The sequence below is a fragment of the Bos mutus genome, chromosome 16, assembly GCF_027580195.1.
Source record: "Bos mutus isolate GX-2022 chromosome 16, NWIPB_WYAK_1.1, whole genome shotgun sequence".
NCBI classification, from domain to species: domain Eukaryota; kingdom Metazoa; phylum Chordata; class Mammalia; order Artiodactyla; family Bovidae; genus Bos; species Bos mutus.
Genome location: NC_091632.1, coordinates 4898308 through 5042486, shown reverse-complemented (window position 1 = coordinate 5042486; position 144179 = coordinate 4898308). Strand labels below are relative to the sequence as shown.

The 144179-nt window shown below is 37.9% G+C and overlaps 1 protein-coding gene and 1 pseudogene across 1 annotated transcript; one reads left to right on the top strand and one right to left on the bottom strand.

The window, feature by feature from the left end:
- The first annotated feature begins 55760 nt into the window (after positions 1-55760).
- On the top strand, positions 55761-64526 carry LOC102281913 (chromobox protein homolog 1 pseudogene; annotated as a pseudogene).
- An 8499-nt stretch (positions 64527-73025) lies between these two features.
- CR1L (complement C3b/C4b receptor 1 like) lies at positions 73026-140350 on the bottom strand. Its single transcript, XM_070384790.1, is given in 14 exon segments — positions 73026-73182; positions 73184-73292; positions 74730-74815; positions 76298-76408; positions 76487-76568; positions 76571-76654; positions 81187-81320; positions 81438-81574; positions 81576-81721; positions 110836-110908; positions 128235-128266; positions 128702-128760; positions 128762-128871; positions 140051-140350. Coding segments are annotated over 14 exon segments (1620 nt in total).
- Positions 140351-144179: the final 3829 nt, after the last annotated feature.

The following is a 144179-nucleotide window of genomic DNA, read 5'->3' as shown; positions in this document are numbered from 1 at the left end:
TTGGGAAATGGAAACAAAAGTAAATTGCAAGCATATAAGTGAGTTTCAGGCAATGTTGAATGTCCTTCACAAGTTTTTAGGCCAAAGTACAACATGGCACCAATATAGATGCACAATCTTCTGCACAATCACGTGCTCTTCTGAAGTAAGAATAAGGTCTTGGAGTACGTAAGTCCCAGACTTACAAAAAGAAATAAAGCTATTATTTTCCCAGGCTCTTGGCCATCACAATGTCTTACAGTTAAAAGCCACCAAAAACTATTTTTAAAACACCTTGGAATAAGTGAGAAGAAATGGCACACCCATCACAAAACATACATAGTTTAAAAGTTGCATTTTTTTCTCAGTGGGTATCAGTTGTAAATAAAAATGAACTAGGGGTCAAAATATAAAACCAAAAATGAAGCAGCTATGTGTAGTTATTAATTTCTAGTTTGAACTGTAACTGAATACTGTGGCTTCGTATGTATTATTTTATACTGTACTTTTCCCATTATTGATGATTCAGACTTTAATAAGAAATTCCATAGTTTTTAATATCACAAATGAGAATATTTGAACAATGTATTCTAGAAAACAATATATTAACTAAAGTGAATGCTTGTACATAATAAAATAGCATTAATCCTTTTTCTCTAATGCCTTAACTGTCAAATAATTAAAACTTTTAAAAAGCCTAAGGTTATAGTCAGCATGCTAGACTGAGAGGTAAACACTGATGTGATGAGAACAGGTACTGATGCTGTCAGTGTTTAGCACTATGTGTTTAGCTGTGTTTATGCTCCAGAAATGCAATATTAGACACTAGCTAGATAGTACTGCTGCCTCGTTTAACTCCAAAGAGAAAAACAGAATTTGATTAACCGAGTGCACATGTTCCTTTAAGTTACTCTTAATGTCCTTAGCTTGAATGCAATGCCATACAGATTTATGTGGCTGCTATTTTTATTTACTTTGCATTATTTTGATTAATATCTTAAATGGAAAGCCAAACATTCCCTCTTCACTGACCAGTAATGGCCCTTTAACTGCAGTAGGAAAAAAAAAAAAAATGTTGTGTGAAAATTGGTGATAACTGGCACTTAAGATCATAAAAATAGTTCTTTATACTTGGCTGCCTTAAGATGCTGTTTGCCCAGAGCTCTGAAAGACTTTAAGATAGGCAGTAATACTACAATACTACTGAATTTTTGTAGAATTGTTACATTTGATAGTAAAACTTGCCTGTTTAATCTCAAAAAAAAATGGCTATGGCTATGTCACATGTCTGCAATGGTATCTTATTTTTAAAAAAGGCATGGTATCAATTTCACTATCATTATTCGGAATTCTTTATCAGGTAGATTCCCTATCTCTTTCTCTTTTGTTTGGTTTGGTGGGCATTTATCCTGTTATACAGAGTGAAGTAAGCCAGAAAGAAAAACACCAATACAGTATACTAACGCATATATATGAAATTTAGAAAGATGGTAACAATAACCCTGTGTACAAGACAGCAAAAGAGACACTGATGTATAGATCAGTCTTATGGACTCTGTGGGAGAGGGAGAGGGTGGGGAGATTTGGGAGAATGGCATTGAAACATGTATAATGTCATGTATCAAACGAGTCACCAGTCCAGGTTCAATGCACGATACTGGATGCTTGGGGCTGGTGCACTGGGATGACCCAGAGGGAGGGTATGGGGAGGGAGGACAGAGGAGGGTTCAGGATGGGGAACACAGGTATACCTGTGGCGGATTCATTTCGATATTTGGCAAAACTAATACAATATTGTAAAGTTTAAAAATAAAATAAAATTTTTAAAAAAATAAAAAAGGCATGGTATCTTATTTTAAAAATAATGCAAATTGTTCCTTGTTGCAATATAACAAGGTTCATGTAAATAACTGATTAAAGCTTAAATCAGAAAAGGCTAGGTCCAGGGGTAGCACACTATACCCCCAGGTAAAGTCCAGCCCTGTGCCTTTTTTTATAAACAAAGATTTATTACACATTTTGGAAATGAATCACTGTGGATTATTTTACTGTGTGCATATTCTATGAAACATCATGAGGTGGAAAAACATACTAGTTCTGGAATTAGAAGAACAGGACTCAATTTCTTCTCTATATCTTAATGGTAAAGTTAACTGAGTTCATTAAGACTTGGTTCTTGCAGATACAAAGACTCAAGCTTGCCCAACATAGAATTATTGCTAAATACACATATCTTGACATACATGATAAAATTTGCAAAATCCAAGGATGAAGAGAAAATATCCTAAATCTCCAAAATTAATTAAAACAAAAATAAAAACAAAAACATGCTAGACTGTTACTTTAAAAGGAATGAGACTAAATAAGCATTTCAAACTTAAAAATGTGGAGAAGCTTCAAAAAAGTTTAGAGACTCTATCAGTGATGAAAGAAATAAGAGTATAGGACCAGAGAAGGTATCATTGACCTTTGTTAAAGGTCCCGGTCTTTGTTAAAGAAAGGGATTAAGATATGCAAAAATTCAAAGTTTATAATTCACATAGCAAGCATACATTTGAAAATTACTCAGTAAAAATAACAGTAAAATGTAATTATACTACATCTCATTTTAAATATTAATAAGAAATAGTGAAAAATGCATCATTCTCCAATTAAAGTTAGATATAAACATTCAAATGGTTCCCCTGACCTCAATCATTTGGATATTAAGAATTATTCATTGTTTGTTTCTCTGGTTGGGTAAGAAGGTAAAATATATCCTAATGTCTAGTTTGAGGGATAAACAAGGATGTTATTTTTCTGTGTGATGTGATCAATGGAAAATTGTGCTTCTCTGTATTTATCATAAATTTCTAGTTAATAGAATGATATTATTCAAAAAACAAAAACCTGTTTTCTTCTGACAATTGACTTGATCTGAAAATAGACATCAGGATTCTGGTTTCTGAGGAGAATGGGAAAGAAAGAAAAAGAAAGCAGATGAGTTGTAGGATAAATCTGTACTTTCATCTGTTAGGATATTAATTTAGTCAACCAAGGCTAGGACCATGGAGAATTCATTCAATACGTCTGTATAGTTTTCTTTCAAGAGAGCCCACATACAAAATTACATAATTTTACATAATACAACCCACAAGACATAATTTAATTTTCATTAATAAGTACCTCCAATTCAGGTACTTGTTTAAAAAAATCAGATAACTGAAAAAATTCAGTCATCTGAATTTTCTATAACTTTTCTTTACCTAGAAATCCTAATGCAATGAGTAATTAAGTTAATAAGAGAATATATTAATAGACGAAAAAATTTCTAATTTGATTGCTTAGTAAGGTAAACCATTATTCATACTTTAATTTTTATTCCACATGAAATCCTGTGATTTTCCAGTAATAAAACATGGAAGACTATATTATGTATATAGAGGATACTTTCCAGCTCGTGTAGGTAAACAGTTTTCTTATCGCTGTGATCAATATTTTGTGACTTCTTCACAAATTTCCTGTGATTTCATGATTTGCATAGCATAAGGTTGGTTTACATAAGTACCATGCCTCAACAAGTAAATCATTTTAATTTTCTATGTATAAATCTTTCAAACAGAGAGACACAACAGTACATGTGGGTTTATACTATTGTCAAAAGAAAAATAAGGCCAAGGGATAAGTTCTATGAGCAAAAACCCTCAAGTAGTTCTTCCTTTCATAAGGAGCTCTTCATGGAAATCACATGACAATTATATCTGCATCATTTATACATATTTTAATCATAAAAACTGAAGATAAATAACATGAAATGTTGATGTTTAATTTTTAACAAGCATGTGGTAATAGTTTTCATTTCTATTAAGTTACATGTTATATTTGAATACTAATACATTCTTGTGTAAGTACTATAAAGTTAATTTTAGATGTGTTATTTTACCAAATTCATGTTAATTTTTCTTTCATATTATTTTTATGATCCTTAGGAAAAATGTACTTTCAATTCTTTGGAAAATGAATATAACCCAAGTCGTAAAGAAAATTATTTATAGGGTAAAACTGTAAGGGTTTTCTGCTATGATGGCTACAGACTTCAAAATAATTAGAACACAATAAGCTGAACAGAGAAAGGCTGGTCTCCTCCTCCCAGATTAATTACTAGTAGGTTAAAATATCATCACACCCTTCAGTTCAAGGCTTTTTCACTTTAAAACATCCTGTGATTAAAAACTAATTTAGCTAGGAGTCTTACCAGTTTTCTGATATAAACTCATTTATTTCTAGCTGAGACCTTTATGCTAATTGTATCTACTTCTATCTTAGGAGAGTTTTATGTCAGAGTCTTTTCTCCTAAGCCTAAAAGTTATGTTCTTAAGCAAAGGCATGAGTCCATAGTGCATAATCTTCAAATAATATGATGTATGATTTATATGTTAGAAACTCTAGGATAGATGAACTTGTGAAAAATTCTCTTATGAAGTCCTCATAAACCTCTAGTTAATGGAGATAAACACTTCTAGAGTGGGACAAATTCGGCTGCGCTGAAAGTTTTCCTGTACCACCACACAGATGTTTATGAAGATTTTCTATGAACAACTTGCTGAGTTTATCTTATTCATCGCAAAGTCACACAGTGGTATTTTTGAAGTTGGGGTACTTTGACCCCATATCAAACTCATTTTATACTAATTTGTGATCAATTCACTCTAACCCTCTTTTATAGAAGAGAGGAGGTGTCTATTATTATTTTTTAACTAGTATAGTTTTGCTTTAATTTCTTAAAGTTTTAAGCTAGCTGGCTATGTGATACATTATGAAATTTGAAATAAATTACTTAAATCTTTGTTACTATCACTCTATTGCAGTATTAGTGAAAATTAAGACCATTCTTTAACATTTTACTTTCTTGTAACTAGTTATAAACAATAGAACTATCTCTGCATTTGATCTTGATAAGAATAAAAGAATATACAACCATTAGAAATATATTTGGGAAAGCAAACTCAGCATATGAACTTTAAAAATTAGTGTGTTTTACAGTAGAATTTTATTTAATCTTTAAAAATTGACTTGCCTTGTTGAAAATTATTATTTTTCCCAATTAAGTTTTCTTTGGAGTATATGTCACAGCTTCTAAGTTTTGCATATTAATTCAGAAAATACTGCTATAAAACAATATAACACATCTGTAGTGGCTTATTTTATTACTAGCATGGGAAAATGCATAAGTATAATTAAATTAAGAAAAATAGTCAAAAAATAAATATTTCAGAGACATTAAGTGTTGAGAAAATGTTTTTTTATTTTGTATAATTAATTCAGAACAGTAATCTATAACTGGTATTCTTGGATTTTTTCAATCCTTTGTGCATACTAATTGGAAAGTCCCTTTCCCCTTGAGGTGGGACTCAGTCAGACTGCCAACTAATTAATATTAGAAATGAATTTTTGATCCCATTATCCCTTAGAGTCCAGTGACAGGCCAGTATTTGAGAATTCTGGAGCCAAGAAAAGTGGTGTTGGAGAAGACCCTTGAGAGTTCCTTGGACTGCAAGATCAAACTAGTCAATCCTAAAGGAAATCAGTACTGAATATTCATTGGAAGGACTGATGCTGAAGCTGAAACTCCAATACTTTGGCCACCTGATGTGAAGAACTGACTCATTTGAAAAGACCCTGATGCTGAGAAAGATTGAGGGCAGGAGGAGAAGGGGACAACAGAGGATGAGATGGTTGGATGGCATCACCAATTCAATGGACATGAGTTTGAGTAAGCTCTGGGAGTTGGTGATAGACAGGGAAGTCTGGCATGCTGTAGTCCATGGGGCCACAAAGAGTTGGACAAGAATGAGTGACTGAACTGAACTGAGTCAAGAGTGATGGCATGTGGTTCAGGCTGAATTACTAATACCTGGATGAGTATGAGAACTGAGATGGAGGCACCACAGTCTCCATAGTGTGTGGTGAGGACAGCTGGCCTGATAAACATACATCTTATGCTAAGTGCTCTTTTTCAGATGTTCTTTTCTTCAAGATGAACAGGATTAACATTAATTGTCAGAAATATTTTATTTTTTTAATAAATTTGACTGGTCTAAAGTCATTTTTAAGGAATGATTATTAAAATTAAGGTTTTTCCTTCTAATTTGATGTAAACTGGAAGGAGGGGATGTTTTGAAGTCCAAAACTCACTCATTACAAGAATGATAGTGTCTTACAACCTTTTGAATTATTTTGATCCTGAGTTTCTGTTTATGCCTCCTACTTTGAATGTTAATTTCTGCAGGCCCTGAGAGTAACTCTTCATTTTCCATCTTGGACAAAAATTGAGGACAATGATATGGATCTCTTTTATGTTTGCCAATCAGCTAGAAACAGAGGTTCAGCCTCTGGGAAGCTGAGTCGATGATGAGCATCCCAAGGCAAGGGGAGAGTTTTGTGCAGAGCTTTGGCAACAAACCAATATTTGGAAAATGTCAAGGTGAATGGATTCTACTCAAGATGTGGGAGAATTTTATGAGCTGAGGCTGATAGGAAGCAAAGGAAAGATTATCTGGGTTATTTCAAGGCATATTAACATTTGGATTGATTTTATGATTGATGAAAAGCCATAAGGAATTTTAAGGAAAGGAGTGATATAATTTTATTTGGGTTTTTCAACGTTTTTCTGTATGATATACTTATGATGGACAAGAGAAGACTCATACAGGGTGAGAAAGAGTGGGGACTAGATAGGGTCATGACTGAAGAGATGCAGAGAGGGGATTTGGTATATATTTCCCTGGTAGAAAGCATAGATAATGCCACTAAACACTGAGTGTCAGAGAGACTAAAAGGTGAAGGAATTTACATACTTGTTTACCATTTATAAATAAGCAAGAAAGTAAATGGAAATAACTTTGTAGGTGGGCAGGACAGAGAAGACTTTGGGAAAAGCATCACAACTTTGACTTGAACATCTTGTGGTTGGGCTGCCCATGGACCATAAACACTGGATATGCCAACTACAGTATTAATACATGAATCTACTCAGGAGATATGCATGGGAGATTATCACTCTGTAAAAGGTGACATTGAGTTGGAAAAGAACGTGGAATGAAACTAGAAAAGAGCTCAAGACTGAGCCCTGAAGCATTCTGAAACTGAGGTGTCCAACAGAAGAGGAATAGATGGCAAAGTAGACAGAAAAATGGAGGACCCAGAGAATTTAAGGTAGACATGTCAGAGTGAATGTTTCATAAATGTGGAGAGAAGAAAATGATTTAAGAAAGACAAAATACAGTAGATTGATTAACATTGGTTCTTGAGGAATCAGGCTGAAATGACTCTTGCTGTCTAAGGGTAACAACCAAGCTTATTTTAAGCTTTTTCATTCTTCCTAATCTGTAAAATGATTTTATATTTACAAATGCTCTAATATTTCAAAGGATTTTTAGTTAATAAATTATTCATGTAAAATTATTTTGGCAATGCCTGTCATACAACTAGGATTCCCAGGTGGTGCTACTGGCAAAGGACCCATCTGCCAAGGCAAGAGACATAAAGAGATCAGTGTTCCAACCCTGGAAGATCCCCTGGATGAGGGCATGGCAACCCACTACGGTATTTTTGGCTGGAGAATCCCATGGATAGAAGAGCCTGGTGGGCTACTGTTCATGGAGTTGCAAAGGGTGGGACATGAGTGAAGCAACTTAGCACACATGCTCATGTCATACAATCAATCTAAGGAAATTGTAACATAATTACGTCATTAGAAAAGTGAACAGTGGTAAATAGTTCTAATTCAGTTGATATGTCCAGTTAGAAGACTACAAAAATGTGATGAATTTGGCTATATAGAGGCCAACAATAAATGTAATAGAGACTGTTTTGGATGGAGTAAATACAGCAAAACCTGCATAGAACCTGCTGAGAAAATGATTTAGAAACTTACAGCAAAAGAGACACTGATGTATAGAACAGTCTTATGGACTCTGTGGGAGAGGGAGAGGGTGGGAAGATTTGGGAGAATGGCATTGAAACATGTAAAATATCATGTATGAAACGAGTTGCCAGTCCAGGTTCGATGCACGATACTGGATGCTTGGGGCTGGTGCACTGGGACGACCCAGAGGGATGGTATGGGGAGGGAGGAGGGAGGAGGATTCAGGATGGGGAACACATGTATACCTGTGGCAGATTCATTTTGATATTTGGCAAAACTAATACAATTATGTAAAGTTTAAAAATAAAATTTAAAAAAATAAAAATAAAACTGTAGCTTTTCACTGTAATAAACCATAACTGTAAGTAATAAAAAAAAAAAAAAGAAAATATAGCATGCAGGCATAACTATTTCAAAGGTTTGGTTGTGGCAGAGAACAGGAGGTTCAGGAGATATTGCTTGGAGAATTATGCACTGAATGAAGTATCGTTTTAATGGGAAAGATGCGAGTGTGAAGCGGGTGAGCTAGAAAGGGAAGTGGGCAGAGACAGAACACAGGTGGGAGAGGAACCAGTGGGGCTGAGAAAGTTCTGGGCTTTGGTGACAACTGCTCTACTTTCCACTTTCTGTGAGGTGAAGAAAGGAAAATGGGTATGTAAATCTAATGCTGATAAGAAACAGGTGCTGATGGTTCCTGTTTTCCTTTGAGGAAGGAAACAAACTCACATGAGACTGAGTGGTGCACAGGCGAAGAAGGAGAAGGAACTCTGGGTAGAGAAGAAAAGCCTGAAAATAGAGATTTCAGACAAACACACAGGGTGAGTTTATTATAGAAATGAGATAGGCTTATTCAACAATGTTAGAGCCCAGGTAAATTTCACTTTTCAGGCTGTCAGCAAACACCTCGTATGTGAAAAAGGTCAGCTTTCTTTCCAATCCCAAAGAAAGTCATTGCCAAAGAATGCTCAAACTACTGCACAATTGCACTCATCTCACATACTAGCAAAGTAATGTTCAAAATTCTCCAAGCCAGGCTTCAACAGTACATGAACCATGAACTTTCAGATGTTCAAGCTGGATTTAGAAAAGGCAGAGGAACCAGAGATCAAATTGCCAACATCTGTTGGATCATGGAAAAAAGGAGAGAGTTTCAGAAAAACATCTACTTCTGCTGTAGACTATGTGAAAGCCTTTGATTGTGTGGATCACAGCAAACTGGAAAAATGGGAATACCAGACCACCTGACCTGTCTCCTGAGAAGTCTGTATGCAGGTCAAGAAGCAACAGTTAGAACTGGACATGAAACAACAGACTGGTTCCAAATAGGGAAAGCAGTACGTCAAGGCTGAATATTGTCACCCTGTTTATTTAACTTATATGCAGAGTACATCATGAGAAACGGTGGGTTGGATGAAACACAAGCTGGAATCAAGATTGCTGGGATAAATAATAATAACCTTAGATATGCAGATGACACCACACTTATAGCAGAAAGCAAAGAACTAAAGAGCCTCTTGATGAAAGTGAAAGAGGAGAGTGAAAAAGTTGGCTTAAAGCTCAACATTCAGAAAACTTTGATCATGGCATCTGGTCCCATCACTTCATGGGAAATAGATGGGGAAACAGTGGAAACAGTGACAGACTTTATTTTGAGGGGCTCCAAAATCACTTCAGATGGTGACTGCAGCCTTGAAATTAAAAGATGCTTCCTTCTTGAAAGAAAAGTTATGACCAACCTAGACAGCATATTAAAAAGCAGAGACATTACTTTGCCAACAAAGGTTCATCTAGTCAAAGCTATGATTTTTCTAGTAGACGTGTGGATGTGAGAGTTGGACTATAAAGAAAGCTGAGCACTGAAGAATTGATGCTTTTGAACTGTGGTGTTGGAGAAGACTCTTGAGAGTCCCTTGGGCTGCAAGGAGATCCAATCAGTCAATCCTAAAGGAAATCATTCCTGAATATTCATTGGAAGGACTGATGCTGAAGCTGAAACTCCAATACTTTGGCCACCTGATGAGAAGAGTTGACTCATTTGAAAAGGCCCTGATGCTGCAAAAGTTGGAATGCAGGAGGAGAAGGGGATGACATAGGATAAAATGGTTGGCTGATATCACTGACTCAATGGACTCGAGTTTGAGTAAGCTCTGGCAGTTGATGACGAACAGGGAAGACTGGCATACTTCAGTCCATAGGGTTGCAGTTAGACACGACTGATCGACTGAACTAACTAACTAACTAGACCAAGAGAAAATGGTGAAAGACACAAGCCAGGAATCTGCCTTTCAAGAAGTATCAGTCTAGTATGAAAAACAAAACAATGAATTAAGGTAAATAATGAATTGAAAGGTAACAATACTTCCATATTTTTTCAAACAAGTGTATTTGAAGAACAAAAATATCCAAGCACTTCAAAGTAGGAGGGGCTGAGGCTCTAGTTCATGTAGGAAGATATCTATTAAAGAAAGGGTGAAAACCGTTCATCAGCATAAAGACAGGAGTCTGTGCAGCAGTTAAGGCACCAAAGAAATTGACCTTTTTCAAAAATTATGAATGGATTCCAGGAGGAGATGGATGACATTGGACATGTAGGCAAGAAATTGATATTATAAAATTTGAAATTTATTCTAAGGGGAAGCTTTTCAGATCATAATGGCTTTCTTACAGGCACTCTCTTTATGTGAATACAACAGTTGGAAAATCCCCTATAGCCAAGATCTATTCTTGTTTTTGTTAGAATTGCAATAAATAAGAATAAATACAATACATTACAATAAAATAAGAATTTTATATAAGATAAGCACAAAAGACTTACCTGGAGGACCAGTGAATAAGAGTCCTCCTGCCACTGCAGGAAACCTGGGTTGGGTCCCTGGTCCTGGAAGATTCCACATGCTGTGAGGCAATTAATCCCATGTGCCACAACTACTGAGCCAAATGTTGCAGCTACTAAAGCCTGCATGCCACGAGTCCATGCTACTCAACAAAAGAAGCACTTCAATCAGAAGCCTGAGCATCACAACTAGCCCCACTTGCCACAACCAGAGAAAGTCTGTGCACAGCAACGAAGACCTAGCACAGCCAAAAATAAATAAATGAATTTTTTTTCTAAAGATAAGCACAAAATATATAAAGGAAAACACATACCAATAGAAGTATTGCTATGTGGAACTTTGGAATAACATTTTAGGAAAGGAATCCCAAAGGTTCTCATCAAGAGTGATCTTTTCAACTAAGTTACAAAACTCAGCCTTAAAACAAAAATGTGTATACCTGTATGGGATTCATGCTGATGTATGGCAAAACCAATACAATATTGTAAAGTAATTAAACTCCAATTAAAATAAATAAATTTATATTTTAAAAATTAAAAAAAAAAATTTATTGAGTTATTTTTTGTGGCATTACTTTAAAAAGTCTTTAACTTACATCTAGCTTTGTGATTGGGCTTCCCTGGTGGCTCTATAGTAAAGAATCCATCTGCCAATGCAAGAGACTCAGGTTTGATCCCTGGGTCAGGAGAATCCCCTGGAGAAAGAAATGGCAACCCACTCCAGTATTCTTGCCTGGGAAATTGCATGGACAGAGGAGCCTGGCAGACTACAGTCCATGGAGTCACAAAGAGTTGGACACAACTTAGAGACTAAACAACAGCAGCTTTATGATTAGGTAATCAGTTCAGTTCAGTAGCTTAATCGTGTCCAACTCTTTGTGACCTCATGAACCACAGCACATCAGGCCTCCCTATCCATCACCAACTGCCAGAGTCTACCCAAACCCATGATTAGATAATAATCATTGACTTTTAGATAGCGTGAATGTTCTATTTTGGAAAGAATCTAATTTTTAAATGATTTTATAAATTACTTAACAAAATAGGAAGATTCTAAATAAGAATAATGCAATTGTTGATAATATGTAACAATGTCATGAATTTCATAAATTTTAAAAAATTTCAGGGACAAAGATGCTTGGGGCTGGTGCACTGGGACAACCCAGAGGGATGGTATGGGGAGGGAGGAGGGAGGAGGGTTCAGGATGGGGAACACGTGTATACCTGTGGCAGATTCATGTTGATATATGGCAAAACCAATACAATACTGTAAAGTTAAAAATAAAATAAAAATAATATAATAATAAATTGAATCAGAATAAATAAAATATATTAATAGTTAAAGTACATCAAGAGAAGATGCTTAAAGGTACTGCTGCTGCTGCTAAGTCGCTTCAGTCATGTCCGACTCTGTGCGACCCCATAGGCAGCAGCCCACCAGGTTCCCCCGTCCCTGGGATTCTCCATGCAAGAACACTGGAGTGGGTTGCCATTTCCTTCTCCAATACTTACAGGTACAGCAAGAAGATATTTATATCTCATATATCTTTAAATGTAAAGATATTTATATATCATATACATAATAAAGACACTTAGAATTTGCCTATGTGGCCTTGAATGTGTTTACTCATTTTGTTTCATATTTATTTTTTTTTTTTTCCATTTGAATCTTATATATTTTATTTACAGCATTTCAAAACAGAATTCTGAGAAGTGGGCCAGGGCTTTCACCAGACATCAAAAGGTCCATGGCACAGAAAAGGTGAAGAGGGTCTGGGCAGGCAAAGCCAGAGCATCTCCTACCAGAGCATTCACATCTTCTGTTTTGTGGATGAGCATGCGTATCTCCTCTGGATCACCGCTGAAGATTGCTTGGACCAGTGGTGGCTGGTCGGTGAGTTTGAGCACTGCCATTCTTCCGCTCCTTCAGCACACACACATACAGGTCCCGGTCCGCAGATGTCACTCCAGGAGCCGGGAAAATGGAAGGGATTGCCAAGGGAAGGGAAAAAATCTGGCTCCCGAATTTGACAGCCCTCCCCTGCTCCTCCTCCTCCTCCGCCTTCTCCTCCTCCTCCCGAGAGGCTGACACTGGCTAGTCTGTTTCATATTTAAATTTGACATTTAGTATTTGCAGCCATAATGTTGAAATTTAGAGTTACCCTTGAAAATGTAAGATCTTAAATTATAATCATTGTAAGCATGTTGCTTATAGTTTAATATGTGTCTAAAGAGGAAAAAGATAAACTAGTAATAGAATTTTATGAATCTTTCTGTCTTGATATTAACATCATTTATCTTGACAAGTGTGAAGCTATATCTTACTGATTGATAAATACTCATGTGATCAAACTGTGAGTACTAGTTACCAGGAAAATATAACTAGCATTGCAGAATTGCCATTTTTGTTTTTATATGATACTCTTTCTTTTAGGACCTTTGAAACCAGGAATTATAGTTGAGAAAATATCCATTTGATACATTCCTGTAGGAGTTTTACGTCTCTCAAACCTTCTGATAACTATAATTTCTGAGTCTGTTTCAAATTCAGCAAAGAGAATTTACTATGCTGGGGGAGGATGGGTTCAAGCCCTCCCTGTCAGTAGGTAACTCTGTCATTGGAGGCACTTGGGGTGGGGCCAGGAATCTGCCCTGACTGACACATTTCCCTGTAAGTGACTTGTCCTGACCTTTGAGTGACCATCTTGATGACTGACCAGAAGAATCTTAGTTACCTTCTTTCACGTTTCTCTTAGAATAAATTCTTTCCTGTGGTTTTCCACATTCATGGTTTTCTGCATTCAAAGAGAGCCCTGGCTGTCCAGACTTATTTACTCATCAGATTTCTAGTCTCTGTGAGAGTAAGGACTCACAGCTGTTTTGTTCCATGACATACTGTCTATACCCCAAAACAGGCTGACAGATGGGAGATATTCAATAGGGGTTTATTGAGTTAGTCAATAAATTTCAGTGCTTGTTTATCTTTGCTTTTCCTAAACACATTCTTGTCAATGATATTTCCAGTTTTTCAAAATCAAACCTCATTTTCCCCCTCTTCTCTCTTTGCAAATGAGCTCACCTCATTTCCTGTCAGAAAAACCCAGGGTAACATTAGGCAAGAAAATTCTCAGCTGTTCTTTCTGCCTTCCACTGCAACTTCTGCTTCAATCATTACTCTCAGAATTTTCAGATCTCAGAGTTTTTCTTCTTAAGATTAATCCTATAACTGTATTCAGTGTAAAACAATCTCTTTCAGCTATAACAGGCCTTATTATCCTCTCTATTTTTATTTTGTACCTCCCTCTGGTCTAGCTTTTCACTCTTCTCATATGTTTATTTTCTCTGAAGAAGCAAATTGGTTTTTCCTTCCAGAAACAACTCTATCTGCTTTCAGTTACCACTTCTTGAAGATTGCTACCTTGTTTTGTTTCCCTCAGTACTCTGGACCACTCCTAAAAGCAGGGTAAATTCTCAAGCCTCTAGTGTGTTTTGAATTCATCTCCTTATTTTATTTTTCCAGGGTTGCATTTTGAAATCATTACTTTCTTTGGCCAGTCACCTGACTTTTTCTTTATGCTGTTCATCCTCCCTTGACTCTGATCATTAACAGTTTAATGCAGGAACACTACCAAAGACCTACACTGATATTTTGTCAAATTCTAAAAGAACTCCAAGATGTATTGAATATTTGAAATATATAGCTATATAAAATGCTTTCATAGACCATACTGAACTCCTGCAAAGGCCAGCAAAAATTTCTTGTTAGTTAGTGTTAGCTGCTCAGTCGTGTCTTGACTCATTGCGACCCTATGGACTATAGCCTACCAGGCTTATCTGCCCATGGGATTCCCCAGGCAAGAATACTGGAGTGGGTTGCCATTCACTTTTCCAGAGGATCTTCCTGAGCCAGGGATCAAACCTGGGTATCCTGCATTGCAGGCAGATTCTTTAACGTCTAAACCACCTGGGAAACCCAAGTTATATGATAACCTGGAGTGAAAAACAGTTTCTAACAGTCTCAGAGTATATACTGGAAAAAAGGTGGCAACTTTAAGCCCTAGTTTCTTATTTCAGGTCTTTCTTGTTTTTTGGGGAATCATGCAAGAGATCTGCTTAAATATATTCAATATAATATAGGTATTTTTCTTATTAAATTACATCATCTTTCATGAAAAATACATTTAAATAAGAAACTATATATTTTATTTCTATAATCATTTTTAATGTTTTAAGATTGTGAATTAAAAATAATGCAGAACTGCCTGAGATCAAAAAACAAATGAATGTGAACATTTGCACAGAATCAAGTATAGGACTAAATTTGGTCAGATGAGGACTATTTACTGTGTAGATCATCCCAAAAGTGAATCTCTGATGCTTTTCCAGCCCCACAGTGCACAATATCTTTATAATGGGTACTTTCTCTGAAACTTCACAGACTGAATGCAGTACTTATGTGCACACTTAATATCCCATTTCATGCATTATGATCAAGAAAAAACTTGGTTGGTGGACTTTATAGACAAACATTCTAATTTAATCATACTCTTTACCCCATAGTTACTTTTTGTAGCAATAGATGCTTTGGTTAGTCCTTTCAAGGGATATTTTCCTTTTATAGCAACAGATGAACTTCAGAAGTGTAAACCATTAAGATTAAGTGTACATGAGGCACGCCAGTCAAATGAGATGAATTTGATCATAATACCAAAATAAGGTACAGATGTCGAGGAAAACATAAACATTCAATCTGTATAAATGGTGGGACCCTGAGGTAACCTGTAGAGGTAAGCTCTTGCATATAATATCTACAAAAATTCATTCTATTTCTTTCTAACTTTTACAAGTAGTGTCTTTGTGTCTTTTAAAGACATCTAGTTATTTATCAAGCTGGAAGATAATTTAGAAACTCCAAAACACTGTCTCTAAATATTAACTGCATCATGTGCACTAGTCAATTAATTATGTACTGAACCATGCAGAAATTTGGTGGCTTTAAATTAACATCTGGGCAGTAAGTGTGCTCATTACTATAGGAAAATCAATGTTTCTTATTTGACATATTACACACAATTGTGCCTATGCCTGAAACTATTATATATTTATCTATGCATCTATCTTCCTATGCATCTATCTATCTAGACATCTATTTATTTATAGTTGTCTAAAAAATTCTGAGTTGCACTGACACGACCAATTCCAACTGAATAGCACAGGGTTCATTCCAGTGTTTCGCTTTTCACACACGTGTTTCTCTTCTGCAACTGCAGGATACCTTGACTCACTATCTTCAATACTTTTATCAATCTCTACAAACCTAAGAAATACAGAAAGTAGCTTCATTTCAATACAAAAAGAAATCTACTGTGTACCATTCAACATGTTTACAGTTCTTTTTAAAAGGAAGCAAGTCACATTTATATGTAGTAAAATGCATGTGTACTACATTTTCTTCTGGAAGCTTTATAGTTTTAGAATATCTATTTATGTATTCCATCTACCTTATATTAATTTTTGAGTAAGTGGGATTTAGTGTCATTTTTAAAATTATGAGTAGTCAGTTCTAACAACATGAATGGAATAGACTTTGAAATGAAAATCAACTCACTATGGAAATACTGATTTATTTCTGGTTCTCTATTTAGTCCATTTGTCCATCTCTTCTTACTCTAACCACTTTGCCTTGATAACTACAGTTTTATAGTAAGTCTTGGAGTATGTTGCACATTTTCAATTGTGTTCTTATTCAAGATTGTTTTAGTTATTCAGGTCTTTTCAGTAACATAGAAATGTTAAGGAAAGCTTATTAATTTCTATAAAATATCCATTTATATAATTAAAGGGACGGTATTGTATAAGGAAAGACAAGTTAGGGAGAATTGATATGTTAACCATATGGAGTGTTCAATCCATAAACATGATATATCTCTTCAATCATTTGTTTCTACTCCTGTTTTCCTAGAAATGTCTTAAATATAGAAAATTACACTTCTAAAAATTATTCATATTTTATTTATAACATTACAAATATGGTTCTTCAATGTTACATTTTCTATCTGATTTGTTGCAAATATGAATTAATGCACTTGATTTTTGTATATAGATTTTATACTGTGTACTATATTGCCTTATTCATCTTAGGAATCGTTTTGTGGATCTGTTAACAGTATTTCTCCTGGCAATTATATCATTGTAAATACAAGATTTTTATTCTGCCAATTCATTTTTACTTTGATTTCTTAAACTTTCTTATTATATGGGTCAAGACTTTAAACTGTTGAAGAACATAGTGACTATAACCATATTTGTCCTATTCCTTACACTGGTAGATGGTATACAACATTTTATATTCTGTGGACTTATTATTTCCTTCTTTAAAATTACTTGCTTTTTTTAAAATATTACTTTCTCATATCTTAAGATAGAAAATTAACACATGCATTTAAATAATTCTTTTAAAAATATAACCTGTAAATTATACTTTTAAGTACTCTTTAGCTGTATCTCAAAAAACTTTACATCCATTTTTTCTCTTTAAATCTATGTAAAATCATTTGCTCTCTTTTAAAGAGCTTTTTTGCAGTATGATCATTATATAAATTACTACACATATTTCTTGTTTCCAATTTAATGAGTATAGTAGATGTTCACAGAAATAATTTATTCTTAATCATTTCTAATCTAATTCTGTTGTCACAGAACACACTGTAAAATTTCAATATTTTGCCTTTTTTCATGTTTTGTTATTGCACAGCATACTTTCTATCTTCGTGAAAGTTCCATTTTTAGATAAAAGCATATATATACTCCAAATGCTGGATCAGGTTAAAAAGATTCATATGTTCTTCAAATTCATCTATGTCTTTAAATATTTTTCTAATTGTTCTATCAATCAAAGTAAGAAGGCTCTCAGTATGATTAACCAGGATTGTGAATTTGTCTATTTCTTCCTTTAGTTCTATCCATCTTTCCTTCATTTATTTTTGGATACATATACTTCTATGAATGCTCATCCTTGTGAATTAATCTTTTTATAAGTATAAACTATTTCTTTAAAATTTTTAATATTCCTTGTATTGAAGTCTACATTGTCTTATAATAATACAGTTAATTTAAAAGAGTGGATTTCTTTTATGTAATAAATTCTCCTGATATTTGAAGTAGTTAATCTTCTAAAATCATTCTTTCTAAATTAGAGGCAAAAATAAAATAATAAAAGCAGACTAGCTACAGGCTTATTCCCTCATCTCGCAAATCTGGGGAAACCAAATTTATTTACTAACAGAAAAAGAAAATGGCAATAATAGCACTACACATTGAAATCAATGGCATACAGAAAAGAGCAATGATGTTTATAGCTTTAAACCATGCTATAAAGAAATAGCAAACTAAAATAAATAGGCATTACAGTCTAGAATCTAGAAAAGAATATAACCCAAAGAACATGTAAGAAAAAATAACTAAAGAACCAATTATTATTTTTAAAAACATAAGAACATAAACAACTTGTCTGCATAATGACAGCTTTTAAGGAAATTTAGTAGATAGTTCAGCTTCTGGAAAGATGTAAAAGAAAGTACAAATTAAGATTATTTAGACAAAAATAGCTAGACATAGAAGAAAATAAATCCTTGAGAATACACTGAAAAAATATGGCAAGATATCTAAAAGATAAATAAGAAAAGTATTTTTTAATTTTATTTTATTTTTAAACTTTACAATATTGTATTGGTTTTGCCATATATCAACATGAATCCGCCACGGGTATACACGTGTTCCCCATCCTGAACCCTCCTCCCTCCTCTCTCCCTGTACCATCCACCTGGGTCGTCCCAGTGCACCAGCCCCAAGCATCCAGTATCGTGCATCAAACCTGGACTGGAGACTCGTTTCATATATGATATTATACATGTTTCAATGCCATTCTCCCAAATCATCCCACCCTCTCCCTCTCCCACAGAGTCCAAAAGACTGTTCTATACATCAGTGTCTCTTTTGCTGTCTCTTATACAGGGTTATTGTTACCATCTTTCTAAATTCCATGTACATGCTTTAGTATACTGTATTGGTGTTTTTTTTTTTTTTTTTCTGGCTTACTTCACTCTATATAATAGGCTCCAGTTTCATCCACCTCATTAGAACTGATTCAAATGTATTGGATAAGAAAGCTGTGGTACATATACACAATGGAGTAAGAAAAATATTTTTTATAAAATGAAAAACACTGATCTATGTGTATGTGTTCAGTTCCTCAGTTTTGTCTGACTCTTTGCCACCCGATTAACTGTACAGCCCACCATGCTTCTCTGTCCATGGAATTTTCCAGAAAATAATACAGGAGTGGGTTCCCATTCTCCTCTTCATGGGATCTTCCCTACCCATGGATTGAACCTGCAGCTCTTGTGTCTCCTGCATTAGCAGGAGGGTTCGTTACCACTAGTGCCGCCTGTGAACCCCACAGTTCACTGAAGGATCATTTATACCCTGCTGGTCACGCAACTAAAGCCAGGATCTCTAACCTGTTAAAGCAGGTGCGTTCAGCAATGTGTATATCCCTTAACAGTGTAGGCGAGTTAGTAAACTGTACCTCCATGATAGTTCTAAACTGTAAACAGTACACTCTGTGAACAGTACCAGTGAACAAATCCAGGTCTTACCTTCTTCAAGAATCTGTTTTAAATTAATTGATTATAAACTAAGTGTAATTTCTCCTTTAGATAATCAGCTCCCACTGACAGAAAATCTTGTGAGAGTTTTAATCCAATACCAATATATCTGATCATAGATACCTGTTTCGTTTTTTCTTTAAGGACCCTGATATCAGATTTCATTTAGTGCCTGTAATTGAGTGAGAAGTTCACTCAGAACATCCTAATGATTAGAAATAATTAAAATCAGTTTTACACATATGACACAAAATGGACCAAAGGAAGAACATACAAGGAAGACCATGACACTATAAACCAAATATGATATACTAGGGTGCTAAATAAGCTTAAGAATATGATATATATAAGCATTATTGTTCTATCATTTATGTTATATTATTAGTGCCTTTTTATTGAAAATTATTCCTTTACTATTTTAACAGGATTTTTAATCAATAAGTCAGATTTTAATACTTTTAGAAGCACAAATACAACAACGCTCACCTCCATCTCAGATCCCCAATACTCAAGATATGACAACTAAAATGAAATATCAGGATGGAGAAAAAATATCTATTCTCTGTGAAGAAAATTACCAATTCAAGATGCAGAAGAAATTGTGTGCAAGGATGGCAGATGGCAGTAAATCTTACATTGTGTTGGTCAACAGTACATAACTTGCTTTATAACATTCTTTTAAATAAGATATATATTCCTCTATGCTTTGTACAAGCCGGAATCAAGATTGCCAGGAGAAATATCAATAACCTCAGATATGCAGATGACACCACCCTTATGGGAGAAGTGAAGAAGAACTAAGCCTCTTGATAAAAGTGAAAAAGGAGAGAGAAAAAATTGGCTTAAAGATCAACATTCAGAAAACTAAGATGATGGCATCCAGTCCCATCACTTCATGGCAAATAGATGGTGAAACGTTGGAAACAGTGTGGGACTTTATGTTTTGGGGGCTCCAAAATCACTGCAGATGGTGATGGCAGCCATGAAATTAAAAGATGCTCATTCCTTGGAAAGAGGGTTTTGACCAACCTAGACAGCATATTAAAAAGCAGGGACATTACTTTGCCAACAAAGGTCCATCTAGTCAAGGTTATGGTTTTTCCAGTAGTCGTATATGGATGTGAGAGTTGGACTATAAATAAAGCTGAGTGCCAAATAATTGATGCTTTTGAACTAAGATGTTGGAGAAGACTCTTGAGAGTCCCTTGGACTGCAAGGAGATCCAACCAGTCCATCCTAAAGATCAGTCCTGGGTTTCATTGGAAGGACTGATGTTTAAGCTGAAACTCCAATACTTTGGCCACCTGATGCAAAGAACTGACTCATTGGAAAAGACCCTGATGCTGGGAAAGACTGTGGGCAGGAGCAGAGGGGACGACAGAGGATGAGATGGTTGGATGGCATCACCAACTCAATGGACATGAGTTTGGGTAGACTCCAGGAATTGATGGACAGGGAGGCCTGGCATGCTGCAGTCCATGGGGTTGCAGAGTCTGACATGACTGAACGACTGAACTGAACTGAAACTTTGTCTGGATCAAAGATGAAGGTCTCTTTACCTTGAAACAATAAATTACAGTTTAAATATATATACTAATGAACATTCTTTTACTTCTGCTGCTGCTGCTGCTAAGTTGCTTCAGTCATGTCCGACTCTGTGCAACCCCATAGATGGCAGCCCACCAGGCTCCCCCATCCCTGGGATTCTCCAGGCAAGAACACTGGAGTGGGTTGCCATTTCCTTCTCCAATGCATGAAAGTGAAAAGTGAAAGTGAATTCGCTCAGTCGTGTCTGACTCCATGGACTGCAGCCTACTAGGCTCCTCTGCCCATGGGATTTTCCAGGCAAGAGTACTGGAGTGGGGTGCCATCGCCTTCTCCATCTTTTACTTCTAGTATGAAGTAAATAGGGGAAAAATTTAGGGGTTACTATGTAAATACCAGGTAAAATTTACACTTATGCATATTTTTTTTTTCTTAATGATCAAAAAGACAATAATAAAGGACCAATTTGTCTCCTTAGTATGGGAGTTGTTGACCTGGAAGATGAGTCCCCAGAATATCTGACATAAAAGTACAGTGTAGGGTTATAGGAAACAGAGATTCTGTTCTTAATAGTAAATAGGGGAAACATTTAGGGGCTACTATGTAAATACCAGGTAAAATTTACACTTCTGCATATTTTTTTTCCTAATGATCAAAAGGACAATAATAAAGGACCAATTTGTCTCCTTAGTATGGGAGTTGTTGACCTGGAAGATGAGTCCCCAGAATATCTGACATAAAAGTACAGTGTAGGGTTATAGGAAACAGAAATTTTGTTCTTAATAGGCACACAAAAATCTCACATGCTTCATGTCCCAAGGCAGAGGCAGTAATTGGAAAGAAGCCTGGATTAGACTGACTTGCTGGTCTTTGTGAACCTCTCAGAAAGTTGGGGGGGGGTGGCAATTTTGGGGACATAGATGCTGGCATGAGCCATTATGAAAGCTCATTTTACTATGAAAACACCACTGCCAAGTGCCACATCGGAGTTCTCCTTGTAGATTACTAGCACCAGAGGCTTACCAATCCATGAGTATGACAGCACCAACTCCAGGCCCCACTGGGCCCCAGCTGCTACACCTGGATCTCATCCTGCTCCTGCATATGATAGCACCAGCCCAGGTACCTTTGGGCCCTGCAGCCGGCTTTCCCAGGACTTCATCTTGCCAAATAGTAGGCTGCAGCCACTGCATAATGCACTGACAGCTGACCAGGTTGGGGTGCTAGCCCTGCTTACCAGTGTCCCCACAGTAGTTGGGCTTGCTACAACAGAAGGACATTCCTATAGCATGTATATCTGATGTACAGATCATACAGAGGGGAGCATGCTTCAGGGCCCCAAAGACTTTTCCTACATAAGACTACCTCTCCAAGCTCAGGAATATACCTAATCTTAGGAAAAAAGCACAGAGAATTAGGTAAAATGAGGAGACAAAGAAATACATTTCAAAAGAAGGAACAAGATGAAATCTCAGAAAATAACACTAAACAAAATGGAGGTATGCAATCTACCCAGTAAAGCATTCAAGGTAATGACCATAAAGATGCTCAATAAACTCTGGAGAAGAATGGATGAAAAAAGTGAGAGTTTTAAGAAAAAGGTAGAACATTTAAAGAAGAACTAAATAGAGCTAAAGAATGTAATAGCTGAAATGAAAAATACACTAGATGAAATCAACAGCAGATTAGAGGATTCAAAAGAATAGATCAGTGATCTGAAGACAGGGTAGTGGAAACTACCCAAATAGCACAGGAAAAAGAAAAAATGAATTTTTAAAAATGAGTATATTAAGGGATATCTGGGCAACAGCAAATGCAGCAAAATTCTCATTATAGGAATCCCAAATGGAGAGAGACAGAGTCTTATTTGAAGAAATAATAGCTGAAACTTTCTAACCTAGAGAACAAAACAGACTTCCAGGCCTGGAAATCAGATTACCAAATAAGATGAACCAAAAGAGATCTAACCAAAGCACATTGTAATTTAAATAGGAAAAAAAATAAAATAAAGAATCTTAAAAGCATCATGAGAAAAGCCACTAGTTACATACAATGGGACTCATAAGACCATCAGCAGTTTCTGCAGAAAGTTTGCAGGCCACAAGGGAGTGACACAACATACACAAAGTGATGAAAGGGAAAAAAAAAAATTACAACCAAAACTACCATATCCAGCAAGACTATCATAGGATAGATCAACAGTTTTCGAGATCTCCAAATAATGTGTTCAGCAGCATTAAACTCACTTTACAAGAGACATGAAAGGGACTTTCTAAGATGAAAAGAAAAGACTGCAACTAGACATAAGAAAATTACAGAAGAAAGTTTACTGGTAAAAGCAAACTTACAGTGAAGGTAGTAGGTGCTAGTGGGAAGATTAAAAAATAAAAACAGTAACGTTATCTGTATCAGCAATAAGTAGTTAATAGAAACACAAAACAAAAGGATATAAAATATGAGGTGGAGAACAAAAATGCAGAGTTATTAGAACATTGAAATCATAACAAGAGTCTTTTGTTGTACAAATGTACAAGACTAAAAATCAACTATCAGAAGAAAAAAAAAAAGAAACTGCCAGAAGTACAAACAGCTAGAGGTTAAACAATATGTTACAAAACAATGAAGGGGTCTCTGAAGAAATCAAAGACAATATAAAAAATACCTGCAAACAAATGAAAATGGAAATAAAATGACCCAATATGTATGAGACTCAACAAAAGCAATTCTAAGAGAGAAATTTATAGTGATACAGGCCTACCTCAGAAAAAAAGAAAAATCTCAAATAAGCAATCTAATATAAATCTAAAGAAACTAGAATGATAAATATAAACACAACCCAAAATTTGTAGAAGGAAAGAAACAATAAAGATCAGAAGAGAAATGAATGAAATAGATACTAAACAAAATAGAAAATATCAATGAAACCAAGAGCTAATCATTTGAAAAGATAAACACAGTTCCTAAACCTTTAGAAAGATTCATCAAGAAAAAAAGGAGGGTTTGAATCAATAAAATCAGAAACAAATGAGGAAAGGCCATAGAAATATAGAGAATTAAAAGAGATTACTGTGGATATTACACACAAATAAAATGGACAATCAAGAAGAAACTGATAAATTCCTTGAAATATGCAATTTCTCAAAACTAAATCAGGAAAAAAATAAAAAATACAAACAGACTGATTATTGATATTAAAACTGAATCAGTATCTTGAAAACCCAAGAAACAAAAATCCATAGCCAGATTCACAGGTGAATTCTGCCATTTACAAAAGAGTTAACGCTTATTCTTCTCAAAATAGTCCCAAAAGAAATTGAAGAGGAAGGACACTTCTGAACTTATTCTGCAAGGTCATTATCATCCTGATGCCAAAATCAAAGATATTACATAAAAAGAAAATTACAGTCCATATCATTTATGAACCTAGGTATAAAAATTCTCAATCAAACCAAATTCAACAATACATTGAGAGCATTACATACCATGAGCAACTGTGACTTTTTTCAGGGATTCCAGTATGTTTCAATATCAGTGAATCAATGTTATACATACCAACAAATTGAGAAATAAAAATAATATTATTATCTCAATAGATGCAAGCAAAACTTTTGATAAAATTCAATATCTGTTTATGTTAAAGCTCTCCATGTAGTGGGTAGTGGGGAAACATACCTAAACATAATAAAGGCCACATGAGAAACATCCAGCCAACATCGCATTCAACAGTGAAAAGCTGAGGGGCATTTCCTAAAAACCAGGGAAAAGATGAGGATGCCCAATCTCTCCACTTTTATTCAACATGGTATTCTGCTAAGACGGTGGAGGAATAGGATGGGGAGAACACTTTCTCCCCCACAAATTCATCAAAAGAACATTTAAACGCCAAGTAAATTCCACAAAACAACTTCTGAATGCTGGCAGGGGACATCAGGCACACAGAAAAGCAACCCATTGTCTTCGAAAGGAGGTAGGAAAAAATATAAAAGACAAAAAAAGAGACAAAAGAGGGAGGGACAGAGCTCCGTCCCAGGAAGGCAATCTTAAAAAGAGAGAAGTTTCCGAACACCAGGAAACATTCTCACTGCCGAGTCTGTGCCGAGCCTTGGAAGCACAGAGGGCAACATAACAGGGAGGAAAAATAAATAAACAATTAAAACCCACAGATAACGAGCCCTACGGTAACTACCCCAGCAGAGAAGAAGCACAGACGCCTGCATCCGCCATTAGCAAGCGGGGGCTGGACAGGGAGGCACTGTGTGGGCTACATCGCTTAGAGTAAGGATCTGGCCTGAATACCCGGAGCGCTACCTGAGCGAAATAATTTGGGCTAGCAAAGCAGACTGTGGGTTATCTACCAGGCAAAAAGCCAGCCCTAACCTAAGACACCACCAGGCCTGCGCACAGAACAAAGGACTGTACAGAGATAGCTGGCTGCAGACCGTCTCCCTCCAGTGACAGGCAGCCAGAGCCGGAACGGGGCAATCGCAGTCCCAGAGAGACATTATCTACAAAACTGTAAGCAGGCTTCTTTGCTAACTAAGACTTCTTGGGGTTCTGGACAGTCAACATCTGCCTGAGAAGGTGCACCAGTTGTACACCCAGATAACCGAGCAGCGGGGAGGCAATAAGTCGCAGCAATCGTGCTCGCCAAACACCTCATCACCTGAGCTGCTCCGACCTGGGAAGGGCACAAAACGCAGGCCCAACCGAGTCTGTGCCTCTGAGGACTAACCGAGTGCCTGAACCTGAGCAGTTTAGACCTGGGAGGTGCAAGCAGCCCAGGGCCAGCCACGGATGGTTCCCAGCGGAGCAACCTAGAGCCTGAGCAATGTGGGAATGGACGCTACATGCACCGTGAGCGGGGCAGGCCCAGTGTGGCTGAGGCACTGCGAACACACGCCAGTGTTATTTATTTGCAGCGTCCCTCCCTCTCCACAGCATGATTGAACAAGTGAGCCTTAAAAAAAAAAAAAAAAGTGTCCACCACCACCCCCTTTGTATCAGGGCGGAAATCAAACACTGAAGAGACCAGCAAACAGAAGAAGCTATAACAGAGGGAACCGCCTTGGAAGCAACAGGCAATAGATTAAAACCCCGTGGTTAGTACTAACTACATAGGAAGGGGCCTATAGATCTTGAGAAATATAAGCCAGAACAAGGAACTAGCAGAAAATGAACTGACCCCACAATACCCACAACAACATCAGAGAAAGTCCTATATATACTTTTACTAGTTTTACAATCATTCATTTTTTTCTATTTTTTTTTAAATTTTTAAGTCCTCTATTATTCCTTTAATTTTCACTTTTATAACCTACTATTACTTTGCAAAAAAAAAGAGACCTTTTTTTTTAAAAAAAGCAAACTTCATATATATATATTTTATAACTTTTGTGACCTTGTTTTTTTTTTTTTTCTTCTTCTTCTTTTCTTTAACATTGTATTTTTAAATTCCAAACTCTGCTCTAGATTTTTAATTTTAGCTTTTTGGTATTTGTTATCAATTTTGTATCCATATTTTTTTATAACTTTTGTGACTTTTTTTTTCTCTTTCTTTCTCTTCATCTTTTCTTTAACATTGTATTCCTGAAATTCCAAACTCTACTCTAAATTTTTAATTTATGCTTTTTGGTATTTGTTATCAATTTTTTACCTATATCTTCTTTATAATTTTTGTGACTTTGTTTTTGTTTTTATTTTTTCTCTTTCTTTTTCTTCTTCTTTCCTTTAACATTGTATTTTTGAAATTCCAAACTCTACTCTAGATTTTTAATTTTTGCTTTTTGATATTTGTTATCAATTTTGTACCTATATTTTCTTTATAATTTTTGTGACTTTGTTTTTTTTTTTTCTTTTTCTCTCTTTCTTTCCCTTCTTCTTTTCTTTAACATTGTATTTTTGAAATTCAAAACTCTACTCTAGATTTTTAATTTCTGCTTTTAGGTATTTGTTACCAATTTTGTACCTTTAAGAACCCAATCTTCATTACCCATTTTTTACTAGGGAGCAAGATTACTGGCTTGACTGCTCTCTCCCACTTCGGACTCTCCTTTTTCTCCACCAGGTCGCCTGTGTCTCCTCCCTAACCCTTCTCTACTCTACCCAACTCTGTGAATTTCTGTGTGTTCCAGATGGTGGAGAACACTTAGGGAACTGATTACTGGCTGGGCCTGTCTCTCCCCTTTTCATTCCACCCTTTTATCCTCCTGGCCACCTCTGTCTCCTTCCTCCCTCTTCTCTGTATAACTCCATGAACATCTCTGAGTGGTCCAGTTGTGGAGTGCACATAAGGAAGTGATTACTGGTTAGCCTGTTCTCTCCTCTATTGATCCACCTCATCTGATTCAGGTCACCTCTAACTCCCTCCTCCCTCTTCTCTTCTCCATGTAATGCTGTAAACCTCTCTGGGTGACCCTAACAGTGGAGAAACTTTTCATCTTTAACCTAGATGTTTTATCAGTGGTGCTGTATAGAAGAAGTTTTGAGACTACTGTAAAAATAAGACCGATAACTGGAAGCAGGAGGCTTAAGTCCAAACCCTGACTCCAGGGAATATTAACTGACAGGAGCTCATCAAATGCCTCCATACCTACACTGAAACCAAGCACCACACAAGGGCCAACAAGTTCCAGGGCAAGACATACCAAGCAAATTCTCCAGCAACACAGGAACACAGCCCTGAGCTCCAATATACAGGCTGCCCAAAGTCATCCCAAAACCATAGACATATCAAAACTCATTATTGGACACTTCATTGCACTCCAGAGAAAAGAAATCCAGCACCACCCACCAGAACACCGACACAAGCTTCCCTAACCAAGAAACTTTGACAAGCCACCTGTACAAACCCACACACAGTGAGGAAACGCCACAATAAAGAGAACTCCACAAACTGCCAGAATACAGCAAGGACACCCCAAACTCAGCAATTTAAACAAGATGAAGAGACAGAGGAATACCCAGCAGATAAAGGAACAGGATAAATGCCCACCAAACCAAACAAAAGAGGAAGAGAGAGGGAATCTACCTGATAAAGAATTTTGAATAATTATAGTGAAATTGATCCAAAATCTTGAAATCACAGATAAATAGCCTGGAAACAAGGATTGAGAAGATGCAAGAAAGGTTTAACAAGGACCTAGAAGAAATAAAAAAGAGTCAATATATAATGAATAATGCAGTAAATGAGATAAAAAACACTCTGGAGGCAACAAATAGTAGAATAACAGAGGCAGAAGATAGGATTAGTGAATTAGAATATAGAATGGTAGAAATAAATGAATCAGAGAGGAAAAAAGAAAAACGAATTAAAAGAAATGAAGACAATCTCAGAGACCTCCAGGACAATATTAAATACTACAACATTCGAATCATAGGGGTCCCAGAAGAAGAAGACAAAAAGAAAGACCATGAGAAAATACTTGAGGAGATAATAGTTGAACACGTCCCTAAAATGGGGAAGGAAATAATAAATCAAGTCCAAAAAACCCAGAGAATCCCAAACAAGATAAACCCAAGGCGAAACACCCCAAGACACATATTAATCAAATTAACAAAGATCAAACACAAAGAACAAATATTAAAAGCAGCAAGGGAAAAACAACAAATAACACACAAGGGAATTCCCATAAGGATAACAGCTGATCTTTCAATAGAAACTCTTCAAGCCAAGAGGGAATGGCAAGACATACTTAAAGTGATGGAAGAAAATAACCTACAGCCCAGATTACTGTACCCAGCAAGGATCTCATTCAAATATGAAGGAGAAATCAAAAGCTTTACAGACAAGCAAAAGCTAAGAGAATTCAGCACCACCAAACCAGCTCTCCAACAAATACTAAATATTCTCTAGATATTTAGTCTCCAACAAATACTAGATATTCTCTAGACAGGAAACACAAAAAGGGTGTATAAATTCAAACCCAAAACGATAAAGGAAATGGCAATGGGAACATACTTATCAATAATTACCTTAAATGCAAATGGGTTGAATGCCCCAACCAAAAGACAAAGACTGGCTGAATGGATACAAAAACAAGACCCCTACATATGTTGTCTACAAGAGACCCACCTCAAAACAGGGGACACATACAGACTGAAAGTGAAGGGCTGGAAAAAGATTTTCCATGCAAATAGGGACCAAAAGAAAGCAGGAGTAGCAATACTCATATCAGATAAAATAGACTTTAAAACAAAGGCTGTGAAAAGAGACAAAGAAGGTCACTACATAATGATCAAAGGATCAATCCAAGAAGAAGACATAACAATTATAAATATATATGCACCCCACAATATGTAAGACAAATACTAACAAGTATGAAAGGAGAAATTAACAATAACACAATAATAGTGGGAGACTTTAATACCCCACTCACACCTACGGATAGATCAACTAAACAGAAAATTAACAAGGAAACACAAACTTTAAACGACACAATAGACCAGTTAGACCTAATTGATATCATCAATTTGGGACATTTCATCCCAAAACAATGAATTTCACCTTTTTCTCAAGCGCACACGGAATCTTCTCCAGGATAGATCACATCCTGGGCCATAAAGCTAGCCTTGGTAAATTCAAAATAATTGAAATCATTCCAAGCATCTTTTCTGACCACAATGCAGAAAGATTAGATCTCAATTACAGGAGAAAAACTATTTAAAATTCCAACATATGGAGGCTGAACAACACGCTGCTGAAAAACCAACAAATCACAGAAGAAATCAAAAAAGAAATCAAAATTTGCATAGAAACGAATGAAAACTAAAACACAACAACCCAAAACCTGTGGGACACTGTCAAAGCAGTCCTAAGGGGAAAGTTCATAGCAATACAGGCATACCTCGAGAAACAAGAAAAAAGTCAAATAAATAATCTAACTCTACACCTAAAGCAACTAGAAAAGAAAGAAATGAAGAACCCCAGGGTTAGTAGAAGGAAAGAAATCTTAAAAATTAGGGCAGAAATAAATGCAAAAGAAACAAAAGAGACCATAGCAAAAATCAACAAAGCCAAAAGCTGGTTCTTTGAAAGGATAAATAAAATTGACAAACCATTAGCCAGACTCATCAAGGAACAAAGGGAGAAAAATCAAATCAACAAAATTAGAAATGAAAATGGAGAGATCACAAGAGACAAAACACAAATACAAAGGATCATAAGAGACTACTATCAGCAATTATATGCCAATAAAATGGACAACGTGGAAGAAATGGACAAATTCTTAGAAAAGTACAACTTTCCAAAACTCGACCAGAGAAATAGAAAATCTTAACAGACCCATCACAAGCACGGAAATTGAAACTGTAATCAGAAATCTTCCAGCAAACAAAAGCCCAGGTCCAGACGGCTTCACAGCTGAATTCTACCAAAAATTTAGAGAAGAGCTAACACCTATCCTACACAAACTCTTCCAGAAAATTGCAGAGGAAGGCAAACTTCCAAACTCATTCTATGAGGCCACCGTCACCCTAATACCAAAACCTGACAAAGATGCCACAAAAAAAGAAAACTACAGGCCAATATCACTGATGAACATAGATGCAAAAATCCTTAACAAAATTCTAGCAAGCAGAATCCAACAACACATTAAAAAGATCATACACCATGACCAAGTGGGCTTTATCCCAGGGATGCAAGAATTCTTCAATATCCGCAAATCAATCAATGTAATACACCACATTAACAAATTGAAAAATAAAAACCATATGATTATCTCAATAGATGCAGAGAAAGCCTTTGACAAAATTCAACATCCATTTATGATAAAAACTCTCCAGAAAGCAGGAATAGAAGTAATATACCTCAACATAATAAAAGCTATATATGACAAACCCACAGCAAACATTATCCTCAATGGTGAAAAATTGAAAGCATTTCCTCTAAAGTCAGGAACAAGACAAGGGTGCCCACTTTCACCATTACTATTCAACATAGTTTTGGAAGTTTTGGTCACAGCAATCAGAGCAGAAAAAGAAATAAAAGGAATCCAAATTGGAAAAGAAGAAGTAAAACTCTCACTGTTTGTAGATGACATGATCCGCTACATAGAAAACCCTAAAGACTCCACCAGAAAATTACTAGAACTAATAAATGAATATAGTAAAGTTACAGGATATAAAATCAACACACAGAAATCCCTTGCATTCCTATACACTAATAATGAGAAAATAGAAAGAGAAATTAAGGAAACAATTCCATTCACCATTGGAACAAAAAGAATAAAATACTTAAGAATATATCTACCTAAAGAAACTAAAGATCTATATATAGAAAACTATAAAACACTGGTGAAAGAAATCAAAGAGGACACTAATAGATGGAGAAATATACCATGTTCATGGATCAGAAGAATCAATATAGTGAAAATGAGTATACTACCCAAAGCAATTTATAGATTCAATGCAATCCCTATCAAGCTACCAAGGTTATTCTTCACAGAGCTAGAACAAATAATTTCACAATTTGTATGGAAATACAAAAAACCTCGAATAGCCAAAGCAATCTTGAGGAAGAAGAATGGAACTGGAGGAATCAACCTGCCTGACTTCAGGCTCTACTACAAAGCCACAGTCATCGAGAGAGTATGGTACTGGCACAAAGACAGAAATATAGATCAATGGAACAAAACAGAAAGCCCAGAGATAAATCCATGCACATATGGACACCTTATCTTTGACAAAGGAGGCAAGAATATATAATGGAGAAAAGACAATCTCTTTAACAAGTGGTGCTGGGAAAACTGGTCAACCAGTTGTAAAAGAATGAAACTAGAGCACTTTCTAACACCATACACAAAAATAAACTCAAAATGGATTAAAGATACAAATGTAAGGCCAGAAACTATACAACTCCTAGAGGAGACCATAGGCAAAACACTCTCTGACATACATCACAGCAGGATCCTCTATGACCCACCTCCCAGAATACTGGAAATAAAAGTAAAAATAAACAATTGGGACCTAATTAAACTTAAAAGCTTCTGCACAACAAAGGAAACTCTAAGCAAGGTGAAAAGACAGCCTTCAGAATGGGAGAAAATAATAGTAAATGAAGCAACAGACAAACAACTAATCTCAAAAATATACAAGCAACTCCTACGGCTCAATTCCAGAAAAATAAATGACCCAATCAAAAAATGTGCCAAAGCACTAAATAGACAATTCTCCAAAGAAGACATACAGATGGCTAACAAACACATGAAAAGATGCTCAACATCACTCATTATTAGAGAAATGCAAATCAAAACCACAATGAGGTATCATTTCACGCCAGTCAGAATGGCTGTGATCCTAAAGTCTACAAGCAATAAATGCTGGAGAGGGTGTGGAGAAAAGGGAACGCTCTTACGCTGTTGGTAGGAATGCAAACTAGTACAGCCACTATGGAGAACAGTGTGGAGATTCCTTAAAACACTGGAAATAGAACTGCCTTATGATCCAGCAATCCCACTGCTGGGCATACACACTGAGGAACCCAGAAGGGAAAGAGACACGTGTACTCCAATGTTCATAGCAGCACTGTTTATAATAGCCAGGACATGGAAGCAACCTAGATGTCCATCAGCAAATGAATGAATAAGAAAGCTGTGGTACATATACACAATGGAGTATTACTCAACCATTAAAAGAATACATTTGAATCAGTTCTAATGAGGTGGATGAAACTGGAGCCTATTATACAGAGTGAAGTAAGCCAGAAAGAAAAACACCAATACAGTACACTAACACATATATATGGAATTTAGAAAGATGGTAACAATAACCCTGTATACGAGACAGCAAAAGAGACACTGATATATAAAACAGTCTTTTTTTTCTCTGTGGAAGAGGGAGAGGGTGGGATGATTTGGGAGAATGGCATTGAAATATGTATAATATCATATATGAAACGAGTCGCCAGTCCAGGTTCGATGCACGTTACTGGATGCTTGGGGCTGGTGCACTGGGACGACCCAGGGGGATGGTATGGGGAGGGAGGAGGGAGGAGGGTTCAGGATGGGGAACACATGTATACCTGTGGCAGATTCATTTTGATATATGGCAAAACCAATACAGTATTGTAAAGTTAAATAAAATAAAATTTTTTTAAAAACCCATGGTATTCTAAGTCCTAGACACAGCAATCACAAAAGAAAATAAATTAAAGGAATTCAAATTGCAAAAAAAAAAAAAAGTAAAACTGTCACTATTTATAGATAACATAAAATTGTACATAGAAAAACATCATCAAAAGCTATTAGAACTAATAAATGAATTCATTAAATTTGAAGGATAAAAATTAATATACAGAAATATGTCACATTTCTGTGCTTGAACATCAAATTTTTAGAAAAGAAAATCAAGAAAATAACCCCACTTACAACTGCATCAAAAGAATAAAATAGCTAGTAACAAATCTAACCAAGGAGGTAAAAGACTTGTACTCTGAAAACTATAAGATATTGATGAAAAAAACTGAAGATGACAAAACAAATGGAAAGATATCATGTTCATGAATTTGAAGAATTTGTATAGTTAAAATAACCTTGCTACCCAAGGCAATCGACAGACAATGCAATCCCTCTTAAATTACTAATGGCATTTTTCACAGAATTAGAAGAAAAAAAAGTTTGCAATTTGTACAGAAGCACACAAGAACCAGAATAGCCAGAGCAATCTTGAAAAAGAAAAATGGAATTGGAGGAATCAGACTCCTTGATTTCAAACTCCATTACAAAGTTGTGATAACTAAAATAGTATAACACTGGCACAAAAACAGACACATATATCTATGGAACAGAATAGAGAGCCCAGAAATATACTCACAATTATATGGCCAATTAATCTATGACAAAGGAGGCAAGAATATAATGGGAAAATTATTGCCTCTTTAATAACTGGTGTTGGGAAAACTGGAGAGTTACATTCAAAAGAATCCATCTTGGCTAACTTTCTCACACAATATACAAAAATAAACTAAAAATGAGTTAAAGACTTAATTGTAACTCTTGAATCCATAAAACTCCCACAAGAAATCATAGGCAATATGCTCTTTGACATCAGTTTTAAAGCAAAGAAGAACTAAAGGGCCTCTTGATGAAAGTGAAAGAGGAGAGTGAAAAGGTTGGTTTAACTCAACATTCATAAAACTAAGATCACAGCATCCAGTCCCATCACTTCATGGGAAATAGATGGGGAAACAATGCAAACAGTGAGAGATTTTATTGGGGGGGCTCTGAAATCACTGCAGATGGTGACTGCAACCATGAAATTAAAAGACGCTTGCTCCTTGAAAGAAAAGCTATGACCAAGCTAGACAGCATATTAAAAAGCAGAGACATTACTTTGCCAACAAAGGTCCATCTAGTTAAGGCTATGGTTTTTCCACTAGTCATGTATGGATGTGAGAGTTGGACTATCAGAAAGCTGAGCACTGAAGAATTGATGCTTTTGAAGTGTAGTGTTGGAGAAGACTCTTGAGAGTACCTTGGACTGCCAGGAGATCCAACCACTAAATCCTAAAGGAAATCTGTCCTGATTATTCATTTGAAGGATTGATGCTGAACCTGAAACGTCAATACTTTGGCAACCTGATGTGAAGAACTGATTCATTTGAAAAGACCCTGATGCTGGGAAATATTGAAGGAGGGAGGAGAAGGGGTCAACAGACGATGAGATAGTTGGATGGCATCACTGATTTGGTGGACATGAGTTTGAGCATGCTCCAGGAGTTGGTGATGGGCAGGGAAGCCTGGCATGCTGCAGTCCATGGGGTTGCAAAGAGTTGGACATGACTGAGCAACTGAATTGAATTGAACTGGAGGGGATATGTCTCCTCAGATAATGGAAGCAAAAGTAAAAGTTAGAAAATGAGAGTACATCAAACTAAAAATCTTTCCCATAGCACAGAAAACTATCAATAAAATGAAAAAAGGCAGCCTACTGAATGGGAGAAGATATTTTGCAAAGGATATATCCAATTAATATTCAAACTACACAAAGAATTCATGCAATTCAACATTAGGAAAAAAAGAAAAGAAATCCAACTCAACTAAAAAAAAAAAAAAAAAAGCCAGAAGACCTAAGTAGATTATATTTCCAAGAAGACATAGAGATGGCCAAAAGACCCATAAAAAGATGCTCAACATCATTAATCTTCAGGCCAAGTTCCAAGTTTAGTTGCTCAGTCGTGTCCGACTCATTGTGACCCCATGAATTGCAGCACACCAGGCCTCCCTGTCCATCACCAACTCCCAGAGTTCACTCAAACTCACGTCCATCGAGTTGGTGATGCCATCCAGCCATCTCATCCTCTGTCGTCCCCTTCTCCTCCTGCCCCCAATCCCTCCCAGCATCAGAGTCTTTTCCAATGAGTCAACTCTTTGCACAAGGTGGCCAAAGTACTGGAGTTTCAGCTTTAGCATCATTCCTTCCAAAGAAATCCCAGGGCTGATCTCCTTTAGAATGGACTGGTTGGATCTCCTTGCAGTCCAAGGGACTCTCAAGAGTCTCTCCAACACCACAGTTCAAAAGCATCAATTCTTCGATGCTCAGCTTTTTTCACAGTCCAACTCTCACATCCATACTTGACTACTGGAAAAACCATAGCCTTAACTAGATGGACCTTTGTTGGCAAAGTAACATCTCTGCTTTGGAATATGCTATCCTGGAATGTGAAGTCAAGTGGGACTTAGAAAGCATAACTATGAACAAAGCTAGTGGAGGTGATGGAATTCCAGTTGAGGTATTTCAAATCCTGAAAGATGATACTGTGAAAGTGCTGCACTCAATATGCCAGTGAATTTGAAAAACTCACAGTGGCCACAGGACTGGAAAAGGTCAGTTTTCATTCCAATCACAAAGAAAGACAATGCCAAAGAATGTTCAAACTACCACACAATTGCACTCATTTCACACACTAGTAAAGTAATGCTCAAAGTTCTCCGAGACAGGCTTCAACAATACGTGAACCGTGAACTCCCAGATGTTCAAACTGGTTTTACAAAAGGCAGAGGAACCAGAGATCAAATTGCCAACATCCACTGTATCATGGAAAAAGGAAGAGAGTTTCAGAAAAACATTTACTTCTGCTTTATTGACTATACCAAAGCCTTTGACTGTGTGGATCACAATAAACTGTGGAAATTTCTGAAAGAGATGGGATTAAAAGACCACCTGATCTGCCTGTTGAGAAATCTGTATGCAGGTCAGGAAGCAACAGTTACAACTGGACATGAAACAACAGACTGGTTCCAAATAGGAAAAGGAGTCTGTCAAGGCTGTATATTGTCACACTGCTTATTTAACTTATATGCAGAGTACCTCATGAGAAACACTGGGCTGGAAGAAGCACAAGCTGGAATCAAGATTGCCGGGAGAAATACCAATAACCTCAGATATGCAGATGACACCACCCTAACGGCAGAAAGTGAAGAAGAACTAAAGAGCCTCTTGATGAAAGTGAAAGAGGAAAGTGAAAATGTTGGCTTAAAGCTCAACATTCAGAAAACAAATATCATGGCATCTGGTCCCATCACTTCACAGGAAATAGATGGGGAAATAGAGGAAACAGTGAGATACTTTATTTTGGGGGGCTCCAAAGTCACTGCAGATGGTGACTGCAGCCACGAAAGTAAAAGACACTTACTCCTTGGAAGGAAAGTTATGACCAACCTAGATAGCATATTCAAAAGCAGAGACATTACTTTGCCAACAAAGGTCCATCTAATCTTCAGGCCAATGTATATTAAAACCATAGTGAGATGTCCCTTCACACTTGTCACAATGGCTACTATAAAAACGACAATAACAAGTATTGGCTAAATGTGGCCAAAAGGGTGTCTTGGTGCACTGTTGGTGGAATTATAAATTGATAGAGCCACTGTGGAAAAGAGTATGGAGTTTACTTAAAATGTTAAAAGTAGAACTCCCATATGATTTATCTATTCCACTTCTGGGCATTTGTTCAAAGGAATCAAAAACACTAATCCAAAAAGATATAAGCACTAGTGTTCATTGCAGCATTACATGCAGTAGGCAAGGATAGGAAGCAAGCCAACAGTCCATTGGTAGATGAGTGGATAAACACACACACAAAATGAACTATTACTGAGCCATAGTATAGGATATATTTCCATTTGGAACAACATGAATGGGTCTAGTGTGTATTATGCTAAGTGGAGTAAGTCAGATAGAAAAAGACAGATACCACATGTTCTCACTTATATGTGAAATATAAATATAAAGCAAACAAAATTAAAAGAACACAGGCTCACACAGGTGCAGAACTAATGGGTTGTTGCAAGAAGGGAGGTGAGGGTTGGCAAAATAGATGCAGGGGATTTAGAGGTACAAACTCCAGTTATGCATTAAAGAAGCCATGGGGATATAATATACAGCATACAGAATATGGTCAATAATATTGTAATAACTTTGTATAGGGACAGATTTTTACTAGATCCTGGTAGTCATTTTATAATGTATGCAAAAGCCAAATGATTTTGTAGCACACCTGAGGTTAACATACTGTTATACATCCAACATTTCAATAAAAATTCATTAAAAAAAAAAGAATGCAGGGGCATACTGAACAAGTGGATAGTACAAGAGTATTTATGGAGACAGTTGGATTGCAAGTTTCAATTATTTGTCAGTCTTAAAACTCTTTAACTTGTTCAACTTATTCTATTTTAATTTAAACATTATATTTATACTTCACCTTTTGATCTCTGTTCTTCATATAGAAAAAAAGTCCATGTTTTCAACCACCTCAAATAGACCATTGAATCATCTAGCTCTGCAGAAGAAAGGAGAGAAACACATGACATGGACCAAGGCTGTATGCACATGGCACCAAGTTAAGTTATATTTGTGAAGAAGGCTTCAGGATATTTGGAGAAGATGGAATATCATGCTATATAGGAAAGTGGATCTCTTCCCCTCAGTGTATAGGTGAGGACAGTATGCAAACCAAATTTCTATATTAAGTATCATTCATTGAAACTGATCAATTGCAATCAAAGTCATGAGACAGGTTCCTTTAGATTTCTCAATATATCAAATCATTTATTTATTTATAAGTTATTTAGGAATTAATGTACCAGGGTAGCTCAAACAGTAAAGAATATGCCTGCAATGTGGGAGACCCAGGTTCAATTCCTGGGTCGAGAAATCCCCTGGAGGAGGGCATGGCAACCCACTCAAGTATTCTTGCCTGGCAAATTCCATGGACAGAGGAGCCTGGTGGGCTACAGTCTATGGAGTCGCAAAGAGTTGAAAATGACTGAGTGACTAACACTTTTAGGTTTTAATATGTAATTTCTATATTTATACACTTAATTGATTTTTACATATTCCAATTAATCATTTGTGTTAATTTAATTGGTTCCATATAGAATCAGTTTTCAATCTGGCAAATTTTTTTTGTAGTATTAGCAACTGCATGTGTAATAAAATTAAACCTAACTATTCATATAGGTAAACATATTCATAGTCCTACCTATTCATAGAATTTGCAGCATTTGCATTACCACCAAGTTCTTTTCTGAAAAATTTCTTATGTTCTTCCTACATTGTCCCTTTTAATTTTTTACAATGTATAGTACTTTTCCTAAGGTGATGAAGTCCTAACGTGTTTATTTTTATTACTCATGATTGATTAGAGAAGCACTGATAGTCTCTTTTATATATCAGTGTTGTTAGTTTCAAGTTTGTGCTCAAGGGGATAGTTGGACAAATACCAGAATGGTAATTTTAGGACATATTCTTGTACTTCTCTCTGATTTTCTAGAAGTTATAGTATAATCATTCATTATGTTCAAATAAAACTACCAAATATGATGAGCAGTTCATCAAAGTAAGTTTCAGAGTTAGTGAAACATGAAATCGTTCTTTCATGTATTCCCAGGACTCACTTGTGGACTTCCACCTTATGTATAGAATGGTGCTATATCTCATTAGAGAGACAGTTACCAATATAGAGAAGTTACTTAACAACAGCGATGAGGGGTTTAGGATAGAGGGACTCGCATGTATCTATAGGACATTTAGCAGGGAAATGCTCCCATTCACCAGAATGCATAAGTATAGTGTTTTCATTCTATTCTAAAGCTGACAAATATCTTTAATTCAGAGCATAAATGGTATAAATATGAAATTAACCAGTAATTCTAGAATCTAACAAGGTATCTATGGAAAGTTCTGAACTGAATTAATAACTCTAGTAATTGTAAAAGTTTGTTTGTCTCAAATTGTCTCATCTTAAGAAGCTAAATAGTAAAAGTTTGGTAACACGAGCTAAATTATCTCCCTTTCACATCATCTTGGATGTAGTTTGGACATCCTCTAATATACATTCTCAGATTTCTTGTCTCTGTTCCTTTATCATGGCTGACCTCTGCTCATCAGTCTTATCACTACTCCATTTGCTATCATTTTATCAATCATTTCTTTATAACATGCAGTTTTCTAAGATATTTAACAGAGTTCAAGGTAACAGATTTTGAAAGAAGCAAGAAATAGAAACACATTCATAATGTAGGTGACTTGAAATTGGGAAAAATAATTTAAATGTGAGAAGTATGCATTCCTCTCTCTTAGAACATCACCATTCCCATATCATAATTTTGATGAATATAGAGACAGTCAATGTGACTGACTCAAGACTTATGACATTTAAGTTATAAGAAAAATGTTATACAATATTTATTGGTTTGATATGTACCTATTTTTTTGGAATGTAATTATTGGGTGGTATGTATTTTTAAAAATGTATTAAACAAATACATTCTTTTTCTTTCAGACACAGATTGTGTTAACTTGATCAGCTTTGAATATGCAGTCCTCATAGGCTGAGAGAAAAAATTATGTAGGTCAGGAGAACAAGTGGTTTTTAAATGTTGACCATATTATCAGTTGGATGGATCCAATATTATACAGTGTATTAAGAGAAAATGGACAGGAAGGCCAGCATGCAGAGGTACTTAGGTAAAATTTTTAAATTTATGTATTAAAATATATTAAGAAACACAGTGAGGAAAATTGCCTCCACCATGATTAGAAAGACATAGATTATTCTTAAGCCAGGTCAAAGAAGGTTTATGCCTGAGCATAAAAAGGGATGGGAGTTTCCCAGGTGGCACTAGTGGTAAAGAATACACCTGACAGTGAATGAGACATGGTTTTGATCCCTGGGTTGGGAAGATCCCCTGGAGGAGGAAACGACAACCCACTCCAGTATTATTGCCTGGAGAATTCCATGAATAGAGAAGCCTGGTGGGCTAGAGTTCGTGAGGTCGCAAAGAGTCAGACACCACTGAGCATCTGAGCATGCTCACACACATAAAAAAGGATGGAATTGTGTACTCAGTGGTCAGTCTATAGCCAAATAATTCTGTAGCCCAGTACGTGGTCCATGCACAGCAATCTCAGCATATTCTGTAAACTGTTAGATACGCAAGCAGATTCACAGGTTCACTGAGATCTGATGAATCAAAACCACTGGGACTGCAGTTCTGGCACTATTTTAATGATTCTCAAGGGATTCTGTGCACATTTCAGTCTAGAAGCCATGGCAACAGCCTCTTGTACCTTACATGCTCTGAATCTCACTGAGGAGTTACACATCACTCACTAGGGTGTCCTTAAGCATTTGTCATTAAGTTCATTAATATAATTAAAGAGTAGTTTTATAAATTTACACTTATTTTTCTATATCTTATGTTTGGAACTTTTAATTAATCATCTTCTTCCTTAAAATATGGTATTATTCAGTGTGTTAATTCTTAAGTCTCTAAAGAAGTACTTACTGTGTTTATTTTTCTAAGGGCCTAAAGTTACAGCTCTTTTTTTAATTTTAATTAATTAATTTATTTTAATTGGAGGCTAACTACTTTACAATATTGTGGTGGTTTTTGCCATACATTGACATAAATCAGCCATGGGTATACATGCGTTCCCTATCCTGAACCCCCCTCCCACCTCCCTCCCCATCCCATCCCTCAGGGTCATCCCAGTGCACCAGCCCTGAGCACCCTGTCTCATGCATTGAACCTGAACTGGCGATCTGTTTCACATATGATAATATACATGTTTCAGTGCTATTCTCTCAAATCACACCACCCTCGACTTCTCCCACAGAGTCCAAAAGACTGTTCTTTACATCTGTGTCTCTTTTGCTGTCTCGCATATAGGAGGAAAGAATATTTCTAAATTCCATATATATGCATTAGTATTGCCAGGAGAAATATCAATAACCTCAGATATGCAGATAACACCACTCTTAAGGCAAAAAGTGAAGAAGAATTAAAGAGCCTCTTGATGAAAGTGAAAGAGGAGAGTGAAAAAGTTGGCTTAAAGCTCAACATTCAGAAAACTAAGATCATGGCATCCGCTCCCATCACTTCATGGGAAATAGATTGGGAAACAGTGGAAACAGTGACTGACTTTATTTTTCTGGGCTCCAAAATCACTGCAGATGGTGATTGCAGCCATGAAAGTAAAGATGCTTACTCCTTGGAAGGAAAGTTTTAACCAACCTAGACAGAATATTAAAAAGCAGAGATATTACTTTGCCAACAAAGGTCCATCTAGTCAAGGCTATGATTTTTCCAGTGGTCATGTATGGATGTGAGAGTTGGACTATAAAGAAAGCTGAGCACCGAAGAATTGATGCTTTTGAACTGTGGTGTTGGAGAAGACTCTTGAGAGTCCCTTGGACTGCAAGGAGATCCAACCAGTCCATCCTAAAGGAGATCAGTCCTGGGTGTTCATAGGAAGGACTGATGAAGTTGAAACTCCAATACTTTGGCCACGTGATGCAAAGAGCTGACTCACTCGAAAAGACGCTGATCCTGGGGAAGATTGAAGGCAGGAGGAGAAGGGGATGACAGAGGATGAGATGATTGGATGGCATCACCGATGCCATCAATGGACGTGGGTTTGGGTGGACTTTGGGAGTTGGTGATGGACAGGGAAGCCAGGCATGCTGCGGCTCATGGGGTTGCAAAGAGTCAGACACGACTGAGTGACTGAACTGAACTGATACTGTTTTGGTGTTTTTCTTTTTTATTATTATTTTATTATATTTTACAATATTGTATTGGTTTTGCCATACATCAACATGCATCCACCATGGGTGTACACGTGTTCCCCATCCTGAACCTCCCTCCCACCTCCCTCCCCATACCATCCCTCTGGGTCATCCCAGTGTACCAGCCCCAAGCTTCCTGTATCCTGCATGTTTTAATGCCATTCTCCCAAATCATCCCCCCTCTCCCTCTCCCACAGAGTCCAAAACACTATTCTATACTTCTGTGTCTCTTTCGCTGTCTCACATACAGGGTTGTCATTACCATCTTTCTAAATTCAATATATATACATTAGTATACTGTATTGGTGTTTTTCTTTTTGGCTTACTTCACTCTGTATAATAGGCTCCAGTTTCATCCACCTCATTAGAACTGATTCAAAAGCATTCTTTTTAATTGCTGAGTAATATACTATTGTTGTATATGCACCACAGCTTTCTTATCCATTCGTCTGCCGATGGACATCCAGGTTGCTTCCATGTCCTGGCTATTGTAAACAGCGCTGCAATGAACTTTGTGGTACACGTGTCTCTTTCAATTCTGGTTTCCTCGGTGTGTATGCCCAGCAGTAGGATTGCTGGGTCATATGGCAGTTCTATTTCCAGTTTTTTAAGAAATCTTCAAACTGTTCTCCATAGTGACTGTACTAAGTTACAGCTCTTAAACAGGATGAATGTAAACCAAACCCTAATGTCAAATGACATTTTCATTATGTTTTTCTTATGGCTTATAAATTCATATTGAATTTATATACTTTATAATTATTATGTTACTATCCTTAAGAAAGAGATGTCTAGAAAAGCTCTTATTTTTGCTGGCCTAGAAAATGTGCATCACATTTCTAGTGAAGGATAAGGGAGAGATTTAAGGTACAGAAACTTAATTCATACTGAAAAACATTGTTTTATTTCCTTTCCCTTAATCTTACATGTAAACTGATTAAAACTAGCAGTCTTTCATAACAGATTAACTATTGAATCTAAACGACCATGGAATATATTTGACATCCCATTTCCTCCTTGCTGTTCATGATGATCATTATATTAGAGATACTTTTCTTTCCTTTCTATTCAGATGCTTCCTGTGTGAATCCACCTCAAGTGGAAAAATATATTATACAAAATCAGGAGTCTAGATATCAGAGTGGTGAGAGAGTATATTATGAATACATTGGGAATTATGACATTTTGGGGGAAATAGATGTGATATGTTTAAATGGAACTTGGGTAAAACCACCTCAGTGCAAAGGCAGAGTATCTTATCCATCCCAATAATCAATTTAGAATACATATTAGGGACAAAAATCTGTTATTATAAATATATGATGAAGTAGCTTTTCTGTAATAATTTTATTTTTTAAATTTATTTATTTAAAGATGGTGCTTATTTTTTTATTTTTTCCTTTTTTAAATTTAAATTTATTTATTTTAATTGGAGGCTAATTACTTTACAATATTGTATTGGTTTTGCCATACATCAACATGAATCCCCCACGGGTGTACACGTGTTCCCCATCCTGAACCCAAATCTAGTTCTATTATGAACTGAATAAGTATTTGACATTTATTTTATGAAAGAGTTGGACTTCCCTGATAGCTCAGTTGGTAAAGAATCAGCCTGCAATGCAGAAGATTCCGGTTCCATTCCTGAGTTGGGAAGATCTGCTAAAGAAGGGATAGGCTACCCAGTCCAGTATTCTGTAGCTTCCTCTGTGGCTCAGCTGATATAGAATCTGCCTGCAATGCGAGAAACCTGGGTTTGATTCCTGGGTTGGAAAGATCCCCTGGAGAAGACAAAGGCTACCCACTCCAGTATTCTGGCCTGACGAATTCCATGAAATATGTATAGTCCGTATGGTTACAAAGAGTCAGACATGGCTGAGAAACTTTCACTTCACTTCACTTCCCTTCACTTCACCTGAAAGAGTTAGCAAGATTTGAACAGTTGGCATCGTGGAACATTTCCTATCATAAATATTAAGACAGTTACTTCTTGAAGAATAAAAGTGTTAAAGATACATTTGACTTGTATAAGTACATTTGACTTTTGATAGATATTATGCCATACTTTTTTTGGAAAAAGTGCTCAAATATCAGGATCAATAGAGTTTTCATCCATGACCATAGAGCCAGGAAGAAGTGACAACAGTTTTCCAGTGCTGGAAATTGGAGCCCATCCATTTTAAATATAGCCCAACAAAGCCAATACAATATTGTAAAGTACAATAATAATAATAATTTTTAAAAGAAAATATATATATATAGCCCAAGAAGTTCTGCTTTGAGACATGGAATAGGCAGCCAGGACCTTGTCACAGAATGTGACATAAATTGGGGCTCTTCACATATGGGTGATATTTAAAAGTATTTAACTAGCTGAACTCATTCAGAGAATTAGTGTACACATAAACATAAAGAGTCTGAATCTTGGTCCTGGAACACTTCAGTGTTTAGAGTTCAGGAAGGGAGGGAATCCAACCAATAAATACATTACCCACTTATAGTTTTTCAAGTTAACTTTTGCCTGGTGTATATTTTTTGCAGTCTTCCACTTGACATGTTTTCATGTTTGAAGTGACTTTCTTGTCCACAGCATACAGCCAAGATTTGTTTATGTGTTCACCTTGCAATTTTCAGTCTTTTATTTGATCTATTTAGACCATTTACATTTAAAGTAACTATAAACTATTTTAGGGATAATGTCTGCCATTTTACTGTTGCTTTATATGTTTTCTCTGTTTCTCAATCCCACTTTGTTTTCTTGTCCTCCCTGTGAATTTTTGAATATTATAAAATAATTTAACTGTGATACATCTGCATTGCTTTGCATGGTTTTGTTAGTAGTTGCATTAGTTATTAAGATACACAAAGGTAGCTTATCACTCCCTACTGTTGCTGACATTTTACCACCTCGGGTGGCTTACTTCCATTTGTATTTATTTATTCTCCCCAAGTTTTTAACATAAATGTCTGTAGTACTCTCTCTATATCCATAGAGCACCATATCAAATGATAATTTTGCACAATCATAATTAATAAAATCAGTAGGGAAATTATAGTCTTATTATATTTGCCCATATTTAAAAGAAATCAATTCCATTGTTTTTTCCTTCCTAAAGTCTCAATCCTTTTTCTGTTTGCTATTTGAAGAATTCTCCAAGTACAGATCTGCTGGAGGAAGATTCTCTCAGTTTTCTTTTGCCCAAGAATGACTTTATTTCTCCTTTTATTCCTAAAGGATATTTCATTCATTATAGAATTTGGAGTTTCCAGTTCTTTTCATTCAGCATTGGAAAACTGTTGTCACTTCTTCCTGGCTCTATGGTCATGGATGAAAACTCTACTGATGCTGATGTTTGAACACTTTTCCCAAAAACGTATGGCATAATATCCATCAAAAGTTACTGAGATTTTCCCCTTAAATTTCTGGCAATTTGATTATGATGTACCTTTGTTAACTTTTTATTTTGTATTAGTGTATAGCCAATTAACAATGTCGTGCTAGCTTCAGGTGAACAGCAAAGGGGCTCTATATGCATCCATTCTCCTTCAAACTCCCCTCCCACCCAGGTTGTCACATTACATTGAGCAGAGTTCCCTGGCTATACAGTAGGTGCTTACTGGTCATTCATTTCAAATATAGCAGTGTGTGCATGTCCGTCCCAAACTCCCTAACTATTCCTTCCCCCATCATTTATCCCAGCAACCGTAAGTTCCTTCTCTAAGCCTATGAATCTGTTTCTGTTCTGTAAATAAGTTCATTTGTATAATTTCTTTTAAGATTCCACTTATAAGAGATATCATATGATTTTTCTCTTTCTCTGTCTGACTTAACTTCACTTAGTATAATACTCTCTAGGTCCATCCATATTGTTGAAAATGACATTATTTCATTTCTTTCAATGGTTGACTAATATTCCATTATATATATATATATTAGTTATTAAGATACACATTTTTAGTTATTAAGATACACATTTCTCAGGATGTATTCTGCATAGAAATTAAATAAGCAGGGTGACAATATGACCCCATGAACTATACAGTCCATGGAGTTCTCTAGGCCACAACACTGGAGTGGGTAGTTTTTTCCTTCTCCAGCAGATCTTTCCAACCCAGGAATTGAACTGGGGTCTCCTGCGTTGCAGGCAGATTCTTTACCAACTGAGCTATCAGGGAATCCCCATATACATATATACATATACGTATACATCTCACATCCTCTTGATCCATTTCTCTGCTGACGGGCATTTTCATTGATTCCATGTTTCATGTCTTGGCTATTGTAAACAACGCTGCAATGAGCACTGGGGAACATATGACATTTGGGGCCATGTTTTTCTCCAGATAAATGCCCAGGTGTGGGATTGCAGGGTCACATAGTACTTCTATTTTTAGTTGTTTAAGGAACCTACATACTGTTCTCCATAGTGGCTGTACCAATTTATATTCCCACCAACAGTGTAGGAGGGTTGCCTTCTCTCCACACCCTCTCCAGCATATTGTTGGTGGCTTTTTTATGATAATCATTCTGACTGATGTTAGGTGATATTGTATTGTAGTTTCTATTAGAATTTTTCTACCAATTAGTGATATTGAATATCTTCATGTACCTCTTGGCCATCTATATGTCTTCTTTGGAGAAGAATAAAATATCTACTAATAAACCCACCTAAGGAGACAAATGACCTGTAATCTGAAAACTACAAGACACTGATGAAATCATTAAAGAAGACAAAGATGGAAAGATATACTATGTTCTTCAATTGGAAGAATCAATATTGTCAAAATGACTATACTACCCAAGGCAACCTATGTAGATTTAATGCAATGCCTATCAAATTATCAATGGCATTTTTCACAGAACTAAAACAAACAAACAAACAAACAAAAAGCTTAAAATTTGTATGGAGACACAAAAGACCCCAAAGAGCCAAAACAATCTTCAGAAACAAAAATGGAGTTGGAGGAATGACACGTCCTGACTTGAGACTATACTACAAAGCTCTAATCATCAAAAGAGTTTGGTGCTAATTATGATGTATCTTGACATTAATTTTTAGGATTTATCCTGTTTGGAATTCACTCAGCAGTTTTAATATATAGATTTGTACCTTATGCCCTATTTGAGAAATTTCAGCCATTACTTATTTTTAATAATTTAAAAAGTATTTGTTTTACAATGTTGTGTTTGTTTCTACTGTACATTATAGTGAATCAGCTATAAATATACATATATCCGCTCTTTTCTTTGCCATTTAGATCATCACAGGTACAGGGGACTCGGCCATTATTCTTTTATCTCATTTTCTTTACATTTGCTTTCAGAATCGTATTTCTCATGGGTCCTTGAAGCTCTGTACATTTTCCTTTCAGACTATTTTCAAAGTTAGCTTATATTCAAATTTATTTATCCTTCTGCCATTTGCAATATATTATTGAGCCATCCCGTATGGTCTTTTAGTAAATTAATCTATTTTCCAGGTCTATCAATTGAATTAGATTTTTAAAAATCATTATCCAATAATTTCAGTCTATGTCATCTCAGTGTTGTCTTCTGTTGATTGTTTTCTTTCTGTTGGGGCTTTCATGGCTTTTGGTATGATGAGTGATTTTCACCTGTATTCTGGACATTTGAGGTATTATATCTGGAGACTAAGGACCTTATTGGAATCCTTTAGTTGGTCTCTTATTTTCACTGTTGGCTATCCAGTATAGAATTATCAGTATTAATATTAGTACTTAGAAAGCATCACTACAAACAAAGCTAGTGGAGGTGATGGAATTCCAGTTGAACTATTCCAAATCCTGAAAGATGATGCTGTGAAAGTGCTGCACTCAATAGGCCAGCAAATTTGGAAACTCAGCAGTGGCCACGGGACTGGAAAAGGTCAGTTTTCACTCCAATCCCAAAGAAAGGCAATGCCAAAGAATGCTCAAACTACCGCACAATTGCACTCATCTCACACACTAGTAAAGTAACGCTCAAAATTCTCCGAGACAGGCTTCAGCAATATGTGAACCGTGAACTTCCTGATGTTCAAGCTGGTTTTTGAAAAGGCAGAGGAACCAGAGATCAAATTGCCAACATCCGCTGGATCATAGAAAAATCAAGAGAGTTCCAGAAAAACATCTATTTCGGCTTTATTGACCATGCCAAAGCCTTTGACTGTGTGGATCACAATAAACTGTGGAAAATTCTGAAAGAGATGGGAATACCAGACCACCTGATCTGCCTCTTGAGAAATTTGTATGCAGGTCAGGAAGCAACAGTTAGAACGGGACATGGAACAACAGACTGGTTCCAAATAGGAAAAGGAGTTCATCAAGGCTGTATATTGTCACCCTGTTTGTTTAACTTATATGCAGAGTACATCATGAGAAACGCTGGACTGGAAGAAACACAAACTGGAATCAAGATTGCTGGGAGAAATATCAGTCACCTCAGATATGCAGATGACACCACCCCTATGGCAGAAAGTGAAGAGGAACTAAAGAGCCTCTTGATGAAAGTGAAAGTGGAGAGTGAAAAAGTTGGCTTAAAGCTCAACATTCAGAAAACAAAGATCATGGCATCCGGTCCCACCACTTCATGGGAAATAGATGGGGAAACAGTGGAAACAGTATCAGACTTTATTTTTCTGGGTTCCAAAATCACTACAGATGGTGACTGCAGCCATGAAATTAAAAGACGCTTACTCCTTGGAAGGAAAGTTATGACCAACCTAGATAGCATATTCAAAACAGAGACATTACTTGCCAACAAAGGTCCGTCTAGTCAAGGCTATGATTTTTTCTGTGGTCATGTATGGATGTGAGAGTTGGACTGTGAAGAAGGCTGAGCGCCAAAGAATTGATGCTTTTGAACTGTGGTGTTGGAGAAGTCTCTTGAGAGTCCCTTGGACTGCAAGGAGATCCAACCAGTCCATTCTGAAGGAGACCAGGCAAAACTAATACAATATTGTAAAGTTTAAAAATAAAATAAAATTAAAAAAAAAAAGAATGGGATTTCTTTGGAAGGAATGATGCTAAAGCTGAAACTCCAGTACTTTGGCCACCTCATGCCAAGAGTTGACTCATTGGAAAAGACTCTGATGCTGGGAGGGATTGGGGGCAGGAGGAGAGGGGGACGACAGAGGATGAGATGGCTGGATGGCATCGCTGACTCGATGGACGTGAGTCTCAGTGAACTCCGGGAGCTGGTGATGGACAAGGAGGCCTGGCGTGCTGTGATTCATGGGGTCGCAGAGAGTTGGACACGACTGGGTGGCTTATCTGATCTGATCCGATCTGAACACATTCACATATTTGCTAGAAAGTCACCCCAATTTATACCTTCTTCATACAAATAGGGAAGATTTCCTGAGCCTCAGTCTATTGATAGATTTCCCCTAACACTTTCTTTTTTTTGCACTTCTATGACAAAACTGTAGTAATAATGTATATTATATCTAGATTTTTGTTCTCAGTGCCCTCTCATTTGCTGTGCAAGGCTAATATGGGTTGGTGGAAAAACTGTATGATCGCTCTCTGCCCTTGTATCAACCACAACATTTACCAATCCATTTCTACAAGTTTTCCTTATGCCAGCTATTGTGGCATATAAAGATAAAACCAGGCATGAAGAACAAAAGCCCCTAATTAAGCCAGTCATTATAATGAGAGGACAAATTTCTTAGAGACCAGTCAGGTCAAAATGTAGCAGTCTCCATTCACAGACTTTTCAATGTGTTTTCAGGGCATTAGAACATATTTGAATTTCATTTAACCTGTATCTCATTAAAGATGAATGGAAAAATCTGTTTATCTTTGAGGAAGTTACTTGCACTTTCTATTTCAGACTCCTAATGATATAATGTAGGAAATAGACCAAAACAGAGAATTTCTAAATCCTTGTCACTCTTCTGAGCATATGATATCTTTTTTCATAAGCCAGTTTCTTTCTGTGACAGATTCCAATAAAAACATTTCCAAAACAAGAGGATTCAACTTCCAGGGGCTAACACACTGAATTCTATTCCTGGGTATGCCCCTTCAGATCAGATCAGATCAGATCAGTCGATCAGTCATGTCCGACTCTTTGCAAGCCCATGAATCGCAGCACGCCAGGCCTCCCTGTCCATCACCAACTCCTGGAGTTCACTGAGACTCAAGTCCATCGAGTCAGTGATGCCATCCAGCCATCTCATCCTCTGTCATCCCCTTCTCCTCCTGCCCCCAATCCCTCCCAGCATCAGAGTCTTTTCCAATGAGTCAGCTCTTCACATGAGGTGGCCAAAGTACTGGAGTTTCGGCTTTAGCATCATTCCTTCCAAAGAAATCCCAGGGCTGATCTCCTTTAGAATGGACTGGTTGGATCTCCTTGCAATCCAAGGGCATATAATTGAGATAATTTATTTAATCTCTGAATGTTGAAGTTAATTTTGCTGTGTGGATAAAAGAATAGCACTATTTCATCAAAGCTAATGGAGGTGATGGAGAAGGCAATGGCACCCCACTCCAGTAATCTTGCTTGGAAAATCTCATGGATGGAGGAGCCTGGTGGGCTGCAGTCCATGGGATTGCAAAGAGTCGGACACGACTGAGCGACTTCACTTTCACTTTTCACTCTCATCCTTGGAGAAGGAAATGGCAACCCACTCCAGTGTTCTTGCCTGGAGAATCCCAGGGATTTCAGAGTCTGGTGGGCTGCCATCTATGGGGTCGCACAGAGTCAGACACGACTGAAGCGACTTAGCAGCAGCAGCAGCATCAGTGGAGGTAATGGAATTCCGATGAGCTATTTCAAATCTTGAAAGATGATGCTGTGAAACTGCTGCCCTCAATATGCCAGTGAATTTGGAAAACAGCAGTGGCCACAGGACTGGAAAAGGTCAGTTTTCATTCCAATCCCAAAGAAAGGTAATGCCAAAAAATGCTCCAACTATGGCACAATTGCATTCATCTCACATGCTAGTAAAGTAATGCTCAAAATTCTCCAAGCCAGGCTTCAACAGCACGTGAATTGTGAACTTCCAGATGTTTAAGCTGGATTTAGAAAAGGCAGAGGAACCAGAGATCAAATTGCCAACATCTGCTGGATCATCAAAAAAGCAAGAGAGTTCCAGAAAAAAATCTACTTCTGCTTTATTGACTACACCAAAGCCTTTGACCATGTGGACCACAACAAACTGTGAAAAACTCTTAAAGAGATGGGATTAAAAGACCACTTGATCTGCCTGTTGAGAAATCTGTATGCAGGTCAGGAAGCAACAGTTAGAACTGGACATGGAACAACAGACTGGTTCTAAATAGGAAAAGGAGTATGTCAGGGCTGTATATTGTCACCCTGCTTATTTAAATTATAGTCAGAGTACATCACGAGAAATGCTGGGCTGGAGGAAGCACAAGCTGGAATCAAGATTGCCAAGAGAAATATCAATAACTTCAGATATGCAGATGACACCATCCTTATGGCAGACAGTGAAGAAGAACCAAAGAACTTCTTGTTGAAAGTGAAAGAGGAGAGTGAAAAAGTTGGCTTTAAGCTCAACATTCAGAAAACGAAGATCATGGCATCTGGTCCCATCATTTCATGGCAAATAGGGAATCAGTATAAACACTGACAGACTTTTTTGGGTGGGCTCCAAAATCACGGCAGATGGTGATTGCAGCCATGAGATTAAAGACCTTACTCCTTGAAAGAAAAGTTATCACCAACGTAGACAGAATATTAAAAAACAGAGACATTACTTTGTCAACAAAGGTCTATCTAGTCAAAGCTATAGTTTTTCCAGTAATCATGTATGGATGTGAGAGTTGGACTATAAAGAAAGCTAAGTGCTGAAGAATTGATGCTTTTGAACTGTGGTGTTGGAGAAGACTCTTGAGAGTCCTTTGGACTGCAAGGAGATGCAACCAGTGCATCTTAATGGAAATCAGTCCTGAGAATTCATTAGAAGGACTGATGCTGAAGCTGAAATCCCAATACTTTGGCCACCTGATGTGAGGAACTGGCTCATTTGAAAAGATCATGATGCTGAAAAAGACTGAAGGTGGGAGGAGAAGGGGGCAACAGAGGATGAGAGGGTTGGATGACATCACCGACTCAATGGACATGAGTTTGAATAAACTCTGGGAGTTGGTGATGGATGGGGAGGCCTGGAGTGTTGCAGTCCATGGGGTCACAAAGTGTTGGACTCGACTGAGTGACTGAACTGAACTGAACTGATTTCAAAGAGGTGTTGTAAAGAGTTGCTTTTGTTGTTTAGTCGTTAAGTTGGTTCAACTCTCCTGTGAACCTATGGACCATAACTGGCTGGGCTATTCTGCCCATTGGATTTCCGAGGCAAGATTATTGGGGTGGATTGCCATTTCCTCCTTTTAGAGATCCTCCCAACCCAGGGATTGAACCTGAGTCTCCTGCATTGTCAGGGGGATTCTTTACCATGGACCCGCCAGGGAATCCCTGTAAAGAGTAGACAAGATTATTTGTTACGAGGCTGACCAGAATGTCCACATCGTTCTTCAACACAACTGAGAGATATTTGCGTTGATACTTTGCCTTGAGAATTCCCCAATATGATACTCCCCAAATAAACCCCTCTTTGATTAATTGAGCTTTTGCTTCAAAAAATGAAAGCATTTACACATAAGTGCACTAGTTTTCTTAATTTCATTCTTCTTCTCCCCACACTTATTCTCACTGCTTACCATATATCTGTACCCCAGAGCAAACAAGAATCTCCCAATGCTCCTACAACTTATTACATTCCTAGGCCCTTAGCAGCTTCAGTCAGACTCACCTCTGGAGCAACTGGGCAACTCTAGCTCCCTTGGAGGGTCCTTTCATGGTAAAGCCAGTTCAATTCAGTTCAGTCCCTCAGTCGTGTCCAGCTCTTTGTGACCCCATGAATCGCAGCACGCCAGGCCTCCCTGTCCATCACCAATTCCTGGAGTTCACTCAAACTCACATCCATCGAGTTGGTGATACCATCCAGCCATCTCATCCTCTGTTGTCCCCTACTCCTCCTGCCCACAATCCCTCCCAGCATCAGAGTCTTTTCCAATGAGTCAACACTTCGCATGAGGTGGCCAAAGTACTGGAGTTTCAGCTTTAGCATCATTCCTTCCAAAGATCACCCAGGACGGATCTGTTTTAGAATGGACTGGTTGGATCTCTTTGCAGTCCAAGGGACTCTCATGAGTCTTCTCCAACACCACAGTTCAGAAATATCAATTCTTCAGCACTCAGCTTTCTTCACAGTCCAACTCTCACATCCATACATGACTACTAGAAAAACCATAGCCTTGACTAGATGGAACTTTGTTGGCAAAGTAATGTCTGTGCTTTTGAATATGCTATCAAAGTTGGTCATAACTTTCCTTCCAAGGAGTAAGCATCTTTTAATTTCAAGGCTGCCATCACCATCTGCAGTGATTTTGGAGCCCCTCAAAATAAAGTCTGAAGCTGTTTCCACTGTTTCCCCATCTATTTCCCATGAAGTGTTGGAACAAGATGCCATGATCTTCGTTTTCTGAAAGTTGAGCTTTAAGCCAACTTTTTCACTCTCCTCTTTCACTTTCATCAAGAGGCTCTTTAGTTCTTCACTTTCTGCCATAAGGGTGGTGTCATCTGCATATCTGAGGTTATTGATATTTCTCTTGGCAATCTTGATTTAAGCTTGCACTTCCTTCAGCCCAGCATTTCTCATGATGTACTCTGCATATAAGTTAAATAAGCAGGGTGACAATATACAGCCTTGACGTACTCCTTTTCCTATTTGGAACCAGTCTGTTGTTCCATGTCCAGTTATAAGTGTTGCTTCCAGACCTGCATGTAAGTTTCCCAAGAGGCAGGTCAGGTGGTCTGGTATTCCCTTCTCTTTAAGAATTTTCCACAGTTTGTTGTGATCCACACAGCTTCCCTTGTGGCTCAGACGGTAAAGCATCTGCTTACAATGAGGGAGACCTGGGTTCAATCCCTGGATCAGGAAGTTCCCCTGGAGAAAGAAATGGAAACCCACTCCAGTATTCTTGCCTGGAAAATCCCATGGACGGAGGAGTCTGTTAGGCTACAGTCCATGTGGTCGCAAAGAGTCGGACATGACTGAGTGACTTCACTTCACTACACTTCACAGTCAAAGGCTTTGGCATAGTATATAAAGCAGAAATAGATGGTTTTCTGGAACTCCCTTGCTTTTTCCATGAGCCAGTGGATGTTGGCAATTTGATCTCTGGTTCCTCTGCCTTTTCTAAAACCGCTTGAAAATCTGGAAGCTCACGGTTCACATTTTGCTGACGCCTAGCTTGGAGAATTTTGAGCGTTACTTTACTAGCGTGTAAGATGAGTGCCATTGTGTGGTAGTTTGAGCATTCTTTGGCATTGCCTTTCTTTGGGATTGGAATGAAAACTGACCTTTTCCAGTTCTGTGGCCACTGCTGAGTTTTCCAAATTGGCTGGCATATTGAGTGCAGCACTTTGACAGCATCAATTTTCAGGATTTGAAATAGTTCAACTGGAATTCCATCACCTTCACTAGCTTTGTTCGTAGTGATGCTTTCCAAGGCCCACTTGACTTCACATTCCAGGATGTCTTGCTCTAGGTCAGTGATCACACAATCGCGGTTATCTTGGTTGTGAAGATCTTTTTTGTACAGTTCTTCTGTGTATTCTTACCATCTCTTCTTAATATCTTCTGCTTCTGTTAGGTCCATACCTTTTCTGTCCTATCTTTGAATGAAATGTTCCCTTGGTATCTCTAATTTTCTTAAAGAGATCTATAGTCTTTCCCATTCTGTTGCTTTCCTCTATTTCTTTGCATTGATCACTGAGGAAGGCTTTCTTATCTCTTCTTGCTATTCTTTGGAACTCTGCATTCAGATGCTTATATCTTTCCTTTTCTCCTTTGCTTTTCACTTCTCTTCTTTTCATAGCTATTTTTAAGGCCTCCCCAGACAGCCATTTTGCTTTTTTGCATTTCTTTTCCATGGGGATGGTCTTGATCCCTGTCTCCTGTACAATGTCATGAACCTCCATCCATAGTTCATCAGGCACTCTATCTATCAGATCTAGTCACTTAAATCTATTTCTCACTTCCACTGTATAATCATAAGGGATTTGATTTAGGTCCTTTTCCAGTGGTCACGGTTCCATTTGGAATTTCCTTCACTATCAACCATTGGTGTTGGAGAAGACTCTTGAGAGTCCCTTAGACTGCAAGGAGATCCAACCAGTCCATTCTGAAGGAGATCATCCCTGGGATTTCTTTGGAGGGAATGATGCTAAAGCTGAAACTCCAGTACTTTGGCCACCTCATGCGAAGAGTTGACTCATTGGAAAAGACTCTGATGCTGGGAGGAATTGGGGGCAAGAGGAGAAGGGGATGACAGAAGATGAGATGGCTGGATGGCATCACTGACTCGATGGACTTGAGTCTCAGTGAACTCCAGGAGTTGGTGATGGACAGGGAGGCCTGGCGTGCTGCGATTCATGGGCTTGCAAAGAGTTGGACACGACTGAGCGACTGATCTGATCTGATCTGATTAACCATTAGGAGGTTTTTAGGGTCCTTATTTTCTCCTTACCTACTGTTTGGTAGATATATTTGTATCCCTGTTTAATCAAAGAAATAATGCAATTCTTCTATACCTCAGTTCACTGTCAGTTAAAAACACCTTTTTTTTAAGGTTACTCCCACCTTTCAGCCCACTCACTTAGAGCCGAAGGCTCTCTACTTCCTACTGCAGGAGGAGCTGGTGAATTTCTCTGGGGAAATAGGCTAGATGTTTGATGTTTCCCTGAGAGAAGCAATCCCACGTCCAAGGAGCGGTGGCTGCATGGGTGGAGGAGGACTGAGAGGAGCTACTCCACGTTCAAGGTCAGGAGGGGCGGCAGTGAGGAGATACCCCTCGTCCAAGGTAAGGAGCAGTGGCTGCGCTTTGCTGGAGCAGCTGTGAAGAGATACCCCACGGTCAAGGTAAGAGAAATCCAAGTAAGATGGTATGTGTTGCCAGAGGGCATCAGAGGGCAAACACACTGAAACCATAATCACAGAAAACTAGTCAATCTAATCACACGGACCACAGCCATGTCTAACTCAATGAATCTAAGCCATGCCGTGTGGGGCCACCCAAGATGGCAGGTCATGGTGGAAAGATCTGACAGAATGTGACCCACTGGACAAGGGAATGGCAAACCACTTCAGTATTCTTGCCTTGAGAACCCCATGAACAGTATGAAAAGGCAAAATGATATGATACTGAAAGAGGAAGTCCCTAGGTCAGTAGGTGCCCAATATGCTACTGAAGATCAGTGGAGAAATAACTCCAGAAAGAATGAAGGGATAGAGCCAAAGCAAAAACAATACCTAGTTGTGGATGTGACTGGTGATAGAAGCAAGGTCTGATGTTGTAAATAGCAATATTGCATAGGAACCTGGAATATCAGGTCCATGAATCAAGGCAAATTGGAAGTGGTCAAACAGGAGATGGCAAGAATGAACATCGGCATTTTAAAAACCAGCAAACTAAAATGGACTGGAATGGGTGAATTTAGCTCAGATGACCGTTATATCTACTACTGCAGGCAGGAATCCCTCAGAAGAAATGGAGTAGCCATCATGGTCAACAAAAGAGTCCGAAATACAGTACTTGGATGCAATCTCAAAAATGACAGAATGATCTCTGTTCATTTCCAAGGCAAACCATTCAATATCACAGTAATCCAAGACTATGCCCCAACCAGTAATACTGAAGAAGCTGAAGTGGAATGGTTCTATGAAGACCTACAAGACCTTTTAGAACTAACACCCAAAAAAGATATCCTTTTCATTATAGGGGACTGGAATGCAAAAGTAGGAAGTCAAGAAACACCTGGGGTAACAGGCAAATTTGGCCTTGGTATATGGAATGAAGCAGGGCAAAGGCTAACAGTTTTGCCAAGAGAATGCACTGGTCATAGCAAACACCCTCTTCCAACAATACAAGAGAAGATTCTACACATGGCCATCACCAGATGGTCAACACCGAAATCAGACTGATTATATTCTTTGCAGCCAAAGATGGAGAAGCTCTATACAGTCAGCAAAAACAAGACCAGGAGCTTACTGTGGCTCAGACCATGAACTCCTTATTGCCAAATTCAGACTGAAATTGAAGAAAATAGGGAAAACCACTAGACCATTCAAGTAAAGCCAGACTGACACCTAAAACTCACAGTTTCATGTAAGGAAAATAAGGTTTTGTTCTCAGACATCTTTATTCCATTTTTAATGAGTAGTTCAGTTCAGTCGCTCATTCGTGTCTAACTCTCTGTGACCCCGTTGACTGCAGCATACCAGGCTTCTTCCTGGTCCACCACCAACTCCTGAAGGTTGCTCAAACTCATGTCCATGTCCAGACTCAATGACTGGATGTATGCATTTATTAGGTATAATGCACTGAGTGGAAGGTCCACTCCAGATGTCCACTTGATTGTCTTCGCTGGTGTAATACATTGATGTCTTATCCACCAGGTCAGACCGTCTTTTCCTTCTCTCTCCAAGATTGCAGTGGTAGGTTACCACTGTTCTATATTGAAAATATTCTCTCTTGGGGCTAATGAAATCTCCATTGGTGATGGCTGGGGGTGGCCCTCAAGGAATGCCTAGGAAATGGAGAGGCAAGTTAAAACTTCATGGGTTTTTTTTGTTGTTGTTGTTGTTGCTATATTTAATTACAAATTTGGGTAACTAGTTTTAAAAATGATCAAATGTCAATATTGACAACCTTTCTGCACTTGTATAATATTTGCTAATGTATAGACATGTTTTTACAAGATTGCAGATTCAGTTCAGTTCAGTCGCTCAGTCGTGTCTGACTCTTTGCAACCCCATGAATCACAGCACGCCAGGCCTCCCTGTCCATCACCAACTCCCAGAGTTCACTCAGACTCACATCCATTGAGTCAGTGATGACATCCAGCCACCTCATCCTCTGTCGTCCCCTTCTCCTCCTGCCCCCAATCCCTCCCAGCATCAGAGTCTTTTCCAATGAGTCAACTCTTCGCATGAGGTGGCCAAAGTACTGGAGTTTCAGCTTTAGCATCATTCCCTCCAAAGAAATCCCAGGGATGATCTCCTTCAGAATGGACTGGTTGGATCTCCTTGCAGTCTAAGGGACTCTCAAGAGTCTTCTCCAACACCACAGTTCAAAAGCATCAATTCTTTGGCGCTCAGCTTTCTTCACAGTCCAACTCTCACATCCATACGTGACCACTGGAAAAACCATAGCCTTGACTAGATGGACCTTTGTTGGCAAAGTAATGTCTCTGCTTTTGAATATGCTATCAAAGTTGGTCATAACTTTCCTTCCAAGGAGTAAGTGTCTTTTAATTTCATGGCTGCAGTCATAGGTAACCTCAATATTGTGATCTTTGATCCTCTCAAGTATTGCTGTTTCAATAAATGGGTCCACATATTATTATAGTCCATATACTTCTTATTTTAAGTGAGAATTTATATGTTAACTTTTTAAAATTCAATTATTTCTCTTTAGAGAGCATTTGGATTTATTCTATTGGTTTTTAATATGTATAACATACAGGATAGATTATCAAATAAATAAAAATCAAAAGTTCTAGCACAACTAATAAAAATAGATAAAGCACAAATACACAACATTATACAGGACAAACACAACAATCATAGATTCAGAATTATAAAACTGATTGAATGTTTCTACTCTGCTTAATTTTCAAAATAAGAATGTTAGAAATAAAAATATATTTTGCCAGTATTGATTCAAGATAAGGTAGCATATAAAAAGACAGAAAAAATTACATCAAAAACTACTGCTGAAAAGATATGAAACACAGATATGACTATGAACAGGTTTCACATAATATTTAAGTAAGAGGCAATTCTTAGTTAATTTAAATTATTCAAGAGCATATAAAATATTTCTATCACATTTGGTATGAATATCTTAAAGTAGACGTTTATTTTTGGTTAAGAAAATATTTTATACTGTGAAAAAATTTCATAATTACTGTTGAATTCTTTTTAATTTAAATAAAAATCAATGTTAAGTCCATTGTCTAGACAGAACCATTGCTAACTATTATATCATATTACATAATGTGCAGTCTTATTTATATATCATGTATATATAAATGTGTAATCTTAAACAGACAAACATATACAGATAACATATTTTTTAAAATGTATTTTTCACCTAAGAACTATTAAAAAGCAAAGACATTACTTTGCCAACAAAAGTTTGTCTAGTCAAAGCTATGGTTTTTCCAGTAGTCATGTATGGATGTGAGAATTGGACTAGAAAGAAAGCTGAGCACCAAAGAATTGATGCTTTTCAACTGTGCTGTTGGAGAAGACTCTTGAGGGTTCTGTGGACAGCAAGGAGATCCAACCAGTGAATCCTAAAGGAAATCAGTCCTGAATATTCATTGGAAGAACTGATACTGAAGCTGAAACTCCAATACTTTGGCCACCTTTTTCGAAGAACTGACTCCTTGGAAAGGACCATGATGCTGGGAAATATTGAAGGCAAAAGGATAAAGGGACGACAGAGATGGTTGGATGGCATCAGCAATTTAATGGACATGAGTTTGAGTAAGCTCCAGGAGTTGGTGATGGAAAGGGAAACTTGGCAGTGCTGGAGTCCATGGGGTCGCAAAGAGTTGGACATGACTGAGCAACTGAACTGAACTGGTGTACTATTTAAGAGTACAGTCATACTGTCTGATTACATTTGGAATAGTTCTCTCTATCATCTAGCGAATTTTCTCATTTTTTTAAGGACTGCTTCTAAAGTCTCATTTTTATTTATTTATTTTTCTCTCCAAACTTTAGACTTTTTATTTTATATTGGGGTATAGCCAATTAACCATGTTGTGGTAGTTTCAGGTGAACAGTGAAGGGACACAGACATACATATATATTTTAATTTTTATTAGAACATGTGCATTGTTTCTTCTAGCAGATCATTTCCAGACATTGTTTGGAATGTGCACAATATTTCAATTCTGTTTATTTTTCATTATCATAAAATAATAATGAAGGTAAAATTTGTACATTAGTCCTTGTAAAAACTCATAGCGATTTCTTAAAGTTATAGATTGTAGAATTTCTGGATTAACAGCAGGCATACAGTTAAGGTTTTTGATATATACTGTGTCCTGGTCTGTTAGAAAATTCATCACCAATCATTCTACTGCCAGATGAGTTAGATAATGTTGATTTCTTTACATTATCACCAAGCCCAGGCTTATATCCTCTTTATACCCTTTGTAAATTTGCTAAGTACTTCTTCCTTTGTATGTCTTAAAGTGTAAAGAGTTCATACTTCAAACAGCTCATAGGAGAGATATCATGTCACTGTTTAGACAAAGAATAAGAGAGCAGGGAGAGCCCAGGGCTTGAACAGATGACTTGGGGTTAAGAGTTGACAGAGAGGAGGCAAGACAGTTTCACTAATCTTGGATTCATTTCCTTCACTAGAGAGAATAAGTTTCAAACTGGAAGGTGTTAAACCAACAAAACAGGAATTTGGGGACTGTTCTAAATAAGTTCAAGACTTTGTTTAAAATAAATGATACCGCAAAATGTAGGAAAAAAAAAAAAAAACAGGAGGAACTAGATGCTAGGGACATTGTGAGCACCTTTAAGAATGTGAGTGTTTTCTTCAAATATCAGAAAGATACTATTACCAAAAGGAATGAAATTTATTTTTTGTAATCCAAGAGGGAAACTCTAGAATAGAGCATGGAATAAAAGGGGCTAGGGGTTTCAACTCATGTTCACAATTGGTGTCTCCGAATCCCAAAAGACAGTATTGCCTGAGAGAATACATTCAGCAGCTGATGGGCCAATGAGTTGTTTGCTAGAGGCAAAGATAAAAAATAACTATGTTGTACACATTCCATTAACTTCCTCAGCATGCATACCTCCATGACAAATGTGAAAGGCTACAGTTTGAAAGAAGTTCAAGGATGAGACTGAACTCCATGTATTTTATCTGGCTTTTCTTATTTCTCTTTTTCTATTCTCTCATTACTGAAAGAAATATTTCATCTTTAATTTCTTATGGCTCACTCTGTTTCTTAATTTCTTGGTTTCATTTGAATTGTACCCAGTTCCAAAATAAAACAATCCTTTTGTAGATAGACCTCTCTGATAATTTTCTCCTTAAAATCTATTTTTTCTTACAGTAGAATTGCCACTATTTTTTTTTTCTTTTTGGCATGTTCTGGATATGTTGTATATTAACACTGCTATATCATTTGATTTTAGGCAAGTTTCTTGTAAATGCAACAAGATTTGTGATGCTTTTCTGATCCTATTTGAAAATTTTGTTTTTCAAAAATGATTTTAAACCATACATATATACTGAACTAAATATGTTTTACCTTGATTTTGTCATCACTTCATTATGCTCCTGAATAACAGTCAATGGTAAGCTTGTAGCAATGAAAAGCAGATTTGTCCCCAAATAATAAAGGGGCTTATTTCTGGCAAAAGTGACAGATACTATCCATGCTATTTTCTTTTCTTTCTTCTTATTTCCTACCTGAAGCAAATAGGTGAACCTCTTTTAGTTGCTCTAATAATTTGAAAGATAAATAACCAATTTTTTATTCCATTAGGAATTTATTTCATGTATGTTATATACACAAATGACACAGGTATTGACGTATTTTCTCCATTTTGGTGTCCAAATATTTATTTTCTATTCATGTCTGGAATGATAGGCCCATGAATCAAGGCAAATTGAATGTGGTCAAGCCGGAAATGGCAAAAGGAAACATCAATATCTTAGGAATCAGTGAACTAATGGGTGAATGGGGAATGGGTGGGAATTTAATGGGCGAATTTAATTCAGATGATGATTAAATCTCCTACTGTGGACAAGAAACCCATAGAAGAAATGGAGTAGCACTCATAATGAACAAGACAACAAAATATACACTTTTGGGTGCAATTTCAAAAATGACAGAATGATCTTGATTCATTTCCAAGGCAAACTATTCAACACCACAGTAATCCAAGTCTACGCCCCAACCACTAACAGTAAAATATATAAATATCCTTTTCCTCATAAGGGATCAGAATGCAAAAGCAGGAAGTCAAGAGATACCTGGAGTAACAGGCAAATCTGGATTGAGGGTACAAAATGAAGCAGGGAAAAGGCTAACAGAGTTTTGTCAAGAGAACACGTGCATCATAGCAAACACCCTCTTCCAACAACACAAGAGACAACTCTACAGACAGACATCACCAGATGGTCAATACTGAAATCAGATTGATTATATTCTTTGCACCTGAAGATGGAGAAGCTCTATACAGTCAGAAAAAAATAAGACCAGAAGCTGACTGTAGTTCAGATTATCAGCTACTTATGGCAAAATCAGACTTAACCAAAGAAAGTGGAGAAAACCACTAGGCCATTCAGGTTTGATGTAAATCAATCCTTTATGATTATACAGTATAGGAGACAAATAGTTTCAAGGGATTAGATCTGGTAGACAGTGCCTGAAGAATTATGAGTGGAGATTCATAACATTGTACAGGAGACAGTGTGCAAAACCATCCCAAAGAAAAAGAAATGCAGGAAAGCAAATGGTTGCCTGAGGAGGCTTTACAAATAGATTAAGAAAGAAGAAAAGTGAAAAGCAAAGGAGAAAGAGAAAGATATACCCAACTGAATGCAGAGTTCCAGAGAAGAGCAAAGAGGGATAAAAAGGCTTTCTTCAATGAACAATGCAAAGAAATAGAGGAAAACAATAGAATGGGAAAGAGTAGAGATCTCTTCAAGAAAATTGGAGATATCAAATGAACATTTCATGCAAGGACAGGCATAATAAAGCACAGAAATGGTAAGGACCTAAAAGAGGCAGAAGAGATTAAGAAGAAGTGGCAAGAATACACAGAAGAACTATACAGAAAAGTGTTAAAGACCACACACAATGATGTGATCACTCACCTAGAGCCAGACATCCTGCAGTGTAAGTTAAGGGCGCCTTAGGAAGTATTACTATGAATAAGGCTAGTAGAACTGATGGAATTCCCACTGAGATATAATACTAAAAGTATTATATACTACTAATGCTGTTAAAGTGTTGCACTCAGTATGTCAGCAAATTTGAAAAACCCAGCAGTGACCACAGGACCAGGAAAAGTCAGTTTTAATTCCAATTTCAAAGAAGGCAGTGCTAAAGATTTTTCAAACTAATGAACAATTGTGCTCTCTTCACATGCTAGTAAGGTTATACTCAAAATCCTTCAAGCCAGGCTTCAGCAGTACTTGCATCGAGAACTTCCAGATGTAAAAATTGGGTTTAGAAAAAGCAGAGGAAGCAGAGATCAAATTGCCAGCATCCGTGGGATCATAGAAAAAGCAAGGGAATTCCAGAAAATCATCTACTTCTGTTTCATTGACTTGTAAAAGCCTTTGACTATGGGTCACAACAAACTGGAAAATTCTTAAAGAGATGGGAGTACTAGACCATCTTACCTGTCTTCTGAGCAATCTGTATGCAGATCAAAAAGCAACAGTTAGAACCCTACATAGAACACTGACTGGTACAAATTGGAAAAGGAGTATAACAAGGCTGTGTGCTGTCACCCTGTTTATTTAACTTATATGCAGAGTACATCATGCAAAATGCCAGATTGGAAGAGTTAGAAGTTGGAATCAAGATTGCCGGGATAAGGAGGGCCGCTCTCTGGCCTGAATAGACTAAGAGAATGCTACTTGGGTTGGCTGGACAGCTGGGGGATTGGGCTGGAGAGGCGACATAGTAAATTGGGAAGAGGATGGATGGGACAGTCTGGATGCTTGAACCAGTGTAGGGAGGGTTGATGATTGCAAGACCCGAGCAGCAGCATCCTTTATACCAGAAAGCTGGCAGGAACTATGGGAAAAAAAAAAAAAAAAAAAGAAGAAAGTGGAGGAGGTGCTAGAAGAAGAGGAAGAAGAAGAATATGTGATGGAAAAAGTTCTAGACCGTCAAGTGGTAAAGGGCAAAGAGGAGTATCTCCTAAAGTGGAAGGGGTTCTCAGATGAGGATAACACATTGGGAGCCAGAAGAGAACCCAGATTGCCCTGACCTCATTGCTGAGTTTCTGCAGTCACCAAAAAACACAAGACAGATAAATCAGAGGGAGGCAAGCACAAAGCTGATTCTGATTCGGAAGATAAGGGGGAGGAGAGCAAACCAAAGAAGAAAAAAAAAAAAGAGTCAGAAAAGCCACAAGGTTTTGGCTGGGGTTTGAAACCAGAGTGGATTACTGGAGATACAGACTCCAGTGGAGAACTCATGTTCCTGATGAAATGAACTCTAATGAGGATGACCTGGTCCCTGCCAAGGAAGCCAATGTCAAGTGTGCACAAGTTGTCATACCCTTCTATGAGGAAAGGCTGACATGGCATTCTTACCCCTAAGAGGATGATGACAAAAAAATGACAAGAATTAACTCTCTTGAATACCAGCCCCTGTCACATCCAACTGTGGGTTTCAAGCGGGGAAAGAAGGAGTTCTACTTGTCTTGACACCATAAAGGTGGCTTAAGAAGATGTCCTTTGAAGAGCCAGTATAGCTTCTGTGCCCTACAGCAGCCCAAGTGCTTTAAAGCCATTCAGTGCTGTATAGTTTGCACACCCATCCTGGTGGAGGGGAAGGAGTGTCGGTGTTTCAAGGCAGCCTGTTCTGAACTTTGCTTAAGAAAAAAGCAGAGGGCCTCCTATGAAGGACAAAATGCAGAATGGGATATGGGAGAGCAAGAGACACTGTAGATCTTCAAAGAGTGTCTCCACAACCCACACAGCCTTCTTCCCGATAGTGTTAACTTCACATTTTTACAGCGTGGCATGTGTGTATCTTTTGTCTATTATTGGTGTATTATTTGGAATGGGTGGGATGGGGTGGGAAAGAAGGGAGATGGGTTAGGATAATTCTTGTTAAGATTTGGGGAAATGGTGAAGCAAAGGCAAGAACAACTAATGATAATTGGGTTCTGTGTCCATAATATTGTATCCTTTCAAAAAATGTCATTGGCAACCTAAATGAGGACTGTGAGAGACTGTTTAAAAGCTGTGAATGCCTGAAACTTAGAAGCCAAGGTATTCCCTGCCTGAGCTTAATGCTGCTCCCAGCAAAGGACTAAGAAGCTACCAAAGCTGCCATTTGGGGATGGAAATTGGTTGAGGAGAAAAAGTCTTATTGGAGTGTATACACAGGTAGATCATTCTGTCTTAGAGGTACTAATTCATGAAATTGACAAGCCTTTCTTTTCCTATTTTGAAGTTATAAATATCAGCTTTTCCATCCAAGCCACTGGTGACGTATTTAGGGAAGGGTAGAGAGTGGTATAGGAGGGAGGTGAATAGGGAAAGACAAGGGCCATTGCTCATAGGTTGGAAAACTCTTGGAGCCTCTGTTTTTTTGAAACTATTGGTGGCAGGGTTCAGTCGCTGACAGCACAAGTTCAAGAGTTTCAAAAGCCCTGGTCTCAGGAGAAGATTTAATTTTCATACTGGGGCAGTGGTTGACTTTAAAACAAAACAAATGTTTTAATCCTAAGAATGAACTAAAATTCAAAAAGCTGTCTTGAATCATGAGATCCATCAGTTCTTGACATCGTCTAGAGCTGCACCTAGAAAGAAAAAAAAAAAAAAAAAGTGAAAAGTGAAGTCTCTCAGTCATGTCTGACTCTTTGCAACTCCATGGACTGTAATCTACCAAGCTCCTCTGTCCATGGGATTCTCCAGGCAAGAGTACTGGAGTGGGTTGCCATTTCCTTCTCCAGGAGATCTTCCCAACCCAGGGATCAAACCCAGGTCACCCATCTTGCAGGTAGATGCTTTACCATCTGAGCAATGTGTGTTAGGTTTCTGTGAAAACTTTTGTTTAAAAGTAAACTTCATATCAACACTGTCAGATTTTTGTCTTAATAAAGCTATATAGATTTATAAAAAAATGCTTGGAGAAATATCAATAACCTTAGACATAGATGACACCACTGTAATATCAGAAAGCAAAGAGGAACTAAAGAGCATCCTGATGAAAGTGAAAGAGGAGCATGAAAACCTGGCTTATAACTCAACATTCAAATAAAAAAGATCATGGCATCTGGTCCCTTCATTTTATGGCAAATAAAAGGGGGGGAAGTGCAAGCAATGACAGATTTTCTCTTCTTGGGCTCCAAAGTCACTGTGGATGGTGACTGCAGCCATGAAATTTAAAAATCACTTGCTTCTTGGAAAGAAAGCTATACAAACATAGACAATGATTCATGTTCATGTATGGCAAAACCAATACAATATTGTAAAGTAGTTAGCCTCCAATTAAAATAAATAAATTTAAATTTTTTAAAAAAGGGAAAACAAAGAAAAAGAAAACGAGCAAACATAGACAGCATATTAAAAAGCAAAGACATCATTTTGCTGACAAAGGTCCATTTTAGTTAAAGCTATGGTCTTGCCCGTAGTCATATATGGACATGAGAGTTGGACCATAAGGAAGGCTGAACACCAAAGAATTGATGTTATTTTGAATTGTGGTGCTGGAGAAGACTCTTGAGAGTTTCCTGCAGAACAAGGACATCACACCAGTCAACCCCAGAGGAAAGCAACACTGAATACTCATTGGAAGGACTTAAGCTAAAGCTGAAGCTCCAGTACTTTGGCCACCTGAGCAGAACAACTGACTCATTGGAAAAGACCCTGATGCTGGGAAAGATTGAAGGCAAAAAGAGTAGAGGGTGACCAAGGATGAGATAGTTGGATAGCATCACCAACTTAATGGACATAAGCTTGTTCAGACTTGGAGAGATAATGAGAGATAGGGAAGCCTGGTGTGCTACACTCCATGGAGTCTCAGATAGTCAGACATGACTTAGTGACTGAACATCAGCAACAATCCATGTCTTATATAATAAAAGTGTAGCCTGTGGGGTTTTTTTTCTTTCATTTTCTAGTTTTATGGATATAGTTTATGACTTTAGAAATTGTTTTTAAATTATTATTACATTGCAAAGTTTCACTATTTAACAACTAGTTCTGTTACTGTATTTACTTCTGCAACTTTGTTGAAAATATAACATTTTTTGAAATTTGTTTCTGCCAGTTTTGTTTTTGCCAATTTTCTACCTCACCAGTACTCATCATTATCCTTTAAAAATACTTATGATTGCATGAATTTATCTTTCTTTCTCCCAGGAAGTATGCTTCCTGGAAAGTATACAGGTGTTATTTTTGGGTCCTTGCTTATATTCTAATGTACATGTGTAGTCTCTAGATGTTAATAAAACATTAGAAAATCTATCTTCTGCAAATTAGTGCTGTGAAGGATTGATGTGATGTCAATGTATATTAATTTCTTTTGCAGATATTATTATTAATTTCCCATCTGCACTCAATTTTTTTTTCTCATTTTTCCCTGAGATACAGAATATTCTCTAGTAATGACTAGGTATGGACTTACTGTTTTCCCTTCTGGAACTTTTGTTACATATATTTTGAATCATCTTACTCTTTTATACATAACTTCTTTTTTCTTCTTTCTCCTTTTGCTTAATTCTAGGAGAATTTGATTAATTTTTTTATTAGTCTCCAATTTTCTACCATATTCAGTGTGTTTATTCAGATTTTTTTAGTCTGATATTTGTGCATTTTGTTCATATGCAAACCTGTAATATATCATAAGATCAATGATTTTTATTTTATACCATTGAGAAGGTCACTCTTATTCACTAACACACAAAAAAAAGAGTACTGTCAGAGAATATATACATTGCACTCGGAGAAAGAAGTGTTTACATTTATCCTAATTTTATTTTATTGGGTTATAGATTCTATGATTGGTAAAGTCTTTGTTAACAAAGTTGCTGAAGGCCATAAGCTATTTTGGGGTGTTCACCAGGACAGTATAGATTCACCAGTTTTCTCTAACTAGTTCAGTGGCTCCCACTGGGAGTGAGATTGAGATTGCACCATATGCTGAGCAACAGTGAACACCAAAGGTGGGGCTGCTGCCCAGTAAACATAAAGTCTGACATTTTCACGGGATCTCTGTTGTGGGTTGAATAGTGTTCCCTAAAAATGTGTGTTGAAAATCTAATCCCCAATGCCCGTGAATGTGACATTATTTGGAAATAAGGTAGTTGTAGACATAATCACATTAATATGATGTCATTAGGACGGGCCCTAATTGAAAAGATTGGAGTACTTATTAAAAAAAAAGAAACTTGGACATCAAGACCCACACAGAGGAGAGTGCCAGGTGACGATACAGACACAGAGAAAAGATGGCCATGGGAAGACAGAGACAAAAACCTGAGTGATGTATAAAAGGCCAAGGAAGGCCTGAGATTAATATAATCTGGAAAAAAAATCAAGAAGGGATCCTGCCTCAGAGGCTTTGGAGGGAACATGTTCTGCTGACATGTTGATTTTTTACTTCTAGACTTCAAAACTGTAAAAGAATAAAATTTACTGTTGTTCTGAGCTACCCAGTTTGTCACACGTTGTTATGGCAGCCCTAGCAAACAAGCAGTGACATCACCTTTAAGATCTGCTTTCTACACAGCTGCTTCATGATCTCTTTCTTACAGCAATGTCTTCTCTGGGTTCTGGCTCCATGTATGGTTTGCCTGTGCCCTCTCCACATTTTCTCATTTTCTTACTTTCTACCTAGTGAATACCTAACTTTTGTTGTATGCACTGCTCTGGTTTCCGGCAAGGATACAGAATTTTCCTCAGATCTTATCATACCTTTCTTCATTTCAATTAGGTGTTGAAAATCTGTCTTCAACCTTTTTAAGAGCAAATGGAAACAGCCTAGTCCTCCTTTCTGGGATATGCCCAGAAAGTAGAATTTCTGTCCTGCAACTCTTGAACCAAGAGCTGTTGCTTGCAAATCACCCTCTATTACAAGAAAAATTGACTCTGGATCCAAGTAGCTGTCTATATCTATGTGAGCCACACCATTCATGGGAGTTTAATATGATTTTCCTTGGGAAAGAAACAGAATTGGAGTCAGGTAGACTAATCTGAAAGTGAAAGTCGTGTCTGACTCTTCGCAGCAGCAGCAGACTAATCTGAACTTTTGATAGTGTATAACAAGTTATTCCCATCTGACTATTATTTTCAGAAGAGCACATGCAATTCTGATGGTTCTGTAGATTTTTTACATTTTGCAGAACTTCACCAGACTGCCTCAGAATTAGCCACCCACTAAGCATCACTTTCAAAGAGATCTCCACTCTAGATTTGCTTCTAATTTCTTATTAAAATATAAAGTTACTTGTGGACTTGTGTCCCACCAGTATAATTTTTCTTTCTTGGTTATTCAAACAGTTTGCATCTCCTAAAATATTTTTTTTCCTTATCTTGAGTAATTCATTATTTACTTCCCTGTAACAAATGGAGTTTTCCTGCAAATATTCCTTGAAACTTTCTTATGAAATTTCAACCAATTATTTCAACCATTTCAACCAATTATTAGAGATAACCTGTAAGACCAACTCTTACATCTGCCTGATTGCACATGTTTGACAAAATTGCCTTATCACTAAAATTTGGAAAAATTATATATGATCTTATTGATACTTTGACACCGTGGGAACACTCCAGTGATGGGTTTACTCACATTTACAGACATCTTTGGCACTTGACTATGTGAGACTTTGTAGACACGTGATAGAGAATGATTTCCTGTGGTACCCAGGATAGCATTCATATATTAATGATGTCCCAATGGGAAACTCAGTTTCATTGGTTTGGATATTCAATTTAGCAAATTGGAAATGATCTAGGGCATTACAGTGACCTAGGGACCAAAAACTCAAGAACATAAGAGTTAAAAAAAGTATCTAATGTCATTCTTCTTTCTCTAGTATTAGATTTGAGGTCACACAAAATAAACTTTTATTTTGGAAAGATAATGTCCTTGTAATCTTTGAAGGGAAATTTCCATTAGCATGTATCCATTAGAAAGCAAACTATCTGGAAGTCTATTTTGCTATCTGGACCTTCTATTTATAGCATTTACTGTAAAAGACAGCTCCCATTCAATATTTCACATTTTCAGGGAGACAGAGAGAGTGTTTCTGCCCAGCTTCCACTTGGTTTGGTGTCTGTGTACTTCAGTGCATCAAAACCCCAGTAAAATAAATTTAAATTAAAAAAAAAAAAAAAAAACAGTAGAGGGCTTATAAGCATGAATGCAGAACTCAAGATATTTTCTGAAACTTAGAAGCAATCACTAGCTTTCTAGGTCTGATTCCTAGGAAGGGCATTGCAAAACAATGAGGTAATAAATATCTCCTCAAAATGAAACCAACAACAACAAATCTACAGTTATTATAAGAAAACATGGTTTGACATGTATGTTGAATAAAAGTCTAGCTTTAGCTTTAAAACCCTGTGCTTATAGCTCTAGGCTCAATAAGTAAAGACTCATTTTGTATTCAATTAGCAGGAAATCAAAAAATATATATATACTTTGAAAAATAGAAATCATTTCCACTTTGTTTTGATAATTTATCCTTTAGTTTCTATTGAGCTCTCCTCTTCTTCCCTTTCAATTTTTTTTTCATATAGTGGAAGTTATGCTAGATACAATTCTGCACCCAGACAATTCTGTCTGATTTGCAAACCAATTTATCCTCTCTTCAACATAATTAAATACTTATCCTCAATATGAAAATTTGATTTTCAATATATTTCAATTTATTTACCCTTTACAGGATATATTTTGATCTGTATTGCCAGTTTCTTTTTTAACTTAGAACTTGAATATTAGATATAACTAGATTCTAGCTCAAGGAGTTTCCCCTTATAAATAAAACCTACTGGACAGAGGAGGCTGGTAGGTTCCTAGTCCATGGGGTCACAAGAATCGGACATGACTTAGCGACTAAACCACCACTACCAAAGGCCAAATGAATATGAAGATGGTACGGCAGATCTCCAGTCTAAAAAGTCTCCCTGATAAAATTATGGCTGCCATCTCAGTACAGGTTGTTATTGTTCTGCCATCCAGTCATGTCTGACTCTTTGCCTCCCTGTCCCTCACCATCTCCCGAAGTTTGCCCAAGTTCATGTCCATTGCATCAGTGATGCCATCCAGCCATCTCATACTCCAACTCCCTCTCCTCCTTTTGCCCTCAGTCTGGTGAAAAAAAAAAAAAAATCTCAGAATTTAGGTGATTGCCTCTCTCTGTTAATTCAGCGAATCTAAACTAGGTCTCTGTATTTGTAAACAGGCACATTAGGAAACCCCAAGTTGAAACCATGGTGTTTCTGGAGAAGAGTGAGGACAAAAATGACTTGAGTGTCTGTTCTTGGTCTGTTTCTTTCGAGAACCGCTCTTTTCTTTCAGAGATTTCCAGCAGTGAATATGTTATGTGAAAGAGTCACTTCAACAATTTCCTTTCTCCTTCTGTCTTCACTTTCTGAACGTTCATGTCTTTGTGGTGTTGATTACCTTAGGAAACCTTCTCCAGACCTTAGAAATACACTCTTTTGCATATTCTCATTGAGTTTATGTTTCTTTGTTTTTTGTTTTTTCTTTTCACCAGAGAAGGAAAACTTCAACATCTGAAATTAGTGTAAAGCTAAGGGGCAAGTCTGGAGAAGGCAATGGCATCCCACTCCAGTACTCTTGCCTGGAAAATCTCATGGATGGAGGAGCCTGGTGGGCTGCAGTCCATGGAGTTGCTAAGAGTCGGATAGGACAGAGCGACTTCACTTTCACTTTTCACTTTCATGCATTGGAGAAGGAAATGGCAACCCACTCCAGTGTTCTTGCCTGGAGAATCCCAGGAAAGGGGGAGCCTGGTAGGCTGCCATCTATGGGGTCGCACAGAGTCGGACACGACTGAAGCGACTTAGCAGCAGCAGCAGCAGCAGCAAGGGGCAAGCCAGCCTTATATTCACTTAGAATTTGGTTCAGATGGTAAAGAACCTGCCTGCCAACTCAGAAGATGCAAAAGACTCAGGTTCTGGTCCTGAGTCAGGAAGATCCCCAGGAGAAGGAAATGGGTACCCACTCCAGTATTCTTGCCTGAAACATTACATGGACAGAAGAATGTCTGGCTCAGTCTGTCAGACATGACTGAGCATGCACACACATAGCCCATATTGGCTAAAACAATCTTTGTGTTTAGTTTACAATGTAGCCCAATTTCTATAGGGAATGCACAGCATTCTCCAGCCAAATAGGCTATATATAGCAATTTTGCATGCTTTGTTTTCTGCTTGTCTGTGTTTCTCTCCAAAATCTATGAAGATGGTCAATTTACCCCAATTTAGGTTCAATGATATTTTCTTTCAGTTCCTATTCTTTGACAACATTTTGCTTCTAATTATAATTAGATGGACTTTCCTCGTGGTCTGGTGGTTAAGAATTGTCCTTGCAATACAGGGGATTCAGGTTCCATCCCTGATTGGGGAATTGTGATCCCACATACTATGAAACAACAAGGTTGAACACCAAAATTGCTAAGCATGTGTCTCTGGAGCCCACGTGCCACAACTAGAAAGACTGCATACCACAGCTACTGAAACCTTGTGCTCTGGGGCCCAAGCATAGCAACTATTGAGCCGTGGCTTCACAACTAAACAGCTTGTGCACAGCAGAAAAAGACCCCACCTGACCCTACAAAGATTCCTCATGCTGCAACCAACACCTGATAAAGTTAAATATATAAATAAAATAATCTAAAAGGACGTATTGTATAGCACAACACCTGCTTCCTCAATCTGCAATGCAGGAAGCCTAGTTCAATCCCTGGGTCAGGAAGATCTCCTGAAGAAGGAAATGGCAATCCCCTTCAGTATTCTTGCCTGGAGAATGCCATGGACAAAGGACCCTGGTGGGCTATAGTCCATGGGGTCACAGAGGGACACGACTGAGTGACTAGAACCAAAGATCATCAGAATCTTACATGTTGATGTCTCTTAAAACTATTTATGATTGATTTGGCATTTAATTTTGTCAAGTGCACAAATAAGCACCACCTTGTAATTACAAAAATTTGGAGAGTCTTATTTAGATATTCTGAAGCCTTTTGGAATGTGAGGTAGTGTGCAGTAAGCTGGAAGTGCACAGCGAGGGGCAGGATCTCTCCAGATTCCTTTCCCCTGACTGTCACTGGTGCAGCAGATGGTGCTTGCCCCAGTGAGGCTGAAGCTCATCCCTTTCTAGATGCAGGTCACACATATAACTTACTTCTTTCCTGAAAGGAAAGGCTTCCAGAGGTTTTCCTCTGTGTCTCCAACTAAGGATATCAGGTTGATTTGGACATAAAATTTCTGGAAAGAAAGTAAAAGGTATGTTTTATTGAAGAGTTTTCACCAGAGGTAATCTGCAGTCATAGGGTGCTATGGTTGGTACTACCTAAAAACACAGAATGGACTAGATCAACTGAGATTTTAATCTCAATTTTTAATCAAAACTATATAAAAGAATTTGTTTGTCCTGAATAGTCCAGGCTTTTAAGTATTCTGAATAGAGAAATTTACACCTTTAATTAAGTACCAAAACTTTTAAAGAAGCAAAAGAATCTCTTGGAGGATAAGTCATTCATTTACTCAATGTATATTAATTGAGTACTTATTCTGTGTAAGCCATTCATCAGGGTCTGGTGATAAAATGGTGAAAAACATAGATAAATTCCTTGTCTTCCAAGGAGCTTACATTCTCAGGAAAGATTTCTACATATGTATTCCACATATACTAATCATCTAATCATTGCATATTGGAGACTCATAATCAGCTTATTGTTGCTGAATCTTTCAGCATAATTACCTAGATACAAGTTCTGAGAATTTAAGGAGTCTTAAACAGCTCAGCCCAGAGAAGGCAATGGCAACCCACTCCAATATTCTTGCCTGGAAAATCCCATGGATGGAGGAGCCTGGTGGGCTGCGGTCCATGGGGTCGCTACGAATCGGGCACGACTGAGCAACTTCACTTTCACTTTTCACTTTCATGCATTGGAGAAGGAAATGGCAACCCACTCCAGTGTTCTTGCCTGGAGAATCCCAGGGACACGGGAGCCTGGTGGGCTGCAGTCTATGGGGTAGCACAGAGTCGGACACGACTGAAGCGACTTAGCAGCAGCAGCAGCAAACAGCTCAGCCTGTGTAATGTTGTTCCCCATTTTCCCCTTATTCCTGCACTGCTTTGATCTACCATCTCCATAAAAATTACTTTAATTTTTTTTTTCTCTTTCTTGTGCCGCCTCTCCACTTAAAGTATAAATAACACAGGACAGGGAGTTTGCTCCTCTTGTTCACTGCTATAACACCAGTGCCTGGAAGAACAGCAAACACAGAGTATACACTCAATAAATTGAATTAAATGAATGAATGTTTTATACTTGTATATTAGCAAATGCAAAAACCATAGAGTACTTCAATGACATTAACCAAAAATGAAGAAAATAATAAATTGGTCAAAGCTTCACATTAGTTAATCTTTCTTGATTTAGAGGCAAACTACAGCAGGGTTTATCATGTTAAACAAAGAATTCTAAATGGCAGAGCCTGGTCAGATGGTTCCCAAAACATGTGATGAACTTGAAAGTGAATTACAAAAAATTGAATCACAATAAAATACTCATAAAACAAGCAAATACTTGTCAATAATTAGAATTAGAAAACAGAGAAACAACTGCTGGAGAGGCCAGGAGTCAAGTTACAAACAGATTAAAGGGAGAGATAGGCCTTCCCTGTTATCCCTTCTACGCACATTCACTGAAGCACTGCTATTTCAAAGGCTTTCCATTCCAACCAAGACACAGTAACTAGCAGAACTGCCTTTTAATTGGAATCTAAGGAAGTAAATATTTGTGAATATGGGAACAGTTTCAACCAAAATGCCATTTTATTTGCAAAAATCTCATCATTTTGAGGATCCGAAACCAGCAGGTGGCAGGGGTGCGGACACCACATCAGTCTTGAAAAGTCACAGCTTCCGGAATGGTGAGGGATAACAGCAAAGCACAGTTGAATGGTCACATTATACAGACCCAGCCAAAGATGAAGAAGGCATTTGTAGCATAGCTGCCGTCTCCTTGATCCTGGATCCAGACTCAGAGAAATCAGTCTCTCTCTGAGCATCCCATGCTGATAAATCGTCTCATAGTCATTGTTAGAATAAAACATCCTCCAAGTGTAGGCACTGGAACAGCTAATAAAGCAGCTGCCAGTTTGGATTAATAAAGCAAAGAACATCTGGAAAGAGAACAATGACTATTCATTTATCTCTATATTTGTGGTGGTGATGTAGAAAGTTCACAACAGCATGTTGGGCTACAAAAGAGTAACTGTGAATATCCTGGGAGCAAAAATGAAAGGAGATTGGAAAATCCTCCAAAATTCTCAATGTATGTTGAACCCTTGAGTGTGTGTGTGCTCAGCCACTCAGTCATGTCCAACTCTTTGCAACCCTATGGACTGTAGCCCATCAGGCTCCTCTGTCCATGGGATTTTCCCTGGCAAAAATACTGGAGTGGGTTGCTATTTCCTCTACCAAGGGATCTTCCTGACCCAGGGATGGAACCTATATCTCTTGCATCTCCTGCATTGCAAGTGGATTCTTTAGCACTGAGCCACCAGGTAAGACTGGTGGCTTAAATTTATTATGATTCCTAAATTTATTAGGTGCTGGTATTTGGCTGCTGGCAAGGATTCTTTGGAACATTTTGAGATCAGGTGCTTTATGGCTCATGCTTTATACTTCCCATGTAGAGATGTGCATGCTGTGATGGGCCTAAGATGCCGATAAACAAGTGAATGACTTTCGTTAAAACATTAACATCAGCCGCCATAATCCCATTTCAGAGCCCTTAGCCTGTTACTAACCAGGTGACATATGATTGGAAGAACTATAATTATACCTTCACTCCTACTACAAAATTTACTTTTGATGGTTAAAAGATTTCTGAAATAATTCTTAAATGATCTCAGTTATTTTTAATAAGCTTTTCCCACATATCAATCTTTTTCTGGATCTCTGAAAATTGCTCTTTTTCTTTAATTCTTGGAGACTATGATTTCTTCACTTAATGTGTCACCTATATATGTTCATAACTAGTAGCTGTACTTGTGTTTTTGAACTTGCCATTTAATTTATGTTTCAGGTTTTCCTTCATATCTCATGTTACTAGTTCCACCTGTTCTTCACTCTTACTTTCCATATACACTTCCCAAACTTAATACCTCTGAATATTTCCTTTATTTTTTTCCAAATCACACTAAACCCTTTTTTAAATGAAGTTCAGTTTCAGTGTTCAGCAGGCCAATCAGCTCACACTCATCCCTCATCACAAATGAAGGATACTTTTGCTCAAAGGTGGAAATTAAGTGCAAAGAGTACACTTCCATTAGGAAATTAGTACAGAAAGTCAGGACAAAATTTCGCTAGGGGAAAAAAAAAAACACCAGGAATGAGATTTTCCCATGAGGGACAAAGAGACTGATCTGCAAACCAGAGAGTATAGGCACACTGGGGGGCTGCCGGGCCCCAATCTCCCTGGGATGTGCAACACAGAGAAGCAGTCCCTCTGAGATCATAGCTGGGCTATAGAACACTTCCTGTCCAGGAGAAAAGTCATCCTTGTGGCTTGGAGTGTGTTTACCATGCAGAATTTCTGGAGGTGGCTGACATACTGGAGAAAGAGAAACAAAGTCCTCTTAATTGTGTGAAAATAACTTTTCCTCATTGATGAGCTAGCCAAGAGACTCATAACCATATGTCTATAGTTTTAACAGTTGTGGTAGACTAACATTTTATTGATGGCAAATTTAAACAGAGAGAGAAAGAGAGTCTTGTTAAAAGAACTGATACATTGCAGCACAGTGACTAGAACTGAGACATCCTCGGTTCATGGTTTTCCACCTAAAGTATACTTCTGAAATGACATAGCAGACAGTTCCCATCCACATTTTGTTCTATTGATATCGCTGTTCACTCAATACACAGTTGTTAGATTGATGGATTTTTATATCTTCATACCTCCTTTCTAGAAAGGCATCACCAATTTACATCCACCTTCTTGGCAATAAGAATTGCTTGTGCTCAAATCTCATCCAACGTGTTGCCCAATCACCTATCACACTATGCTGTGACCAACAAAATTCAGACATCTCTTTCCAACTCTGCAGTGGCCACCTGCCATGTTTTGGCAGAGAAAATCAGTCTCCTTTCTGCACTCTATAGAGCCAAGTCCTCCTCAACCATTCATTTCATTCCAATGAAAAGAGAACCATTGAGTGAAATCTTCTGAAAAGCCTACAGTCCTCACAATAAGGCTGCATATTCTATACCATAATTCATATCTGAGTCTCTGTCTCTATATACAGTTGGTTTGAACCCAGAATCAGAATACATTTGAATCTCTTAAATTACGTAAAACTGTAGTAACATGAAAAGTCATTTCAGCTTGGCTTAAATCAGGTCAGTTTCTCAGCCTAGACTTTAGCTTTCTCAAGAATAAAATGGGGCATTGCACTAGAATAAATTACCCCTTTAAGGACTTTGTAAATACTCTGATGTTGTAATATCGAATTTCAGGGCTCATCAGTCCCTTGTTTCCCTTGATTAATAAGTGCACTGTGGTGTGATATTTAAGTACCATGCTGTTAAATCTCTGTTGACTAAGCCTCACACTTCTGCATTCTCCTTTGACTGCTGAGGCTACAAGCCTGAAAGCTAAAATTGATTGTCTTTCTTGCCAGCTGTGTCCTGGTTAAGCTGACAGTTGAAGGCATATATACTGAATTAAAAGGCAGGAAGATGATAGAAGTCATTCTTGTAGACGGGCTCAGGAAGTGGCAATTGATGGCTCTTTCTTAGTAGCAGCAACTTTAATTCCAGCAATGGCAATGACTGCATGCTCCAGCAACCTCAGCTACCTTCTGGCAGCAGTGGCAGCTTCTGCAACATGAGCAGCTGAAGGAAATACCTGTTCACTGACAGTTTCAGGCACCTGTGCTCTAGTCCAGAGGAAATGGCAGGTTTCTGAGCTCTGGTAACATTTCCTGCCTCCTTTAGCTCTTCTTGCCCTTTTAACACTTACTGCCTGCACTAAACCCCTCACTCCTTCAAATATATAGACTAGTTTTTTTGTTTGTTTGTTTGTTTGTTTTCACGGCTCTAAAATCAGGTAGACTTAGGTTCTGGTCCTCCCCATAGTTCAGTTCAGTTCAGTCGCTCAGTCGTGTCCAACTCTTTGAGACCCCATGAACTGTAACATGCCAGGCCACCTTGTCCATCACCAACTCCCAGAGTCTACCAAAATCCATTTAAATTGAGTTGTTGATGTCATCCAATCATCTCATCCTCTGTCATCCCCTTCTTCTCCTGCCTTTAATCTTTCCTTCAGTCTTTCCCAGGGTCTTTTCAAATGAGTCAGCTCTTCGCATCAGGTGGCCAAAGTATTGGAGTTTCAGCTTCAACTTCAGTCTTTCCAATGAACACCCAAGACTGATCTGCTTTAGGATAGACTGGTTGGATCTCCTTGCAGTCCAAGGGACTCTCAAGAATCTTCTCCAAAACCACAGTTCAAAAGCACCAATTCTTCGGCACTCAGCTTCCATCACAGTCCAACTCTCACATCCATACATGACCACTGGAAAAACAATAGCCTTGACTAGATGGACCTTTGTTAACAAAGTAATATCTCTGCTTTTTAATATGCTATCTAGGTTGGTCATAACTTTCCTTTCAAGGAGTAAGCGTCTTTTAATTTCATGGTTGCAATCACTATCTGCAGTGATTTTGGAGCCCAAAAAAGTAAAGTCTGACACTGTTTCCACTGTTTCCCATCTATTTGCCACAAACTGATGGGACCGGATGCCATGACCTTAGTTTTCTGAATGTTGAGCTTTAAGCCAACTTTTTCACTCTCGACTTTCACTTTCATCAAGAGGCTCTTTAGTTCTTCACTTTTTGCCATAAGGGTGGTGTCATCTGCATACCTGAGGTTATTGATATTTCTCCTGGCAATCTTGATTCTAGCTTGTGCTTCATCCAGCCCAGCATTTCTAATGATGTACTCTACATATAAGTTAAATAAGCAGGATGACAATATACAGCCTTGACATACTCCTTTTCCTATTCGAAACCAGTCTGTTGTTCCATGTCCAGTTCTAACTGTTGCTTCCTGACCTGCATACAGGTTTCTCAAGAGGCAGGCCAGGTGTTCTGGTATTCCCATCTCTTTCAGAATTTTTCACAGTTTATTGTGGTCCACACGGTCAAAGGCTTTGGCATAGTCAATAAAGCAAAAATAGATGATTTTCTGAAACTCTTTTGCTTTTTTGATGATCCAGCAGATGTTGGCAATTTGATCTCTGGTTCCTCTGCCTTTTCTAAAACCAGCTTGAACATCTGGAAGTTCACAGTTCCCGTATTGCTGAAGCCTGGCTTGGAGAATTTTGAGCATTACTTTACTAGCATGTGAGATGAGTGCAATTGTGTGGTACTTTGACCAATCTTTGGCATTACCTTTCTTTGAGATTGTAATGAAAACTGACCTTCTCCAGTCCTACGGCCACTTCTGAGTTTTCCAAATTTGCTGGCATATTGAGTGCAGTGCTTTCACACCATGTTCTTTTAGGATTTGAAATAGCTCAACTGGTATTCCAAGATCTCCACGAGCTTTGTTTGTACTGATTCTTCCTCAGGCCCTAATGTGAATGACTTCACATTCCAGGATGTCTGGCTCTAGGTGAGTGTGAGTGATCATACCATCGTGATTATCTGGCTCATGAAGATCTTTTTGGTACAGTTCTTCCGTGTATTTTTGCCACCTCTTCTTAATATCTTCTGCTTCTGTTAGGCCCATGCCATTTCTGTCCTTTATTGAGCCCATCTTTGCATGAAATGTTCCCTTGATATCTCTAATTTTCTTGAAGAGATCTCTAGTCTTTCCCATTCTATTATTTTCCTCTATTTCTTTTCACTGATCACTGAGGAAGGCTTTCTTATCTCTCCTTTCTATTCTTTGGAACTCTGCATTCAAATGGGTATATCTTTCCTTTTCTCCTTTGCTTTTGGCTTCTCTTCTTTTCAAAGCTATTTGTAAGGCTTCCTCAGACAGCGATTTTGCTTTTTTGCATTTCTTTTTCTTGGGGGTGGTCTTGAGACCTGTCTCCTGTACAATGTCATGAACCTCTGTCCATAGTTCATCAGGTACTCTGTCTATCAGATCTAGTCCCTTAAATCTATTTCTCACTTCCACTGTATAGTCCTAAGGGATTTGATTTAGGTCATACCTGAATGGTCTAGTGGTTTTCCCCACTTTGTTCAATTTAAGTCTGAATTTGACAATAAGGAATTCATGATCTGAACCACAGTCAGCCCCATAGTTGCTATCTTAATAATCTTGAACAGTTATCTAACCTGTCTAAGACTCAGTTTCTCTGTAAAACATGAAAAGAATATTAATTACCTCATGCCTTTATTTTAAGAATTAAGTGCAAGGGCTGACCTGATAGCTCAGTTGGTAAAGAATCTGCCTGCAATGCAGGAGACTCCAGTTCCGTCCCGGGGTCTGGAAGATCCGCTGGAAAAGGATAGACTACCCACTCCAGTATTCTTGGGCTTCACTTGTGACTCAGTTGGTAAAGAATCCACCTGCAATGCAGGAGACCTGAGTTTGATCCCTGGGTTGGGAAGATCCCCTGGAGAAAGGAAAGGCTACCCACTTCAGTATTCTGGCCTAGAGAATTCCCTGGACTGTATAGTCCATGGGGTCGCAAAGAGTTGGACACAACCGAGCAGCTTTCACTTTCACTTCACTTAGACTACATAATGGTGCTTAACAAGAGGACTCATTATGTATTAGCACTTACAGTACTCAAGAGTAACTAATGCATTTTTTAAAAAATATTATTTTAACTTAAAAGAAGAAGTAACTGAAAGATTATAGACAGTATCAGTGGTGATATGTGCAGAAAATTTGTTTATAAAAATCGCAAGGGGATTGTGCATTCTTTGCCCTGATTTATCTTTGCTTCTGAGTTTGAACATGTACACATATGCACATACCTGCTTTATTTCATGTTTCCTCCCAAGAAAATGTACTCTTACACACTGCTCATTACACATCTTCCCCCCCGGGACAAAAACAAATCTCCTTAGCCTCCTACAACTCGTGTCATTTGTAGGCACCTTCATGGCCTCAGTCAGACTCACCCCTGGAGCAACTGAGCAGCTCCAAATCCCACATATTTTGGGCCTGGAAATGAACAATGGAGAGTCCTTTCATGGTAAAGCCAGATTGACACATAAAACTCATGATTTCATATTAAAAAAAAAAAAAACAACAACTTTTGTTCTCAGTTCAGTTTAGTTCAGTCGCTCAGTCGTGTCCGACTCTGCAACCTCATGAATCGCAGCACACCAGGCCTCCCTGTCCATCACCAACTCCCAGAGTTCACTCAGACTCATGTCCATTGTTCTCAGACATCTTTATTAAATTTTCAATGATTAGAGGTGTGCATTTATTAGATATAATGCACTGAAGGGGAGGTCTGCTCCAGATGCCCACTTGATTGTCTTCGCTGTTGCAATATATTGACAGTTCGTTCACCCATGAGGTCAGTCAGCTTTTGCCTTCTCTCTCCAAGATTGCAGTGGTAGGTCACCACTGTTTCATACTTAAAATATTCCCTGTTGGCGCTATTGAAATCTCCATTGGTAATGCCTGGGAGTGGCCCACAAAGAATGCCTAGGGAAATGGAAAGCAGTGAATTAAAATGACTATTGAGAGAAATCAAATGAGTCACTAAATGGCAACTATCTTTATTTTACCTTTATTATTAGATTTGAATCTTTGCTAACCTAGATAAGCTTTTACAAAGTTTTAATTTACATGGTCATGCCTAAATACAATTTGAGTATATTTGGGTAAGCATGAGAAGATTTATGAAGCTGTAGACTATGCTGAATATTTTGAAAATCTAAATGATGTAAATAGAAATATAAATTACTAATATTCACTAAAGTAGATATAGAAAGATAGTATAGACCAAGAAATTGTAAAAATAGAAAAAAAAATTTCACAAAAAAGTTATATCATAGTTTCATGTAGTATATACTTCTAAATGTAATTTTGAATGTTTCACAAGATATAAATGATAAAACTTACCAATTCATTTTATCAAGCCTAAGTTTGATTTCATAATAGTGTACGCCTGTAAAAGTGACCACAGAGTAGCCTACAAGAAATGTCAGACACAGTTTTAAATGTAAAAGTAGGACATAACACATGACAGGACATGGAAAAAGTTGTATTTTTCTAACACTATATAACTGGAGTAAATAACATCAACCAAATTTCTAAAACAAAATTAAAAATGAAAATTCTTAAGGAAGTCTTTGCTTCTGGTACTTTCAATAATTGACATTAATTATCTCTCTCTGGAGAAAAACTAGAAATGATGTAAAAATATAAAATATGTATCAGGGTGCTAACAAATGAGGGACTATGGTCTCATAGAAGATAAAAATCCAGGAAAGAATCTAGCATTTGAGCTGCTTTTCCCTTGGGAAAATTAGTTGATTCAGGAAGGGGCATTTGATAGGCTTATTGAGTCAAAGGCTTTCCTGATATCAGGGCTTCCCTGAAAGCTCAGTTGGTAAAGAATCCACCTGCAATATGGGAGACCTCAGTTCCATTCCTGGGTCGGAAAGATCTGCTGGAGAAGGGATAGGCTACCCACTCCAGTATTCATGAGCTTCCCTTGTGGCTTAGCTGGTAAAGAACCCGCCTGCAATGTGGGAGACCTGGGCTTAATCCCTGGGTTGGGATGATCCCCTAGAGAAAGGAAAGACTACCCACTCCAGTATTCTGGCCTAGAGAATTTCCTGGACTGTATAGTCCATGGGGTCCCAAAGAGTCAGACACAACTGAGAGACTTTCACTTCTCTTTGAGTCAAAGGACAAAAATTGCAGTTCAGGGCCTTCAAATTAGAAATTTTATTAATATCTCTTGATATGTACTGAGACTTTAAAAAACCAGGCTCTGTGACTCAAGATTATTGGAATTATTCTTCAGGTGCTGGTGGCCCAGAAAAATTAGTTTTTGAAATTGAATTAAAGTCAGATTGCTAGGGTCCCCAGGTGCCTGGCAGGAACAACAGCAACAATAAAATCCCTCTCTGGAAGAAAATTAGTCATCCAAAACCTTGAATTTATTTCTACAGAAAAGCTTGCAAATATCATTCCTGATAGACAATTAAAGGTATCCAGGTACTTGAACAAGTAAAATAACAAGAACAAAACCTAGCACAATCACTGACAATAGAAAGTGACCCATTAGTACTCCAGATATTGGAATTTTTGTTATCAGATTTTATAAAACTATATCATTATTACTAATAAAGGATAAAATACACAAAATGGAAATTTTTGGTAAAAATTAAAAACAATTGAAGTGACAGGGCAAATTTTGAAAGAACCTAATAAAAGTTCTACAATTATAAAATGAAGTTAACTGAAATTCTGAATTTGGATAAGATTAGTGGCAGTTTAGATACAGTTGAAAATTTAATCATTGGAAATTAGAATAGAAGAAAACATCAAGAACACAGGGCAACAAAAGAAACCTAAATACAGACAGGAGAGTAACAGTCTTGTAGAATAGAGGAATAAGGATAAGCACATGTTTAAGATAGAAAAATAAGGCATCCCACAATGAAGGGAGAGAGATAATAGTGCATAAACAACATGTGAAGAAATAATGATAGAGATTTTTCCAAAACTGTTGAAAGACATCGAACCACAAATTCAAAACACAATACAAACCCCAAAAAAACAAATACAAAGAAATCCCTACCTAGATGCATTATTAATATTGTAAAATATCAGAAGCAATTTTAAAAGCAGTCAGAAAACAGGATAACTTTCAAAGAATCATACTTAGAATAATGTTTAAAACCTTTATTGCCAGAAGACTTATAATACAGAAATGCTTAAAAATTATTCTTTAGGCTGAAGGAAAATAGTGTCACATAGAACTGATAGAAATGCAATATGGAAGAAGTATAACAGAGTTAACATGTGGATAAATATAAATAAATACCACTTTTATAAAAGCAGCAACTATAATGTCTCATGAGATACAAAATGTATGTAAAAAATAGTAGGAAATGGCAGGAGGACATAAATGGAGTTAAGATTGCTATGGGTTCTTGCATTGTTTGGGATGTGGTAAAATCATTATTTATAATAGATTATAGAATTATAATAGGTTATAATTAAGATAAATTCAATTATAATAAATCAAGGATCTATATTGCAGTCTCTAGGATAATAAATAAAATATACAAATAAATAAAATAACAAAATTTGCTTGAGGAGAAAAAATAGGGTAATAAAAATGATTAATTTAAAAATGTTAGGAAGAATAAAAGAAAAAACTTAAACAAAAAAAATAAATAACAAGATGCTAGACTTAAACTTTACTATATAAGTAACTATATTAATTTGAAATATTCTAAGCATTTCAATTAAAGGCAAAGATTTTCAGAGTGAATGAAACAACAAAATCTGAGTATATGATGTTTACAAGAGATAAATTTTATTTTATTTTTAATTATTTTTTACCATGCTGGGCAGCTTGCAAGCTCTTACTTAGTTTCCTGACCAGGGATTGAACTCAGGCTCTCAGCAGTGAGAATAAACAGTCCTAACCACTGAACTTCCAGGGTATACCCTGATAAATTTTAAATGTAAGACAAAGAATGGATGAAAGTAAAAGATTTGAAACATATGTAATACAAAATCAGAAAGAAAGGTCAATATTTCTATATTAATATTATAAAAATAGATTTTAATGAAAGAAATATTATGAAAGGTAAAGAGGGACATTTCATTATGATAAAAGAGTCAATTCAGCAAGAAGGAAAAATAATAGAGATAGACAAATCTAGTCATATTCAGTAATCATAGTGGTTTGAATGGCAACTCCCTAAAAAGATATTTCATGTCCAAATCCATGGAACTTGTAAATGAGAATTTGTTTGGAAAAAGAGTCTTTGAAGATATAATTAAGTAAAGAATCTTGAAATGAGATCAACTTGGATTAACAGAGTGGATCTTCAATCTAAAGTGAGCTTGTAAGAGAAGAGAAGGGTAGACATACACAGAGGAAAGCATGTGCAATGGAGGCAAATAGTGGAGAAATATATCTGTAAGTGAAGGAATGCCAAGTATTGCATCAACCACCACAGGTAGGAAAGAGGGATAGGACAATTTTTTTTTTTTTTTTTTTCTCCCAGGAAAAGGAATCAATCTTGCTGACATGTTGATTTTAAACTTCTGGATTTTGAACTGTGAGACAAAATTTTCATTTTAACCTATTAAATTTGACTACACTAAAGGCTTTGACTGTGTGGATCACAACAAACTGGAAAATTCTTCAAGAAGTGGGAATACCAGACCACTTTACCTGTCTCTTGAGAAACCTGTATGCAGGTCAAGAAGCAACAGGTAGAACTGGACATCGAACAATGGGATGGTTCCAAATTAGGAAAGTAGTACATCAAGGCTATATACTGTCACACTGCTTATTTAACTTATATGCAGAGTACATCACGTGAAATGCCAGGCTGGGTGAAACACAAGCTGGAATCAAGATTGCCAGAAGAAAATATCAATAACCTCAGATATGAAACCACCCTTAGAGCAGAAAGTGAAGAGGAACTGAAGAGCCTTGAGATAAAGGTGAAGAGGAGAGTGGGAAAGCTGGCATAAAACTAAACATTCAAAAAACTAAGATCTGGAGCAGTTCCACGATGACAGAGGAATAGGACAGGGAGACCACTTTCTCCCCAAAAATTCATCAAAAGATCATTTGAATGTTGAGCAAATTCCACAAAACAGCTTCTGAACGCTGGTGGAGGACACCAGGCACCCAGAAAGGCAACCCAACCTTTTCAAAAGGAGTGGTCTTAAGGCTACTATAAGAAAAAGACTGAAAGCCAGAAAGCCAGAGACAGAAGGCTTAACTCCAGAACTTTAGAACATCAGAAAACTCCTGACTCCAGAGGATGTTAATAGACAAAAGCTCACTCAAAAGTCTCCATACCTACACTGAAACCAAGCTCCACCCAAGAGCCAACAAGTTCCAGTGCAAGACACACCATGTTAATTCTTCAGCAAAAGAGGAACACAACCCCAAGCATTAAAGAGAAAGCCCAGAGATAAATCCACACACATATGGACACCTTATCTTTGACAAAGGAGGCAAGAATATACAATGGATTAAAGACAATCTCTTTAACAAGTGGTGCTGGGAAATCTGGTCAACCACTTGTAAAAGAATGAAACTAGAACACTTTCTAACACCATATACAAAAATAAACTCAAAATGGATTAAAGATCTCAACGTAAGACCAGAAACTATAAAACTCCTAGAGGAGAACATAGGCAAAACACTCTCTGACATACATCACAGCAGGATCCTCTATGACCCACCTCCCAGAATATTGGACATAAAAGTAAAAATAAACAAATGGGACCTAATTAAACTTAAAAGCTTCTGCACATCAAAGGAAACTATTAGCAAGGTGAAAAGACAGCCTTCAGAAAGGGAGAAAATAATAGCAAATGAAGCAACAGACAAACAACTAATCTCAAAAATATACAAGCAACTCCTACAGCTCAACTCCAGAAAAATAAATGACCCAATCAAAAAATGGGCCAAAGATCTAAATAGACATTTCTCCAAAGAAGACATACAGATGGCTAACAAACACATGAAAAGATGCTCAACATCACTCATTATCAGAGAAATGCAAATCAAAACCACTATGAGGTACCATTTCACACCAGTCAGAATGGCTGCGATCCAAAAGTCTACAAATAATAAATGCTGGAGAGGGTGTGGAGAAAAGGGAACCCTCTTACACTGTTGGTGGGAATGCAAACTAGTACAGCCACTATGGAGAACAGTGTGGAGATTCCTTAAAAACTGGAAATAGAACTGCCTTATGATCCAGCAATCCCACTGCTGGGCATACACACTGAGGAAACCAGAAGGGAAAGAGACACATGTACCCCAATGTTCATCGCAGCACTGTTTATAATAGCCAGGACATGGAAGCAACCTAGATGTCCATCAGCAGATGAATGGATAAGAAAGCAGTGGTACATATACACAATGGAGTATTACTCAGCCATTAAAAAGAATACATTTGAATCAGTTCTAATGAGGTGGATGAAACTGGAGCCTATTATACAGAGTGAAGTAAGCCAGAAGGAAAAACACCAATACAGTATACTAACACATATATATGGAATTTAGAAAGATGGTAACGATAACCCTGTATACGAGACAGCAAAAGAGACACTGAAAAAAATATATATATATAAATTTATTTATTTTAATTGGAGGATTAAAAATGAAAAAAAAAAAAAAAAAGAAAAGGCTGCCCAAAACCATCCCAAACACATAGACACCCCAAAACTCACCATTGGACATTTCATTGCACTCCAGAGAGAAGAGATCCACCTCCACCCACTAGAACACAGATGCAAGCTCCTCCAAACAGAAAGTGTTGACACACCACTGATCCAACCCCACCCACAGGGAGCAGATTTCACAATTAAGATTAACCATGAACTCCCAGACTGCAGAAAGGGTACCACAAACACAGCAATCTAAACAAAGTGAAAGGGCAGAGAAATATTCAGCAGGTTAAGGAACATGATAAAAACCCAACAAACCAAACCAAAGAACAGGAGATAGGAAGTCTACCTGAAAAGAATTCAGAATAGTGGTAGTAAAGATGATCCAAAATCTTGAAAACAAAATGGAGTTACAGATAAACAGACCAGAGACAAGCACTGAGAAGATGCAAGAAATGTTTAACAAGAACCTGGAAGAAATTATGAAGATTCAATCAATAATGAATACTGCAATAGCTGAGATTAAAAGCACTCTGGAGGGAGCCAATAGTAGAAGAACTGAAGCAGAAGAGAGGATAAGTGATGTGGAAGATAAAATGGTGGAAATAAGTGAAGCAGAGAGGGAAAAAAAAAAAAAAAAAAAAGAATTAAAAGAAATGAGGACAACCTCAGAGACCTCTGGGACAATGTTAAGTGCCCCAACATTCGAATCATAGGTGTCCCAGAAGAAGAAAACAAAAAGAAAGGGCATGAGATAAATATATGAGGCTATTTCCCTCTCCCTAAAATGGAGAGGGAAATAGCCAACCAAACCCAAGAAACCCAGAGAGTCTCAAATAGATAAACCAAGGCAAAACACCCCAAGAAACATATTAATCAAACTAACAAAAATTAAGCACAAAGAGCAAATATTAAAAGCAGAAACTGAAAAGCAACAAATAACACACAAGTGGATCCCCATAAGGATAACAGCTTATCTTTCAATAGAAACTGTTCAGGCCAGAAAGGAATGGAAAGACATACTTAAAGTGATGAAAGAGAAAAATTTACAACCAAGATTACTCTACCCAGCAAGGATCTCATTCAGATATGAAAGAGAAATCAGAAGCTTTACAGACAACTAAAAGTTGAGAGAATTCAGCACCACCAAACCAGCTCTTCAACAGATGCTAAAGGATCTTCTCTAGACAGGAAAGACTAAAGGTTTATAAAAACAAACCCAAAGCAACAAAGTAAATGGTAATGGGATCATACTTATCAATAATTACCTTAAATGTAAATGGGTTAAATGCTCCAACCAAAATGAAAAGACTGACTGAATGCATACAAAAACAATACCCCTATATATGCCATCTACAGGAGACCCACCTCAAACCTAGGTACATATACAGACTGAAAGTGTGGGGCTGGAAAAAGATATTTCATGCAAATGAGACCAAAAGAAAGCAGGGGTAGCAATACTCCTATCAGATAAAATAGACTTTGAAATAAAGATCATGTTAAGAGACAAAGAAAGACACTACGTGATGATCAAAGGATCAATTCAAGAAGAAGATGTAACAATTATAAAGATATATGCACCCAACATAGGAGCACCACAATATGTAATGCAAATGCTAACAAGTATGAAAGGGAAAATTACAGTAACACAATAATAGTGGGAGACTTTAATATCCCACTCACACCTACAGATAGATCAACCAAACAGAAAATTAGCAAGGAAACATGAGCTTTTAAATGATACAATGGACCAGTTAGACCTAATTGATATCTGCAGGGCTTTTCACCCCCTTAAAAAAAATGGATTTCACCTTTTTCTCAAGGGCACAAGGAACATTCTCCAGGATAGATCATATTCTGGGCCATAAATCTAGCCTTGGTAAATTTTTTAAAAAATTGAAATCATTTCAAGCATCTTTTCTGATCACAATGTGGTAAGATTAGATGTCAACTACAGGGGGAAAAAAAGGCTATTAAAAACACAAACATATAGAGGCTAAACAACACGCTTCTGAATGACAAGCAGATCATGGAATAAATCAAAAAGGAAATCAAAATATGCATAGAAACGAATGAAAATGAACACACAACAACCCAAAACCTATCGGATTCAGTAAAAACAGTGCCAAGAGGGATGGTCATAGCAATACATGCTTACCTCAAGAAACAAGAGAAACATCAAATAAACAACCTAACTTTACAAATAAATCAACAAGAAAAAGAACGGAAGTTCAAAGTTAGTAGAAGAAAAGAACTCATAAAAATCAGAGCAGAAATAAATGAAAAAGAAATGAAGATGACTATAATAAAAATCAACAAAACTGAAAGCTGGTTCTTTGAGAAGATAAATAAAATAGACAGTTTTATTTCCAGTTTTTTAAGGAATCTCCACACTGTTCTCCATAGTGGCTATACTAGTTTGCATTCCCACCAACAGTGTAAGAGGGTTCCCTTTTCTCCACACCCTCTCCAGCACTTATTAGTTGTAGACTTTTGGATCGCAGCCATTCTGACTGGTGTGAAATGGTACCTCATAGTGGTTTTGATTTGCATTTCTCTGATAATGAGTGATGTTGAGCATCTTTTCATGTGTTTGTTAGCCATCTGTATGTCTTCTTTGGAGAAATGTCTATTTAGATCTTTGGCCCATTTTTTGATTGGGTCATTTATTTTTCTGGAGTTGAGCTGTAGGAGTTGCTTGTATATTTTTGAGATTAGTTGTTTGTCAGTTGCTTCATTTGCTATTATTTTCTCCCTTTCTGAAGGCTGTCTTTTCACCTTGCTAATAGTTTCCTTTGATGTGCAGAAGCTTTTAAGGTTAATTAGGTCCCATTTGTTTATTTTTACTTTTATGTCCAATATTCTGGGAGGTGGGTCATAGAGGATCCTGCTGTGATGTATGTCAGAGAGTGTTTTGCCTATGTTCTCCTCTAGGAGTTTTATAGTTTCTGGTCTTACGTTGAGATCTTTAATCCATTTTGAGTTTATTTTTGTATATGGTGTTAGAAAGTGGTCTAGTTTCATTCTTTTACATGTGGTTGACCAGATTTCCCAGCACCACTTGTTAAAGAGGTTATCTTTAATCCATTGTATATTCTTGCCTCCTTTGTCAAAGATAAGGTGTCCATATGTGCATGGATTTATCTCTGGGCTTTCTCCAGCAGTCCCACTGCTGGGCATGCACACTGAGGAAACCAGAAGGGAAAGAGACACGTGTACCCCAATGTTCATCACAGCACTGTTTATAATAGCCAGGACATGGAAGCAACCTAGATGTCCATCAGCAGATGAATGGATAAGAAAGCTGTGGTACATATACACAATGGAGTATTATTCAGCCATTAAAAAGAATACATTTGAATCAGTTCTAATGAGGTGGATGAAACTGGAGCCTATTATACAGAGTGAAGTAAGCCAGAAGGAAAAACATAAATACAGTATACTAACGCATATATATGGAATTTAGAAAGATGGTAACAATAACCTGGTGTACGAGACAGCAAAAGAGACACTGATGTATAGAACAGTCTTATGGACTCTGTGGGAGAGGGAGAGGGTGGGAAGATTTCAATGTCTACATGACATCGAAACATGTTGAATATCATGTAAGAAACGAGTTGCCAGTCCAGGTTCGATGCGCGATACTGGATGCTTGGGGCTGGTGCACTGGGACGACCCAGAGGGATGGTGTGGGGAGGGAGGAGGGAGGAGGGTTCAGGATGGGGAACACATGTATGCCTGTGGCGGATTCATTTTGATATTTGGCAAAACTAATACAATTATGTAAAGTTTAAAAATAAAATAAAATTTTAAAAAAATAAAATAAAATAGACAAACCATTAGCCAGACTCAAGAAAAAAGGGGAGAAAAACCAAATCAATAAAATTAGAAATGAAAATGGAGAAATTACAACAGACAACACAGAAATACAAAAGACCATAAGAGACCTCAGCTGCTGCTGCTGCTGCTGATGCTAAATCACTTCAGTCGTGTCAAACTCTGTGCAACCCCATAGATGGTAGCCCACCAGGCTCCTCTATCCACGGGATTCTCTAGGCAATAATACTGGAATGGGTTGCCATTTCCTTCTCCCCATAAGAAACTACTATAAGCAATTATATGCCAATAAAATGGACAACTTGGAAGAAATAGACAAATTCTTAGAAAAGTATAACCTTTCAAAATTGAACCAGGAAGAAATAGAAAATCTTAACAAACCCACTGCAAGCACAGAAATCAAAACTGTAACCAAAAATCTTCCAACAAACAAAAGCCCAGGACAAGAGGGCTTCACAATTGAATACTACCAAAAATTCAATGAAGAGCTAACACTTATCCTAATCAAACTCTTCCAGAAAATTGCAGAGGAAGGTGAACTCCCAAACTCATTCTATGAGGCCACCATCACCCTAATACCAAAACCAAACAAAGTTGCTACCAAAAAAGAAAACTACAGGCCAATATCACTGGTGAACAAAAATGCAACAATTCTCAACAATTCTAGCAAACAGAATCCAACAATATATTAAAAAGATCATACATCATGACCAAGTGAGATTTTATGCATGGATGCAAAGATTCTTCGATATTCCCAAATCACTGTGATACACCATATTAACAAACTGAAAGATAAAAACCATATGATTATCTCAATAGATGCAGAGAAAGCCTATGACAAAATTCAACACCCACTGATGACCAAAAACTCTCCAGAAAGCAGGCATAGAAGGAACATCAATTCGATTCAATTCAGTCGCTCAGTAATGTCTGACTCTTTGTGACCCAATGGACTGCACCACTCCAGGTCTCTCTGTCTATGCCAAGCCTCTCTGTCCACGCCAGGCCTCTCTGTCCATCACCAACTTTTGGAGTTTATTCAAATTCTTTTCCATTGAGTCGGTGGTGCCATCCAACCATTTCATTCTCTTTCGTCCCCTTCTCCTCCCATCTTCAATCTTTCCCAGCATTGCGGTCTTTTCCAAGAAGTCAGTTCTTCACATCAAGGTATTGGAGTTATAGCTTCAGCATCAGTCCTTCCAATGAATATTCAGGACTGATTTCCTTTAGGATGGACTGGTTGGATCTTCTTGCTGTCTAAGGGACTCTCAAGAGTCTTCTCCAGCACCACAGTTCAAAAGCATCAATTCTTCGGTGCTCAGCTTTCTTTATGGTCTAACTCTCACATCCATACATGACTACTGGAAAAACCATAGCCTTGACTAGATGGAACTTTGTTGGCAAAGTAATATCTCTGCTTTTTAATATGCTGTCTAGATTGGTCATAACTTTCCTTCAAAGGAGTAAACATCTTTTAATTTCATGGCTGCAGTCACCATCTCTAGTGATTTTGGAGCCCCCCAAAATAAAGTATCTCGCTGTTTCCACTGTTTCCCCATCTATTTGCCATGAAGTGATGGGACCAGATGCCATGACCTTAGTTTTCTGAATATTGAATTTTAAGCCAACTTTTTCACTCTCCTCTTTCACTTTCATCAAGAAGCTTTTTAATTCTTCTCTTTCTTCCATAAGGGTGGTGTCATCTGCATATCTGAGGTTATTTATATTTCTCCCAGCAATCTTGATTCCAGCTTGTGCTTCCTGCAGCCCAGTGTTTCTCATGATGTACTCTGCATATAAGTTAAATAAGCAGGGTGACAATATACAGCCTTGATGTACTCCTTTCCCAATTTGGAACTAATCTGTTGCTCCATGTCTAGTTCTAACTGTCGCTTCCTGACCTGCATGCAGATTTCTCAAGAGGCAGGTCAGGTCCCACCTCTTTCAGAATTTTCCACAGTTTGTTGTGATCCACACAAAGGCTTTGGCATAGTCAATAAAGCAGAAATAGATTTTTTTCTGGAACTCTCTTTCTTTTTCATTGATCCAACGGATGTTGGCAATTTGAAGGAACATACCTCAACATAATAAAAGCCATGTGTGACAAACTCACAGCAAACATTATCTTCAATGGCAAAAAATTGAAAGCATTTCCTCTAAAATCAAGAACAAGACGTGGATGCCCACTCTTACCACTACTATTCAACACAGTTTTGGAATTCCTAGCCGCAGCAATCAAAGAATAAAAAGAAATAAAAAGAATCCAAGTTGGAAAAGAAGAAGTAAAACTCTCACCATTTCACATGATCCCCTACTTAGAAAACCCTAAAGATACCAAGTAAAAACTACTAGAGATAATCAATGAATATAGTAACTTTGCAGGATATAGAATAATACACAGAAAAGTATAAAACAGTGATGAAAGAAATCATAGATGACACAGATAGATTTAGAAATATACTATGTTCAAGGATTGGAAGTATCAATATAGTGAAAAATGAGTACAACACAATCTATAGATTCAACACAATCCTTACCAAGCTAACAAGGATATTTTTCAAAGAACTAGAACAAATTATTTCACAATTTGTATGGAAACACAAAAACCTGGAATAGCCAAAGCAATCTAGAAAAAGAAGAATGGAACTGGAGGAATCAGCCTTTCTGACTTCAGATTATACTACAAAGCTACAGTCATTAAGACAGTATGGTACTGGCACAAAGCCAGAAATTTAGATCAATGGAACAAAATAGAAAGCCCAGAGATAAATCCATGCACCTAAGGGCACCTTGTCTTTGAAAAAGGAGGCAAAAATATACAATGGAGAAAAGACAAGCTCTTTAACAAGTGGTGCTGGGAAACGTGGTCAATCACCTGAGAAGAATGAAACTAGAACACTCTCTAACACCATACACAAAAAATAAACTCAAAATGGATTAAAGATCTAAATGTAAGACCAGAAACTATAAAATTCTTAGAGGAAAACATAGGCAGAACATTCCCTTATATAAATATCAGCAAGATCCTCTATGAGCCACCATTCAGAATAATGGAAATAAAAAACAAAATAAACAAATGGGGCATAATTAAACTAAAAAGCTTTTGAACAATGAAGGAAACTTTAAGAAAGGTGAAAAGACAGCCTTCAGAATGGGAGAAAATAATAGCAAATGAAACAACTGACAAAGAATTAATCTCCAAAATATACAAGCAGCTCAATACCAGAAAAATAAATAACCCTAAAAAAAAGTGGGCCAAGGAAATAAACAGACACTTCTCCAAAGAAGAGATACATATGGATAATAAACACATGAAAAGATACTCAGCATCACTCATTATTAGAGAAATGCAAATCAAAACCACAATGAGGTACCATCTCACACAATTCAGAATGGTTGCCATCAAAAAATCTATAAACAATAAATCCTGGAGATGCTGTGGAATAAGGGGACCCTCTTACACTGTTGGTGGAAATGCAAACTAATCCATCCACTATGAAGAACAATATGGAGATTCCTTAACAAACTGGAAGTAGAACTGCCGTACAACCCAGCAATCCCACTGTTGGCGTAAACACTGAGGAAACCAGAATTGAAAGAGACACATGCACCCCAACATTCATTGCAGCATTGTTTGCAATAGCTAGGACATGGAAGCAACCTAGATGTTCATTGGCAGATGAATGGATAAGGAAGTTGTGGTACATAGACATAATGGAATATCACTCAGTTATTAAAAAAAAAAAAAAAAAACATGCATTTGAGTCAGTTCTAATAAGGTGGATGAAACTGGAGCCTGTTATGCGGAGTGAAGTCAGAAAGAGAAACACCAATACAGTATATTAAAGCATATTAATGAAATTTAGAATAACAGTAGCAATGAGCCTATATGCAAGATAGCAAAAGAGACAAAGATGTAAAGAACAGACTTTTGGACTATGTGGGAGAAGGTAAGGGTGGTATGATTTGAGAGGATAGCATTGAAACGTGTATGTTACCATATGTAAAATAGATGACCAGTGCAAGTTCAATGCACGAAGCAGGGCACACAAAGCTGGTGCTCTAGGGCAACCCAGAGGGATGGGGTGGGGAAGACGTGGGAGGCAGGTTCAGAATGGGGGATACATGTGCACCCATGACTGATTCATGCTGATGTATGGCAAAAACTATCACAATATTTAAAGAAATTAACTTCCAATTAAAATTCATTTAAAAAAAAAAAAAAAAACGAAGATCATGGCATCTGGTCCCATTACATCATGGCAAATAGATGGGAAAACAATGGAAATAGTGACAGACTTTATTTTCTTGGGCTCCAAAATCACTCCAACAGTGACTGCAGCCATGAAATTAAAAGATGCATGCTCCTTGGAAGAAAAATCATGACAAACTTAGATAGAGTATTAAAAAGCAGTGACATTACTTTGCCGACAACAGTCTGTAAAATCAAAGCTATGGTTTTTCATGTAGACATGTGTGGATGTGAGAGTTGGACCATAAAGAAGGCTGAGCACTGAAAAATTTATGCTTTTGAATTAGGGTGTTGGAGAAGACTTTGAGAATCCCTTGGACTGTAAGGAGATCAAGGCAGGCCATCCTAAAGGAAATCAGTCTTGAATATTCATTGAAAGGACTGAAGCTGAAATTGAAGCTCCAATACTTTGGCCACCTGATGCAAAGAACTGGCTCATTTGAAAAGACCCTGAGGCTGGGAAAGATTGAAATCGGGAAGAGATGGGGATGACAGAGGATGAGATGGTTGAATGACATCACCGACTCAATGGACATGAGTTTGAGTAAATTCAGGCAGTTAGTGATAGACAGGGAGGCCTGGCATGCTGCAGTCCATGGGGTCAGAAAAAGTCAGACGTGACTTAGCAACTGAACAACAACAACAAAATTTGTGGTAATTTGTTTTGGCAGTCCTAGGAAGGTAACATATATTTTACACATTCCTCTCAATAACAGAGAATGCAAGTGGAAAGAAAAAAAAGCATCAGATCAGATCAGATCAGATCAGTCGCTCAGTCGTGTCCGACTCTTTGCGACCCCATGAATCGCAGCACGCCCGGTCTCCCTGTCCATCACCAACTCCCGGAGTTCACACAGACTCACGTCCATCGAGTCAGGGATGCCATCCAGCCATCTCATCCTCTGCCGTCCGCTTCTCCTCCTGCCCCCAATCCCTCCCAGCATCAGAGTCTTTTCCAATGACTCAACTCTTCGCATGAGGTGGCCAAAGTACTGGAGTTTCAGCTTTAGTATCATTCCTTCCAAAGACATCCCAGGGCTGATCTCCTTCAGAATGGACTGGTTGGATCTCCTTGCAGTCCAAGAGACTCTCAAGAGTCTTCTCCAACACCACAGTTCAAAAGCATCAATTTTTCGGTGCTCAGCCTTCTTCACAGTCCAACTGTCACATCCATACATGACTACAGGAAAAACCATAGCCGTGACTAGACGAACCTTTGTTGGCAAAGTAATGTCTCTGCTTTTGAACATGCTATCTAGGTTGGTCATAACTTTCCTTCCAAGGAGTAAGTGTCTTTTAATTTCATGGCTGCAATCACCATCTGCAGTGATTTTGGAGCCCAGAAAAATAAAGTCTGCCACTGTTTCCACTGTTTCCCCATCTATTTCCCATGAAGTGATGGGACTGGATGCCATGATCTTTGTTTTCTGAATGTTGAGCTTTAAGCCAACTTTTTCACTCTCCTCTTTCACTTTCATCAAGAGGCTTTTTAGTTCTTCTTCACTTTCTGCCATGAGGGTGGTGTCATCTGCATATCTGAGGTTACTGATATTTCTCCTGGCAATCTTGATTCCAGCTTCTGTTTCTTCCAGTCCAGCATTTCTCATGATGTACTCTGCATAGAAGTTAAATAAGCAGGGTGACAATATACAGCCTTGACATACTCCTTTTCCTATTTGAAACCTAGTATGTTGTTCCATGTCCAGTTCTAACTGTTGCTTCCTGACCTGCATACAAACTTCTCAAGAGGCAGATCACGTGGTCTGGTATTCCCATCTCTTTCAGAATTTTCCACAGTTTATTGTGATCCAACAGTCCACCGCTTTGGCATAGTCGATAAAGCAGAAATAGATGTTTTTCTGGAACTCTCTTGCTTTTTCCATGATCCAGCGGATGTTGGCAATTTGATCTCTGGTTCCTCTGCCTTTTCTAAAACCAGCTTGAACATCAGGAATTTCACGGTTCACATATTGCTGAAGCCTGGCTTGGAGAATTTTGAGCATTACTTTACTAGCATGTGAGATGAGTGCAACTGTGCGCTAGTTTGAGCATTCTTTGGCATTGCCTTTCTTTGGGATTGGAATGAAAACTGACCTTTTCCAGTCCTGTGGCCACTGCTGAGTTTTCCAAATTTGCTGGCATATTGAGTGCAGCACTTTCACAGCATCATCTTTCAGGATTTGGAATAGCTCAACTGGAATTCCATCACCTCTACTAACTTTGTTTGTAGTGATGCTTTCTAAGGCACACTTGACTTCACATTCCAGGATGTCTGGCTCTAGGTCAGTGATCACACCATCGTGATTATCTGGGTCATGAAGATCTTTTTTGTACAGTTCTTCTGTGTATTCTTGCTGTCTCTTCTTAATATCTTCTGCTTCTGTTAGGTCCATACCTTTTCTGTCCTTTATCGAGCCATCTTTGCATGCAATGTTCCTTTGGTATCTCTGATTTTCTTGAAGAGATCCCTAGTCTTTCCCATTCTGTTGTTTTCCTCTATTTCTTTGCATTGATCACTGAAGAGGGCTTTCTTATCTCTTCTTGGTATTCTTTGGAACTCTGCATTCAGATGCTTATATCTTTCCTTTTCTCCTTTGCTTTCCACTTCTCTTCTTTTCACAGCTATTTGTAAGGCCTTCCCAGACAACCATTTTGCTTTTTTGCATTTCTTTTCCATGGGGATGGTCTTGATCCCTGTCTCCTGTACAATGTCACGAACCTCATTCCATAGTTCACCAGGCACTCTATCTATCAGATCTAGGCCCTTAAATCTATTTCTCACTTCCACTGTATAATCATAAGGGATTTGATTTAGGTCATACCTGAATGGTCTAGTGGTTTGCCCTACTTTCTTCAATTTCAGTCTGAATTTGGCAATAAGGAGTTCATGGTCTGAGCCACAGTCAGCTCCTGGTCTTGTTTTTGCTGACTGTATAGAGCTTCTCCATCTTTGGCTGCAAAGAATATAATCAATCTGATTTTGGCGTTGACCATCTGGTGATGTCCATGTATAGAGTCTTCTCTTGTGTTGTTGCAAGAGGGTGTTTGTTATGACCAGTGCATATTCTTGGCAAAACTCTATTAGTCTTTGCCCTGCTTCATTCCATATTCCAAGGCCAAATTTGCCTGTTACTCCAAGTGTTTCTTGACTTCCTACTTTTGCATTCCAGTCACCTATAATGAAAAGGACATCTTTTTTGGGTGTTAGTTCTAAAAGATCTTGTAGGTCTTCATAAAACCGTTCAACTTCAGCTTCTTCAGCATTCCTGGTTGGGGCATAGATTTAGATTACTGTGATATTGAATGGTTTGCCTTGGAAACGAACAGAGATCATTCTGTCATTTTTGAGATTGCATCCAAGTACTGCATTTTGGACTCTTTTGTTGACCATGATGGCTATTCCATTTCTTCTGAGAGATTCCTGCCCGCAGTAATAGATATAATGGTCATCTGAGTTAAATTCACCCATTCCAGTCCATTTCAGTTCGCTGATTCCTAGAATGTCAACATTCACTCTTGCCATCACTTGTTTAACCACTTCCAATTTGCCTTGATTCATGGACCTGACATTCCATGTTCCTATGCAATATTGCTCTTTACAGCATCAGACCTTGCTTCTATCACCAGTCACATCCACAGCTGGGTATTCTTTTTGCTTTGGCTCCATCCCTTCATTCTTTCTGGAGTTATTTCTCCACTGATCTCCAGTAGCATACTGGGCACCTACTGACCTGGGGAGTTCCTCTTTCAGTATCCTATCATTTTGCCTTTTCATACTGTTCATGGGGTTCTCAAGGCAAGAATACTGAAGTGGTTTGCCATTCCCTTCTCCAGTGGACCACATTCTGTCAGATCTCTCCACCATGACCCGCCCATCTTGGGTTGCCCCACAGGCATGGCTTAGTTTCATTGAGTTAGACAAGGCTGTGGTCCTAGTATGATTAGATTGACTAGTTTTCTGTGAGTATGGTTTCAGTGTGTTTGGCCTCTGATGCCCTCTTGCAACACCTACCGTCTTACTTGGGTTTCTCTTACCTTGGGCGTGGGGTATCTCTTCACAGCTGCTCCAGCAAAGCACAGCCATTGCTCCTTACCTTGGACGAGGGGTATCTCGTCACCGCCGCCCTTCGTGACCTTCAATGTGAGATAGCTCCTCTAGGCCCTCCTGCGCCCACGCAGCCACGGCTCCTTGGACGTGGGGTTTATATTATAAACTGATGGTCACAGAAGTGGAGATCCCTTAACTGGCCAGAGTTTCCAGGCCCTGTGTCTGGGGAAAAAAAGAGCTCCTGCTCTGAAGGATTTGCACATGGGTCTGCCTGTTAATGGGGATGTGCTGGTGTAATGAGCTTTTAATTAGGTCAGCTCAATGCTTGACCACACAGAACTGTTGGGCCCGCGTCTAAGGAGCCTACTCACGGGTATGGGTTACAGTATTTTTACTATACTAAAAAAAGCATAGTAAATCGTATTTCCCTAAGAGACAGTTATAGAAAATGTCATAAAACAACTACACCTTCTTTTCTAGGGCATACATAACTTTTTTCCAAAACTGTCAATATTTGGGGCTATAAAACACTTTTCAATAAATTTCAAAGAATTAAACAAAAATATCAATAACTAAAAAATCTCCAAGTGTTTGAAAATTATGTAACAGACTTCTAAATAAACTATTGATAGAAGAAGAGATCAAGAGGGAAATTAGGCAATTTTTTCATATAGTAATAATGAAAATGTAAAGATTGTGAGATGCAAATACAGAAATTTTTGAGAAAAATTTATATATTTAAATGTATCTTTTATAAAAAAATGAGTCAAAAACAAAAGTATCTAAGCTTGTATATCAAGAATTGATGAACAGAGAATACCAAATTAAGCTCAAAAAAAGTATCAGAAAGGAACGAATAAATCATAAGTCAATAAAATAGAAAATAATTATACACTATAGAAAATTAAAAGTTGTTTTTCAATAAATCTTGATAAACTCAGTAGAAATAATCAAGAAAAAGTAAACGTTAAATATTGTCATTAGCAAGAAATAAAGTAGGAATATCACTACATATCTCATAGCTATTAAAGCATAATAAGAAGCTGTAATAAACAATATTATACCAATACCTTAGCAAATGTAAATGAAATATATTCATTGAAAAATACAACCTATCATAACTTATTAAATAAGATATTAAAAATCTTAAAAGATCACAGCTAGTGAAGAAGTTAAATCAGTAATTAAAAGCCTAACAACAAAAACTCCCATCCAGATTACTTTACTACTGAATTATTCCAAAGACATAAAAAAAATAATATTGTTATATAAATAATTCCAGAGAAGAGAAAAAAGAATGAATACTTTCCAAAACACTTTGTAAGACCAGCATAATCTTGATACCCCAAACTGACAATGGCATTAAAAGAGAAAAAAAAAATAATTAGAGTTCAACATCTCTTGAGAACATAAATGCAAGTTTTCTAAACAAAATATTAAGAAATTGAATGTAGAAGTATTTATAAAGGATAGTATAATGGTCAAATAGAATTTTTATTGACAAATTTGAAATATTAATCCAATGCTATAATCTTGCAGTAAAAATATTAGCAACCACACACACATCATACACAACAATCATTTATAACACATTATTAGAAAGATGGATTTACTCTAGTAACTCTATTTTAGCTTTCTAATGATCAATCAGTACAATAGAAAATATCAATAAACGAGAAACGTGTGATTATCTCAATAGATGAAGAGTGATAAATTAGAATGCACATTCATCATAGTTTCCAAGGATGTGGAACAGCTGGACAATTCATATGCTTCTGATAGGAGTGTAAATTTGTACAACAATTTTATAAAATCTTTTGGCGGTATCTACTAAAACTGAATAGGTTTATACTCAGCAATTCCACATATAGAAATATAAAAAAATTGTACATTTTGCATGCATAGATTTGGACATATAAAAAGATTTGCAAGTTTATATAGATTTCCATATGTACTTGCAAAAAAACTGCTGATATTTAAAGTTAAATGCCGGGGACCAGCCCCGGCTGATCCAGGGTATTCGAAGCGGGGACGGCGTCGGCGAGGATCAGGAAACAACTGCTTAATTAAACGTTAATTAAGGATATAAAGAGTAATAGAATGAGGATAGCTCAGTGAAGAAATTCAGTGGAGAAAAGAGGCTGAAATAAGGATAGCTCAGTGAGGAAATTCAGTGGAGAAAAGAGGCTGAATAATTCAGCCAGAAGGTAAGAGAAAGAACGACATGGTGAGACCAAGTTTCGGTGAACAAGGCCCGCACTTTATTTTCCAAAGTAGTTTTTATACCTTAAGTTATGCATAGAGGATAATGGGGGAAGGGGTAGAGTCATGCAGTAAGCCAGGCTTTCTTCCTGCAAACATATCATATGCAAAAGTTTAGGTGATTTGCATCATCTTCTGGCCCGGAGGCCTTTTTCTCTAAAGGTGATTATTCTCAAGTCAGGCGCCAGCCTCCAAAAAGCATTAGATAAAGTTGCATTCCTACAGAGCAAAGGTGTGGTGGGCTATAACAAGAAAAAGAATTAACTCAAGGGTCCCAGGTTACAAACATTAAAGCTACTACTTACACCAACTATATTAATCAATACACTGCCAGGGACACAGCAGGTAAGGGATATGGAAACTTAGCAGCAAACATTGGCTCAACAAGTGAAAATCCCTTCACCAATACAATTTCTTTTTTTTTTTTTTTCACCAATACAATTTCTTTTTTTTTTTTTTAATTTTATTTTTTATTTTTTTTTAAACTTTACATAATTGTATTAGTTTTGCCAAATATCAAAATGAATCCACCACAGGCATACATGTGTTTCCCCATCCTGAAAGATTGATTAGAAATTGTATTGGTGAAATGGTGGTACCATTTCACCAATACAATTTCTAATCAATCTTTTAACTACTCAAAAGAATCTGTGCTTAGACAGTTTAGAACATCTCCTGCCTCTCACAGTTGGGAGGCTCTGAACAATCACATGTGGCGGAAAAACCTATTCAGGCAGGCTAGAGGATTTCAAAAGAGTTTGTAGGTTAAACACTGTCACACCCAGGAATTATTAACTGGAGCTGTAAGCTAACTCTTTTTTCAGAGAGGTAGTGGGGGACAGCCCCCCGTAAAGTCAGAGGTGTAGGTGAAAGCACAAAGCAGAAAGTAGGCAGACTCTGGTTTTGGGGGTAGATTGCTCCAGAATTTCCAGGGAGACTCCTGAGGCTTGATCCCGCCTTTGCGTATGCCAAGCCTCCTTCCTCATGACCTTTGCCAGAGGCGGAGCTCGCTCCCCGCAGTTAAATTTAGAAATTAATTAAATTCTTACAATGAAATATAGAGCAACAGAAAAGATCCAATTAATCTTACATGAATGAGTCTCCTAAGTATAACACTGATTAGAAGCTGGACACAAGAATAAACATTTTTTGATCCCTTTTATATAAAATTTAAGAGGAGGCAAAGCTAAACTTTGGTGATAGAAGTCAGAATAATAGTTACCTTGAAAAGATAATAACTTAGAAAAGGCAATAGGGGAAGCCTGAGCTGTTGATAATGTTCTATATATTATCTGAATTCTATTTACATGGGTGAGTCACTGTGTAAAAATTCATTGAACTGAATGAATAAGATTGTATGCCTTACTATATATGTGTTAAACTTCAATAAAAAGTCTGTATAGTTCTATTTCTAGTTTTTTAAGGAATCCCCACACTGTTCTCCCTAGTGGCTGTACTAGTTTGCATTCCCACCAACACTGTAAGTGGGTTCACTTTTCTCCACACCCTCTCCAGCATTTATTGCTTCTAGACTTTTGGATAACAGCCATTCTGACTGGCGTGAAATGATACCTCATTGTGGTTTTGATTTGCATTTCTCTGATAATGAGTGATGTTGAGCATCTTTTCATATATTTGTTAGTCATCTGCATGTCTTCTTTGGAGAAATGTCTGTTTAGTTCTTTGGCCCATTTTTTTGATTGAGTCATTTATTTTTCTGGAATTGAGCTGCAGGAGTTGCTTGTATATTTTTGAGATTAGTTGTTTGTCAGTTGCTTCATTTGCTATTATTTTCTACCATTCTGAAGGCTGTCTTTTCACCTTGCTTAGAGTTTCCTTTGTTGTGCAGAAGCTTTTGATTTTAATTAGGTCCCATTTGTTTATTTTTCCTTTTATTTCCAGTATTCTGGGAGGTGGGTCATACAGGATCCTGCTGTGATGTATGTCGGAGAGTGTTTTGCCTATGTTCTCCTCTAGGAGTTTTATAGTTTCTGGTCATACATTTAGATCTTTAATGCATTTTGAGTTAATTTTTGTGTATGGTGTTAGAAAGTGTTCTAGTTTCACTCTTTTACAACTGGTTGACCAGTTGTCCCAGCACCACTTGTTAAAGAGATTGTCTTTTCTCTGTTGTATATTCTTGCCTCCTTTGTCAAAGATAAGGTGTCCATAGGTGCATGGATTTATCTCTGGGCTTTCTATTTTGTTTCATTGATCTATATTTCTGTCTTTGTCCCAGTACCATACTGTCTTGATGACTGTGGCTTTGTAGTAGAGCCTGAAGTCAGGCAGATTGATTCCTCCAGTTTCATTCTTCTTTCTAAAGATTGCTTTGGCTATTTGAGGTTTTTTGTATTTCCATACAAATTGTGAAATTATTTGTTCTAGCTCTGTGAAAAAATACTGTTGGTAGCTTGATAGGGATTGCATTGAATCTATAGATTGCCAGAGGGACGGTATGGGGAGGGAGGTGGGAGGGGGGTTCAGGACGGGGAACATGAGTTCACACGAGGCAGATTCATGTCAATGTATGGCAAAACCAATACAATATTTTAAAGTAATTAGCCTCCAATTCAATTCCATAAAAATAAACGACCCAATCAAAAAATAGGCCAAAGAATTAAATAGACATTTCTCCAAAGAAGATGTATAGATGGCTAACAAACACATGAAAAGATGCTTAACATCACTCATTATCAGAGAAATGCAAATCAAAACCACAATGAGGTATCATTTCATGCCAGTCAGAATGGCTGCGATGCAAAAGTCCACAAGCAATAAATGCTGGAGTGGATGTGGAGAAAAGGGAACCCTCTTACACTGTTGGTGGGAATACAAACTAGTACAGCCACTATGGAGAACAGTGTGGAAATTCCTTAAAAAACTGTAAATAGAACTGCCATACGACCCAACAATCCCACTGCTAGGCACACACACAGAGGAAATCAGAATTGAAAGAGACATGTGTACCCCAATGTTCATTGCAGCACTGTTTATAATAGCCAGGACATGGAAACAACCTAGATGTCCATCAGCAGATGAATGGATAAGAAAGCTGTGGTACATATACACAATGGAGTATTACTCAGCCATTAAAAAGAATACATTTGAATCAGTTCTAATGAGGTGGATGAAACTGGAGCCGATTATACAGAGTGAAGTAAGCCAGAAAGAAAAACACCAGTACAGTATAAATGGCACCCCACTCCAGTACTCTTGGCTGGCAAATCACATGGACAGAGGAGCCTGGTAGGCTGCAGTCCATGGGGTAGCTAGGAGCTGGACACGACTGAGCGACTTCACTTTCACTTTTCACTTTCATGCATTGGAGAAGGAAATGGCAACCCACTCCAGTGTTCTTGCCTGGAGAGTCCAAGGGATGGGGGAGCCTGGTGGGCTGCTGTCTATGGGGTCGCACAGAGTCAGACACGACTAAAGCGACTTGGCAGCAGCAGCAGCAGCAACGCATATATATGGAATTTAGAAAGATGGTAATGATAACACTGTACGCAAGACAGCAAAAGAGACATAGATGTATAGAACAGTCTTTTGGACTCTGTGGGAGAGGGAGGAGGGGGATGATTTGGGAAAATGGCATTGAAACATGTATAGCATCATATAAGAAATGAATCACCAGTTCAGGTTTGATGCAGGATACAGGAAGCTTGGGGCTGGTGCACTGGGATGACCCAGAGGGATGATATGGGGAGGGAGGTGGGAAGGGGGTTCAGGATTGGGAACACATGTACACCCGTGGCAGATTCATGTTGATGTATGGCAAAACCAATACAATATTGTAAAGTAAAAAAATAAAATAAAATAAATATTTTTTTTAAAAAATCTAGCAAACTTTTAAACGTAGAATCTAAACGAAAAATATACAGATGTTCAGTGTAAACTCCTTTTGATTTTTGTATACATACAGCTTTTTATAATAAATACGATGATTCTAAAAAAATAATAAATAAAAGAGAAGTAATGCCAATCTCACCTAAATTCTATAGGAAAACAAATACATGGGACATTACAAGATGGTTTTATGAGATTATCATAAGTTTAATACTGAAATGTGATTTTTTAAATTATGAGAAAGAAAATTACAGTCTAATCTCCTAAAAGATATTAAGGATAGAGCAATAAAAGTGTTCTAAAATTAATGGTATTGGTTATACAAATGTGATTTTATTAAAAATCATTGAACTCTATACTTCAAAAGGCTTTTTAATATGTGAATTATACATCAAAAATATATAATATGTGTTACAAAAGCATATTAAATAACAAATAAAAATTTTAACATGTTATGACCAAGTTGATTTATTTCAAGAATGTAAAATTGGAATATGAATCCGTTTTTTTTTTTCAAAAATTCTTAGCAATGAGAAATATAAAATATAAAGGAACTTCCTTAATCTGAAAATGGCTATTTACAAAAAGCCTACAACAAATATCAGATTAATAATGAATTATTTTGTTGAATTTTTCCCTTTGAGATGAGGAACAAGACAAGGATTCCACCAGTGTGAAACATACTAGCAGTCCTACCTAGCAAAAGAAAGAAAGAAAGGAAGAGAGGTAGGAAGGAGACAGAAAGAAAGAAAAAACAAAAGGTGGAGAAGGGACAAAAGGAAGGGAAGGGAAGAAAGAGAGAGAGAAAAGGTAAGAAGAAAGAAAGGAGGGACATTCCCTGACATCCAGTGGTTAGGACTCAGTGCTTTCACTGACATGAGACCAGGTCCAATCCCTGGTTAAAGAACTAAGATCCTGGAAGCCATGTGGCACAGCCAAAAAATTTAACAACAAAAAAAAAAAGAAAGAAAGAAAGTAAAGCAACGGCAAAACAGAAAGAAAGAGCAAGGAAGGAAGGGACAGAGAAAGAGAAGAAAGAAGTAGGAGTAAAAGGAGGGAGGGAAATAGGAAACTTACAGTTATCTCGTGTTTTTCTGAAATGTTATTCAGGTCAAACTGGAGGTGGTTTTCCCAGACTTACTTTGTTTGGAAGGTTCTAGATTGGGGTTAGAGCTTTAGAAGTCAGCATGAAATTCTGAGGCAGAAATGAAGCAACAGTCATTCCACTCTGAAGGTCGTCCTTGGTCAGTGGAGGCAAGGGGATAAATGCACAGAACAAATGGTCAGGTTCCCATTTGTCCTTGCTCTCCTTCTACACCCAGCTCACTTCAACTGCTGTCCTGCTTCCCTACAGTGATTCCATCCCACTCTCAGATGCTTCACTGTGAGCTTACAGAAGCAGTAATCAGGAAAAGCAAAAATCTTTCATAGATTTCTACACCAGTCCTCTTCCCAGGTCTATCCCAGCTGTCAGATGTGCTTAGTTTGCTAAAAGCCTCAACTCCAAGACAGCTGGTTAGTGACTCCTCTGATCTTTTTAGACCAACTCCTCAGGAAACTGGATAAAGTTTAATTCCACAATAAATCTCTTGTTGCATAATAAGAATAATAGTTCTGCTTTCATATTTGAACCAAAATTTATCCCAGAGTAACAGTGGAGTCTGGGATTGGTTCTTTGATACAATTAGATTTAAAGGAATTAAAGCTGCCCAAGAAAAAGGCACACATGTAGTTTATGGAATGTAGGGGAAAATCACCTCAGTCAACACCCACTGACACCTACAATCAACAGAATTAAGATTTGGGATGACCAAGTGGCTGCTGTCCTATAACATTTGAGGGAAGGCATATAATGGGATTGCTGCTTGCTTCTAAGTGCATCAGAGAACTTAAGAGAAAGAAAATGGTGAGTTATAAAGCTTTCAATTATTGCTCAAGGTTTAGATAGGAAAGCTTCTATATCTACCCTAAAAGAAACACTTGTATCCTGTAGCCACAGGACCAAGATTTTTGAAAACCAAATACACTACATAATACTGGGAGTGAATTGCAATACAAATTGAATTCACAAATTCACAGAGTTTCTTACACTAAAGTTTGGCCATTGATTAGAAGAAGGATTGACTGAAAATTGAGATGGAGATATACGGAAAAGTTCTAATTAAACTGAACACCTTGAACCTGGAAATTCTACTGAGCCTCCTTTACTAGAAGGAGCAGCCATTCCTCCTTGGTCTGAGGAGACACGCTTTCTATTTCCTGAAGAAGTATTGCTATGGAATCAGAATGCTCAGTTAAATCTGAATTTCAGAAAAAATAATGAAAATTTTCTAAGTATAGAAGTATATGCCAAATATTGCATTGCACATATTTATACTATAGAAATATCTGTTGCTTCTCTGAATTCAAATTTAACTGGGCATCTTGTAATTTTATTTGCTAACTCTGGCAACCCAAATTGCAAGGACTGCTAATTCTCCTCAGAACATACCCCTACCTCTTTGCACTGTTTCTAGTCCTTTAACCAGATTTGAGCCTTGGTAGGACCAGGGAGAGTAAGGGAAATAACACTTATGACTTGTGAGCAGAACAAAATACACCAAAAGAATTGAGATTCCGAATTCAATATGTTAGCTTGAATGTGGCTTAACAGAATGAAACGGAAATACCAGGACACTATCATTGTACCACAGAGGAAGACACCCTGTGGCATGGGGACTTAGGAACACAAGAGTGAATTTATCATTTGCATGTGTGTGCTTAGTTGCTCAGTCATGCCCGACTCTTTGCAACCCCATGGAGACCTGTTTATCTACTCCCTGTCTCCATGGTGCGCATAGGTTGAAAGTGAGACCTTTTATCCAAGGCTTTGGGAAACACATTTATGTAGAAGTTTCAGCATTCTTGAGGAACTCTGTGCTGGCTATTCTCTGTAGGACAGGAATGACAGTGGGAATGGTAGCTACTAAATGAGGTTCTCTGAATCCAATGGAGATGAAAGGACTTCAGGATCACAGAGATCACATAGTAGCACTTAGCTACCAGAGACAATTGAAAGAGAAATCAGAATGATTTTCCTGCAAAGATCTTTGCATTGGCTAGTTGATCATGGAATCTCTAAAACTGAAGCAGATGTATAGTGGTCTAAAGTATTATTTGATTTGTATGAGCAGAGAAGATGGTGTTGTTCAGTCAATAAGTCCTGTCTGACTTTTGGTACCCCATGGACACCAGGCTTCCCTGTCCTTTACTATTTCCTGAAGTTTGCTCAAACTTATGTCCATTAAGGAAGTGATGCCATCCAACCACCTTTTCTCCTCCTGGCCTCAATCTTTCCCAGCATCAGGGTCTTTTCCAATGTGTCAGCTCTTTGCATCAGGTGGCCAAAGTACTGGAGCTTTAGAGAAGATCTAGATCTAGTGAACAGAAGTCTGATTGAATCAGTACAAAAGAAAGCGGTAGTTATTTGTCAACCATTTCTAAGACTTGAGACCAGTGTGGAGACCTAGAGCAGCTTCAATAAATGGGAGACTGACTAGCTCTTCTTGAGGAAGCATATGCTACACAGCCAAAACGTATACCGTTGTTTCCTTGCTACCCTTCATCAAGGAGGCTTAAAGCCATTTGCCAGGGTTGAATATAGAAAAAGTTACAGAATTATAGAGATGAAAATATAAAAATAGGTCTAGATATACTACTTTTATATAATAGTCATCGTTATATTACTGTTTCTTCATGATATTCTGTTATGACTGAATATAATTCCAATGTATGGAGGTATTTCTTCTAATTATGCATGGATATTTTATGTTTCTTAGGGAACTCTCTGTAGTCATTTTTAATAAGTCTTTTTCCTTCCAGTAGTTATTTCCAAACCATAATTTGAACCGTGAAATGCATTTAGATTAGTTTAACGTGCTTGCCATTATAATGTATACTGCAATAAAAATTTACAATCCGCTTTATTTCTTAAGTATAAATTCTAGGGCCCCTGATGGCTCAAAGGGTAAAGAATCCATTCGCAATGCAGGAGACACAGGGGACATGGGTTCAATCCCTAAGTCAGGAAGATCCCTTGAAGGAGGAAATGGTAACACACTCCAATATTCTTGCCTGAAAAATCCCATGGACAGAGTAGCTTGGCAGACTACAGTCTAAAAGGGTTGCAAAGAGTCTATAAGAGAAGAACATGGTTATATAGATAGCATCACCAACTAAATGGACATGAATTTTAACAAACTCTGGAAGACAGTGAAGGAGAGGGAAGCCTAGTGTGCAGTCCATGTGGTCACAAAGAGTCAGACACAGCTTAGCGACTGAACAACAACATAAATTCTATGTAGCAGATCAAAATACAAGCTCATTTTTGAAGCTTATATTACATTATGACTTTCAAGAAAGTGTGTTAAACATTTGGTACATGAAAGCAAATTACTCCATAGCTTCATCAGCCTTGGAGAGTATCAGTTTAAAAATTTATGTGAGACAGCAAAAGAGACACAGATGTATAGAACAGTCTTTTGGACTCTGTGGGAGAGGGAGAGGGTGGGATGATTTGGGAGAATGGCATTGAAACATGTATAATATCATATATGAAACAAATCACCAGTCCAGGTTCGTTGCATTATACTGGATGCTTGGGGCTGGTGCACTGAGACGACCCAGAGGGATGGTATGGGGAGAGAGGTGGGAGAGGGGTTCAGGATGGGGAACAAGTGTAAAAAAAAAAAAAAAAGACTCCAAGCTTCCACTGCAGGTGGCGTGGTTGGTTCAATAACCCTGCAGGCTGTGTGGTGTGACCAAAAAAAAAAAAAATTTTTAATTTTATAAATAAATCGAGTGTTTTAGAAAGACTCAAAAAAATTTTTTTTACTAATTGTCTATGCAGAATGGTTATTATACTGGGATTGGCAGAACCAACATAATTTCAAATTAATAGACATGAAAATGAAATTTGAAGGCTTTTATGCATTTAAGTCCCTAGGTTCAGAAACTCTCAACCCAGAATAAAGAAGTACTTTGAAAAACAGTTGCCAGAACCTCACATGTATTTCTGAGACCATTATAACTATATTCAGCTATCTGATTGACAGGATGCAAAAATCAATTAAGATTTTTTATAACTTCAGGGAAAAATTGAGAATCTCTTGGTAAAGTAACGGACAAGAATATTTAACTCACTCTCACAAATCTGTGGGTCATTATCCCAGGTGACAGAGTTGCCAGAGATGATGAGTGCAGCAGAGGATTGACTCTACTCGGTATCTAGAGACAAAGAATAATGAATACTGTATTGTAAATAAACACTTAATCCTGCTTAAACTACAATCTTGGAAAATTCAGAAAGACAATTTCCATTTATCAAAGTACTATCACTTTCCCAAATGTTATGCCTTTATTTGGACATTAACATAGAAAGTGTATTAAAAAGCAGAGACATTACTTTGCTGACAAAAGTCCGTATAGTCAAAGCTATGGTTTTTCCAGTAGTCATGCATAGATGTGAGAGCTGGACCATAAAGAATACTGAACACTGAAGAACTGATGATTTTGAACTGTGGTGTTGGAGAAGACTCTTGCAAGTCCTTTGGACTGCAAGGAGATCCAACCAGTCAAACCTAAAGGAAATCAACCCTGATTATCCATTGGAAGAATTGATGCTGAAGCTGAAGCCCCAATACTGATAGGTGAACAATGTTGGATTCATGATCTCCAAAGAAGATGTGGCTTCAGGACCAGGGACCAGCCTTGATCACTCAAGAGCTTTTGTGTAGCAGAGTTTTATTAAAGTAAGAAAAGGGAAAGAGAAAGCTTCTGACATGGATATCAGAAGGGGGACCGAGAATGCCCCCAGCTAGTCTTATCAAGGCCTTATATACTTTTTTCAGACCCACTTCCACAACATACATTTTAAATTAACAAGATTAGAATGAAAAATAGAAAGATCTTACCAGACCCACTTCCATAATATACATTTTAACATGACAAGTTTAGTCAGAAAGTTCTTGTTAAGGAGAAACATGTCCTCAAGCAAGATACATTGTTATATTGACTAAGACAAAACAGTGTAGAAAAGAACATTTGTCCTTTTCTCCTTGAGAGCCCCAGACCTCTTTCTCCTTCTTGAGGGCTCTGGACTCCTTTCTTCTCCTCAGGAACCCTGGACTTCTTATCAACCTAGCTAGGAGATGACTCTTTCCATACTTTGGCCACCTGATGCGAAGAGCCTACTCATTAGAAAAGACCCTGACGCTGGGAAAGATTGATGACAGGAGAAGAAGGGGGGCAACAGAGAACGACATTGTTGGATGGCATCACTGACTCGATGGACATGAATTTGAGTCAGCTCCAGGAGATGATGAAGGACAGGGAAGCCTGGCATGCTGCAGTCCATGGGGTCACAGAGAGTCAGACATGACTGAGCGACTGAACAACAAATTTTCTTCTTCAGATCTTCTAAATTAGATATCTCTTCTTTATTAGGTTAAGGCACATTTTTATATACATCTAAGATAAATGATTCATCAAATTAGAATCAAAGGAAATCCAAAGAAGATAAAATTAGTTGAGCACTTATTTCATATCATAAACGTTACAGGCAAAAATTCTCAATTAGTATGCCAAAAGGTGTTCAAAGCTTGCCATACAATTTAGAAAAACTGATGACATTTATTTCTGTTTCAACTGAAATTCTGTGTACTCATGGACTGTTGGGCTGCATTGTTCATGAAAATTGGTGGAGAATAAGATTGGATATTACTAAAGGTTAAGAGAAATAGTGTCAAATAACAGTCAAGTGTTTCTTTGGTGTAGCTTAGAATATTGTCTTATGAATATATAAGAGACTATGGCACAAAATTTTTTCAAACAACAAAATAGATCAAATAGAGATCAAATGAAAAGAGTGACAGCTGTGGAAGTTCTTGGAAAAACCTGAAGCACTGTTACGTTGAAGTAGTGATTGTGTTGTCTTTATTAATGCCTTCAGGATTGTTTTGCGGTTTCTTAATGCCTTTCGGAACATCTTCAGAAATGAACATATTCTAAATTGCACCGCAAATTCGCAGAAACACAAATAGACAACAAATGGAGGAAAGGAAGGCTGCAGTCCTCCCACTATGTGTGCCCTTCCTTCTTTTTTATTTTTTTTTAATTTTATTTTATTTTTAAACTTTACATAATTGTATTAGTTTTGCCAAATATCAAAATGAATCCATCACAGGTATACATGTGCTCCCCATCCTGAACCCTCCTCCCTCCTCCCTTCCCATACCATCCCTCTGGGTCGTCCCAGTGCACTAGCCCCAAGCATCCAGTATCGTGCATTGAACCTGGACTGGCATGTGCCCTTCCTTCTATCTGTTTGCCATAGAGACAGAAACCACGGAGACACTTCTGGCTTTTGACTTCACAGAGATTATTTCTCAAAGTGCTCTTTTTATTTTCTAATCATGACATTGGGGATAAAAATGGTGAAGTTCTAACTTGAGTCCACAGTTCTCCTTTTACTACTATTGTTTAGTGTTGCATAATGAACACAGAATGAATCAAAATGTAACCTTGTTTTCGTTGGTTATGGGGACCCTTAGAGAATGTTTTCATGTACTAAATTTGTCTCCCAAAAATACATTAAACAATTGAGTAAATAATAGCCAGATTTCTTCCCTTTCATGATGTTGAGAAAGAAAGAGAGGTAAAACTCACGCTTCTTTTTAAAAGAGGAATCCAGAATTTTTATATCCATTTCAACAGTCTGTAGCCTTTACATCCATCCTACCTTCTTGGGTCACCTGGGGAAGAGGGAGTTGTAGGGTCATATCAGCTAAGCCACGGTTCAGGAAAAGTCATGACAAATTCAATGCCAGAAGCCACAAGCAGTCTGTTAGTAAATGTGTCTAGATATTTGATAATCTTCTACATAGAGCCAAGAGTAGAACAGAGAGACCTTTCAATATTTGTGTCACTTCCTTTTTTATTTTCTATTTTTTTTTCAGAATGATAATTTTTTATTTTTTAAGAATGTCCTGAATCTATGCATACATGAACCAGATAGATGAGTTAGCAAAAAAATAAGAAAAAAAAATATTTGTGAATTATTTAGATTAGGACATTGAAATCTTTGATAAGAAGAACTTCTCTTTAGCAACTTCATAGTAACTTAAAGAAAAACTTTTTGAGATAATCATAGATTCATATGTAGTTGTAGGAAATAATACAGAGAGAGCCCAGGCACCCTCTACTCATTTTTTCCCATTGGTAACATCTTGCAAAACTATGGTATTATGTTAAAACCAGGATATTGACATAGATATGATCCATTAATTTTATTTGTATTTATTGTTTTATTTGTATTAATTTGTGTGCGTGAATGCACATGCTTGCATGTGCATTTATATCTATGCAATTTTTAGTAGACTATTTTTAAGAGCAGTTGAAGGAAGACTGACCAGAAGGTACAGGGATTTACAATAGACTCCCTGCCTTGACATATGCATATCCTCCCACATTTTCAGCATCTCCACTAGAGTTGTGCAAGCTTCCTTGATGGCTCAGCTGGTAAAAACAAAAAAACAAAAAACTTCCTGTAATGTGAGAGACCGGGGTTTGATCTCTGGGTTGGGAATATCCACTGCAGAAGGGAATGGCTATCATTCCAGTATTCTGGCCTGGAAAATTCCATGGACTGAATAGTCCATGGGGTCACAAAGAGTCAGACACGACTGAGCGACTCTCACTTACTCCCTCAGAGCTATGCATTTCTACACTGATACATCATTATCACTCAGAGGTTGCTATAGTCCATGGATCACAAAGAGTCAGACACGACTGAGCGACTCTCACTCACTCCCCCAGAGCTGTGCATTCCTACACTGATACATCATTCTCACTCAGAGGTTGCTATGCATCCCATGGGTTTGGATAAGTGTAGAGTGACACGCGCTCACCAGTGTAGTATCACACGGACTAGTTTCACTGCTCGAAAAACTTCTGAGCTCAGCTGATTCATCCGTCCCTACTCTCAGTCTCTGAAAACCATATTATTACTCCATAGTTTTGCCTTTTCCAGAATGTCATATAAACAGAACCATACAGTAGCTAGCCTTTCTAGATCAGTTGCTTTCATTTAGGAAAATACATGTAAGTTTCTTCCATTTTCTTTTCATGATAGCTTTTCATGATAGCTCATTTATGTTTTCCAGAGTGAATTTCCCATTTAAATTCCTATCAACAATGTATAAGTCATCTGTTTCCTCCACATCCATGCTAGCATTTGGTATTTTTACTGTTTTTATAGTACTCATGCAGATAGATGTGCAATGCTGTCCCACTGTTGTTTTAATCTGCACTTTCCTAATGGCTAATGAAGTCAAATATCTTTTCATGTGCTTGCTTTCCAAGTGTATATTCTGTTCAGTGAAATATATATTTGTGTCTGTACTGGGTTTTACAGTGTGCCTCCAAATTTGTATCCACCTGAAACCTCAGAATGTGACTTTACTTGGAAATAAGGTCTTCACAGATGTAATATGTTAAGGCTTTGGTTAGGTAGGTCCCCATCCACAAGGACTGGTGTCCTCAGGAAGAAGAGGTAAATCTGGGCACAGAAGGAAGATGGGGTTAATATATATAGAGAGGCAAAGCCATGGGAGATAGAGGCAGAAATAGCAGTTTTCAGGCATGCAATGGACATTTTTTATAGACATAGAATTCATATTTGATAAGTTCTTTTATTTCAGTAGCTGAAATAGGTTGTGCCAAATCCCTCTTATATTCACATTTTCAGATAAGAAAATGCCATCACTCTCATTCCAACTGGAGTTCCCCTAGAGATAAGGTGTCCTTTCTCTCTGGTTGCTTCAAAGATTTCTTTTCAAGAGGGTTTATAATAACTTGTTTAAATAATTTTGTGATGGCTGCTTTAAAGTATATATAATAGTTCCAACATCTAATTCATCTTGGTATTGGCATCAGTCGATATCTTTTATCTATCAAGTTGTGAGCTTCCTGGTTCTTGATGTGACAGTTTTCTACTGTATCCTAAACATGTTGAATATTATAAGATTCTCGATCTTATTTAAACCTATTTTATCAGGCAACCATCTTCTTTAGGTTAGTGTGTAGATTCTGGACTAATTTTATGAGATTTAGTTCCAGTTTAGCTTTAGTTTTCTAAGTCTCTCAATGGTATTCTGATCTGCTTTATTTTTCTGGCTCCCACTTAAATCTTCAGTGTATCTCTGTTGATGCTGCCTGTAAGAATAAAACTGCTTCCCTGGGCTGCCTGCTGTTGCTAGGTGTGGAATGGGGGATATTCAAACCTTGAGATAGAGAGTAAATTCTCTGGCCTGCTCTCTGGCTACTTTCTAAGGGTGGGCTTCCCACTTCACCAGAGTTGGTGCCACCAAGGGAGGGAAGCATCTAATGAGGCTGCTTTTTGCTGCTGGGTAGAATACTAGGGCTTCCCAGGTGGCATTAGTGATAAAGAACACACTCACCAATGTAGGACACATAAGAGACTCGGGCTCTATCCCTGGGTCAGGAAGTTTCCCTGGAGGAGGGCATGGCAACCCACTCCAGTATTCTTGTCTGGAGAATCCCATGGACAGAGGAGCCTGGCAGTTTACAGTCTATAGGGTTGCACAGAGTCAGACATGACTGGAACATCTTAGTATGCGGAAGACTAGGAGACTTGAGTCTGGGCGCTTTTTCCCACCGTGTGGAGGATCAAGAGACCCTGAGACTGGTTCATCTGCTGCTGCTGGATTAGTGGTACACTACCATGGGTGTAGGGTCAAGAGATACTGATTCTGGTCTGTTTTCTGCTACAGTGTAGAAGGCTGGCACCCTGGGCCTTCTGGAATGTCTGATGTGAGTGGAGGAGTCTTCCTGCTGCTATCTTGAAGTCTAGGTCTCACCAACCAAGTTCTTCTGGTGCTATTGGAAGCAGAGAATAAACTCACTGCTGTTGGCCATTGTAGGGCATGAGATATGTCAGTCACCCAGGTTCTGTTATTGACATGGCTGCTGGTGGACTGAGATGTGCTGTTTCTGATGGGTGGGATGTGGGAAGGACAGGCTTCCCCCCTCCCTGATTGCTCCCTATTGTGCTAGGCAGACTGGGCCAATGCTATCTCTAAGGATGGGTTTCTTCACTACATCCCTGCTGAGCTTCCCCTCCTCCAGTCCTTTAATGGGAGAGTAGCCTTCTGTTTCTCTCTGCTTGTTGACTATTCTGGCTTACAGTCTTCTATAGCACTTATCTTTTGAGATAAAAGGAAAATCCAGGGAACTCACCACAGGATCATTCTTTAAGGTCTGGGGCCCCTAACCAGCCCACTTTCTTTCTACCTTTTGTGGTTATCTTATGGTTGTATGTTGAACAGTTTCCAGGGTATTTATTCATATGCAGAGAGAGAAGCAGGGAAAAGCGAAGCTGGAACTAGAAGTTCAGTAACAGGTCTTTAAAAACCGTCTATAAAAGTTAATAATCAGTCATTGTAGAAAAAAGTGAAAGACACAGAAAATTCCAGTAATGACAAAAAATTACCTAAAATCTCTCTTTCAGCATAGTTAATGGTTTAGAGAAGAGCTTCTCAAAATTCTCATTTGCATGGAAATCACCAGGGGATCTTGTGAAAATGTGATTCTGATTCAGTGGGTATGCAGATTTTGCATTTCTAACAAGCTTCCAGGGGATGCTGACCTTGCTGGTCTGTGCACTGTGCTTTGGGTCCAGAACTTAGAGGAAGTTCTTTCAGTCTCTTATGTGAAGAAATACATATGTAACATGAATGTTAGCTGTCAGGTGGTTGTGGTTAAACTGGACTGGGACCTATATTTCACAGCCGTATGAGAGTCCTCCTTCACCCGCATGATGTCTGTGTGTCTTAGGGCTTATTTTCCCACACTTCTTTCTGCTTCCACTCTGCTGTGTCTATCCCTGCTGGCTTTGGGTTCTGTACTACATTTCATCTAGCAGCAAAACCCAGGACTTTGTGGGTTTCTCCCCCAAATCCACTTGTGCAAAGAATTTTTGTTGCATTTTGGGTGAGTTTTAGAAAGTGTTACCCTGGGAAGTGAATGCCATCAGTGATTTTATTCCATCCCTCACTTGTCTTTCTCCTCCTTCTTCTCTGAAATAACAAGCAATTTTCTCTCCTTGCTTTGGTTTGGAGTTGCCTTAGTCCTGAATTTGGAGTCTCGCCTTTTTAAAATATAACCTCTATCCTAAAACTGTTTTCATTATATACAATTTTGCTGGGTAGCACACCTACATTTGCTCCTCAGATTTCCTTTTGGGGCCTCATTGAGACTGATACTCCTGGGTTCTGTCTTTATCTCTACCTGCCCATCATGAATTCTCAGACTGGTGAGTTTGGGAGAAGGATAAGGGCAATTAATTTCAAACTTCTTCATCTTGCACCACACTCTCACTCTTCATGCCTGCAGAGAGGATGCATTCTGGTTCATTCCCAGCCATATACTAAAGTGCTTCTCCTACCCCTGTGGTGAGTGGGGGTGGGTGGGGGAAGCTGACTGTTATTCATCTGTGCCCAAGAACAGGAAAGTACATTTAATTGCAGGATTTTAAAAATTAGTTCATTGATCCCTGACCTAAAGTTATATTCTCTACCAATCCCTTTCAGCAATAAAGATATAATTTGAGCTTCATCTGTCTGATTCCTCAGTTGGTCCAGATATTTGGTGGTGAAAATATGTGAATTGCTCATTGGAATCCTTCCTGCAAGCTCTAGCAAATATACTATGATCAATCCCCAATATTTTATTGCAGAATAATATTCCATCACTTAAAGTGAAGTCGCTCAGTCATGTCCAACTCTTTGCGACCCCATGGACTGCAGCCTACCAGGCTCCTCCACCCATGGGATCCTCCAGGCAAGAATACTGGAGTGGGTTGCCTTTTCCTTCTCCAGGGCATCTTCCCGACCCAGGGATTGAACCCAGGTCTCTCACATTGCAGGCAGACGCTTTAATCTCTGAGCCACCAGGGAAGCCCATTCTGTCACCTAAAATGGACCACAATTTACTCAAACAATCCCCTATTGTGAATATTAGGTTATTTCCCAACCTTTCCAAACCTTTAGATTCTTTTAGACTCTTCAAAGGGCTTCCCTTGTAGCTCAGTTGGTAAAGAATCAGCCTGCAATACAGGAGACCGAGGTTTGATTCCTGGGTTGGGAAGATGCCCTAGAGAAGGAAATGGCAACTCACTCCAGTATTCCTGCCTGGAGAACCCATGGACAGAGGAGCCTGGCAGGCTACAGTCTATGGGATTGCAAGAGTCAGACACGACTGAGCGACTAAGCACAGCACACACAGACTCTTCTGATAAGTTTAACTTCTTGGCAAAAATATATTGCTTAAATTGTGCTAAATGGTATAAATTTGTATCAATTTATACTCTTACTAAGGAGATCAAACCAGTCAATGTTAAGGGAGATCAACGCTGAATATTCATTGGAAGGACTGATGTTGAAGCTGAAGTTCCAGGGTTTTGGTCATTTGATGCAAACAGATGATTCATTGGAAAAGTCCCTGATCATGGAAAAGATCAAGGGCAGAAGAGGGCATTAGAGGATTAGATGGCTGGATGGCATCACTGATGCTATAAACATGAACTTAGGCAAACCCCGAAGACGGTGAAGGACAGGGAGGCCTCGCATGCTGCAGTCTATGGGGTCACAAAGAGGTGGACATGACTGGGCAACTAAACAATAACAACAGTACTGTTATTAGAAGTTATGTCAATACCCATTACACTGAACTTCATCAATAGCAGCTGTACATAAGGATTTTTCCTCTTTTGTTTATTGCTATTCTTAGTATTTGTGGGCTCTGAATAAATACTTTTGTATTCAGATCACATCACATCAGTCATTCAGTCGTGTCCGACTCTTTGTGACCCCATGAATCACAGCACGCCAGGCCTCCCTGTTCATCACCAACTCCTGGAGTTCACTCAGAGTCATGTCCATCAACTCAGTGATGCTATCCAGCCATCTCATCCTCTGTCGTCCCCTTCTCCTCCTGCCCCCAATCCCTTCCAGCATCAGAGTCTTTTCCAATGACTCAACTCTTCGCATGAGGTGGCCAAAGTACTGGAGTTTCAGCTTTAGCATCATTCCTTCCAAAGAAATCCCAGGACTGATCTCCTTCAGAATGGACTGGTTGGATCTCCTTGCAGTCCAAGGGACTCTCAAGAGTCTTCTCCAACACCACAGTTCAAAAGCATCAATTCTTCGGTGCTCAGCCTTCTTCACAGTCCAACTCTCACATCCATACATGACCACAGGAAAAACCATAGCCTTGCTTAGACAAACTTTTGTTGGCAAAGTAATGTCTCTGCTTTTGAATATGCTATCTAGGTTGGACATAACTTTCCTTCCAAGGAGTAAGAGTCTTTTAATTTCATGGCTGCAGTCACCATCTGCAGTGATTTTGGAGCCCAGAAAAATAAAGTCTGACACTGTTTCCACTGTTTCCCCATCTATTTCCCATGAAGTGGTGGGACCGGATGCCATGATCTTCATTTTCTGAATGTTGAGTTTTAAGCCAACTTTTTCAGTCTCCACTTTCACCTTCATCAAGAGGCTTTTTAGTTCCTCTTCACTTTCTGCCATAAGGGTGGTGTCATCTGCATATCTGAGGTGACTGATATTTCTCCCGGCAATCTTGATTCCAGCTTGTGTTTCTTCCAGTCCAGCGTTTCTCATGATGTACTCTGCATATAAGTTAAATAAACAGGGTGACAATATACAGCCTTGACGTACTCCTTTTCCTATTTGGAACCAGTCTGTTGTTCCATGTCCAGTTCTAACTGTTGCTTCCTGACCTGCATACAAATTTCTCAAGTATGTCAAATAGGATACTATTGTTATTTTCATTTGTATTCTATTAATAGCAAGGCTAGACCCTTCCACACCTATTGACAATTTATACCTTTTTCTTTTGTTAATTGCCACTTTGTATCTTTTGATCATTTCTGTATTTAGATGTTCATGTTTTGTTTATAAGGTCTTTCCATATATTTTTTTTCATTTCCATTTCATTTGTTTTTAGTAGTAATATATGTCTCAATTCTATTAATCTCTCATTGATTCTGCCTTTGCTTGAGATCAACCCACTGACTTGGAATATTCTTAAATTTGACACATTTATTCCTTTTTATTTAATTTTATCTAGAGTCATATATAATAACATTTATTTATTTTATCAATATGAAATTTATTGTGGTACATAAAATGCAATAAGTATTTAATATTATTAAAAATACTAGTCTGCTTATGCTTTGAAACGCTACATGATACCTTCATATCACATGATTCCCTTTTACAAATTTGGGTCTATTTCCACTATTTTGTCTTTCAGATCACTGATTTGTTCTGAATTTTCTATTCTGTAATTGAGTCCCTCTCATTAATTTTTCATTTCAGTTATTGTATTATTCAGTTCTGATATTTCTTGTTTGTATTTTCTGTCTCTTTATTGAAATTCTCACTATGTTCATCCATTCTTCCCCTGAATTTGATGAGCATTTTTATGACTATTATTTTGAACTCTTTATCTGCTAAATGCTTATCTCCATTTTGTATAGTTCTTTTTCTGGGCTTTTGTCTTACTCTTTCACTTGAAAGGTATTCCCTTGTTTCCTATTTTGCCTACCTCTCTGCATTTGTTTTTATATATTAGGGACATTGGCTACATGTGCCAATCTTAAAAGAGTGGCCTTATGTAGATGGTGTCCTGTAGAGCCCAGTGACATAATCCCTCCTGGTCAGCAGAGCCAGGCTGCTATCCCCTGGATGGGTTACCCGCATCCTTCTGTTGTGTTTAGGTCATGACTTCTACAAACACACTGGTGGGAAGGACTGATCCCCAGTCCAGGTGTCTGGGAGGCCTAGTTGCAATTACTGTAGGCTTGCTGATGGGAGGGGCTAGGCCCCAGAATGTGAATCACTTTGGAGGGTCACTTGTCCTGACCAGAGACATGCAATGGGTAGGATGGGGTGGGAGCATCTTTAGAGAAACTGATTGAAGCTGGAGGGTTGGGTAGAGCAGATTCTTAATGGAATGTTGGGATAGGGCACACAGTGTTACTTATGTTTATGGAGAGTGACAGAAAGGCACCTACCAGCACTGGGCCAGCTATATGGAAGGAGAGAGAAAAATGGCACCTACCAGCACTTTCATCCCCTGGTACATGAACCCCTGGTACATCCCCTAGTGCCCTAAAACTAGACAGTAAATCACCTTCTTATAAAATCCAGGCATTTTTAAACTGCTGCTCTGTCTGTGTGGGACTCAGAGCAAGTGAACCCTTTAAGAGAAGAGTCTCCCACTGCCCTCTGGATCTCCCCAAACATAAGCCTGCTGTCTTTCAAAGCCAGACACCATGGTAATTTTCTTTCTGGTGCAGATGCCATAGGCTGCAGAGCTCAACATGAGGCTTGGGCACCTCACTCCTCAGAGGGGAACCCTATGGTTGTGATTTTCTTCTGGCTGTGGGTCACTGTACTGGGGATGTGGGTTCTGATGAGATCACATCTCTTCTCCTCCTCTGCATCTCAATGTGACCATGTGTATATGTATATATATATATATATATATATATATATATATATATATATACACACACACACTTAGTTGTTGACAATCTGTTCCATTAGTTTTCAGAGATAATTATTCTATATATATTTGTAGCCTTGGTATGGGTCACTAAAAGTCGGACATGACTGAGCGACTTCCCTTTCACTTTTCACTTTCATGCATTGGAGAAGGAAATGGCAACCCACTCCAGTGTTCTTGCCTGGAGAATCCCAGGGACGGGGGAGCCTGGTGGGCTGCCGTCTATGGGGTTGCACAGAGTCAGACACGACTGAAGCGACCTAGCAGCAGCAGCAGCAAGCAAGAAAAGGTATGCTTAGAAATTTTCTACTCCACCATCTTGATCGGGCCTCCAAACACAGACTGTCTTTTTTTTTTTTTTCCCTTAGTTTTATTTATTTTTTTTTTTTTTTTTTTTTATTTTTTTTTTTTTATTTTTTACTTTACAATATTGTACTGGTTTTGCCATTCATCAACATGCATCGGCCTCGGATGTACATGTGTTCCCAATCCTGAACCCCCTCCCACCTCCCTCCCCATACCATCCCTCTGGGTCATCCCAGTGCACCAGCCCCAAGCTTCCTGTATCCTGCATCGAACATGGACTGACAATTTGTTTCTTATATGATATTATACATGTTTTAATGCCATTCTCCCAAATCACCCCCCCTCCTCCCTCTCCCACAGAGGCCAAAAGACTATCTTAATTTCAGAGATTGCTTTAATTCTCCTTTCCAATATAGATGCCTTTTATTTATTTCTCTCCACTAACTGTCCTGGCTAAAATTTCTAGTTTAATGTTGAATAGTTGTGTGACACTTTGAATTTATATAAATGTGTATGTGATATGGTATACGTGTGTCTCTATGTGTGTTTGTATACCATAGAAATATATTTTTAGTTGTTGATCATGATAAAATGTTTGAAAACCACTGTTTTATAGAAGCTTTTGCCCATTTGCACTAGGAAACCTGTATAAGAAAGTTTATATCAAAGATGCTTATAAAAACAAAACAAAGCAAAGCAAAACAAACTAGAAATAATCCAAATATTTAATAAAAAGAACAAAGAAATAAATTGTATTGTATGTGTAAAAGAGAGTACCAATCTAAATGAAAATGAGTTAACCACAATCACCTGAATGAATGTCAGAAAAAAATCATTAAATCAAAAGCAAGATGCATAAAAGTACATACAAAATCATGTCATTTATATAAAGTTCAAAATATGTATAATAAAAAATATAATGGTTAGGACTACATATGAGAGAAATAGAAAACAAATGTAAGGGATAGACAAAATTCATGATGGTGGTTACTTTTGGAGAAGTTTTGAAGAGTGAAGGAAAGAAAATAGAAAAGAGCACACAGCATTAAAGGTATATGTTCAGGTCAGTTCAGTCGCTCAGTCATGTCTGACACTGTCCATCCCCATGGGCTGCATCATGCTAGGCTTCCCTGTCCATCACCAACTCCCAGAGTTTACTCAAACTCACATCCATCTAGTCAGTAATGCCATCCAACCATTTCATTTTCTGTTGTCCCCTTCTCCTCCCACCTTCAATCTTTAACAGCATCAGGGTCTTTTCCAAGGAGTCAGTTCTTCACATCAGGTGGCCTAGTATTGGAGTTTCAGCTTCAGCATCAGTCCTTCCAATGAATATGCAGGACAGATTTCCTTTAGAATGGACTGACTGGATCTCTTTGCAGTCCAATGGACCTCAACAGTCTTCTCCAACACCACAGTTCAAAAACACCAATTCTTCAGTGCTCAGCTTTCTTTATACTTCAACTCTCACATACACACATGACTACTGGAAAAACCATAGGGTTTTGTTGGAAAAGTAATGTCTCTGATTTTTAATATGCTGCCTAGGTTGCTCATAGCTTTTCTTCCAAGTAGCAACCATCTTTTAATTTCATGGCTGCAGTCACCATCTGCAATGATTTTGGAGCCCAAGAAAATAAAATATCTGTCACTGTTTCCATTGCTTTCCCATCTATTTGCCATGAAGTGATGGGACCAGATGCCAACATTTTACTTTTTGGAATGCTGAGTTTTAAGCCAACTTTGATCTTCACAACCCAGATGATCATGATGGTGTGATCCTTACCTAGAGCCAGACATCCTGGATGGGAAGTCAAGTGGGCCTTAGGAAGCATCCCTATGAACAAAGCTAGTGGAGGTGATGGAATTCCAGTTGAGCTATTTCAAATGATGCTGTGAAAGTGCTGCACACAATACAGCAAATTTGGAAAACTCAACAGTGGGCTCAGGACTGGAAAAGGTAAGTTTTCATTCCAACCCCAAAGAAAAGCAATGCCAAAGAATGCTCAGACTATCACACAATTGCACTCATCTCACACGATAGTAAAGTAATGCTCAAAATTCTCCAAGCCAGGCTTCAACATTACATGAACTGTTAAATTTCAGATGTTTAAGCTAGATTTAAAAAAGGCAGTGAAACCAGAGATCAAATTGCCAACATCCGGTGGATCATTAAAAAACCAAATGAGTTCCAGAAAAACTCCTACTCTGGCTTTATTGACTATACCAAAGCCTTTGACTGTATGGATCACAACAAATTGTGGAAAATTCTTAAAGAGATGGGAATATCAGAGTAACTGACCTGCCTCTTGAGGAATCTGTATACAGGTCAGGAGGCAAAAGTCAGAACTGAATATGTAACTATAGACTGGTTCCAGTTGCAAAAGGAGTACATCAAGGCTGTATATTGTCAAAATGCTTATTTAACTTATATGAAGAGTACATCATGAGAAACACTGGGCTGCAGGAAGCACAAGCTGGAACCAAGACTGCTGGAAGAAATATCAATAACCTTAGCTACGCAGATGACAACACCCTTATGGCAGAAAGCGAATAAGAACTAAAGTGCCTCCTGATGAAAGTGAAAGAGGAGAGTGAAAATTTGGCTTAAAACTCAATATTCAGAGAAGTAAGATCGTGGCATCTGGTCCCATCACATTGTGGCAGATAGATGGGAAAACAATGGAAACAGTGAAAGACTTTATTTTGGGGGGCTCCAAAACCACTGCAGATGGTGACTGCAGCCATGAAATTAAGACACTTGCCCCTTGGAAGAAAAGCTATGATCAACCTAGACAGCTTACTAAAAAGCAGAGACATTACTTTGCCAACAAAAGTCTGTCTAGTCAACGCTTTGGTTTTTCCAGTGGTCACATATGGATGTGAGAGTTGGACTATAAAGAAAGCTGAGCACTGAAGAAATTGATACTTTTGAACTGTGTGTTGGAGAAGACTCTTGAGAGTCCCTTGGACTGCAAGGAGATCCAGTCAGTCCATCCTAAAGGAAATTAGTCCTGAATATTCATTGGAAGGACTGATGCTGAAACTGAAATTCCAATACTTTGGCCACCTGATGAGAAGAACTGACTCATCTGAAAAGACCCTGATTCTGGGAAAGATTGAGGGCGGGAGGAGAAGAAGACAACAGAGGATGAGGTGGTTGGATGGCATCACCAACTCAATAGCCATGAGTTTAAGTAAACTACAGGAGTTGGTGACAGACAGGGAAGCCTAGTGTGCTTCAGTCCATGGGGTTGCAGAGTCGGACACGACTGAAACAATGAACTGAACTGTACTGGATGCTTGGGGCTGGTGCACTGGGAAGACCCAGAGGGATGGTATGGGGAGGGAGGAGGGAGGAGGGTTCAGGATGGGGAACATGTATATACCTGTGGCAGATTCATGTTGATATATGGCAAAACCAATACAATATTGTAAAGTTAAAAAATAAAATAAAATAAAATTTAAAAAAAGATCTTTTCTTTCACTTTCATCAAGAGGTTCTTTAGTTGTCTTCATTTTCTGCCATAAGGGTGGTGTCATCTGCATATCTGAGGTTATTGATATTTCTCCCAGCAATCTTGTGGGATTGTGCTTCAATCTTGTGTTTCATCCAATGCAGGATTCCACATAATGTACTCTGCATAGAAGTTAAAGAAGCAGGGTGACAGTATACAGCCTTGATGTACTTCTTTCCTGATTTGGAAGCAGTCCATTGTTCCATGTCCAGTTCTAAATGTTGCTTCTTGACCTGCATACAAACTTCTCAGAAGGCAGGTAAGGTGTTCTGGTATTCCCATCTCTTTCAGAATTTTCCACAGTTTGTTGTGATCCACACAGTCAAAGGTTTTGATGTAGTCAATAAAGCCAAAGTAGATGTTTTTCTGGAACTCTCTTCCTTTTTCCATGATCAAATGGATGTTGGCAATTTGATCTCTGGTTCTTCTGTCTTTTCTAAATCAAGCTTGAGCATCTGGAAGTTCATGGTTCACGTATTGTTGAAGCCTGGCTTGGAGAATTTTGAGCATTACTTTACTAGCATGTGAGATGAGTGCAATTGTGTGGTAGTTTGAGCATTCTTTGGCATTGCCTTTATTTGGGATTGGAATGAAAACGGACCTTTTCTAGTCCTGTGGCCTCTGTTGAGTTTTCCAAATTTGCTGGTGTATTTCATGCAGCACTTTCACAGCATCATCTTTTAGGATTTGAAATAGCTCAACTGGAATTCCATCACCTCCACTTGTTTTGTTCGTAGTGATGCTTCATAAGGTCCACTTGACTTTGCATTCCAGAATGTCTGGGTGTAGGTGAGTGATCACATCATCATGCTTATCTGGGTCATTCAGATCTTTTTTGTATAGTTCTGTATATTCTTGCCACCTCTTCTTAATATCTTTTGCTTCTGTTAGGTCCATACCATTTCTGTCCTTTATTGAGCCCATTTTTGTGTGAAATGTTCCCTTTGTATCTCTAATTTTCTTGAAGAGATCTCTAGTCTTTCCCATTTTATTATTTTCCTCCATCTGTTTGCATTGATCACTGAGGCCGACTTTCTTATCTCTTCCTGCTATTCTTTGGAACTCTGCATTCAATCGGGTATATCTTTCCTTTTCTCCATAGTACTCAAGTACTTAGTAATCAAAGGGACTAGTGATGTTTTTAAGGCTGGTGGCATATGCACTGAAATTCATTTCATTTTATTACTATTTTTATGTTTCAGTTATATTATTTTGTATGTATTGTAAGTAAGCAATAAGTAATAAAAGCAGATCAGAACTTAAGATATAAGGTCCTCCTTCTTTTTCCTTAATTGGTTGTCTCCTGCAGCAATAAGCCAAGAGTATGTCCGCTGCATGATACTTGCATAGTGTACACTTCTGTAGGGGTGCCAGAACAATTAAGATTAGCCCATCCATCACATCTGCTCCATCATCCCAAATAAAGAGGTCTTTCCTACTTTTTCCTGATTCCAACATTTCTAAGCCTTATTGTTTTAAGAATGTAGGTATGTTTGTTTCATTTATATTTTTTAGAATGCTGGTCAATCTCATCTAGTGAATGTTTCACTTTGCTTTAGGTACCTTAATTCAGTATGAAAAGACTATCCTCACCCCTCTAATTTCTATCTTGGATACAGGTTTTTCCTATTTTTTTCAAATATTTGTTTAGTCATTGCCAAGGGTAGTTAAATGCCTGGGTTCAAGTCACCACCTCTACTTAGAAACCTTAAAGTTATATTTTGAGTGAATAAGTAGTTTGACTCTGAGACTATTATTTAGAGGCTACTGTTACAATTCTAGAACTGTTATCCAAAACAATGCTACTGCCAACTCACCCTTTATTACAAAAATAATTAAAAGTTGATCCAAACCAAGTGACTTTGTTGATCTTCATTTTTCCCTTTATGGGCTCTAGAAAAGATCCACATGATTTACCTATGGGAAAGAAGCAGAACATGGGAACTTGGGTGTAAAATACTCTGAACTTCTAATAATACATAAGACCTCAACCTGGCCATAGATTACGGAAGGGCATTTGTAGTTCCACAGATTTGCTACCTTGAGGAAACTCACAAGACTGCCTCAGAATCAGGTACCTTCCACCCATCGTTTTCAAAAAGACCTCACCTCCAGATCTGTCTCATCCTCATATTGTTCGCCTGTCAAAAAAAAAAAAAAATGTAAACTTTATTACTAAAATGCTGACTCTGTAATTCAACCAATATAAATCGAAAGACTTGAAGTTTGGGATTCTCTCCCCACCTACACTTTTCCTTCCTTTCCTGAGTCATTCATTAGTTAGTTTCAGTTGTATAAATGGGACATCCCCTAGCAAATTTTCCCTCAGTCATGCCTTCTGATGGTCATTTCCTGTGAAATGAATTTGTAATGAGCATGATAGGGACTCAAAGCAGTAGGAAGATACAATCTACAAAAATAAATCTCACATCTATTATACTTTAGGCAAAGTTACCAAGACTTGTGTCTTCGTTTCAAAATTTGAACAATTGATCAGATCTTAAGGATTACTGACTGATACAGAGGAGTTCTCAATCCAGATAGAGATAAAGGAAATCCCTGTATTCAGTTGTTACATGTACAGTTGTTTTCAGGGCTTGGCCAGATAGAGTTTTGTAGGCAGGTGATAGAGAACACTTCCATAATCACCAAGGCTGCATTTATACTTCAAAGTTGTTCCAACAGGAAACTCATCTTTGTCCATCAGTTCTGTAAGCATGGGGCTCCACTGGGGCTTTGCATTGACCTGGAGAGAAAGACCACAGTGACATCAAAGTTAGTGGAGAAACTTCTAGTATACTTTATCTTTTTTTCTCTCCAGTGTGTTTCATAGGTGTAGCAGTAACCACTGTTGAAAGTCTGTTGCCAAGTCAATGATTCGGCACAAAGAAATTTCAGCACTTAGTTTGTAGACAAAACTCAACAAATATGAAGCAATATTTTAATGCATATTTTAAATATTGGACTCAGTTACTATACCTTAAAACCTCAGGCATGTGTGCGTGTGTCTGTGTGCATGCGCTCTGTCACTCAGTAACATCCAACTCTTGCGACACCACGCAATGTAGTCCCTCAGGCTCCTTTGTCCATGGAATCTTCCACAAAGAATACTAGAATAGGTTGCCATTTCCTATGCCAGGGGATCTTCCCAACCCAAGGACTCAGCATCTCCTGCATTGGCAGGAAGATTCTTTAACACTGAGCCAGAGTGTTAGAGATACTAACACTCTGAGATAATTACTCAGACTTTTTAAAATTTTCAGCTGTTCATAGTTTCTAAACAAAGAAAGCAGTGTTTTTAACAGTTTGACAGTATTCCATGAGTTATAATGTGGTTTTTTTTTTCAATTTAAACATTTGATAATGACCATTGTTTCTTCATTGACCCACGGTTTACTTAGAATAGTTTTGCAGAATTTATACACATTTGAGGAAATGTCTTTAGATATATATTTATTACCAACTTTGAGGTTAATTGAGTTTGTTTTATGGTTTAGTATATGATCAAATGAGACAATTGTATGTGTATATATTTGTAAAAACTGTGTGTCTGCGATAATGGGTGCAGTGCTATAGGTGTATCAGTGAGGCAAAATCATATTTGTTTAAATCATCTGGATACTTACTGATTTGTGGGTGTCTGCTTATTGTACCAGATAATGTTCCATCTATTGTACATTTTTTCTTATTTTTCTAACTCTGCTCTTTTTTTTTTACTATACATATTTTAATGTTTTTATATATGTATAGTGATGTACTATTTATATATTTTAAAATTATATTTCCTAGTAAATAGACTCTTTTATTATTACAATATATATCTCCTTATCTCTAGTAATGAATCTTGCCTCAAATTATATTTTCTATACTTTACTTGTAAGGCAAATAACAAACAAAAAACAAGTTTACAGATTTAACCCTCAGTAAACTGAGGGAGATGGTGAGGGACAGGGAGGTCTGGCATGCTGCAGTCTATGGGGTTGCAAAGAGTAAGATACAACTTGGTGACCGAACAACAACATATCTATATTTTTTTTGTTTTGTTTTTCTAATGTGGACCATTATTAAAATCTTTATGGAATTTTTTACAACATCACTTCTGTTTTCAATGGATCCATTGAATCATCAAAAAAAAAAAAAAAGCCATAAGAATACCAGAAAAAAACATCTACTTCTGCTTTATTAATTATGCCAAAGCCTTTGACTGCATAGATCACAAAAAAAAAAAAAAAAAAAAAAGCTGTGGAAAATTCTTCAAGAGATGGGAATCCCAGACCATCTTACCTGCCTCTTGAGAAACCTATATGCAGGTCAAGAAGCAACAGTTAGAACTGGATGTGGAACAACAGATTTGTTCCAAATTGGGAAAGGAGTACATTAAGGCTGTATATTGGTAACCCTGCTTATATAACTACTATGTAGAGTACATAATGCGAAATGCTGGGCTGGATGAAGCATACGCTGGAATCAAGATTCCAGGAGAAATATCAATAACCTAAGATACACAGATGACACCACCCTTATGGCAGAAAGTGAAGAAAAACTGAAGAGCCTCTTGATGAAATTGAAAAAGGAGAGTAAAAAAATTGGCTTAAAACTCAACATTCAGAATAAAGACCATGGCATCTGGTCCCATCACTTAATGGGTAATAGATGGGGAAACAGTGGAAGCAGTGACAGACTTTATTTTGGGGGGCTCCAAAATCACTGCAGATGGTGAGTGCAGCCATGAAATTAAAAGATGCTTGCTCCTTGGAAGGAAAGCTATGATCAACCTAGACAGCATATTAAAAAGCCAAAACATCACTTTGCCAACAAAGGTCTGTCTACTCAAAGCTACGGTTTTCCCAGTAGTCATATGTGGATGTGAGAGTTGAATTATAAAGGAAGCTGGGCGCCAGAGAATTGATGCTTTTGAACTCTGGTGTTGGAGAAGAGTCTTGAGAGTCCCTTGGACTGCAAGGAGATTAAACCAGTCCATCCTAAAGGAAATCAGTCCTGAATATTCACTGGAAGGACTGATGCTGAAGCTGAAGCTCTAATACTTTGGCCATCTGATGTGAAGAACTGACTCCTTGGAAAAGACCCTGATGCTGGGAAAGATTGAAGGCAGGAGGAGAAGGGTACGACAGAGGATGAGATGGTTGGATGGTATCACCAACTCTATGGACATGAGTTTAAGCAACCTCCAGGAGTTGTTGATAGACAGGGAAGCCTGGAATGCTACAGTCCATTGGGTCACAAAGAGTTGGACACGACTGAGCGATTGAATTGAACTGAACTGCTTCTGTTTTATGTTTCGGTTTTTTGGCCATGTGGCTTGTGGAATATTAGCTTGCCAACCAAGAATCAAACTCACACCTATGCATTGGAAGGTCAGGTCTTAACCACTGGACCTCCAGGGAAGTTCCTATCACTGTTTTAAATATAAACACAGAATGATAATTCAAAGATGAAGATTGTCATAATGCCACATTTGTCAAATCAGCTTTCTTTTGGTTCATTTTTGCATAACATACTTTTCCATCTTTTTATATTCATTCATTCTGTCTCTGGGGCTTCTCTTGTGGCTCAGCTGGTAAAGAATTCTCTTGCAATGTGGAAGACCTGGGTTAGATTCCAGGATTGGGAAGATCCTCTGGAGAAGGGAAAAGCTACCCATTCTACTATTCTGACCTGAAGAATTCCATGCACTGTATAGTCCATAGGGTTGCAAAGAGTAGGATACGATTGAGCAACTTTCTCTTTCATTCTGTCTCTGAACATGTGTATTATTTTTGTTTTATATGGAACAAATAGTTTTCATTTTTACTTTTATTCATTTTTTATTTATTTAGGCAGGCTGCTTGGCATGCCTTGTGGGATCTTAGTTCCTCGACCAGGAGTTGAACATGGGCCCAGGCAGCGAAAGCACATAGTCCTAACCATTGGACTACCAGGGAATTCCCTATAGTTTTTTTTTGTTTGTTTTTTTAATTAACTTACTTATTTTAATTGGAGGATAATTTATTTACAATATTGTGCTGGTTTTTGCCATATATTGATATGAGTCACCCACGGGTGCACATGAATCCCCCTAACATGAACCCCCTCCTACCTCCCTCCCTACCCTCTCCTCTGGGTTGTCCCAGAGCACCAAACATCGAACTTTGTGTGCCCTGCTTCATACATCAAACTTGCACTAGTCATCTATTTTACATATGGTAATATACATGTGTCAATGCTATTCTATAGTTTTTATTTTTAATTATGATAGAGTCCCCAAACTTAATAAGTTCACAGCGCTCTTAGAGTCTTAGTAATTTTTTCATGTCATTTCTAGCCAAAGGAAAAATACTTAACAGTTTATTTACTAAATAACTAGGCCCAAACAGCTCAGTAAGTCTTGTGCCCCCCATAATTCTTAATAACAGAATGTCAAATGCTGCTCAGCTTTGCAAACCTTGAAATCAGATTGCAAACCATCATTTAATTTCTGATTCCAGATTAACTTTCACTTGGTACTTTTTCTTTATCACAGTCATTGCTGAAAACCCAGCTTTGCAAAGATTTGACATCATCCAATAGAACTTCCTGCAATCTAACATAACTGGGAGCTACTCTGAGCTAGCAGTTTGCAAAATACGTGAGAGATATCAAATATTGCCGTGTTTCCACTGAACATTTAAAATATTCCATAGGCCCCTTGTGAATTTATAAAAGCCCCCATGGCACCTCAGTCCACAGTTTTGGAAATGCAGTACTATGACAATCTTCATCTTTAAAATAGAATTGTCTGTTCATATTTAATATAATTATTGATATATTTGGGATTCTAGCAATCATTTTACTATGTGTTTTTAATTTGTCCTATGTTTTCTATGTTCTTTATTTTCTTCTATGGTGCCTTCTTGTTATTAATTATATTTATTATTTTACTCATTTCTCTTTATTATTAAATTGTTAGTATACTAATAATTTTATTTTATTGTTATTTAAAGGTAATGTGCATCCTTAACATAGGAAAGGTAATTAACAGTTATAATTTCCCCAACAATGCAAGAACCACAGAAAATGTTAACTTCATTTACTCCCCGCCTGTCTTTGGTTCTATCATTATCATGTATTTAAATTCTACATGCATTTTAAACTAAGGATTGGGGGCAGGAGGAGAAGGGGACGACAGAGGATAAGATGGCTGGATGGCATCACTGACTCTATGGACGTGAGTCTGAGTGAACTCCAGGAGTTGGTGATGGACAGGGAGGCCTGGTGTGCTGCGATTCATGGGGTCGCAAAGAGTCGGACACGACTGAGCGACTGACCTGAACTGAAATGAGGTTGGTCATAACTTTCCTTCCAAGGAGCAAGCATCTTTTAATTCCATGGTTGCAATTACTGTCCACAGTGATTTTGGAGACAAGAAAAATAAAATCAGTCACTGTTTCCACTGTTTCCCCATCTATTGGCCATAAAGTGATGTCATGATCTTACTTTTCTGAATGTTGAGTTTAAGCCAATTTTTCACTCTCCTCTTTAACTTTCATCAAGAGGCTCTTTAGTTCTTATCCACTTTCTGCCATAAGGGTGGTGTCAGTTGCATATCTGAGGTTATTTATATTTCTCCTGGCAATCTTGATTCCAGCTTGTGCTTCTTCCAGCCCAGCATTTCTCATGATGTACTCTGCATAGAAGTTAAATAAGCAGGGTGACAATATACAGCCTTGACGTACTCCTTTTCCTATTGGGAACCAGTCTCTTGTTCCATGTCCAGTTCTAACTTTTGCTTTTGACGTGCATACAGGTTTCTCAAGAGGCAGGTGAGGTGGTCTGGTATTCCCGTCTCTTTCAGAATTTTCCACCGTTTATTGTGGTCCACACAGTCAAAGGCTTTGGCATAGTCAATAAAACAGAAAGAAATGTTTTTCTGGAACTCTCATGCTTTTTCCATGATCCAGAGGATGTTGGCAATTTGATCTCTGGTTCCCCTGAATTTTCTAAAACCAGCTTGAACATCTGGAAGTTCACAGTTCACGTATTGCTGAAGCCTGGCTTGGAGAATTTTGAGCATTACTTTACTAGTGTGTGAGATGAGTGCAATTGTGCGGTAGTTTGAGCATTCTTTGGTATTGCCTTTCTTTGGGATTGGAATGAAAACTGCCCTTTTCCAGTCCTGTGGCCACTGCTGAGTTTTCCAAATTTGCTGGTGTATTGTGTGCAGCACTTTCACAGCATCATCTTGTAGGATTTGAAATAGCTCAATTGGAATTCCATCACCTCCACTAGCTTTGTTCATAGTGATGCTTCCTAAGGCCCACCTGACTTCACATTCCAGGATGTCTGGCTCTAGGTAAGTGTGAGTGATCACACCTTCATGATTATCTGGGTCGTGAATATCTTTTTTGTACAGTTCTATGTATTCTTGCCACCTCTTCTTAATATCTTCTGCTTCTGTTAGGTCCAAACCATTTCTGTCCTTTATTGAGCCCATCTTTGCATGAAATGTTCCCTTGGTATCTGTTATTTTCTTCAAGAGATCTCTAGTCTTTCCCATTCTGTTGTTTTCCACTATTTCTTTGCATTGATTACTGAGGAAGGCTTTCTTATGTCTCCCTGCTATTCTTTGGCACTCTGCATTCAAATGAGTATATCTTTCCTTTTCTCCTTTCCCTTTCACCTCTCTTCTTTTCACAGCTATTTGTAAGGCCTCCTCAGACAGCCATTTTGCTGTTTTGCATATCTTTTTCTTGGGGATGGTCTTGCTCCCTGTCTCCTGTACAACATCATGAGCCTCCATCTATAGTTCATCAGGCACTCTTTCTATCAGATCTAGTCCCTTAAATCCATTTCTCAATTCTACTGTATAGTCATAAGGGACTTGATTTACGTCATATCTTAATGGTCTAGTGGTTTTCCCCATGTTCTTCAATTTAAGTCTGAATTTGGCAATAAGGAGTTCATGATCTGAGCCAAAGTCAGCTCCTGGTCTTTTTTTTTTTTTGCTGACTGTATAGAGCTTCTCCCTCTTAGGCTGCAAAGGATATAATCACTCTGATTTTGTTGTTGACCATCTTGTGATGTCCATGTGTAGAGTCTTTTCTTGTGTTGTTGGAAGAGGGTATTTGCTATGACCCTTCCTTTAATTACCTAAAATTCACCTGTGTTCTGGCACAGTATATATAATAACTAAAAATGAAAATTTGGATGAAGTGAAAGTGAAAGTCACTCAGTCATGTCCAACTCTCTGCAACTCCATGGTCCATGGAGTTCTCCAGGCCAGAATATTGGAGTGAATAGCCTTTTCCTTCTCCAGGGGATCTTCCCAACCCAGGGATCAAACCCAGGTCTCCCACACTGTAGGCAGATTCTTTATCAGCTGAGACACCAGGGAAGCCCAAGAACACTGGAGTGGGTAGCCTATCCCTTCATTGGATCTTCATGACCCAAGAATCTAACTGGAGTCTCCTGCATTTCAGGCGGATTCTTTACCAACTGAGCTATCACGGAAGCCTGAAAACTTGGATAATATCCCAAATAAAAAGGAATATATGAATCTGAGAAAGGTTGATTTAGTTTCTTTTCCCTTCTTCATTGTCAATCCCTCAAATTAGGGCTTGTTCCTACAACAAACATATTAATATAAACTCTATAAGCTCAAGATCTACCATAGTTTTAAAAAAAAATTTATAGCTTTATTAATATATATTGGGCTTCCCAGGTGGCGCTAGTGGTAAAGAACCTGTCTGCTGATACAGGAGACAAAAGAGATGCCGGTTCAATCAACTCACTTCAGTATTCTGGCCTGGAGAATCCCATGGATAGAGAAGCCTGGTGGGCTACAGCCCATGGGGTCAAAAAGAGTCAGACATGACTGATGCAGCTTAGCATGCATGCAAACATGCATTAAGCTATATTACATACAGTAACTATACAATTTGTTGACTCGACATATGTATACACTATGAAATGGTCACCACAGTCAAGACAACAAACTTTTCCATCACAGTATCTATCTACAGTTTCCTAATGTTTATTTGTAATCCGTTCATCTCTTTATCTCCTTCTCTAGGCAAATTCCAACTTGCTTCCTGTTACACAAGTTGATCTGACTCCTAGAATTTTGGATAAACTGAATTACTCAGTTTGTACTTTTTATTTTTATCTAGCTTTCACAAAGCATAAATGTCTTGCAAATCATCTGGATTGTTACACATAAAAATTTAAGTGGTTTTGTTTGTTTACTGAGTAACATTCAGTTGTAAAAATACACCTTAATTTAGTTTACCCTTTTAGCTGTTGAAGGACATTTGTATTGTTTCTAGTTATTGGCTATTACAGATAAAGCCACTATAAAAATTCTTGAACAAGTCTTTATGTGAACATATGCTTTCATTTCTCTTGAGTAGATACCCAGGTGTAAAATACTTAGATATATGTGTATTTAACGTTTTAAGAAACTGTCAAAATTTTGTTTCCAAAGTGGTTGTATCCTTTTAACAACGAAGAATGCTTGATAACTACAGTTTACCTTATAGCTAATACTTGGTATGGTCAGTTTTTGAAATTTAAGTCATTCTAGTGGGTGTATGGAGGAAGCAATGGCAACCCACTCCAGTACTCTTGCCTGGAAGATCCCATGGAGGGAGGAGCCTGGTAGGCTGCAGTCCCTGGGGTCGCTAAGAGTCGGCCTCGACTGAGTGACTTCACTTTCACTTTCATGCATTGGAGAGGGAAATGGCAACCCACTCCAGTGTTCTTGCCTGGAGAATCCCAGGGACGGGGGAGCCTGGTGGGCTGCCGTCTATGGGGTCACACAGAGTCGGACATGACTGAAGTGAGTTAGCAGCAGTAGCAGAAGTGGGTATATAGTGTCATTTCATTGTTATTTTTGTCTTGGGTGTCACTGTCCACTTTGAAATACACCTGATTCAAACTTACTTAAGCCAGGTTGATTTATTCTGTACTATAAGCACAAACTACCCACTATTTCTTTCATGTCTGTTCAAACATGAGCTGTCAACCTAGAGTATACTCTCTTCCTCATTCCTCATATTCTGCTCTTTATAAAGGGACCTGAAAATGTTTTACTTAAGTAATTCTATTATTTAAAAAAAAAAAGAGCATGCACTTAAACATTTTTATTTATTTTATATTTAAATATATTCATATATTTTATGATGTATATTATATGCTATGCATTTGGTGTACTATATAACATTTAATATTATGCAGCACATACTTTGGTATAATGCATAATATATATTGTATTTTCTAGATGGTATAATATAATATCTACTTTGGTATAGTTTGGTATTAAATAATATATAATATTTAGTATGCATAATATACATTATATAGATTAACATGTTATATATAAACTATGTATACAAACTATAAGAAGTCAATAGTAGATGTTAAATTATAATATATTATATGACATAATAAAGCTATTACATCTATGTTTAATTATACAAATATAACTTAATTATATTAATATCAATAATTATATACAATTATTATGCAAGTTATTTACAATTATTATATAAGCTATATATAATAATTATATATGCTATATAATATATATTGAATGTAAAGCTATATTTCAACTTGTCTCCTTAATTCTTTCTAGATTTTTTTCATTTTTGTCAACTTTTGGTCAATCGTGATTAAACCAACAGGATTTCTTCCTCTTAATGTCTGTGTGGAGAGGACAGTCAGCCATGTCATTCAATTGCTTGTTTGAGTTGGCCCTATTAGAATTATTTTATTCATTATCTCTATATAGGAAAATTTTGAAGTTACTTGTCCAATTGTGAAAGTTATATTAGATAAAACCAGGTAACACAAGCATAAATCTTCTCATCTGAGCATATATAAACTGAAACAAGTCAGGAATTATAGAAAGCCAACTCCTTTCTACCCCACATCTTTACACAACACGGTAACAGTGAGATCTGATCTGAGGGCCAAGTGAGGGCACCAGAGTTGGCTCTATCTTCAACACAGTCCTAGCAAGGTTTGTGCTATGCTAATTTTTACCTAAAATAAATATATTCATGAAACATCCTTTACATTTTTTTTTTTTTGATTCACTCTTCAATTGCTGTTAAAGCCATGCTTCTTCCACTAAGCCTAAGATCACTGAAGCTGAGATCTCTCCCTTTTCAATCACTCTGAGGCCCTCAGACTCTTGTATGACTTTTTAGTCATGGTTTTGTAGATCCCCGTGGGGATTTTCAGGTTACAAAACACTGCCACATACAGTAAGTCATCTGACTTTCACACTAACCCTCTCAGATAGCAGAATATTAATTATGTTTATTGTATATATGTGGACTCTCGAGATCAGGGATGTTACTGACTTGCTGGTCCAAGGCTTCCAGCTAGTAGATAGCGGAGGCTGGACAAACCAGAACCCTGGCCTTTTAGTTCAGATGTCCTAAAATCCCACCACCCTACTTTATGCACACATCTTGAAGGCACAGCTCTCTCTTCCATTTCTTACAAACTCCAAAGTGCTGTGTACACTGTCAGCATTCCATCAGCATTTTCTAAATTACTTTTAGCAAGTAAATTGCTAGATAGTTTAGGCTGTTTCACACTTTGAAGTTATTATAATAATCCTAGTAAAATTTTTTTTGCAATTAATAGTATCTGGGAGTGTACTACAATGGTAAACTTAATAAACACAGACAAGCTATAACAACATTTCAATAAGAAGGGAACCGGGTACCCACAAAGTCCACAAAAATTCTAAATACAGATTGCTTAAATTTCTTGGCATGCTACTCTTCTGAAAATAAAGCTTTAGGTTTTACCCCATTTCTTCACTTGACAGTTTCTTTATGACATCTAAATAAGTAAGCGTTAGTTGCTCAGTCGAGTCTGACTCTTAGAACCCCATGGACTGTAGCCCACCAGGCTCCTCTATCCATGGAATTTTCCAGGCAAGAATACTGGAGTGGGTTGCCATTCCCTTCTCTAGGGGGTCTTCCCCGCCCAGGGATTGAACTGGGGTATCCCACATTGCAAGCAGATTCTTTACTGAGTCACCAGGGAAGCCTATGGCATCTAAAGAGATAAAATATTAATAACAATTTCTGTGGAAACTTAGTTTACTCTCTTAGAAGGGAAGGCATGATCAAATACTGAATGCAAAATGCCTAGCGATGACAAAGAGCAAACTGAGTTGTCAAGAAGAGGCTCGACAAAAAAGAAAAAGACTGTCACTTCAACCAAGATGTCCACTTGAATGAGTTGACCCAACTAAGAAGACTTCTAGGGAAGCCAAAAATAAGAAGGGTTCTAATCTCTGTTTGCCTATTTGAAGTGAAAGGAAAGAAGAGAGGACACCACCTCAAAATTTTCATAACACTTATAATAGGCTTTGTTTTGTTGTAAATGACTTGACTAAACTGGGACAATATGTAAATATTACTCTCCACTCCTACCTGCAGTCATTACACTGAGTGAGGGTTCTGCAGTTCAGCTAGCTCTTCTAACCCCAAGCACCTGGCATTTGTCTTAGCACAGGTGCTCAGTAAGTGCATGTTCATGATGACAGTAGTTGTTTAGGGTGCTGAATGGGGAGTGAATATAACCAGATGCGAGGCACTTTGCAGGTGATAATTGGCACCCCGGGTCTGCTTGTTCAAACACCCTCGTGTAGGAAGGGCTGAAGTAATGAGGATAGATATTAAGTGGCAGGCACCGTGTTAAAACTTTGACAGGCTCTCCGCCAGTCAGGTAGCAATTCCATGAGGTGCAGAGATGGGTGACGAAGAAACACAAGGAGTAATTTTCCTCACAGTTAACATGTTTCAAGGGTTAGAACTCACCTCAGTTGAATCCCCCAACACCCTTTTCTTTCCCTATGACCTTCGCCACATTCTGCTATAGACAGTCTCTGTACAAATAAGGTAAACGCAAGGAATTCCGTGCGGCACCCAGTCATCATCTGCACTGGGCACAGCATAAGCCCCACGAAGAGAGGTGGAGCAGTGCCACCAGGAGGCCGGAACACAGCGGGGAGTCCCAGAGCCGACCTGCCTTCTCGCGCGCTTAGCCCTTGGAAAGATACACTCTCGACGCGGGTGCCAGCGAGGACAACGCGCCCGCGCGCACCTCACCCCCGGCAGCCCGGCGCGCGAGTAGCGCCAGAACCGCCCGCAGGGCTCCTCCCGAGCCGGAGAGCGGGGCTTCGGCAGCCGGAGAGGGTCCCGTTTCCACGGAACAGAGGTTCCCATCCGTCCCAAGCGCCTCTAGTAACCAGAGACGGTCTCGGAGAAAATCGAAGTCGGGGAAAGTGCCGCGGAGAAAAGGACCACACACCGGATGTAGCTCCCAAGGTTTGGGAAGTGCAGCGAAGGTTCCTCCCAGAAAACTGTTGACCACAACTTCCCTTTGGTGAGCGAGGTCTTGTTTACTCCGGGTTTCCCTTGTTTCTAACAAGTCTCGCTCCCAAGGAACACCTTAGAGATCTTGGTACAGAAAGAAAATTAGGCAGAGCTTTCAGCTCCTTGATGTGTTCTATGTATGAGGATGGGCAGCTAGGGACAAAAGCGGTGGATTCTCACAGCTTCGCTTTCATACACCCCTGAACGATTTTTCCCTTCTCAAGAATCCACGTGGGTAGTAGGTCAGCTAAAGAAATGCCTGCATTCTGCCTAAGAGACTGTTGCAGGCAACGTGAACAGTGTACGGAAAATGAAAATCCAATGTCTTTATGTTGAATTGAGATACACCAAGCCATTGAAAGTTCTTTTGAAAGAGAGGGACTCTGTGGGAGAGGGAGAGGGTGGGGAGATTTGGGAGAATAGCATTGAAACATGTATAATATCATGTATGAAACGAGTCGCCAGTCCAGGCTCGATGCATGATACTGGATACTTGGGGCTGGTGCACTGGGACAACCCAGAGGGAGGGTATGGGGAGGGAGGAGGGAGGAGGGAGGAGGGTTCAGGATGGGGAACATAGGTATACCTGTGGCGGATTCATTTTGATATTTGGCAAAACTAATACAATATTGTAAAGTTTAAAAATAAAATAAAAATTTAAAAAAAATGAGAGTGACTTAATCAAATTTGCATTTTTAAAAGTATGATTCTGATATGATACCCCTTATGTATGTATGGTATCTAAAAAAATGATACAAATGAACTTAGAAAACAGAAAGAGACTTACAGACTTAGAGAAGAAACTTCTGGTTAGAGCAGGAGAAGGGATCCTTAGGACGTTCAGGATGGACATGTACACACTGTTATATTTAAAATTGATAATCAGCAAGAATCTACTGTATAGAACATGGAACTGCTGCTCAATGTTATGGGACAGCCTGGATGGGAGAGGGCTTTAGGGGAGAATGTATACATGTGTATGTATCCAGTCCCTTTGCATGGCTCAGTCCCTTTGCTGTTCACCTGGAACTACTACAACGTTGCTAACTGGCTATGTCCCTGATAGCTCAGTTGGTAAAGAAGCTGCCTGCAATGCAGGAGACCCTGGTTTGATTCCTGGGTTGGGAAGATCCCCTGGATAAGGGTTAGGCTACTCACTCCAGTGTTCTTCTGCTTCTCTTGTGGCTCAGCTTGTAAAAAATCCGCCTGCAATGCCGGAGACCTGGGTTCGGGTTGGAAAGATACCCTGGAGAAGGGAAAGGCTATTCACTCCAGTATTCCGGCCAGGACGAGTCCATGGGGTCACAAAAAATCAGACACAACTGAGTAACTATCATTTCACTTCACCTCAATACAAAATAAGAAGTTCAAAAAATAAAAAATTTAAAAATTTAAAAAAAGTATGATTTTGTCTGTAGTTTAGAGACTAGATAGGAATAAAGGAATAGTGGATGGAGATACCAAGAAGGAGGATTTTACCATCATCAGGATGAGATTTGGTGGTAACCATGACTGGGATTCGCTAAGAGTCAGACACGACTGAGCGACTTCACTTTCACTTTTCACTTTCATGCATTGGAGAAGGAAATGGCAACCCACTCCAGTGTTCTTGCCTGGAGAATCCCAGGGACGGGGGGAGCCTGGTGGGCTGCTGTCTATGGGGTCGCACAGAGTCGGACACGACTGAAGTGACTTAGCAGTAGCAGCAGCTGCAGCATGACTGGGATTAAAGTAGATAATTAAGAAAGATATTGGACTGTTCTATACATCAGTGTCTGAAATGAGTCGCCAGTCCAGGTTCGATGAACGATACTGGATGCTTGGGGCTGGTGCACTGGGACGACCCAGAGGGATGGTATGGGGAGGGAGGAGGGAGGAGGGTTCAGATGGGGAACACGTGTATAGCTGTGGTGGATTCATGTTGATATATGGCAAAACCAATACAATATTGTAAAGTTAAAAAATAAAATAAAAAGAAAGATATTGGAGATAGAATGAGCAAAATTTGCTCAAGCATTGGATTTTGGCAAATTTCTTAAAGTTACTGGTAAGGAAAAGACGAGAATCAATAGTTAGCTTTAGGATTCAAAATGAATGATAAAGGTGTTTATTGAAATAAGAAGTACGGGGGAGGTACAAGTAAGAATTAAAAGATGAGAGAAGTGGGGATGTGTGGTAGGCAGAAGAATGGTTCCTAAGATGCCCCTGTCCTATTCCCCACAACCTGTGTTATATAACCTTATGTGGCAAAAAGGATTATGCAGGTGTAATTAACTTAAGGAGTTGGAGGTGGGGAGGTTATCCTCTATTATCTTGGTGGGCCGTCTAATCAAAGGGATTCTTATAAGAGTAAGGCAGCAGAACAGAGAGGGAAAAGGCAATGTCTGAAGCAGAGTTAGAGTGATGCCACCACAAGCCAAGGAATCCCAGCTACCTCTAAAATCTGGAAGAGGCAAGGAACAGCTTTTTCCCTGGAGCTTTCAGAAGGAGTCAGTCCCATCAACACCTTGGTTTAGCACTGTAATACTCATTTTTAACATCTAACCTCCAGAACTGTTTTTAAAATCTACACCTTTTCAAAATTCAAGGTAATTTGTTATAGCAGTATCAGGAAACCCATATGGAGGGGATGGGGGTAGTCTGATCAGGGGAGAGTAATGAAGGTTTTTTGGATTTTTAACTGAGAAAGTTATGGAACTTTTAGCCATGGAACAAATGGAGTGTAGTGAGGGCCAGAAGGTGTGAGAATATTCTAGGAAAAGGTTGAGAGTATAGTTTGTTGATATGAAACTAGACTTCTAGAAAGGCCCATTGAGAGGACTTTTGTAAAGGAAATGGATGGAAGACAATCAAAAATCTCAGGAATTGTTGGATCTGTTAAGGAACAAAATGTACAATAAACAATAGATCAGGATAGAAACATATGAACCACATTGATCCAGAGGTCTTAAAAATTTTTTTGTTGAAGTATAGTTGATATACAATACTATTTTAGTTTCAGGTGTATAACATAGTAATTCAAATTTTATAGATTATATTCCATTTAAAGTTATTATAAAATATTGTCTATACGGTAATTCCCCTACATATGAATCTTCAAGTTGTGAACTTTCAAAGATGCAAATGTGTATTTACATGTCCAATCATGTAAGTTAGTCCACCTGTCTGGTGTACTTGTCATGTTCACACCATCCTCTAGAAGTGGTTGCATTTTTTGCGTACTTTACTGTACAGTATGGTATAGAGTCCAATAGTGCAGTATCCTTATTTCAAGCCCAAAATGTCCAGAGGCAAGTGTAAAAGCAGCAGTGATGTAGTTGGTACTACTGTCCTTTTCAAGATACTATACTGTAAGATTTTAAATGTTTATTTTGTGTGTTTGTCTTTTTTTTTGTATTTGTGTGAAAAGTATTATAAACCTATTACGGTGCAATACTAGACAGAAGGTTGTTAGTTGGTTACCGAGGCTAACTTTATGAGACTTACGAACAAATTGGTCTTATGAAGGTACTCTCAAAACAGAACTTGTTCATATGTTGAAGAATTACTATACTCAATATATTTCCTGTGCTGTATGATGTATCTTTATACCTTATGTATTAAAACATAGTGGTTTGTGCCTCCTAACCCCCTATCCCTGTCCTCTCCTCCCGCTCTCTCCCCACTGGTAACCACCAGT